This window comes from Artemia sp. Qi Xiang Cuo, chromosome 18 (genome assembly GCF_049724085.1).
Source record: "Artemia sp. Qi Xiang Cuo chromosome 18, ASM4972408v1, whole genome shotgun sequence".
Lineage (NCBI taxonomy): Eukaryota > Metazoa > Arthropoda > Branchiopoda > Anostraca > Artemiidae > Artemia > Artemia sp. Qi Xiang Cuo.
In genome coordinates this window covers 55,807,676-55,951,854 of record NC_142811.1, presented here as the reverse complement: position 1 = coordinate 55,951,854, position 144,179 = coordinate 55,807,676, and the positions used below count along the sequence as shown (strand labels likewise).

Here is a 144,179-nt window from a genome sequence, read left to right as displayed (position 1 = left end):
AACAAAATAATGTTTAATAACTTTCTTTCTTTAAAAAGGGGCAAATTATTTTGATTTGATTTTTCTTCTCTTCTTTAAGGCAAATTATGAAGAATTTGCGGACACTGCTTTGATGAGACCTATGGCTGGCGCAAATAGCGACGAATGCGTGCCCCCTCCTTCCAAGAAAGCGAGGGCCAATAATGCGCCCCCTGTCATGCAATATGATCGCTGGCCAAAACCCCCCAGCTCCACACGACCTGCCCAAGTGCAGCCACCTCCGCAAGCCACTCTTAATCAAGCCACAATGCTGTCTGGCCAAACACTAAAAACAGAGTGGGTGACGAGCTTCAATGCCGAAACCACACCGACACACGCTATTTCAAGGGGCTCAGAAGCTACCCCGACTGCACAGGTCACAGCTCCTATACAAGAAATTAACGTCATCAGTCCCTTCGCCCTCCAACTCACGTTACCTGGACCCGGCTCAGTCACACAAGAACATAGGGACGCCACCCCGTCCACCCTCCAACACACGTTACCTGGACCATCCGGCACCCAAGCTCGGAGGGATTATGCAAATGTAAGTATTTTTTCCTACCTTTCTATTTATTCATTTTTCAGTCCTTTTCAATCCCAAAATAAACTTATCTCTGTGAGATATTAAGCCCTCGCCCCAACCATTGTTTTAAATTTATCGCCCTCTTAGATATCTACCTTTATTTTTTTGCAATGACACCACTCATGTCTCTGCTCCCACCCTCCCGAGTATATCTAGCAATGTATTTTTTTGCAAATAAAACGAACTTGTATAATCAGTGCTCTCTCTGTCGATATCTCATAATAGACTCAGTTTATTGCCCTTATCTTCATAATAACTGCATTTGAAAATCAAAATGCTATTTTTTCTAATCTTTGATATTTTCTCTGTTGCTATCTCTTCGCTGTTATCTCATAAGCGAATATTTTTCATGGGTAATTTCAATTAATGCTCACCATTTGAAACTCAAAATCCCCATTTTTTCTAATCTTTACTATTTTCTCTGTTGCTATCATATATATTTTAGATACCTTTGAAACACCGACTGCTCTTTTTCACGTAATTTGAGAGAGAGATTATCCCCTCTGTCACATATTGACGTTCTAATTTACACTGAATATTTCAATCGTGCCAAAGATTTTAGCGAGGGGAAACCGACTTAACGGTTCAATCCTGGAACATTCGCGCGGTGGATTACAATAATTGTGAGTTAATGAAGAGTTCACCGAACCTATAGAACGGGATTAGAGAGAAACTTGGACTTAGGCTGTCTAACAATACGGTTTTTTGGGGCATTAGGTAAACGGCTGCGACCCGTGGAGTCGGTGGGCCGGATAAGCATCGCGGGACGTACTGCGGGCCCCGAGACGTGCCACAAGGATGTTCTGGGGCCCTGAGAAGCGCCGCCACGGGTCAGGGAAGTGCCACAGGGATGCGCCACGGGTCAGGGGAGCGGTGGGGAACGCGCCACGGTTCCGAAAAGTGCCGTAGGGATGCACTGTGGCTCCGAAAAGCGCCACGGGTCAGGGAAGCGTCACAGGGGTGCGCCACGGGTCAGGGAAGCGTTGGGGGAAGTGCCACGGGCCAGGAAAGCGCCACAGGGGTGCACTGTGGTAAAGTGCCGTGAAAAAAAAAAAATTTTTTTAACACATTGAAAATAAAAAAACAAAGTGGCGCTTTATATTTCATATATTATATTATATTAAGTCGAAATAACAAAGTGTTATTATTAAATAATAATCAAAAATTTAAAAACAGTAGGGATGATTTGAACACTTTGAAAATAAGCTATTTTTTTTCATTTATAGATTGCATTGGTCCCATATTCGCCGTCTAGTGAAGAGGATGCATCTTTGGAGTCCCCCAACAATTTAACATGGGATAACTCTATTGAAGTACCTTATAATATTGATGAGTTTTTTGCTGATTTTTTTAAAGTAGATAGTAGCACAGTTGAGCTGGTAGACTTGAGCCCGAATACTTTACAAATTTTAAATGATTTTACAGGGAACCCACCAACCTCCTAGACCATAACGACTCCACTACAAACAACTGACGTGGAGCCTGCGCCAGTTATTGTTGACCAGCGGGGGGGAGGGGGTAATCTCCACGCGGGGGAGGGGGGTACAACTCTCCCAGACTTTCAGCTGTCAAACAGAATTTTAAATAATAGAGGTGTTTTCACTGCACTGTTTGGTGAGCCCTTTAATACACTCCTGGGGGGTAATTGTGTTTATGATCCTATAGAAATTGTGCATAAATATTTAGATAAAGTTCATTCACGACGTGAGAATCAAAGTCTGGTGGTTGGGTGTCGGGATTACAATAAGGTTTCAATTGTTTTAAAATAGTTTCATTTGATTGAGTGGAAAAGCTAGGTGTATTATCATTATGTACATTCCGAGATGCGTTTGGTTTATTCAAATTTGGAAAATTTTGAGGGTGCTTTCATGGAGTGGATCGATCAAATTATAACAAATCTCGAGAACTAAAACGAACATGGAAGTGGCTCAGTAGTTTTATTTATTGAAAATTTAAGTGTAAATATTTGTAAAATTAAGAAAGATTTTATTTTAAGAGGGGGGGCTAGTTCTGAAAGGGATACTATTTTAAATTATAATCCAGATCTAGTAGGTTGTCGTGGTGTCCAGCGGATCTGTTTTGAAACAGGTCATATGTGTTTCCGATATGCTTTCCTTATCTCAGCATTTAAGCTTCTAGCTCGGGACGCTACCAAGAAGAATTTAGACAATTGGGCTGTACATGGGAAGGAAGGGTCCGTTTTCCCAGTTGTAGATTTTTCGTGTTTAGAGGGGAAAGACCCAGTGACGCTTCGAGCTATTGATATTTTTGAAAGGGCTAATTTCCACTTGAATATTGGCGTTACTGTGGTCCAGTATGAAACTGAATTTGAAGATGGGACTCGTTCAAAAAAGAAGGGGGTGGTTTTCCCCGTAAGGAGCCCCTCAGTTGATTTGATTAAACACTGAGGTTGGCTGCTTTACACACCACCTAGTCAACTGAACACAATCGGTCATTTTAATCCTATCGCTGACAGTAGTAGAGTTCTGGGGGGTGGGAATCAACAGAGTGCCCCGTTTCTACTGTCCGACATGTCTCTCCAGATTTTGGACTGAACTAAAGTTACAAAATCATATGAAGCATTGTAGCCGCCATGGCTATCAGACAGTGGAAACGGTTTCAGGGGATAGGTCAATTCTACGATTCAAAAATTTTCAGAATACCCTTCTCCAGTGCAACAAAATATCTTTAGATTGTGAAGCTAAACTGGTGGAAATGAACGACCCACAATATCCAAACCAGGTCAAAGAACATCAGGCTATTGCAGTGTCCTACACCCACGCGCAAAGAGACAGTTCTAACACCATGCGGTTGTTAGAAATAGTAGAAACATTGGATGAGCGGGAGTGCATGTTCAAGGCATTGACTAAACTGATTGGCACGGCTAATGGTGCTATTTCTCGTTTGATAATTACCCATTATCCATTGGTGCGGTCTGTAGAGGATCGTCTCGCTATTAAAAATCAAAAAATATGTTTGGGTTGGTAAGGGGGAGTATGCAGAGGAGGGGGATAAGGGGAATAAAGGAAACCGGGGGGGGAGGGGTACAGTGTGAGATAATGACACGGTAGCGAAGTACCGCGCCTCGCCAGCGAGTAATTTTAGAGGAGGTGCGCATCAATAGTGTAATTTAAATGTGAGCCAACAGTTTTTTATCCCTGTTTTTATTCATAATTCCAATTATTATTTGAAATTTATTTTACCGACACTGGCACGTATGCACAGGGGGGGAGGGGGAGTAGATTGTCCATGGGTGAATAGTTCATTTACCTACAACATCATTCCCAAATCAGCTGAGAAGTTACTGCTTCTCGAACTGAAATGGCAGGCAGTGGATAATGGGCATACGTGTTGGAATAAAATCAGGTTTTTAGATTCCTTTAGTTTTTCCCCCAAGGCATTGAGTCAATTGATTCAAGTGCAAAAAAGCGACAATTTGATAGCTTTCCCTTGCTTAAACAGCACTCTCCAGACGGTGAAATGTATGATCTGTTGACCTGCAAAGGTATATATGCATACGATTATTACTGTTCTGGCGCACGCTTAAGTGAGGAGAAACTACCTCCAATTGAAGCTTTTTACAATTCACTGACCAACAGTGAATGCACAGCCGAGGAGTATGAGTTTGCCAAGAAGGTGTGGTCCAAGGGGGATTGTAAAAATGGGTCGGATTATTGTAGACTGTACTTGGCCAGTGACGTTCTAACTCTATTGGATATAGTCTGTAAGAACACAGACCAGATCTATTCAGAGTTCGGGTTAGATATTGGTTATTCTTTTTCCACACCCCATTTAGTAATGGATTTAATTTTAAAAATTAGCAGGGAGTACATAGGCCTAATCACTGACATAGACCAGCACCTTTTTGTAGAGCATTCAATGAGGGGAGGGTATGTTTTTCATGGGGACCGCGTCTTATCAATCGATCCGAGCGGGCAAAGCAGCGGTGTAAAGTCAAATACAGTGTTCTCGGACATGAACTCGTTGTACTCCTCGGCAATGTCACACTACTTGTTGCCGTGTGGGAACTATAAATGGCTTCAGAATCCATGTGAGTTCCCCGACATTACCATCGTCGAGGACAACTGGCCAAAAGGATGGTTCTGTGAAGTTGATGGCCACAGTCCGCTAGCACTTCACAACTCAGTCAAAGATTTTGTCTTTCACTGTATCACTCGACCGGTGATCAGGGACTCGCTGAGCCCCTACAATCGTTCATTGGTTGAGGATATGGGGATGCATTGGACTCCCTCTAAACAGAAACTGATTGCTTATTTGGACCCTAAGGAGAATATCGTTGTTCACCATGTGCTTTTGCATTGGATGGTGAACAATGGCTTCAAAATCACCAAAATACATAGGGTCCTACAGTTTAATCAGTGACCCTACTTGAACACGTTGATCGACACCTTTGTCGATAAACGCTCTCGGTTACATTCAACGGTGGTGACGGAAATGTATAAGCTTATACTAAATTCTGTGTTTGGCAAAATGTGTGAAAGCGATCGTAATAGATCTCGCGGCGACGTCGTGACTGACCCTCTAGAGTGTGCACGAATTATTGCCGATCCCAATTTTACATCGTTCACGAGCATAGAGGCTGGCATGGTTCTTCTACACAGGCGAAAGCGAAATGTAGTACTGAACAAGAATATAGCAGGCGGCAGTTCAGTACTAGAAATTTCAAAAAAGCTCATGTTGTCGTTCTTTTACAATTTGTGCAAGGTGCAATGACCACGGGAGGGGGAGGTTCAAATTTACTATGGGGATACAGATTTTCTGCTGTTAAAGGTAAATGGGACTGAAGATTTGGACTTATTGGGTGATTTGCAGTAGGGGGAGCACATCAGCTCACGGATGGATTTCACCCACTGGAAACCAACACTCTAACCCGAGTTGGTGAAACGTCAAACCCCCAACCAACTATTAAAATTAAAATCAGAGACGGGGAGTGATTTGATATCCAGGGGGTGTTCCCGGGCCCCAAAGTCTATTGCGTGGAAACTCATTGTGGGGAAGAAAAGAAGGCGTGTAAAGGGCTGCCTACACATTTTGTAAAGAGCAATTTTAACATGAGCGTGTACAGAGACTGTGTAGAAAGTAGCCTAGTGCCAAGAGCACAAGTGCTTGCAAGTCGCTCTCTACAGTATAGAAATTATACTGTGAGAGTGGAGAAGAATGCAATGTCGTGTATATCCGACAAGGTCTATGTGCTCGAGAATGGTGTGAGTGTCTTACCCCACGGCCACTACCGTATTTCAGATCAATTTGAATGCACTGACTATCGCAATCAACTTGGTCTGGATAAATTAACCTACCCAACTAACCTCCACCACCCCTCAACCTGTTCATCTAACCCCAGCACTAACCCAACCCCTAACCTAACCCATAGCAGTGATGTCAACTATTCTTTTTCGCCCCGCGGGGCTCCCGGGGGGGGGGGAGGGGGAGGGGGTCCCTTCCCGCGGCCGCCCAAGGGGGGGTCCCGCCCGCGGCCGGCCGGCCTTCGGCCCCGCGGTCCCCGGGGGGGGGGGGAGGACCCCATTTTTAAATTCATAACGTTCAACTGTGCTGCTAGTTCCCATGTGTGTATTTTGTTGTACAAAAAGTGTTGTATAGAAAAGTGTTGTACAAAGATGTTGTACAGAAAAGTGTTGTTGATGATGGACAAAAAAGTGTTTTTTTTATTGTACATAAAGTATTGTACAGAAAAGTGTTTTTTTTTAAAGACAATAAGTGCTTATTTATAAAGTGTTATCATTGCCCTGTGCTGTTCATTTTTACTGCAAATACAGTTTTCATTTTTACCACCGGAGAAATTTTGTCAACTGTTCTTGTTGAACAAGTGTTATTATTATTTTTATCGTTTTGTATGTTGACTGCACAAATATATGTTTTCATGCATTGTCTAAATAAATGCTGTCTTGTCATATTGTTTTTTTGTTGTTGTTCTTGAATAGATAGATCTATGGGGAAAATTATTGCTACTTATTCATTGAGCACATACGATTTAGAGTTAGTTGCAGTCCGACTGGTGTCCACCCAAGATCAGCATTAATCAATTAAAAACAAAATACCGATTGGGTATGTGTGTAACCTAAAGGTTGGGGAGAACAACACTTTTAGCTCAACTAATTCAAAAGTTCTATAAATAGTTTGTTACAAAACCAAAAAAAATCAACTTTTGCTATAGTCTCTGTCAGGAGTCCTCTGATCAAATCAAAGCTATTGCCACATCCCTACCAATACAATTCATACGAGGACTTGATGTTTTCAATAGTATTGAATCGAACTCGTGGCTGAGTATTGATGATTTGGCTGATTCTATTGAACAGTTCTTATATGATATGCTACAATTGTTCACCGGTTGCCCACATCAAGAACATATTTCCATTAAAATAGTTCTACACAATCTTTTTCATCAGAGCAAATGTATGAGAACCCTTGCTTTGAATTGCACTGTTTATATCATCTATCGAGTCGTTAGTTATTATATCTCGCGCCAAAATCTCAATAATCAGATATAACCCCGCACCCCTAACAGTAGTTTGTCAGCGTACACAAAGGCGACTAGCAATCCCTACTTGTACATTTTGCTGGATCTTAATCAGAGCACTCCCGAGGATCTACGTGTAGTCACCGACATTTTCAACAATGAAATTACAGTATATCTTCCGGTGAACAGTAGAAAAGACTAATAGTCGTCATTATGACACTGAAGAAACTACACGAACAACGGCATATGTTTTCCGTTTTAAGCACTTCAAAACCGTTGCTTAGTAAGGATATACTCAAACATGGTGTTGACAATGATTTCATTAATCTAATATCTTAACTTTTTTTAAATTTGACTGAGGGCAATGTTCAACTGCCAGAAGGTGTTAGACAACAGACAAAGCAACATCGATCAATTCTACATGCCTTGGCTTGTAAAAACACGTGAAAAAAATTTAAAAGAAAACGGCTCCTTCAGGCAAGCGGTAACTTTTTCACACTTTGACTACCGATAAGTGCAGGACTTTTAAACAGTTTTCTCTAGAGAGAGAATGGTAAAACCCTATAAATTGACACCATTTGAACTTGTCCTCTCGCCCATCGAACATTTTGAAGACAATCTAAGCAAATTCATTAATGATGAGAATTTTGCCGATGACAAAAAACTGCTTTTTCTTCAAGATGCATTGCGACGTGTGGAAAAACATAAACCCGATCGTGAGAGACCTGCCATCGTCGTCGATCCCCCTAAGAAACATATCCTCAAGATTCTGTACAGCATCGATGGAGAAGGAATTGAATTCGATTGTATTGAAAATTGGAAACCTATTGCCATTGACCTATCGAGAACAGAGTAAAAGAGTATTATCCTATCTCATGTTGGAAACTGGTGATGAGCATCAATTTCAAGTCGAGAGCACAGGGAAACAAATTATAATTCAGGGAAAAAGTTATAATCTAGTTGATTTAATTTGTGATATGGTGACGAATCGTAAAGAACTCTTATCCTTTGACGATAATCTATACACCTTTCTGTGTGCAATAAACCTTCCCAAAAGTCTTATTGGCAATAAGCAAATTCTAAAGAAACTAAGAGAATATAGTCCTCCTCCAACAACATCATTTAAAAAAGAAGAAGATTCAATATGTGAAGATACTAGCAGCACCAGCAATGATTTTACAACACCTGTGACTGCTATTCAATAGCAAGGACGAATTGATTCACCCTCCAGTGTGCCAAAGGGGAGTGGACGTGATACTACATTTTTACTCTCAAACCGTATGAGGTTTTTAATTGTGTTTATGAAAATATTGGCAAAGTGAGAAGTTTAAGTTATCCCGAAACGCTTTACAAAGCTGTCTCAGGCACCACCACCACCACATTGAAATATGTAAAATAGTATCTAGAAAGTTAGGCGAATTAAACGCTACATTGTAATCACAGGCTTCGCAGTAAACACTATCGACAAACTAAAGCCTTTTTCCCTCTTCATATAATGCAAATAGATCTTTTAACTTTAGACGCAGTTCAACGGTGTCACAATGTGCCCTACAAATATATTCTAGTGGCAATCAGTATCTTTAGTCGCTATGCATATGCCATTCCACTACGATCAAAGAGAGGTGTTGAAGTTGCTCGGGGCATTGAAAGTATTCTCGAACAGGATTCATATAGAAAAATTCAATCGGATCGTGGTAGTGAATTTGTTAATCCCCATGTGCAAAAGGTTCTTTTGAAATATAATACAACACTTTATCATAGTCACAGCCCGATAAAGGCTGCATTGGCTGAACGATTAATAAGAACGATTCAACTATTAATATCAAGATATTGCACATTGAAAAATACACAAGCTTTTATTCATGATTTAGATAAAATCATGTTGATTTATAATCAACGACCCCATCGATCTCTGTCCAACTCAAGCCCTCGGGATGTTTACTACAATGAAAATACATTTGATGCTTTTCTAAAGCAATACTCCAAGGTTGAAAAAGAGAAAAAAAAGAAGAAATTCAATGTTGGTGATACTGTTCGAATTAATAGAACCACCAATATTTTTGAAAAGGGGAATTATTTATTGAGCACCGAACTTTTTAAAGTGTCTAAAATCCTGGACAACATACCCATAACTTATCAACTGCGAGACACCATATATTATGAGATTCTCGGTGTTTTTTATGAATATGAACTGCAAAAAGTTAGAAACACTAGTGAAATTTATCAAATTGAAAAGATATTAGAGTCGTACACGCCATGGTAAGAAACAGTTGCTTGTTCGCTGGCTAGGATACAACTCGGATTTTGGTTCTTGGGTCAGTGCTGAAGATATTAACAATGCCCAATGATTTCTATGTGACTTTCATGTCCAATGTTTCTGATCCTCTCTACAATGATTTGAATAGAACAAGTGCTTTTTGGACGAAACTCTTCCCCACCATCAAATTCGATGACGGAAAGTATGAAGTGGCTCTTTTCGACTGTACTCTCAAAAATACCTATGACATCCTGAGAAAGGATCGTAAATATGAAATAAAAATTAGACCCAATGATTTGCCGCCACCACCAGGTGATCAAGAACAAATTCAAAAAATCAAGTGGTTGGATTATCCATATATTGAATTACCCTACGAGGAACTCACCTGTATGAATGATGTATGTCGTTCTATGAATAAAAGAATTTCCGCTCGTAAAAAAGGTGCTTTTCATTTCAACTATTCGAAGGAGGAGGGCAAGATCTACATTAGTTCACTTATTGCCAGTGGCAAGGTTATTCTGAATGATAATCTAAAGTATGTTCTTGGCTTTAAGCTCAATATAATCAATGGCAAAAGTGCCGGAAACACTAATTTCATTTTTGCTGACTACCCGCCTGCCTTCTCCACAGACACTTGTATATTTCTCTATGCTTCATTTGTGGAAACATCTCCGGTTGGTAATTCAAATGTTCCCCTCCTACGAGTTCTTGAACAAAAAACCAATCAAGAACATATTCATCATTACAATTTAAAGCATCATCTATATAGCCCCATAAACACTTGCTTATTGAAACTCTGTCAGTTAACACTAAGAACTGAAATGGGTAATCACATCGCGATTTAAAAGGTGTTAGCTGTGATTACTTATCATTTTCGACCCGGTGTTCAATAGCAAGATGTCTCATAAAAATGTTTTATTCCCTTGTCAAGATATTGACTGATATGTTAATACTCTTGGCCCAAGACAACAGGGCAATGGAATGGACTATTACAAGGGTCGCTCGTCAATGTCTGGCTACGGTCTTGGCAGTTGGTTTGCTAAGCTGTTTCGCTCTTCACTACCACTGGCTAGAAAATATCTTGTACCGGCTGCGACAGATTTTGAATCCTCTACACTATACGATTGGGGCTCTGGCAAGGATTTTTAAAAAAGTGCTTCGGAAAATCTTAGGTCCAGTGCCCGAACCCTTGGCGAGAGATTAAAACAGAATGGTAAAGGTTTAAAAAGGTCAAGAAACAACGTATCACTCATCAGTCTCCGCTCAGGACGGAAACGTAAGACATCCCTTTTGTCAAAGAAAAGAAGGAAAAAGCCGACACGTAGTGTAACCAGAAGTCCCAGGAAGAATAGAATTGTCAGATCGAAACTAGATTTCTTCTCCTAAAATGTCCTACCTACAACATAAGGATTCCCAACCTTCAATCACCGCCTCATTGAATCTATTCAATGCTGAAAATGTTGATGTGAGTGTCAAGCATGGATACTATGAACAATTTTATCCACAACAACCCCTCTCCGATAATCTCCACTTTCAAATTTATTCCAATGAAGACTACTTTATGGACATGTCTTCAACATTTATAGATTTGCAAACGAAAGTCCGTAAATCCGATAATTCAATGCCGATTCGGGGCGATGGAATATCCTATGAAAATTGTATACTACATAATTTATTTAGTCAAATTAGTGTGTACATCAATGGCACGCTGGTGAGCACAAGCAACAATCTTTCAAATTATGCTAGCTATATCCAATTCATGCTGATGACACCCAAGTCATACAAGGAACTGAGAGGCGCCTCCAATTGATATGAATATATTTCTAATACTGAGTTTACAAATGAGCTTATAAATACTACAACTACTTAATTACACCTAGTTGGAAAAATATATCATGAAATATTTAATATATCCCAATGGCTACCGCCCAATGTTAAAGTGGATATAAAATTGACACTTGCACCCTCCAATTTCATATTGAGAAAGGAACTTGCTGGCAATCCCGATGTAAGTCTCTCCCTCACCTCAGCACTACTACCTTTACGTAAACAGCAGGTTATGAGTTCTGTTGCTTTGGCCGTGGAAAAACTGAGAGCCAATGGCAAAAACATTAAACTACTTGGTCCTCATACAATCACCAATCACCGTCATATTGCCGTGGGGTCACGCACCTTCACCGATTCATCCTTTATCAATGGCGAAATTCCCTCGAAATTGGCATTGGCATTTGTAAAAAGCGCCAATGAAATAGGATCAAGGACAGAATGTCCTCATAAATTCGAAATGTTTAGACTTTCATCTCTTGTGTGCAAAGTAAACGTCATCCCACTCTACAATCTATCATTTGATAAATCCTATAGAACATTGTACAAGTTGACCGTGCACACCCTAGATCATGATTCGCAACTATTTGAAAATGGTATAACCGAAGATATGTTTGCTAAAACACACGGTATCGTTGTACTGGATTTGTCTGGCACACAGGATATGAGTCTAGTACGTACGGGGAGTGTGCGTTTAGAGTGTACATTTGCCGACCCATTGGCCGAGAGTATTGCCCTAATCTCACTAAATCAATATGAAACCTATTGGGAAATCACTCCCGAAGGTAGTGTTCTACTAGACTTGGCGCCATGAACACCAGTCAAATAATCAATTTACTTAATATGGACCCCTACATGTCCCAGTACAAATCCTATTGTCTACCCTCAGACTATCTTGGAAAAATTTAAAGCGCGAACAATACCTTGATTATTGTTAATAGCAGTCCGTCGACTGTGCTGACGGGTCATTGGCTGTGCATCTTTCAAACAATGAAGAATATCGAATTTTTTGATCCTCTTGGTCTACCCTATACATTCTACACACCTCACATCAGCAACTATATTCAGAGCAGTGGGAAAACTATTATTCAAAATCGGAAGAGGGTGCAGGATCTAACGACTAAAAGCTGCGGCTTCCATGCACTAATATATTTTGTGTTCCGGTGTCGTGGCTATACTTACAAGCAGTTTCTACACATTTATAGTGACAATCCACGTCTGAACGACTTTCTAGTGGAAAATATCCTCTCAGACCTATACAGTATTGATTTCAGTGCCCTAAGAGTAAAGTGCTTAAAAAATGTTTGTGAATTTGTTTATTAATAAAATGTAGATATAAAACAATGTCGCTAAATCCTTAATTTTAGATTTCTTCATCGAGGTATAGACAATTGTCGCGAATCCCCAATGTGGGTAAATCTTATGGATTCGTTTTATATTTATTTTGATTTACGTCAATGTCGGGATCACATTTTCTACAGTACAATGTAACTTCACTCTTGTCATATCTCTTTGTATAGTCAATGATACTATTTGCATTCATATTATGAAATTCACGAGTTTCAATCTGTATATTTGAAGCAATATCACTAACAGTGTTTTAAAGTTGTGAATCACATTCGGTATCTGCCAAATAAAAATAACATGGTTTATAGTCATAATAGACAGTGTCGTCACAGCGATGACGTAGAAACCAAATTGTTTTGTTGCTCCTACAGTTGAATCGTAGACCAGATTCCTCTTCCCAGAATAATTTAAATCCTCGACGATACCAATCTCGTAGAAATAAACTAAAATCACGTTTAGGATTCTTTCCAATCATAGCGGGGTAAGTATTCTCCCACTGATCACATTTATAATAGTGACAATTGGAGCACAGGTGCCCTCTAGGGTGAGAGTCACACGCCTCCTCAAAACATGAATTACATCCTTTAATTTGTACTGCATAGCCTCTATGTAATTTACAAGGATTACATAATTTACACTTTTCACTATAGTCATCAATAATTGTACAATTCTCACATTGAGTCCAACTGCCAAGAGTGTACATGCACAATGGACATATATCGAACATTTTTCGGTTTCTGATGTCAACTCACTCACAGCTAAAACGAAACTGATCGTCCTCACTCGATAAATTCAATGAGAGGGAAATGGTGGGAGAGAGGAGTAGCTCTGTGACGTTACCTCTTTCGAATGATGGGGGCGCCATCTACATTGACTCCATTGGCAATGTTTTCAAAAGTATACCCACAATATGATTCTGCTTTGTTCCAATTAATATATCAATAAATTGACTATAAGCATTTGAATCACATTTTAAAAGCTTCATACAATAGTCCAATGGGGGGAGAATCACTCCTCATTATATTGTCAAGTGTTCCCCGACAAGAGAATATCCTGCGTTTAAGAGATAACTCGAGAAAATCATCATCCAAAATCAAATGCTTTTCCATAAACACTAGATTTGATCTAATTCTATCTTTCTCAAATTTATTCATTTTTCAGTCCTTTCACTCCAACTGCTGACTCTAGACTGACCATGATTCATTAGCCCTAACCAGAAAAGAAAAGGGAACATTTTTGATTTCGAAACAATTTTACTGAATAATTACAACAACAACAACAACATCAATAATACAGAGCATGTACAATCAGCGATACTGTTTATTGTCTTCAATATGTTTCACCAATGCACTTAAAGCACATTGAAGTCTATTCACATGTGCTATATCAACTTTAGCGGCGAAACATAATTGATCCTCCATTTTAAATTTGCTCAAGGATCTCACATATCTTGCATATACTGCATCCCATTCCAGACAAAGCCGTGATCCTTTCGTGATTTCCACCGCAGTGTTTGGTGCTCTTGTACTATTATCATCAACTCCACTATCAACTTCTAATAGGGTAAACATTCCACTCATCGCCATTGTCAACACACACACAAATATATATCCAAAATGATTAAAGTCAAAATGTTCTTCTTCTTCTCACTCCTTTGAATTCTAGTCACAGACTAATAAACTCTAGAAAAAAAAACCGGTCCTTATATTCCGGCCGCCGCTAATATGAAGCACATCTCTGATTGACCGAGAAGGAGGATGTAACCGACTCGCTGATTGGCTGAGAAGGAAACACGTGATCTAACTGTTTCCCATTCCTGGACACCTTGACATTCACCCCTAGCATGCACTTGTCCAAAAACAACAATAATAAATAAATCCCTCAGGCCTAAAGATTAAAGAAGCCTTAATGTTTCTTAATTCCCTCTTCGTGAATCAACAATTCCCCCTAGCGATTATGTAAAACAATTTCTCAGGTTAAGCTAACCAAACAACAATGAAGCCATGTTTGTTTCATAATTCCACCCGTCGTGAATCAATAATTTCCCATAGCGATTATGTAAATCACAGATTAAAGAAGCCATGTTTGTTTCTTAATTTCCCCTTCGTGAATCAACAATTTCCCCTTCGATTACACAATCAATTTCTCGGAAATTCACTTCCCCTTCGATTACGCAATCAATTTCTCGGAAATTCACTTCCCTCTCGAGTCCTAGATCAATAACATTGTTCCCGTTAGAATTCAATGCGCATGTGCAACCTTCGTCCCGGAGTTATTACACATAGAAACATCAAATAAATCGACCTTGGAAAAAGAGGTCATTGACCCCATTAACCACGTGTTCTCCCTAGGGAGGCTATGCCCTTATTTGGGGTTCAAAAAAGTTGTAGGTGGCAGCAGGGGTGCCACATGGGGTCAATAGGGTCACTTCTACTCATGTTTAAGGAAACATATTTTTAATTAATTTCATTTTTATTTTCCTGGTCTCCCCCAGGCCATTCAGCGTGTCCCCAGGTGGCGATAGGGGAACACTCTACAGATATGTAGGGTACCTCCATAGGAGGCACGGACCAAGGGGGGATCTTGTCCCTGGGGGTACATAATAGAAACTGGGGCACCCTTGCCCGGGGTCATAAACACAGGCGGAGGAGGAAGAAGGCCCCTCAAATGTACACTCAAAAGGGCCCACTGGTTTGTCCAAAAGTCCTATGAGTTGAAAACCTTCTCCCAGTAATGGGTTAAATTGCATGGTGATGCAGAACACCATCGCGGGAGGATCCTCTATAGAATGACAACTGCGGCAGGGCGTAAGATCCAGATCTATGGACAACGGCCTCTGAAAAGGGCTTCCTCGCCCCTTTTGGGGTACCTGCAAGACTGGGGACCTTTCGGTCAACTCTATTCCCATTTGAAGAGTGGTACCCCTCGAGGAAATTATAGCCTAGTAAACGACACAGCATTCGCACGGGATTCTGACTAATGGACAATTTGTCTGGGCTTGGTATGTTTTGATGGGCGTCTTTGGGCTGAAAAACCTCTTCCTAGCTAATTTATCTATTATGGGTTGCCTCCCCGTAGTAGCATAATATTTGTAGGCATGAATATATAATGAGTCGGAGGTAATAGGCTTGAGACTGTCTCTGCAGGATTTCGACTCTTGTTGATAGAAGAGCATTGCCAAGTGCTGAAAACCATGTTGTGACCAAGATGGGCCCAGGATTGCACAAAGCCTCCATTCATGGAAGTCCCAGGGACTTCTTGCTGTCCGGTTCTAAGCCGGCTTAAGCACTTCGGTGTAGACTTGAGAAGATATGTGATCCCGGTCATGCACTGGTATCCGGGATCATTGCTTTTCCTGATGCAAAAATAATTTCAATGATTTAAAGAACATGAAAATTGAAACTTGGAATGTTACGACGTTTAAAAATGAGTATCGTATCAACATTTTGACTGACGAATTCAGACGATTCGAACTGGATTTATTAGGAATTTCAGAGACTCATATCCCAGGGGTAGGAAGCATGAAATTAGGTGATATAGAATTTGTTTACTCAGGCAGGAAGGATAGGGTACATAGACAGGGAATTGGGCTCATGATGAATAAGGAAGCTGCTAAGTCTTGTTTAGGCTGGGAAGGTATTAATAATAGAATACTAATTGCTCATTTTATGACTAGAAAGTTCAGGGTATCAGTTATAGTAGTGTACGCCCCTGTAGAACCAACTGACGGAGATACTGGTGACTCAGATGAATTTTACTTACAGTTAGAGGAGCAAATAGACAGGATCCCAGGTAGAAATATGATGTTATTACTAGGAGATTTTAACGTCCAGGTCGGTAGAAATAAGGATAGATGGTATCCTAGTCTAGGTAGATTTGTTGTAGGAAAAGAAAACAGTAATGGATACAGACTGCTGTAATTCTGTAGGTATAACAATCTAGTTATAACCAATACGGTGTTTGGTCATAAAATGGCTGAAAGTTAACATGGTATTCAAGTGATGTTAAAACAGCAAACCTTATTGATTATGTTATTGTAAACCGAAGACTGGCAGGATCAATACAAGATACTAGGGCATATAGGAGAGCTGTTGTTGATGTTAAAAGTAAAGATCACTATCTAGTAATGCCAAGGGTTAATTTAAAGCTGAAATATCGGAAGGGTAACTACCTCCCGGGAAGTTATGATGTTGGTAGACTCCAGTATAAGAATTTGAGAGAAACTTTCCAGGAACAGTTGAACACTAAACTTGAGAGTTTAAAATTTGATAATGTGGAAGATGGTTGGAATAATTTTTGAAAAATAATTTGTGAAGTTGCTGAAGGTGTATTAGGGAAGAAAGCTAGAACTGCAGCTAAGAATATTAGTGAAAAAGCTTTATGTTTAATAGAAAGGAGAAAGGAATTGTACATAAATTATCTGAGTGATAGATGATATGACTACAAAAGGAATGTAAAGAAAGTGGAGAAAGCACTAAAATATGAACTAAGGAGGTGTGAAGTGGAGGCCATGGATAAAATTGCCGAGGATCTGGAAGATGCAGCTCGACGGCATAATAGTAAAATATTGTACTGGCACGTTAACAAATTGAGAGGGAGTAGTCAATCCCGACTTGGCCCAGTTAAAGATAGGAACGGGGTCGCAATTTGCGATAAGGAAAAAACTAAAGAGAGATGAGCCGAAAATTTTGAGAATTTTCTTAACCGAGATAGAGTTGCAGGAAAAAATATAGAGGAAAAAAAGTTTTTGATACCTTGGATCTGAAGGAAGATTTGTTTTGTGAGGAGGAATTAGAAACAGTACTAAAAGGATTAAAGAATAATAAGGCTCCAGGTGCTGATAGGGTGGTGAATGAGTTTTTTAAATATGGTGGCTCTGAGGTTAGAAATAAGTTACTGAAGATTATGAATATGATTTTTGAAAAAGGGGAAGTACCTAACGATTTTAGGATTGAATTTATCAAGTATTTTGGGCAATAGGTTGCATCAAGACTGGGCTGGGTAATTGTAGACAGAGAAAAGCCAAGACAGATAGTCCAAGTAACTTCTGCGGGGAAAAAAGACCCCTGTTGAGGGGGGAACATGTTCGGCACGCTAGGTTGACGTGACATATCTCTAAATTAGAGATTTGTGTCTAAGTTAGAGATTTGTCACGAAATTAGAGATTTGTCTCTAATATGCCTTAGCGTTAGCTAAGGTGTAGCTAACTTTATAAGAAAGGTGATAAAAGTGAGTATGGTAATAATCGAGGCATTAGTCTGGTCTCTGTAGGTATTACATTACTTAGTAATATGATACTTTTTAGACTGAGATATGCCGTAGACAAAGTTTTAAGAGAAGAGCAGTGCGGTTTTAGAAAAGGTAAAGGATGTGTCGATCAAATTTTCACTCTTAGTCTAATAATTGAGAAGTGCCTGAGTTTTCAAACACCTTTGGTCCACAGTTTTATAGATTATGTGCAAGTGTTCGATTCTGTTGATAGAAGACCTTTAGTAAAGGTTTTATCCTTGTATGGTATTAAATAAAAAAAAACAAGTTTTTTAAACTGAAAGTAAGGAGCGACATTAAAACTTAAAACGAACAGAAATTATTCCGTATATGAAAGGGGCTGTCCCCTCCTCAGCGCCTCGCTCTTTACGCTAAAGCTTTTTATTGTTTTAAAAAATAAAGTTTTGAGACAGAGTCAAACTTTAGCGTAAAGAGCAAGGCGTTGAGGAGGGAAACCCCTTCCATATACGGAATAATTTCTGTTCGTTTTAAGTTTTAATGTCGCTCCTGACTTTCAGTTAAAAAAACTTGTTTTTTTTTATTTCATTTGTGAATGATTTTTAATTAATAGAGGTTTTTATTTTGGCTCACCGTACATGAATAATTTAAACGAAATTTGCATATTAATTTTACTTTGATTTGGTTAAATGGCTTTCTCGAAACTTGCTTAATTTTACTTAAGAACGTTTTATTAGTAATAAATATACGTAACTTACCAATTAACTTACGTAACGAACTTCTATATTCATATATTTTTAATACGTATATTAGGGGGCTTGCCCCCTTGTCAATACCTTGCTCTTTAAGCTAAAGTTCAAATTTAGTTCCAATTCTTTAAAAATGACCCCTTAATCACAAAGGCCGTTAATTAGAATAGATAGCTCTTTTGAAAGCACTAAAAAAACTATATCGTAAAGAGCGAGGTATTGACTTGGGGGAGAACCCCCTCATATACGTAATAATTTCTGTTCATTTTAAGTTCTAATGTTGCTTCTTACTTTCATTTGAAAAAACTTGTTTTTTTAAATTTAATTTCTGATCGTATTTTAAATAATGCTTGGCAATCCGGTGCCCCCTTCATAGAAATGTCCCTTACTCCAAAGAACATCCTCCACGGAAAGATTCTCCCGAGTAACCCCCTCTTTCAGCCCCCCCCTACCTGAGAAAAATTCTTCCTGAAAATGTCTGTATACTTCCCAATAACCAATACAATATGTAAGCAATGGGCAAAATTCATAACTTGCAGCCATTCCCCTGGGAACTGTGGGGAATTAAGTTATCCTAAAAAACATTTCTATTAAGTTTTCGACTATTTTGAACAGAATGGCTATCTCAAAATTTTGATTGGGTGACTTTGGGAAAAAATGAGCGTGGGAGGGGGCTTATTTGCTCTCCATTTTTTTGGCCACTTAAAAGGTGAACTAGAACTTTTAATTTCCATTCCAATGAGTCCTCCTACAATATTCTAGGACCACTGGGTCAATACGATCACCCCTGGGGAAAAAAAAAACAACAAAGAAACACGCACCCGTGATCTTTCTTCTGGCAAAAAATGCAAAATTCCACATTTTTGTAGATACGAGCTCGAAACCTCTACAATAGGGTTTTCTGATACACTGAATATGATGGCTTGACTTTCATTAAGGTTCTATAGCTTTTAAAGGGTCTTTCCTCCTTTTCTCGAAAATCAGCCAAATTTTCTCAGGTGTGTAACTTTTGATGTATAAGACTAAACTTGATGTAACTTATATATTTGACATTAGAATTAAAATCAAATTATTCTGATGTAAATACTGGTATAAAAAACCTGTTTTTTAGAGTTTTGGTTGCTATTGAGCCGGTCGTTCTTTACTTAGAGTTCACTACCACGAACTGTTTGATACCAGATAAATAAATTAAAATGATTAATGTTACGTATGAGCTTAAAACTGTTGTGGTTAAGGTCAGAAATGAGGTTAGCTGCTGGTTTCGCATTAAATCAGGAGTTAAGCAGGGTTGTGTTCTATCCCCCTTTGTATGGATTATTTTGATGTACTTTGTCTTAAGGAGCCCAGGAAAGGCAATGAGAGACCACGGAATCAAATGGAGAGGAAAAATTCTTCTGGGCTTAGGTTGTGCTGATGATTTAGGCATTCTAGATGAGAGTGTGAACAAAAATGAATGAGGTTTTAGAAGTTTTGCGAGTTCAGGGTGCTAGAATAGGGTTGAAAGTTAATGTTAGGAAGACTAAGTCACTAAAGCTAGGAATAAGTGAAGATGAAAAGGTGACGTTGAGTAACGAAAAGATTGATCAGGTGGGCAGCTTCACTTACATTGGTAATATTATTAGTGAAGATAGTGGAAGCAGTCAAGATGTTAAATATAGAATAGCCAAGGCTCAGAGTATTTTTTCAAAATAAATCTGGAAGAATTGGAAGATAAGTCTGCAAACCAAGATTAGAATATTAGAAGCTACAGTGATGACAGTGGTCAAATATGGCTCTGAAGCATGGACGCTCCGAAAAGCGGATGAAGATTTGGTAGATGTTTTCCAGATAAATTACTTAAGGATTGTTCTGGGTACCCGGATATCTGACCGTATGTCAAACGACAAATGGGGTTCAATACCACTTTCTAGGGATATAATGAAAGAAAGCTGGAGGTGAATAGGGCACGTTGGGCGGATGAAGGATGACAGATTGCCGAAGATTGTTCTTTTCGGCCAACCATCTAGGATAAACGGAAAGCAGGTCGTTCCCGTCTGGGGTGGGAGGACGTCATAAAGAAAGATTTAAAGGAAATGGGTGCTTCTTGGGCGGGTGTAAAGAGGGAGGTTTTGAATAGATTGGGGTGGAGGAGGAGCATGCGTAGCTGTGTTGGCCTCAGGCGGCTTGGTGCTGTGGTGAGTTGTTAGTAGTAGTAGTTGAAAGTTCCGAAAATTGTGTATTTAAGAATGACAAACCCCCCAAAGCCCCAAGGGCAAAGCTTGTAAGTTATGCCCTGGGGGCATATAAGGTTTTATAGATAGAGTTGTCGTAAAACTTCAAAAAGGGCTCATTCAATTGGAAATTGAGAGGGCTAGTGCCCTTTTAAATAGTTGAAAGTGATTGGAGGGTAACTAACCCCCCTCTCACGCCCACCATTCCTGCAAACAAATCCGATCAAAACTTTCAGATAGCCATTTTGTTCAACGTAGTAGAAAGTTCTGGAAATTAGGTCTTTCAGAATGACACCCCCCGCAGCCCTCAGGACAAGGGTTTCAAGTTATACCCTAGGGGTATACAAGATTTTTATTAAAAGTGTTGTCGTAGAAACTTCAAAAGGGCTCATTTGATTGGAAATTGAAAGGTCTAGTACCTTTTTTAATAGTTGAAAGTGATTGGAGAGCAACTACCACCCCTTTCACGCCCAACCTTTTCCCAAACACATCCAATCAAAATTTTGAAATAGCCATTTTGTTTAACATAGTTGACAGTTCTGGAAATTAAGTCTTAGAGGATGACAGCCACCCTAACAGCCCTTAGGGTAAAGGTTGTAATGTATGCCCTGGGGGCATATAAGGTGTTTATAGAAAGCGTTGCCGTTTCAAAAAGGGCTCATTCGATTGGAAATCGAAAGGCCTAGTGCCCTTTTTAATAGTCAAAAGTGGTTGGAGGGCTTGACATTATTATATTAAAGATCGTTGTGGGTATAATTTATTATTTTTTTGTTGTTGTTGTTTAGACCAGGGCACTTCGTATCGAGGGAGTTATCGTGGGAACTTCGAAAAGGACTCATTCGATTCAAAATAGAAAGGGCCAATGCCCTTTTTAATAGTCGAAAGTAATTGGAGGCAGTTAATCCCCCTCCCAAGCCCCCCCTCCCATTTGCCAATTATGTCTAAAAACTAAATGTTGCCTTAAGGTTAAATCAAAATGCACTGTATTAATGCTAATTCCCAATAAGGCATCTCAGCAGTATCCCAAGAACGACTGAGAGTATTATGTTCAGACTTTCGGGGCTACTTCTGCTCTTAAAAATTAACCAAATCAAAATAGCGTAATTGTATCCAAGCTATCAAAGAAAGTAAACAGATTTTTTTGCGAATGGTATCAAGTTTTCCATTTAAGGTCAACTAGAGGATGTATGAAACTAAATTAAACACCACTATTTGTGTCCAGATTTTTAAAAGGGTTTATGTTATTAAAAATTGCTGAAAATTTTTCTCCAGCATACAAATAACAGGCCAAACTATAAAGTTTAAAAAAAAGAAAAGATTTTTAAAGTATTATTTCCTTTTTTCCTGAAAAGACTGTCAATATAAAACGAACAGAAATTAATTAAAAAAAACTTTTTCCATAAAATAAGTTTTTCAAAGAAAAATAGAGAACTCCATAGATAATTTCGGAGACCACACTGCCTTTCCATGACGATAAAATAAAATTTCAAAATAGGGATAAAATCCTTTTTAATAGACAGTGTATAGAAATTCACAAAAAATACCAGATATTCGGTCACTGCATATGTGACCAAAATATCTGGTATTTTTGTTTTGTGAATTTCTATACACCGTCTATTAAAAAGGATTTTATCCATATTTTGAACTTTTATTTTAAAGAACTCCATTAAACAAAAAATGAGAAAAATCAAATCAAATAATCTACCAAGCGGGAAACTACCACAAATCAGCATCAATAAATAAATGAAACCCAAAAATAACAGAAATTACAATAAATAACCTAGTCAAACTCAAAACGAGCAGAAATTAACATAAGTTTGGTTCAAAACCCCTATGCCTTCCCAAGGCCACAACAAAATTTGCACTTTACTGAAAAAAATACAAATGTTGTATTTTCAGTTTAATATACATATACTGATATTTAGTAATCAAAATGTTAATATTATTTGATTTATTAAAGTTATAAAAGTAAAAACATTTTTTACCGGTTATTTGTTTTCGTAATCATAGCTTAGAGTACTTACCTTTTCTTTTCGTAATCATATCTTAGAGTACTTACCTTTTCTTTTCGTAATCATAGCTTAGAGTACTTACCTTTTATTTTCGTAATCATAGCTTAGAGTACTTACCTTTTCTTTTCGTAATCATAGCTTAGAGTACTTACCTTTTCTTTTCGTAATCATAGCTTAGAGTACTTACCTTTTCTTTTCGTAATCATAGCTTAGAGTACTTACCTTTTCTTTTCGTAATCATAGCCTCCATTCCAAATAGTGTGCTCCTTTCTCCGAGACATTAAGAGAGTCCGCTGAAGCTGGTGGTAATTAATCCGGTTAGTCAAGTCTTTCAGTAATTATCCAATTTACAACTATGTTTGCTTTTTATTGTTCATGATTGCCCAGATAATCTACCAGATAATCTACCTAGATTCCAAATATAGACCGAATATGGGCTGTTGATTATTCTATAGTGCTTATTTTTTCATTTTATTTTATTTTTCATTTTATTTTTATTTTTTTTTATTTTTCATTTTATTTTTTCATTTTCATTTTTCATTTTTATCTTATTTATTTTTTCGTGTTTCTGCAAAACTTTTTTCAAGTTCAATTTGAAACCTACAGCCGTAAGTCTTTGGGCCAAGTGGACTAAATGTAAACAAAAACAAAAAAATTAAGAAAGGATTGGTTCCTTCTCTATCAAAAGGTGTACAAAATGGCTGATTTTTTTTTTAATTTACCTGGAGTTTATAATTAATCTCTGGCAAAGGGAACCTCAATGTCGACACAACGTCAAGGAACAAAAACGTTGCACCCACTCAAAATGTCGCACTAAAAAGGGCCAGAAATGTGTCAAATTTGGGAGGGGGCTAATTTGACTGGAAATTGAAAGCTCTAGTGCTGTTTTAAAGGCAAAAATCTACTAGAGGCAGAAATGGATCTAGGGGGTGGGGGCAAGTAAGGCGCTGGTTCGTAAGGGGAACCAGCTTGTAATGAACTTTTTATCTGATTAAGTAAAATCCAAACCCTAATTTCCCAGCCTCCCTACTTTAACTATGTCTATATCCTTCTAATAAAATACTCCTAAAATCTTCTATATCCTTCTAATAAAATATTCCTTCTAATAAAAGAAGCTTCATTAAATTTATGTTATTTAAAAACTATCTTAGAAACAGTAGGGCCAAGCAGCGGTTGGCAAACTCGAGTATAATCCACATAGGACAGGATATGGCTTTGAAGCTTTCATATGAAGACATTTGCTTTGAGGAAAACACGAAATTGAGTTTAATCTACATGACAAGATTGATTGTGTATAATCTAAATTGTATGTGTACTGTGTCGCCAATAAAATAATATTACGTGGAATCTTGGACTTTTTCTTGAACCTTATTGTACATATAGGATTTACATAAAAAATATATTAATGATAGTAAAGCAATTAAATATATACAATAAATAAATATACTCCTTAAAGAGGTAAAATCACCATAGTCTGATATTTATAATGGGTTTGTTGACCATGGGGCACCCCATGTCATTCTTACCCCGGCGCTGATAGGTCTAGATCCGTCCCTGACTGGACGGCAATCGGAATCTCCTCGATTTCTATTCTGCTAGCCAGTCCTCTAATTCCTATGATATCGAATAAAGATTTTGAGATATCCATTTTGTTCAGAAACTTCAAAATGTCTAATAAGTTTGCCTTTGGGGTTGATAGCACCCCCGCAGCCCCAATGACAACTTTAAGCTTACCCTGCTATGATAACTCAGCCCCAAAAAACTATAATAAAATTTAGAATCAAAATAAAATAAAATGTGAAAATAAATAGTATAGCACACATAGGTGGACTCCAAGTCAAAAATCAACCACAATTTGAACATTAAAGGGACGGGTAGGCAAGGGCGGATCCAGGATTTTTTTTCGGGGGGGGGGGTTACTAATATTTGACTTTTTCGGGGGGGGGGGTTACTAATTTTTGACTAAGTTTTCGACTAATTTTACTGACTTTTACCTAGGTTTTACTAATTTTCTACTTATTTTCGACTCGGTCAAAAATTTCGGGGGGGGGGGGTTAAAACCGGGTACCCCCCCCCCCCTGGATACGGCCTTGCGAGTAGGTCAGTGTTATTTACATTTTAAAAACGTCTTTTAGTGAATAATAAGAAAAACTGTAATGAGAAAATAATTAAAACGTCCTTTTAAATTTTAGTTATTATTATAAAAACAAAATTTTCACAGGTAGCCCCGTGATGACCAGCGGGTCATAAGTTGCCGATTCCTGTTTTACATCATACTTTCAGCCAACATTTTGTAATAAAGGGAGACTATTCCAAAATTCCGCATTTTTTTTTTCCCCAATTACTTTTATTTGTCTTACTTTCTCTATGGCTACTAAATTTGGAGGGTGAATTTTTCATGGGGTGGGGAAATTTTCCAGGAAGGGGGATCCACAGGGTCTACCCCTGGGGAAGCCAGCTCTTGAAAAACAGAAAAAGTTCTTAATTTCATATTGTCTTTCGACTGACCACTAAATGGCTCTCCCAGGAACGGCCAATTTCAAATATGTGACTTCGTTATTATTATTATATAAATGATTAGTTTATTTTAAATTCAATTAATTACATTTACATTAATTAAGTAACTCAATCTGCAATATTTAACTAATTAAACATTACTTGACTTTTATTTTATTTATTAGGCCTAATTTTAGCCTTTTTATTTAATAAACCTTTTTGTTATACAATATGGTTTCGGACGGAGATAATCGACGGATAAGGTTCCATTCAGACAGAACAAACTAAAAAACTGCTTTCGTTTACTTATTTGTCGGTTAGCTGCATCCAAAACCATACACAGCCAGAACATTTTGTGTTTATTTGACTGGCTTTAAGTCTGATTCAGTGTCCAAGGTCTCAAGACTTTCCTGAAATTACAGGGAATATGTATTGTGTTGATTACACTCCTCCCCCCAAAATAAATTCTTATGTACTTGCCTATTGTAAAACTAAATATTTCTACTATTTATAGGATACCTCGAAAATAGTAGATAGATATGTTGAAATTTTACAATTTATTTAAATATAACATAAACGGAAAACTGTATATAAACTGTGCGAATAAAATCAACAAGACACACATGGAAAAGTGATTCTCAAATATGATCAGTTTTGGAAGGAAAAAGCATCAATATTTTGGAACGCAGAGAAAGAAAACAGGAAAGAGAGAGAGGGAAGGAGAGAGAGAGAGGGAAGGAGAGATATAGAAAAAAAGGGAGGCAAAGACAGAGGCTAACATTATACTGCATAAATTAGCTCTTAATATAAATTGCATACTTTTAGCATAAAAAAACAGTAACAAGAGAAATAAAATCTGTGTATCAACCTTAAGTTATTTACCTCGCCAATGCGTCTGATTTACTTGTCTAGAGAGACACCTATAAAATCACTTATTTTTATCTTAAATACACAATATTTCTACTGTTTATTCCTAAACGGCACCACAATTCCCGTGTCGAAAAATTTACAATTACGAATCCAGTCAAAGAGTGGTTGAGAACCCGTGAGAAGCACATGATAAAAGCGATTTTATTCCTTGTTCTTAATTTTTCCTTGTTCTTAATATCTTGCTCCACTATAAAATTTTGCAGCTGGTTATAAATAAACCATATTATTATTATTATTAAATCAAATACATGTATTGTACTGCAAATTAATATTTAAACAGGGAATTTTAATTTTGTTCTTTGCACACAAAGCACCATCATTTTCATTTAAGTTTTATTTTTTTTATTACAAAATTGAAGTTTTAGCAAGCAAGATGTACTTGAAACTTTGACAAGATTAACTCAAAACTCCCAAATCAATTTCTCTAGTTTACATATTTACAGTTGCTAAACACTTATACAAGTATATATATACATATATATATATATATATATATATATATATATATATATATATATATATATATATGTATATATATATATATTATAGATTATTTATAGATAGAAATTATAGATAGTTTTTAACTCATTTTATGTACATGGAATAAAATGTTGAAATAGAATATGTATTATACAAGAAATATTCTATAAGCTGCATTTGGGTGATTGAATAATTATAAAGAGCAATGCAATTGGTTCACATCAGAATTGGAAAGGGAGGAAAGGGTCAGAAATTTCCTCGAGAGGGAGACAGGTAGGAGAGGGACTTCTGGCCAATTTAACTAGTTTCATATGATGTAAGCACAGCTTAATATATCGGGAATATTATAAGCTGCACGAAGAATGGGGTTCGACCCCACCTCCTAAGGATATAATGAAAGAAGGGTTAAGAAGGCTAGGCCGAGTCTTAGAGATGAAGAATGACAAATTGCCAAAAATTGCTTTTCAGCCATTCCTCAGGGGCCAATGGAAAAGTATGTCGTTTCCAAATGGAGCAGGAAGAAGTCATAAGAAAAGATTTAAGGAAAATCGAAACTTCCTGAGAGGGAGTAAAGAGTGAAGTAATAAATGGATGGGAGAAGAGAAGGAGCGGGCACATCTGCTGTTTTTCTAAGGCGGCTTTGTGTTGCAGTAAGCTGTTATTAGCAACAATATTAATGTCTGGAATGAAAAAGTTGGTTTCAGGTAAAGGCCATCAATTGACAGTGTTCACACAATTTTCCGCAATGGAGAGGGGTTTCACACTTTAAACGATTAATCTAACAGAATCCTGAACGTGTTCTGATTTTTCAGGGCTTTTTTTATTATTGCATAAATAGACGGTTTTTGACTAGTCAAAGTCAGCAACTGCTACTATGAAAAATTACAGGCATAAGAAAGTGTTGTAATTTGACAGCATTTATGATAATTCAATCCACCAACTGTTTATTCTAAGGGCCCAAATTCAATTTATTTTCTTTTACCACAAAAACGGGAAATGTTTATGACACAAAGAACAACACATGATCATGATCAAGAGTCAGAAATGCATTCGAACAAATAAATCCTGGATACGGCCCTGCCTATGACACATATTTCTTTTCTTTTTAATTGGGTTTTGAATAAACGAAATACATATTTTAAAAATTTAAATACGCAAAAAAGGGGGTAAAAAAACAGCACTAAATTCCACAGCCCAAATTGGGGTGCTGATGTCCATGTCATAGCCCTTCAGCTTGGAGGTACAATTAAGGGTTGTGGCTTTAACATGACATTCATATTTATTACGCGCGCTGTTACGAACATATTAATTACGGTGCTCTCTATTTTAGACATAAAATATTAAAAGAAAAGCAGCAATTGGCGGATTTCTCCCCAAAATCGCAGAATTCCCCATAAGGCCGTTTCCAGGGGGACAAAAATGAAAATAAACATTTTGATGTGTTTTTACTTTTTTGTAAATACCCCCCCCCCCACTAAAAAATATTTTTGTAAAACGCCCCCCCCCCAAAAAAAAAAAAATCCTAGATACGACCCTGATTCCCCGTCATTTTCCTAGAGATTTTATTCATTCTGTCGGTTTTTTCATTTTATTTGATACTTAAAAACCCTCCCCATTTCTAATTTCGGCTTTTTATTCGTTCCTGGAAGTTTCCTTCACATACCTCAGTAAAATTCCAAGAATACAGAAAATCTCATGTAGACGAGAAAATTAAATTTATAATGTACTATGGCAAAAAAAAGACACATTACCTAACACATTAGGCATGCATACCCGCTATACTGTACCCCCACCTCCCCTAATGTGCAAATATATAGCCCAAATCTGTTTCTAAATTTTTATCATACCTAGGTATATTTGATTAGGATGGGGCGTCAGAGAAACAGGTTCTATAGATGAAGAGTATTAGGTCGGGGGTATATCATACAAGTACCCTTTATTTTCTATGAGAACTCCTGTGTTGGAATTTTTTATTGCATTAGCTTTTATCATTTTTTTCAAAAAAAAAAAAAATTTCTAGAAGTCTAACGATTCCAAAGATGTGATTAACTTATTATTCACGATTTGTTTAGTAATTAGCCCTAAATTTAATTTATTTGAGTATAAAAACAAAACATTTCTGTCATAAGAATGACTGCCAAGCAATATATGAAGTCACCAAAAATGTTTTAGGAGAATTCATTATTTTTATGGGAGCTAATTTATAAGAACTCCTTTGGCTGGTATATAAATCAAATTTTTGTCGTTTCACTTTAAAAGAAAAAAAATAATCTAAATTCCACATTGTGTATCGACTGACCTAGCTGGCTTTCCCAAGAACGGACGATTCTAAATGTGATTTATTAATTTTTCGCTTAAAATTTATCTTACATTTATATACATTCAATTGATTTACTCAGTCTCCATCTATTAAATAATCAAATATTAATCGACTTTAATTTTATTTAAGGACACAACCTAACCTATTTTTTTCATAAGAAAACGAAAAAAAAAATCGACAGAAAAAGCAAGGTATGATCATGATCAAGCTTAAATTTGAGAAATGCATACAAACCGTAAAATAATTCTACAGAACACAAGGACACAAGTTTCCCTTCAAATTAACTTTATATACAAGAAACAAACAAGTTTTTAAACTTTGCAAGCAATTTCGCAACGATTTCGCAAGAAAACAAGGTAATTCGCCAATCTCTGGCATAGTACATCAACAATTCCGAGAGAACACAATAATTCTTAACAAGTTCATAGAAATAAAATTATATCACATGAGCACAACTCATTCAACTACATGGAGCACCCAATTAATTGAACACAAAAAGAAAAACTATCACTATTCTAGACTCCTCCCATTTAGAGGTTCGTTGTTTTAAGTAAAGAGCAATTAAAAGGCACAACTCAAAAGTTTATCACACATTATTCTAGACCACAACACTCTCATCATTACTTTGATTTGCTTCTCCAGTAATGACACAGACGTCTTCAGAACCTAGAAATGAAATAATTATTTATATTTAATGTTTATATTAATAATGATTTTTTTGTAGCAAGATCTATGGTATCATTAATTACTTAATTATGATTGACTTAAAAAAATTCAAATTACATAAGAATGTAATTTGAATTGGTATGTAAAGATCTAAGGTACCACTAATTACTTAATTATGATTGACTAAATTTTTTTTAAAAAACCTTTGATTTGCTTCTCCAGTAATGACACAGACGTCTTCAGAACCTAGAAATGAAATAATTATTTATATTTAATGTTTATATTAATAATGATTTTTTTGTAGCAAGATCTATGGTATCATTAATTACTTAATTATGATTGACTTAAAAAAATTCAAATTACATAAGAATGTAATTTGAATTGGTATGTAAAGATCTAAGGTACCACTAATTACTTAATGATGATTGACTAAATTTTTTTAAAAAAACCTTTGATTTGTTTCTCCAGTAATGACACAGACGTCTTCGGAACCTAAAAATGAAATAGTTATTTATATTTAATATTTATATTAATAATATTTTTTGTAGCAAGATCAATGGTATCATTAATTACTAAATTATGACTGACTAAAAAAATTTTAAACTACTAAAACATTAAACATTATAAAACATTATATTAATATTGATTAAAATACCTAATTACAATAATTTACTTATGTAATTGAATGTGTTAGTAACTTCCTGCCAATTCGTCTGGAAACAATCATGAGACCTTCTGGTTCCGAAAGCGAGTATTTCTCCTGTGTACAATCAAGTCAGTTGGTTTTCCAATCCTCACCAGAGAGCAGTCGCTCTTTATCTTTCATTCTTTTCGTTCCACTAGCCCGGGGGCTAGTAATTATAATGTTGGATTTCAAAGCTATTAAACTATACACAAAGATACATATATATATATATATATATATATATATATATATATATATATATATATATATATATATATATATATATATATATATATATATATATATATATATATATATATATATATATATATATATATATATATATATATATATATATATATATATATATATATATATATATATATATATATATATATATATATATATATATATACATATATATATATATATATATATATATATATATATATATATATATATATATATATATATATATATATATATATATATATATATATATATATATATATATATATATATGTATGTATCTTGAAATACAAATATATTATATGAAACTAAAACATGTAGCAAAATATACACGTAAATAAAACTGGGGAACGCAATATGTCATTCTGTATGTTAGGTTATTGTTTTGTGAAATATTTTCATGAAAACTGATAAAGTAAAAACCCATTCCATCTTCTTTCAAGAAAATATGTTAGCCAATGGACAGAAAAGAAGTGAAATCGACAAAAGTAGATATTTCGGCAAGGACTTCCGAGCCTAACCAAAATATTGTTAGTTTTTCTATCTGCCGAAATATCTGCTCTTGTCGATTTCATTCTTTTCTGTCCACTGGCTAACATTACCCTCGTTTTTCTCGGCTATTTAATTTTACAATTCATTTTGTATTCTTTTCTTATTTGTGTCATACGCCCAAATTTAGCTTCACCTACCACCACGCACGCAGAACCTAAGATTGATTAAAAAAAAGAGCATAACCGACACAGATAAAACAAAAAATTGTAGCGAAAAAATTAATGAGGACAATAATAGCCTGTAAAATAAAAGATGAAAAAGAATAGAAATAGAAATACGAATATTCTGGTTGAGACATCCATTTAACCGTCATTTGCAGAACTGATGATAAAATATAAACATTATAGGCTGGTGATAGACTTTTGGCGAGAGTGGATATTTTTCTTGAAGCTTTTGGTGAATTTGAGATTGGATAATTACTGATTGGATATTTACTTTTCGTGAACTGGGATGTCAGAAAACGGTGGTGAAGCTTAGCATGTTCCACGGATCACTGGGCCAGCTTTCCATAGAGTTGATAGCCACTGCAGCCGTGGGCCTGCCCACGTAAAGATAAGTCTATTTCCTGCCTTTTTTCTTTTTCCTGATTTTTCTTCGAAGCCGTGATGCCCTTGTTTCAGGATGATGACCTTGCCCTGGCAAGTTTTGCGGGATATCCTTTATGGCCAGTCAGAATTCTCCGTTCAGTCGCAGATAAGTCTGGTCGATTTGAGTACCAAGTATGTTGCTACGGATCGCATGAAGTTGAAATGGTTTTGGAACAAAATAAAAAAAAAATTCGAATCAAACAAAACCGAAGCTATGAAAAAAGTTGGAAAGGGAGTTAATAGCACTTTTGAGGAACTTGCTCTCAGCCTGCTTGTATATAAAAATCGGCTACAAGTTCAGATACTTTGGGGCTTATTGAGCGAACTCTTAAAGATGTAGCAGTAACAAAAGAAAATATGAAACAGGCTATTGCGCAGATAGTTAACGAAGCACTTAAAATTCACCCCTCGACCGCACCATCCGCTGCTGAAATTATAAAAGATAATTGGCGTAGTTCACGATGCGATAATATTGGAATTTACTCCGAGATTTGACAGGACTGAAAAAGACCTGAAAATATGTCAAAATCAACTGGAATTACTTGAAAATCGAGTGCTAGAGTTGAAGCCAAGCTTGATGATGCTGACCAAGAGTTGAGACTGTTTACACTACTATTCAATGGTGTCAAGCAACCCCCCGGTGTTGAAGTAAAAGATGCAACAATGAATATTATACGCAATAAGATGGCGTTCTCAGGTCTTGCTGATAGCGATGTTATATCTGTGCATAGGTTTCGGCTGAACTCTGATGATATCCGCTCTGATAAAATTGTTCCAGTGAAGTTAGTGAAGTTTAAAGACCACAACACAGCTGTGAAAGTTGCAACTTGCAAAAAAAAACTTGTGAACACGAAGATTTTTGTGGCTGAGCACCTAACAAAGAAAAAAAGAGAATTGTTGAATGCTGCAAGTGTAAAATACGGCAATAAGTTCGTGTGGTCAAACCAAGGTCGGATCTATGTCCGTCCGGAGAATGCAACTTCTGCTCGTAGACTTTCGTCTATGAATGACATTTTCGATCGTGATTGAGTGTCCTGTTTTTTTTTTTTTTTTTTTTTTTTTTTTTTTTGAGTCTTTCGATGTGTTTATTTGTTCTTATTATTATTATTCAATTATTCCTATTTCCTTTTTCCAGTTTATGTATGGGTTTTATCCCTAATGAAGAAAATAAGATCGTGGGTTTTCATTTTACTTTTTTATTATGGTTAGTCTACTCCCAATACCTCGGTTAGAGTTGCTTGAAAAAAAAATTCGCTCTCAGTTGATGATGTTTTATTACATCAGATAGTTCTCCATTTTCAACATCGAGTTGATGAATGCCCAAGGCCACTCCGTCCCAGCCGCTACGTTCGTTTTGAAGAGTTTGGCCAAATTAAAAAAGAGATGAATAGTTTGTGTGTTGCTCAATGGAATTGCCACATAACGTCGGCTTTTGAAGAAGTAGTTCAGTTTTTAAGTAATATTGATAGTGTGATTGATGTTTTTGGAATTTGTGAATCATTCTTGAGTATGTACAGTCTTCTCTCTTCCTTCTCTTTTCCAGGTTACCAACTGATATCAAAGTCGCGGCAGTCAATGGGGGGGCGGGGGACTTGCATTTTTGGTGAGAGAGGGATTGAATTTTAAGGAAAGGGAGGACCTTTATTTATGGAATGAAGGTAAGATTGAAATTTTTTTTATTGAGATTGAAATAGAAAATGGTAAAAAGCCAATTGTTTGTCTGGCTTTTACACCCCCTAGTGCTCATCCGGAGGAATTTTTTCAGGAGTTTAATCAGTTTTTAAGTTGGGCCCAAGTCTAGTCGATCGGAGTGCGTTATTTTTGGTGAATTTAACTTTCATTTATTGAATTTAAAAGGTTATATTTTAATTTTTGAATCTTGCATTATCTTATGATTTGCACCCAGTGAATCCGATTCCTTCCCGTATCACTGCTCAGTTGGCAACATTAATTGATAACATATTTGTTTCTTCAAATCTACTGAGGCAAGCATTCTGTGATGTTCTCCTTCAATCTGCTTCTAACCACCTCCCGATTGTTTGTATGATAAATAGTATTAAAACTTCGGCTAAAAACCTAAGTAAGAGAGTTTATAGAGATATAAGAAATAATAACTTGAGAAAGCTGAAAGAGCAAGTTAGTACTATAGCATGGGATGAATTTAGCGAAGAGCAGAATGCAACTACAGCATTTGACAGGTTTATGAATATTCTCTTATCGGTATATGAGGTGTCTTGTCCTTTGAGGAAAATGAGGAAAAAGAAAAATGAGCCAAGAAAGCCATGGGTGACCAGGGAATTGCTTAAAATGATTGAAATGCGAAACCAGCTTTCTAAAAAACATTTACAGAGCCCGGAAGTTTATTTGAAGAATTTAAGCGAGTGAGAAACAAAGTTAACCATAAGCGCCGCAGTGAGAAAAAAGCATATTATGCTTTTAATTTTGATGATAAAAGTGGTGATTCAAAAGGAACCTGGCGACTAATAAATGAGGTTTTAAAAGGGAAGACTAATGATAATGATGGAGTAAAGAGTCTGTTGGTGAATGGAAGTGAAATCACTGATTAACAGAAACGGCAGATGAATTCGAAAAATATTTCACGAACATAGGCGCAAGTATTAAGGAAGAAGTAGCTAAAAAGTCTGGAAGACATCTGGAGAAGTCCTTTATTGATAATTGAGGCGAAGGGCGCAGTTTTTCGTTCGAGAAGTGCACACAAAGGAGATCGAGAGCACAGTGAAAGGACTGCAGTCCAACTCGGCCGGAATAGATGGACTTAATCTTAGAGCTGTAAATGCTATCCTAGTTTATATATTACCTTGTCTACTTCATTTGATAAATCTGTCATTCCAGACCGGTGAATTACCTAGTGGTCTTAAACTGGCAAAGGTAATACCACTGTATAAAGAAGCCAACAAACAAAAACTATCGAATTGGCGACCGATATCGTTATTGCCTATTTTTTCTAAAATCTATGAAAAGTTAATTCACGGGAGACTTTATGAATATTTGGATAAACTAGGAATATTGTGTGACAGCCAATTCGGATTCCGCAGTAAACATTCTACTAGCCATGCTGTTCACCATATTCTGGATGTAGTCAATGGAGCTCTAGAAAAAAGGTTTTATTCCTTTAACGATTTCTGTCGACTTCAAAAAAGCCTTCGACCCTGTGGATTTTGAGTTGCTGCTTGTCGCCTATCTAGTCTGGGGATAAAAGATGTTTGCTTGGATTGGTTTAAATCATATTTGTATGGAAGGTCAGCTAATGTAATGTTAGGTGACATCATTAGCGGAGTCTATCCTGTTAAATGTGGAGTTCCACAGGGTTCAGTCCTGGGTCCGTTACTCTTTTCTCGTATACGTCGATATTCTGAGGTTCTACAAGCCTGAAGCAACTGTTACAGCATTTGCAGATGATACTGCGTTGACGATTTCTGCACGGTCAGTGCAAGGACTAGAGGATAAAGCAAACCGAACACTGGAAAACCTTTTGGTGTTTACCTCCTTGAGTTACCTTGCTGTTAATAATTCTAAGACAAATTATATGATTTTTAGTAGGGTAGGAAAAATTGTAAATAGTGCTTCTATAGTATTTGAAAATTTTTTCGCTTTCACATGTTTTTGAAAATAAATATTTAAGATTTTATGCTGATAATAATTTTAGTTGAAAGAAACACATAAATATGATTTCTTCAAAAATATTGTTCAAAAATATTACTAAACTAATCTTTCATCATCCTAAAAGACATATTTGTTAGATTTTCGACTATGCTGAACAAAATGGCTGTCTCAAAATTTTTCCTTGGCTGTCTCAAAATTGTCCCAAAATTTAAATATTCCTCAGTCTTTTGAAGCACACACGTTTCAAAAACATACTTGACCACTGTCTTTACCGTGTCTTCCAATATTCTAATCTTAACTCACAGACTTATCTTCTTATTCTTCAAACCTTCCAACAGTTAAAAAACACCCTGCACCTGCGCCTTGGCTATTCTACTTTTGCATCTTCACTACGTCCACCCTCTTTACAATCAATACTAACCAAGTAACTAAAGCTATCCATTTGGTCGATTTTCTCGTTCCTTAACATAACATCTTCGCCCTCACTTATTCCTAGATTTTTCAACGATGTGTTCAAACTGCAATGATTAAAATCTGTCAATGATCGACAAAATATAAATAGTGCCCGCGCCAGTAGTAGTAGTGCCGTAGTAGTAGTAGTTAAGTAGTGCCTCTTCGACAAAATATAAGAAGGTAATGACGGGTTTTCTGATGATAGCGGGTGAAAACAACCCAAGCGAATATTTCAGATACATGAGTAATAGCAGTCTTCTGTGAAATGTAATGTGAATAGTCCTACTTAAATATAACCCCCCCCTCTCCCTTGGATACGCAGTGACTAGGATTTATAAAAACCTTGGTGCTTATAGCTGAATGAAAAGATGGTGAACTACTTATCGCTTCCAAATTTAAACTAATTGAAGCCGTGACTGCACAAGTGATCACACTTGTGCGTTTAGCAGGGGGGCCAGTAGGCCCCCCCTGCGTACGTCCCTGCCCGACCCCAGGCCCCCCCCCTACCAGGAAAAATCTCCCCTGAAAACGTCAATACTGTATACTTCCCAATAACCAATAGTATATGTTAACATTGGGTAAGGTTCAAAACTTTCAGCCCTCCTCCCGGGAACTTCGGGGGATTAAGTCATCCTTAAAGACATACTTATAATATTTTCAAATATGTTGAACAAAATGGCTATCTCAAAATTTTGATCAGCTGATCAAAGTTAGGGGTTGTTTCAAAAATATTGATTTCTCTTCCCTTTTTTGGGGACTCGTTTTATGCATAAAAATCATTTGTAAGCTTATTTTATTTTAAAAGGGATATTTTTAACAGCAAAAAAACTAACTAATATTAGGATTTTCTAATTTTGTATCTAGTAGTCAAGTCAAATTTAACGAAAACAAAGCATTGAAAGTGCAATAACTTCAGACTCAAAGGCTCTTTCAACATAGATTTCGTTTTGACTACCCTAAAACAATATTAATATATTTAGAGTAATAGTACTCAACATGAAGAAAGCAACCTCATATTTTTTTGGTCCATTTCTCTTACATTTTTTTTAGCTTTCTTTAATAACGGGTAAACGTCTAGCAGCATAAAATTTTAATTAAGAATACGATTATCTGATGTTCTATTTAGTACCATTTATCATAAACACTACATTGAAAGCACTGAAATTTCCGGTTCATAAGATGTCTAAATATACATAAACTGTATTGACAGTGCTGTAATTCATTTCAATTCATTTCAAGACAGTGCTCTATTTATGCATCTAATTTTACTTCAAATATTAAAAGACTGCAGATTCTTCAGAATAAGGCACTACGAGTACTGGGTGAGTTTGTTCAGTATGAGCACACGCGTGAATGTTTTATCAGTTTTAGAATTCTAAATGTTCATCAGATTAGGGACAATCAGGCGGGAGTGTTTACTTACCAAGTGTTTAATAGATTATCTCCTGAATATTTTAGAGATTTTTTTAAGTTTAATTCTGATTATCATCAGCATAGGACTAGAGGTCGTGGAGGCTTAGTCTCAGAAGTAAGGAGTACGAGTCGATCTAGTTTTGTAATTAGAAATTATGCAGTTAATTTGTGGAATGGTTTACCGGAGAGCATTAGGGAGTCAGAAAACCAGTTTCAGTTTAAAATTAGATTAAAAAAGTTTTTGTTGGGTGGTAATTAATTTTTTTTTTTTTTTCGGGAGAGTTAAATTGTATTGAATGGTATGAAAAAAATAGGAAGAGTGATTGAGTTTGGTTTATGATGAAAGATTGTGTGACGCTGCTCAAGTGGCTTAATAAAACGTCATTTAAAGATAAAGATAAGATATTTATTTCAAAAAATGACTATCACAAGCCCCGAAGGGCCGAATTCGCATTTCGGGGTCATATAATAAAAAAACAACAACATAGAAATTGCACAACAACTAAAAAACTGGCTAAACAATGCCAAAACAACAATATTAGAAAGACAAATCCATTCATTAGTCTAAAAAACAAAAAGTGTTAAATGTAAGTAATTTAAAAAGGCCAAAACTAAAAAAAAAAACATAAAAAAAGTGTTAAAAAGCTTTAAAAGAGAGTATATACACAAGGGGGTGGGAATGGAAGAACCAAACGGACACAAGCATGGGTATCGCCAGTACAAAAAAAAACAAAAAAACTAGTGGTTTATTTGATCAGTAATGAAGAAGACAAAGGTTTTTTCATACCTGGAGGTTAAACAACGGATGGGGGACAAGATAGGGACGGGTTCAGAAACAGTACGTGGCAGGCGGTGTCTGGGTGGGGAGTGTCTTTTGGGAAAATGTTTTCCGTGCGAGGGTTTATTATTGCATTTTTTGCAAAACGGAGGCACGGCGTTCCTCTCCTGTGCTCAAGAGTTTCCAGCTTGGTCTTTTTTAGAAGGAGTGAATATGGTACCAAAGTTTCTTTAAAAATTATCCTTAGAGCTCTTTTTTGAACAGATTCAATTTTATCTGATTCATCGCGGGAGATGCCAGGATGCCAAACTGGACAAGCATATTCAAGATGCAGTTGGACAAAGGAAGATATAGATCCTTAAAGAATGGAATGGGGGGACGTTAAATTTACTCAAGAGCTTAAGGAGAGACATGGACGCATTAGCTCTATGGACAATATCTTCCACGTGGATATCCCACTTTAAATTAGAGGAAATTGTAACCCCAAGTAATTTAAAGGAAGACACAGAAATATCTGGGGGGAATAGGGTCAAGGAAAGCGGGAGTACATTTCAAGAAATTTATCGTCATTATATTTGATTTAGTGGAATTTACTTTCATATTTAGGTTCTTAGCTTCATCCAAAATGTGGGTTAGAATTTCAAGGGGGTCACTTTTAATATTCCTGTGACATACTTCAAGGATCGACAAGTCATCGTTAATCATGACTAGAAATAAAAGTGGTCCCAATAAGGTTCCTTGAGGAATTCCACAATATATAGGGAGGGGGTTAGAGAAAACATTTTTGTATTTAACAACTTGAGATCTTTTTGAAAGAAACGATATAACAATATTTAATAACAGAGGATCAAGTTTAAAGTTAACCAGTAGTGAACGAATTAGGATGGTGTGGTCAACCAGGTCAAAAGCTTTTTGGAAATCAACTAAGAAAAGGTTTAGCCAAACATTTGGTTTATCAAGGTTACATACGATGGTACGCATTAAGTGCACAAGGTAATGGGTGGTGGAGGTTTTCCTTAAGTTACCAAACTGCCGGGTGTCAATACGCGGACAAATTATATCCCTAAGCCAGTCACAGAGGAAACTTTCATAAAGTTTGGAAAAAACTGAAGTGAGTGTAATGGGGTGAATGTTGGCAACAGTTATACTGGTGCATTTTTTTGGGACAGGTGTTATAAAAGCTTATTTCCAGCAACTTGGGAATTTACCAAATTTTGTGATGTGGTTGAAAATATTTGATAAAGGTTCAGCAATTTTGACTGAAAAGGCTTTAATTAAGTCAACTGGGATTTCCACGGAACAAATACTTGATTTTCTAAGCCTTAGAATTTTATTTATAGCATCAGATGGAGAAATAAAGGAGGAGGAAGTATTGGGAGGAATTGTTGGACTTGAGTCAGTGAAAGGGGGGAGACTTTGGATGGTGGAAGCAAGATACAAGTTCAAATCGTTGGCAGTCTTATTAGGGGGTTCTGAGAGATGAAAATCAACTTCAGAAGGACTTTTTCCGCATATTTCTTTCATTTTTCTGTACGATTGATTGGGCTTGTTAAAATATAGATCTTTGACATTACTATTATAATAATTAGAAGCTGCTTTTCTTAATTTTTTCTTTAGGAACTTCCTTAGACTATTAGCCTCAGTAATACGACCTGCCTTGAAAAAATTGATTTTTTTTCTTAAATGTTTTTTATAAGACTCAGTAACATAAGGCTTATCTGTAGAACATGTTTTAAATTTTTCTCAGGGAAGTAGAATTCATAATTATTCCTCAATAGATTTTGGAGGGACAAAGCCATGTAGTCAACGTCATTTGTTTGATACACAGTGGAACAATTTTCAATAGTAATCCAGGAGCCAAAATTGAAAAGTCCTGAGTCAATAAGAGGTCTATAAGCCGTTTCAGTTATAGAAAACGACTGTTTAACTTTAGCCAGCGGAGATAGGAAAAGGCTAAAGTGGTAACTACCCCCTAGAGGGGGCAGAGTGGAGACGGGTTTGTAAAACTGATTAGTGCAAATTAAATCAAGAGTAGTAGTGCCTTTTGTAGTTGGGACCTTAACGACCTGTTTTAAATTAAAAGCATTACATGTAGAATCAAGTCTTATATCGTTTGCGTCACCCATCAGGAAAATTCCTGCATTTGGACATTTTGATAGTACAAAGTCAGCACTTGCATGTAATTTTTCGATAAAATTTATTTTGTCAGCGGATCTCTGATTAGGGGAGTAATAAAAACAACACAGGACAATTAAATTGAAAGGACGCGGCAAGACTTTAGGTCGAACACACACCCACCTAATCTCATCAAAGGGAGCAAGACACGGAATAGATATTTCACTTGGGTATAAGTCATTACGGAAAAAGAACAGAACTCTGCCACCTTTCTTACCCAGAGGGTGGTTATCTGGTCTGAGTTTAATAAATTGAGAAAAATTATTAATCTTTAACATCTGCAAATTTTAAGCTTGAACTTCAGTAATAACAATTAGATCTAATCTATATATTTTAGAAAGAGTGTCTAATTCATTAAGTTTTTCAAAGTTAAGGCCTTCAGCGTTGCTCAACAAAAGTGTGGGGAATTGAAAGTGACTTGTGAAGGAACCGTTTTTACACTTCACTTTTTTATATCACAGATGGGGTCAGGGGTTCTAGTGGAATTCTTGACGGGGGCTAGGCTCGGGTAGTCAGAGCAAGGGACAGGGGGACCAAATCCATCTTTTTCAAATGCAATGGCATTGAATTGAGCAGGTACTAGCGGAGATTCTAAACAACAGTAACTAAGTAGCGGCTGAGTTTGGGGTGAACTAGAGGAATCAAGAGAGATGAGGTTATTTTTGCAGGGGAAAGGTATGAAGAGTCCGCGTTGAGGGGGTACGCAAGGTGGTGGGGAATGATAGACGGAAGGGTAGGAAAATGTTGGAAAGCAACCGGAGGGGTGGGTTGGTTTATCTTTGAAAAAGAAGCAAGGGGGTAGGGAAGTGGATATGGAGACGGGGATATCCTTTGGATAGGTACTCGATTGGAAAGGACTGGATGGCTCGATGACTTTCGTGTGTGTGAGCGATGGTCTAAAAGATATTTAGTAGGATTAGCAGAATTTAGGTGGCCTCTGGGTAGCCCAGTTTTATGGAACCTACTACGACTCTTAATGGGCAATTTGATATGAGGTTTTGCACAGCCAAAGCATCTTCCACTTGAAAATTGTTTGCAGATATCAATATGGGGATATTTGCACAGATTATTTATACAACGGCTAAAAACATGAAACTTACAAATGTGTAGATATTTACAATTGCTAGACATACATCAACTGTCTAAAAATCTAAAGCACACATTAGGTTGATTACACTTAAGATCACAGAACTCATTTTTATGAATATATGATTGCATTAGTCGAGAATTTACACTTGTAAGTTCGACATCATTGTCAATTTTTAAAGATATGTCAGTACCACTGGATTTCAAGAATAAATTATCTTCAGTTAAAACAAGGTCAGTAGCATTTGTTTGCGTAACCTTTTTAATCCCTTGAGAAAATTCTGACGAAAATAATTCTGGTAAGAATGTCTCTTACCATTTCTACGTTTGTTGATAATGTTATTTAAAAAATGTGGTAAGTGCCAGTTAAGTATGATATAATTATTAGTTGAAAATAAAAGTCATCTCATTAAATTCTGCACCGAAGACAGTTGGGCGGAGGCCTTGACTGAAAAATTTGCACTAAACTCTTCTTCAGGCCTCCGCTTTGATAATGCTGTCGTTTTTTTTTTCTTTACGTATTTCCATATTACCCAGTGTGGTCTCAGAAGTTATGATGACCAACCCGGAAATGGCAGTTTCAAAACTGATTGGAAAAGAAAAAAAGAAAATAGTAGGTTTAGAGTTCGTACTTGGTTTCTATATTTTTTTTTTTTTGTCGATTCTTCGTCTTGTGTTTTGCTATTCCTAGCCAAATACATTTTATTTCTACATTTATTGCTATTGTCGTTCTTTTGTCAAAATGTTCGTCTTTTTGTTCTTTTATTTCTTATTGCTTATTTATGCTCCGTCCTTTTTATCGTTTTTCATAACTAAATAAGTAAAATCACCAAATTCGAACTTTTCAGTGAATGTTGGCACATTAAACTATACCGAGAATTAGCAAAAGAACGAATGTAGGATTATTATAAAGAAATTAAATGTTACATAACCAAGAGAAGTTACTAGTATTATCTTTTTCTTTTTACTAAAGAGTACTGTTTCATCTACTACTACCACTACTACTAACAACTCACCGCAACACCAGGCCACCGGAGGCCAACACAGCTACGCACGCATTCTTCGTCCTATTCAAAACCTCTCTATTTAGGCCCTCCCAGGACGTTCCCATTTCCCTTAAATCTTTCTTTATGACATCCTCCCACCCTAACCGCGGACGACCTGCTTTTCGTCTAGTCCTAGACGGTTGGCTGAAAATGACGATCTTCGACAATTTTTTCACTCTCCACCCACAGAACCAACCCTAGCCCTTCTCTCAGCCTTTCTCCCATTATAGCCCTAGAAAGCGGGATTGAGCCGCACTTTTCGTACAGCCTACTCTTTGAAATACCGTCAGTCAGTCAGCCGGACACCCAGAGTGTAATCTCTGTACAAGTCACCCGTGCAAGTCACCCTTCCAGGAAGTTTCTATTCCCCTTAGATCTTTGCTTGCCCCATTCGGGGTTGACCTGCTTTCCGCTTAGCCCTACACGGTTGGCCGAAAAGGACAATCTGTCATCCTTCATCCGTAGAACGTGCCCTAGACATCTCAACCTTTCTCTCAGTATAGCTCTAGAAAGCGGGATTGAACCATATTTTTCGTAGAGCTTACTGTTTGAGATACGTCAGACAGTCGGGTGCCTAAATCAATCTGTAGGCGATTTCTCTCAAAACATCTAGGAAATTCTCCTCCATTTTTCGGAGCGCCCAAACTTCAGAACCATACTTGATTACTGTCATCACTGTGGCTTCTAATATTCTAATGATGGTTCGCAGACATATCATCCTTCCAAACTTTTTTGAGATAAGAACTTTTTTAATCCAGTGCTGGGAAGTGAAAAAAATCTTCAACTATAAAAAAGAAGTTACCTTCAGCTTCATCACTATCATCATCACTACTAGAAGTGTAGACTTCGTTCGCAGAGCCTTCGATTTGGACAGCAGTCATCCCAGAACCGGCTCGGCTTAATTCAGCAGCAGTATCCACAGAAAACCTATCAGATATTACAGGGCTAGACTAAAAAAGAAAAAGAAAAAAAGAACTTTAATGCCGAGAACTTAATATTACAAAAAGATAGGTTCAAGGACGTAAAATTAAAAAAAAACGTGTTTTCAAACCTAAAGATTTTTTTTTTTGTCCAAAACCTGGGATAATAGCGTCTGAAAATGCACTTCTGTGGGAAATAATTTCAGCCTATATTGTATATACTAAAAGTCTTTCGGGGTTTCTGTAAGCTTTGCCACTTATCTTTGATGTTCATGCAGCTTGGAACAGATAGATAGATATATATCTCATAAAAGCCCCATGGGCCATGGATATTACAAATACAACAAAACGCATAAAACATAATAAGTTCAAACACTTTTGAAAATAACACTATAATAGAAATCCCTCCCAATGTCTCATCCCCACCCTCACAAAATTTCCCAAATTTTTAATATCCACTTTACAACTACTTCCTATTTTATTTTCTAAACAACTTCTATGCATCACATCCCTCCCAAAAATTTTCCTTCTAAGTGCCTTCAGTGCTTCACAATAACTTTTTAGCTGACTCTGCCTGAGTAAAGCGCCACCCATTTGGTGCCTTAAGAACAACATTTTTGGCGCCACTGAGCGCCACACAAGGCACCAAATGAGCGCCACTCATTTGGTGCCTTTAAAACATTTTTGATTTATGGATAAAATTTTTAGTTTTCATTATTATCAATAATTTTTTTTTTTAATGCTGTCGTTCGGCTGATGTCTCTGGACCAAATTGGAATTGTGTCCTTATTATTTATTAAATAAATAAAAAAGTTTTTTTTCAACTGAAAGTAAGGAGCAACACTGAAACTTAACACGAACAGAAATAATTCCGCATATGAGGGCGACTACCCCTTCCTCAGCCATCGCTCTTTGCGCTAAAGCCTTAAAGCTCTTCAAAAATACTCGTCACCCAAATTCAACAGCCCTTGTGTTTGAGCAGTCTTTCCTAAAGAATTTTGACAAAAAAAAGTCAAACTTTAGCGTAAAGAACGAGGGTTGAGGAAGTAGCCCACCTCATACACGGAATAATTTCTATTCGTTTTAAGTTTTAATGTTGTTTCTTACTTTCAGTTGAGAAAAAAAAACACTTTCATGCCAGGAAATCCTCTCTCTTCCCCCCCCCCCCCCGTGTGTAATATATCCGCTAGAAATCTTTCCCATATACGAAAAAAATCGTATATTTTATTTTCCGATAACAAACGGAATATGTAAATAATGGACAACTTTGATAACTTACGACCCTATCCCAAAGGGCTGTGGAAGAGAGTCAAGTCATCCCCAGAGGCAGTTATTGGACCTTCAAATATGCTGAATCCAGTGGTTATCTCAAAATTTGATCGGGTGTTTTCGGAGAAAAAAAGGGCGTGGGAGGTGTCTATTTGCCCTCCAATCTTTTGGCCACTAAAAGTGTCACTTGAACTTTCCATTTCCGTCCGAATAAGCCCCCTCCCGATCTTCTAGGATCAATGATTCAATATGATCACCCTGGAAAAACGAAAAAAACACGCATCCATGATATTTCTTCTGGCAAAAATACAAAAATTCACATTTTTATTTGATATCACATTTTGATTATTGGTATATATTTGAAATCAGAATAAAGAAGCTAATTCTTTTGATGTATCAATTTTTATCTTAATCCGTTTTTAGGGTTCCAGTAACTATTTGCCAATGCAGCTTTATTTTTTTACAGGTTATCTTTGACCGGGAGCGGCTGCTATTCATTTTCTTTTTTTTCTGATTCTTTTCTTCTCCTTTGATTCCGATGGTTTTCGGCAGATCGAAAGCGACTGCTCCTCCTTTTCCTCTTTTATATTGCTTTATTTTTTTTATTTATATTGCTTTATTTATTATATTGCTTTATTTTGCTTTATTTTTTTGCTTTATTTATTTTTATTGCTTTATTTCTCCTAGCATCCTAGCCATAGAGCCGCGGGAGGGAGTATGCGATGAATTATCCACTTGTACTATTTATTACTGTTTGTTTATTGTATCTGAATATCCATCCATCTAACTAACCAGTGAAAGGCCAAGTTTTAGAACTTGATTCGAAGATTGTTGCACCCAAGTAGAACTGGCAGTTCCTTTAACTCACAGCTGCAAAAAACTAAAACTGTGAGTTTTGAAGTTTTTGGGTTTCTAGGAGGTTTGTGAGCTTTTGGGAGGTTAAAAATTCAAACAAGAAAAAAGATACCCATATACAAATTCTTCAGTCAAAAAGGATGTTTCTCCACAAACTGTGTTAAGTTTCAAATATTGATCTTGAAACAATCAGGAGATGTTATATATACCCATACTATGATACCAATATATACGAATTCTAAATACAAAAAAACTGAGTCGGTGTGTAGCCTGGGTAGCAGGGTAGTCTACCTCCTTGGGTAGCCGGACCGGGCCTCCTTAGATCTGAAGTCGTGGTGGTAGCTTTCTAATTTCAGTGCCCATGAAATTTGAAGCTATCTAAAATCAGAGATGCTGTTTACTAATCTCAAATTGAAAAATTCGAAAAATTTCGAATAGTACAAAGAAAATTTAGAAATTCGAATTGTTTTCTAACTGAAAAACCAATTAAGTAATTTAGATAAAATGAATGAGGGATACCGATGGGAAAATCACTTTCAAAAACCGATTAGCTTGAAAAGAGTTAGTCAATAATGTAGACGGAAGAAAAGTGAGAAAGTCCTAGATTTTTTGTTTTGCACCTTACTTGATAAAAAATCAAAAAAATCTTTGTCCTGACTATATTTTTGGGAATTGGTGCTATTACTCTGAATCAGTTTTTTTTTTGTTCAATACTACTACTACTACTACTAACAACTTACCGCAGCACCAAGCCGCCTGAGGCCAACACAGCTACGCAAGCTCCTCCTCCACCCCAATCTATTCAAAGCCTCCCTTTTTACACCCGCCCATGAAGTTCCTATTTCCTTTAAATCTTTCTTTATGACGTCCTCCCCCCCCCAGACGGGGACGACCTGCTTTCCGTTTAGCCCTAGACGGTTGGCCGAAAAGAACAATCTTCGGCAATCTGTCATCCTTCATCCGCACAACGTGCCCTAGCCACCTCAACCTTTCTTTCATTATATCCCTAGAGAGCGGTATTGAACCACATTTTTCGTATGGCCTATTGTTTGGAATACGGTCAGTCAGCCGGGTACCCAGAACACTCCTTAAGTAATTTCTCTGGAAAACATCTAGCCAGTCTTCATCCGCTTTTCGGAGCGTCTATGCTCCAGAGTCATATTTGACCACAATCATCCTTGTAGCTTCTAATATTCTAGTCTTGGTTTGCAGACTTATCTTCCTACTCTTCCAAACTTTTTTTAACTGTGAAAAAACATCCTGAGCCTTGGCTATTCTACTTTTAACATCTTCACTGCACCCACTATCTCTACTAATAATACTTCCAAGATAAGTGAAACTGCCGACCTGCTCAATCTTTTCATACCAAACGTCACCTTTTCATCTTAACTTAGTCCTAGCCTCAGTGACTTGGTATTCCTAAGATTAATCTTTAAACCTATACTCGGACCCTCAACTGGCACACCCTCTAAAACTTCATTCATATTGTTCATACTTTCATCTAGGATGCTTAAATAATCAGCATAATCCAAGTCCAGGAGACTTTTTCCTCCCCATTTGATTACCTTTCCTGGGCTCCTTAAAACACAGTCCATCAAAATAATCCATACAAAGGGGGATAGAACACAACCCTGCTTAACTCCTGATTTAATACAAAACCAGCTGCTAACCTCATTTCCTACCTTAACCGCAGCAGTGTTATTCTCCTAAACATCAAGCATCAATTTAATGTATTTGTCTGGTATACCAAGGATAAAATCTTTAATAAAGCTCTTATGTCAACAGAACTTAACGCTTGCGGATAATCGATAAAACTGAGGACCAAAGGTGTTTGACTACTCAAGAACTTCTCAATTATTAACCTAAGAGTGAAAATTTGGTCGACACATCCTCTACCTTTTCTAAAACTGCACTGCTCTTCTCTTAAAACTTTGTCTACGGCATCTCTCAGTCTAAAAAGTATCATATTACTAAGTAATTTACTACCTACAGAGACCAGACTAATGCCTCGATAATTACCACACTCACTTTTATCACCTTTCTTATAAAGTGGCTTAATTAAGGTTTTCCTAAAATCGTTAGGTACTTCCCCTTTTTCAAAAATCATATTCATAATCTATATATTCGTAACTGAATATGTTAAATATATGAATATGTTAAAAAACATATTCATATATTCGTAACTTATTTCTAACCTCAGAGCCACCATATTTAAGAAACCCATGTACCACCCTATCAGCACCTGGAGCCTTATTATTCTTTAATCCTTTTAGTACTGTTGCTAATTCCTCCTCGCAAAACAAATCTTCCTTCACATCCAAGGTATCACAAACTTTTTCATTTTCCTCTATCTCTTCCTTTCACAAACTTTCACAAACTTTTCTATCTCTTCCTGCAACTATACCTCACTTAAACAGATTCTCAAAATATTCAGCCTATCTCCCTTTAGTTTTGTTCTTATCGCAAATTAAAGCCCCATTCCTATCTTTAAATGGGCCAAGTCTACATTTACTATTCCCTCTCAAATTACTAATATGCCGATTCAATATTTTACTATTATGCCGTCTAGCTACATCTTCCAGATCCTCGGAAATTTTATCCATGGCCTCCACTTCACACCTCCTTAGTTCATATTTTAATGCTTTCTATGCTTTCTCCACTTTCTTTACACTTTTTTGTTTTTATACGATCTATCACTCAGATAATTCTTGTACAAGTCCTTTCTGCTTTCTATTAAACATAAAGCTTTTTCACTAATATTCTTAGCTGCAGTTCTAGCTTTCTTCCCTAATACACCTTCAGCAACTTCACAAATTATTTTCCTAAAATTATTCCAACCATCTTCCACATTCTCAATTTTTCTTCAATGTCATTAATTAAATCCAGTTTGTTGGATTTACTAGGGTGCCAGAAATAGCAGGCTGCTATCCCGACTTAAGATATCTTTGGGTCCCGATCTTATTGAGAACCTTCTATTTAAGGTTCTAATCAAAAATAAGGTTTTTCTAATGGACTTGAGGAGGGAAATAGTAGTTTAAGAACTATTGCTGCGCCACACATGCAACATACATCCATCACACATGCCCGCAACACATGCAACACATATCCGCAACATGTGTACCATATTTCGCATTAGTGCAAAATAAATGCATTGAAACTCAAATATAGTAAACAAAAATACTTAACTTTTAAACTGAAAGCCCTTTATGCCTCTATTGTATAAAAAATTCCTTTTCTGTGCTCCCAGTAAAGCACTAGTTTTGCTTAGTTATACAGGCATAGGGAAATATCATCAGTCAGTTTTATAGATAAATTTCGCATACACTCCAAACCAATTATTTTTGTTCGCTTTAAGTTTCAACTTGCATCTTTACTTTGTCAAGAAAAGCTTTGTTTCTCTAAAATTAACTTTTTGCACGTTCTTAGAAAAAATATTTAAAACTGGAATAATAAACTAAGAAATCACTACTTGAAATAGCTTAAGCGAAACAAGAGTAAACAGGACGAAAGTTTTTTCTATACTGAATGTTGGCATGGTTGCCACCCGATGAAAAAATCACTAGATTGTAGTGATTCTTTGGTTGATTTAGTGATTTTCTTCAATAATATAGTGATTCATGTGCTGATTTAGAATATAAAAAATCACTAGAAATAGTGATAAATCACTAGTGGTGACAACCATGAATGTTGGGGGCTATTAAAGCAAATTCACCGTTATATTATGCTTGAAGTGCGCATAGGAGAATAAAATTGGATTTGTTCTGCATTCAATTGCTAACTAACAATGGTAGCTACTAGTTTTCTGGTAAGCCATGGAAACAAAAAATTTAGTCAGCAAACAATTGCCCTAAACGTGCTAATCAGGCAGGAGATACAAATAATATAAGCTTGGAAAAATTCAGCATAGCTTGCTAGGCCTATCATTAAAGATATTGTAAGAGAGCAAAATAATTGACCCCTTAGCCATCTCTCTCTGGCTTTCCATTAGCCCGGTAAAGTCACGCATTCAATACTGCCCATGAAAAAATACGACCGTCTTTTTTATTTTCCTTTTCTTTTAAGCGTGCCAAAAAAAAAACGTCAAAAAAAAAAAAAATCAGTGCCTGAACAGCAAATTCGAAGTCCTCTTAATAAAGCCGACTCTAAAAGCCTGCAAACTTTAATCAATAAAATTAGATTTATCAACAAATTCGGGAGTTTAATCACGGGATTACAATTTTATCTGCATAAGCATACAGATAGCTTACAAAACCAGTTGACAGATTTACGACGATGGCAATTTCAATAGTGCACCTGTTTTCAGATTTTTCAAAATTTTGCTTTTAGAATCTAAAAATTTTTTTTCTATTAAATCCACATAATAATTATTATTTGCGATTAACTCTACCACTAGTTTCTAGAAAACGCCTTAAAATCTCGGTTAATATTTGACTATATTTGCTTCTTACTAGTTTGCCGCTACTGCTGCAACCATGATAGGCGGCTGTAAAGCTAAGGTCAAAGCAAACATGGGGCCTTCAATAGTTGCATTTCAATATTTCCTAGCCTTCCCTACTCTGGAAATGACTTAACAACTGTACGAAAATGCCGTTTTTGGTGCCATATGGCACATTAGTCGGGAGCTATGACAAGTTTATAAAAAGCATGTAAATATGTGTGTTTGAGCCATTCAGCAACACCATTTGAGTCGTCAAATGAACCATTTACTATCTCTACGACCTTGCACAAATTTTCTGGCACTAGGGAAAAAGGGAGACACATCACAGCTACTGATTGCAAAAAGTGATTGTTCTTCTTTTTTTTATGATAGGATGCTTCAACCCCCAAATTAGTGTTTTCGACAATGTTTATTTTAATGTTGTCCTTTTTATCTCGATTCGAAGTCATGTGTGGGAGCTTTCAGTTTTTCTTTTTTTTTTAATTCAATATTTGTTTTCATAATTATAATTAATAATATAATTAAATAAATATACATAAATATAATTAGATTAATCCATAATTAATTTTGGATTGAATCTGGATAACAGTTTTTATTTCTGTATCCGCACCAATTGAGGAATCCATAAATATAATTATATATATAATAATGTATGTACATAAATATAAATAATTTAATCCATAATTAATTTTGGATTGAACATGGATAACAGTTTTTATTTCTGAATCAGCATCAATTGAGGAATCCATAAATATAATTATATATAACTATATATAATTATCAGATATAATTATGTATATACATAAATATAATTAGATTAATCCATAATTGAATCCATAATTGAGGAATCCATTAATATAATTATATATAATTATTATATATAATTTTTAACATAACAATTTTTATTTCTGAATCAGCATCAATTGAGGAATCTTCCTCACCAGAATATTTCTTGGATACCACTTTTTAAAACTGTCATTTACTATAGGCACTGTTTACTCGATTCCACCTATTTCTCTAACCGTGATTTATATATCAATTATACAATCTACATACCAATGTATCTATATAGACTGTTTTAAGTTTGAGATGTTCACCTACAAACAAAACGGAAAAAAAATCAAACAATTCGGAGAAAAATTTAGACAATTCGAAATAAAATTTAGACAATTGGAACTAAAATTAAGAGAATTTGGGAAAAAATTTAGACAATTCGGAGAAAAATGTAGAGAATTTGGACAAAAATTTTGACAATTGGAACTAAAGTTTGGACAATTCGAACTAAAATTTAGACAATTTTGACAAAATTTAGACAATTCGGAGAAAAATTTAGACAATTTTGACAGTTCGGACGAAAATATGAGCAATTCGGGCTAAAATTTAGACAATTTGGAAATTTTTTTTTAGACAATTCGGACGAAAATATGGACAACTCGGACAAAGATTTAGACAATTCGGACTAAAATTTAGAGAATTTGAACTAAAATTTAGACAATTCGAACTAAAATTTAGACAATTTGGACAAAAATTTAGAAAATTCGGAGAAAAATTTAGACAATTTGGACAAAAATTTAGAAATTTCGGACGAATATGTGGACAATTCGGACAAAACTTTAGACAAGTCGGACTAAAATTTAGACAATTCCAACTAAAATTTAGACAATTTGGACAAAAATTTAGACAATTCGGACGAAAATATGGACGACTCGGATAAAAATTTAGACAATTCGGACAAAAATTTAGACAATTCGGACAAAAATTTAGACAATTTGGACAAAAAAATAGACAATTTGGACAAAATTTAGAAAACTCGGAGAAAATTTTAGACAATTTGGACAAAAATTTAGACAATTTGGACAAATATTTTAACTAATTCAGATAAAAATTTAGAAAATTCGGACAAAAATTTTGAAAATTCAGACGAAAATATGGACAATACGGACAAACATTTATATATTTCGGACAAAACGTAGACAATTCGGAGACTGTCAGTGGTAAAAAAAAAATTCAGAAAACTAAATTTGTAATGACATTATGACTTGAAGGGACTCTTTGGAAAAAGTCTAGCTATCCAATAATCAGTACAGATCCGGGGTCTTTGTCATTGATTACATTGAAGTCATTGATACAAAAATAAAGATAAAGGTCGAAATCCAAAAAAAAAAAGTAATCAGCGTAATAACTCAAATTTAGGGCTAAAAACTACCCTAGGTAAGCACTTCCACTCGCGGGCTGGATTTGCTTTCTAAGTGTAGCCAATTCTTGTCTTCTCCTGAATAACGGACTATCAGCTTCCCGCTAATCGCGATTGACGACCTTAGAACTAAGCTTGGAAATAGGTCAAAGAGGACGTTTCAGCTTACCCCACGTCCAGTCATGAATGTACCTCCCTGGGTTCCATAGTTTCCAGGCTGCAACAAGGGTGCTTGCTCATTGTCAGAATCGGGTTCACTGTCAGAAAAATGCTCACCATTGTATAATATTTTCCTCTTACAGCAGGGACAAACACGGCGCGTTTTTGTAAGCCAAGGATCAACACATTTACAATGATAGGCTGAAATGGTAAATATTAATATAAACTCCTCAATCCTAAGTTCCTCTGAAACTTTTTTTTATTTGAAAAACACAAAAGTTTATTTTTATACCATAACACCCAAATTTTTTCTGAAGAGGAGGGGGAGGGAAGAGTTACCAGTATTCAGTAAATAATTGACCTGTTTTGGATTTTTTTTTTTGATATGTTAGCTTGTGTATCCTTTTTTTTTTTTTTTTTTTCTTTTTTTTTGACAAATCTCATCACATTTGTTTTGCTGTGTTTGTTTTTAAATTTGACTTTGAAATGCAAATTCAGCACATTTGGGCTGGTGACTATTTTTTTGGGAAATAGATCTTATCGTACTTTGTAACAGAAGATTGCCTGACTTTTGATTCGTAAGTTCTAATGATTGGTTCAACCACATGTAAGATTAGAAGTGAAATTCTTAAAGCTTTCCCAGAAATTATTTAGAAGAAACGGATAGAATTCCTATCAAGAAAGAAGGCTAATGATAAATAAATAATAAATATACTGATAAACCAGGATACTAACACAATGACCCATTTTCGTAAATTAACAGTAAAAACTAAACAGGCAGGGGAATACACCGGTTCCTACTTCCATGGGCTGTGCAATAGTAACTGTAATAGTAAATTAAAGTTCCTCAGTGGTGTTTCTCCGTGGCGGAGGAACACCACTGAGGAACATAGTTTTTTCAGTGGTGTTGTAGTCAACACCATCAAAGGGATTGATGGCCAACGGTGAGCAAATAAAAATTTGCTCACCTGACTCTTCCAAAATTAAAATTGCGCAAGAAAAAATCTCTTGAGGAGCAAACTAAGACGGGAGAAAGAAGTCCTCTTTCTAAAATCAGTTCTGATCTACGGTATCGATCAGATACCACTGTATCTGATTGATCTGATCACGGTATCAACCTGATCTTTCTAGTATCGATTTCTGATCAGATGCGGGTTGCTACTAATAGCTGGCGAGTGGTGGTTAATTCTAACAAGAGATCTATTCCATAAAAAAAATGAAGAGACAGGAAAGCCTCGTCTCAAGATGCCACGCCCAACGGGACAAAAATAGCTCAACGGCCATTGGGGCTATATTGACCTCTTTTTTGGAGGAGGGGAGTGGAGGCAAAAGGCCTTCGTTACCTGAGTGTCGACTGAGTTTTATGAGTCCACCCATAATATGAACAATAACTAAAAATCAATTAGGACGAAAATAGTAAATTCGGATTTTAAAAATTTCAGATTTTAAGAGATATGCGGGCTATTACTTGGTTGTGATTAGTTAGCAGCATATTTTATTTCGGACAGTATGTTTATACGAATACCACGTTTTTTATTCTGCTCAGCTTAGAAATAATTATAAATCACAATAATAATAATAGTTTAGAAATTAAAAAAATGGTTTAGACTGAAAAGTTTAAAATAGTATCTAAAAATTAAAAAAAGTTATAATGAAATAAACTAATAAAGTAAACTAATTTTAGTAGCGTTTTGTCCCATTGCTAAGACGTTCCAAATGGTTGAGGGACGTCCTAAATGAAACATTTCTTTTAAAAATTTTCCCTGAAAGACTGAAAAATGTTTTTGTTTTTTTTTAATAATTTTGCAAGACGAAAAAACAAAAATTCATACTTGAATCAAAATAGAAGAGAATTGAATAATGGATGACGATGCAAGACTTCTTTCTCCATTGGACGAATTGAAATCCGGCTGGATAAGCGAAATCTGGATTTTCGACTGATTTTTCAATTTTTCGACTTTTTCAATATTGACTATTACAAAATTCTTCATAAATTTAAAGAAACTCGTGAAGGAATATTACTACTCCTACTACTAACAACTCACTTAAGCACCATACCGCTGTAATATAATAATATTACGCCGTAAAATTATTTTTAGTAGCCTTGTTTCTTATTTCTCAGACGTTGCAAAATTATGAGAGGTGACCAAAATCAAAGATTTCTTTTAATTTTTTTTTCTTAAGCAAATGAAGAAGTGTTTCATTTTATTAGACACCAATTTATCAGACAAATGAAGCAACATTTTCAAATTTGAATCAAAACTGAAGCTAATCGAGCAATGAATGGGAAAAAGATTTTTTTTTATCAGACGATTTGAAATCCAGTTGTCTATGCGCAATCTGATTCACTAGAGGGTTGCTAAATCGAAACATTATATGCATTTTGTCTTTTAAATATAGCTATTCTTTTTGGTCATATGTTTATTCATCTATTTATTCGTACATATGTCATATGTTTATTCATATGTTTATTCATATGTTTATTCGTACATATGCATATTAGAGTGCATGTGACTGAACCCTCTTGTAGCCAAGCGATTTCCAACTGAACCCATGTAACTGAACTCCCGTTTAACTCAACACCCATTTAATTGAACTTTCGTTCAACAGAACCCCGTGCAACTCAACCCCATTTAACTGAAGCCCCGTGTAACTGAACCCCTGTGCCACTCGACCCCATTTAATGGAACTTTCGTGCAAAGAAATAAAAAACAAGACGGGTGCAGGTATCAAGCTGTTTTTCATAATTAATTTTAGCGTTGATATGAAAATATTTTAAAATAACATTTATCATTAACAAATCAGCTTTATATTTTACTGATTTCTTTTACTTGTTAGTTTTTCAAAATTCTTTTTTTTTTCTCGATTTGCAAAGGGGAAGGGGAAGGGAAGTATAAGAATTAATTCGAGTCAGCCTTTATCACTAATATATATCAGTAATTATCATTAATAATATTATCTAGTAATTTATAGTAATTATTTACTAATTATCTAGTAAATAATAATTATTAGTAATAATAATTATCTAGAAATTTCTAGTAATTATCTAGTAAATAATAATTATCAGTAATTTAATTCGATTCAGCTTTTATCACTTCTGACAAAACGGGCTGATTACATTTTCTAGTTATACCATTGATTTGAGGAGGGTTGAGCAGAATGGGGCCAATTTGAATGGGGGTTGAGTCAAAAAAGGTTTGGTTAAGCGGGAGGTTGAGCACCAAGAGGATTGAATTTAACAGGAGCTGAATTGCACGTGGTTCAGTTGAATAGCGGCTGAGTTAAATGGATGTTGAGTTGCACGAGGGTTGAGCTGAATGAGGATTGTGTTGAATAAGCTAAGTTGCAGGGATATTGAGTTGCAAGGGAGTTGAGTTAAATATGGGTTCAGTCAAACAGGGCTGGGTTTAAACGAGGGCTGAATTCCAGGCGGGCTGAGTTGATTTACTACGGATCTCCAAACACAAGCGGATGAAGAGGGGGGCGGAGGATGAACAATATAAGAAAAATTTGGGAGCTAAAAATACCATTCTTCGTATTTTCGAGATTATACAACAACCTAGCAACAGATTCATTAGAGGGTCATTAAATAGTGACGTTTCAATTCTTTTTTTTTAATTGGTTATATGTTTCTGTTAATTAATATATATATATATATATATATATATATATATATATATATATATATATATATATATATATATATATATATATATATATATACATATATATATAAAACCTTATATAAGACTGACATAGCTGATTGAATCCAAGCAGAGAAAAAGCAATTTCGGACATTCACCGGTGAATGCCGACAGCACCTCCAACAATATATTAAAATAAGCAAAACGTCAAAAATAAGGTAACATGTTGTATCAGAAAGTCTGTGTTGTTCACGTTCCGACGTAATTAAACTGCAAAGTAAAGAATCTATGTTGTTCTAATGTCATATTACGACTTACCATGAGCGCAGGGCAAAATCCTCAGCTTTTCACCTTCTATATATTCTTCTAAACAGATGGCACACACGTCGTAGGGATCACCCTTTTTAAATTTTTTTGTTGGGATTTTACGGAGCGAGGATCGTGGTAAACGATATCGGCTTAATCTTCTATGGTCTTTAATACATTTTATCAGCTAAAAAAAGAAGAGAAAATAGCTTACCAATTCGCACCCTTGTCTTGCCAACTTAAAGCTTACTTAACTTAAACTTTTTTGCATGCTAACCAATGGTCTGCGTTGTGCAGGTACCGATCTCCTGATTCATTGCCTTCGACCGGGAGTGCACTGTATGCTTGGGGGGAAATCATTCAACGCTTCCCGTGTTTTCCCCTGATATCTCCAGGTACCTATTTAGACCTGGGTCAACTCTGGCTGAGCTTACAGAGTCATACCATTGACCCCCCTTCAAAACCAAATAAACAACGACAACAGGACTCGAACCCCTGACCTCAGGATCTCAAGTCTGGAGCGATAACCACTCGGTCGTGCCAAGTCATAACAAAATGTACAATTCAACCCAATGATTCTTCTCGAGCTCAAGTTATTTTATTTCTTATTACTTTTTACTTTAATTTAGCGTGTTTTACTTTTTAAGTTGTTGAAGAGATTCTACCAGAAAAGACCCTTTTTTTTAGCAAACATCAAATTCGTCGTAAATTTTCGGAATATCGATGCTACGGACAGGAGAGAATCGAAAAAAGACTCAAATTAACAGAAAATTAAAAAACCCAACAAATAAGCGGGAAATTACAGCTATAATTATTTACATCAAGAAATACTAACTAAAATTCCTAAACCCAATTCACATTCATGCTTCTCGACCAATGACAATTTATTTCCTCTTTTATAAATAGCTCTGATTGGTCGATACTGATGATTACTGGAAATTGATGCCCAGCTAAGTCCACATGTGAACAGGTCTTAATCCAAACATTCTATCTCACTAGTAGAATCTTCAAATACGTTTTAGAAATAAAAATAAAACTGATCAATTTTTAAGTTTCCCTGATGGGTGACACGTCTAAATCGCATGGCGTGAAACAATCATTAGAGGCATCAAAGATAACATAAATATCTTTCAACCTGCCCTGCCTCCCTCAATTAGAGGCTGTGAAAAGACATTTATTATATTTTCTCTTTGTCTTGTATTATTTTAGTCCATTTTTGCCACCCCCTCGGACAAGTTTTTTACTTCTCGGGGTGGTTGTTAATACTGATGCTGTTGTTTGACTTAATAAACATATCTCTTTCTAAGACCATAGATAAATACGAATCAAAACCACAAAGTCTCTCTCTCTAAGGCCAAACATATCTCTCTCTCTAAGGCCATACAAAATAAATGAGATGCCGTGCTGTCTACATAAATACGAATCAAAGCCACAAATTCTCTCTCTCTCTCTCTCATGCCAAACATATCTCTCTCTCTAAGGCCATTGAAAATGTATGAGACGCCGTGCTGTCTACATGAATACAAATCAAAGCCAAAAATTCTCTCTCTCTCTAAGGCAAACATATCTATCTCTCTAAGGCCATAGAAAATGAATAAGACACCGTGTTGTCTACATAATTACGAATCAAAGCCACAAATTCTCTATTCTGCTGACATGTTACCCAGCTAACACACAACATATTCTACCTTTGTTTTACTCTTGGCTTATTAGGAAAAAGAATTATCGGATGGAGCAATACAATAGCCATGGTAGCGTGTTAATTTTAACCGAGAACCAATACAAAAATTATAAGCAGCGTTATTTGAAGGACGGAATTGAATTCATAACAAAAGTCATGCAGCAAGAACGAAAAAAGAACAACAACCAAACATTAGAGTTTTCATCAGCCTTAAACCACTTCAACGAAAATTTTTGGCTTTCTTCCAAAACAAAAATCCAATGACGTCTATTACTGTAAGCAGAGTTGGAGACTTATTTGCTTAGAAAGTATTAGGGTGAGTCAATGATTTATATTATTAATAAATTAATAATTATAAATTGATATACAAAACTAAATGAAATAATTCCAAAACAACATCAAACCAAACCCTTGATGTTAACCCAAGAATACTAACTAAAGAGTAAGCACAAAGTAATCAATTTATAAGCAAATAACTGTTAGTCCTAGTTGATTAGTCCTAGTTGACAGTTAGTCCTCCTTTCAAGCCAACAGAATCACAAAATTTTACGATTTTCCAAGTAATTTTATATAGTTCGCTATCTTCTTCGCTGATTAGAGAGTTTGTCCTCCCCCTTCTCGCTTAAAAAATAGGCCTTCTTCCTCCCAAAAGATTTTTACGTACACACCTAAGTGTTATGCAAAAGGTTTATGACAACAGCAACAAAAATACATAAAATTCTTGTAAGACAATTCACGACAAACTATCTCTATATTTGAATATTTGTCTGGTTCACTGGCCTCAATTCAAGAAAATGTAGCGGGGTGGGGGCCAAAAAGTATTTTCAAACACTAGGGAGCGGGAGGGCAAAATTATTCTTTTTTTCAACTATTTCCATGCAAACACCAAAAAAGGCATTTTTAAAAAATGAAAATACCTCCAAAAAGGTGTTTTTCAAAACATAGGGGGGGGGGGAGGGGCAGAAAACATGGGCACGAGGGGAAAGGTGCTTCATCCTTCCCCTCTATGAACCTCCCTGGTCCGGTTACAAAATGCATTTACTGGCATAGAATTTTTAGCAATTTAAATTATATATTTTGATGTTGGAAAATCATAGAGAAATTTGAATGTGTAACGAAGAGACGCGAAGTCTCTCCTTGAGACTAGTTCCAAAAAAGTCATCTTAGCTCGTCGCCTTCCTAGTCTTTAATTTTATTGTTATCTATTTATTTTTTCCTTTTTGACTTTTTAACTAAATTTTTGACTCATCATATTTTTTATCCATTTTCATTAATTTTATTGTTTTCTTTTTTATTTTTGACTTTCTAATTAAGTGTTGACCTTTTTCATTTATTTTTTTTTTTACAATGAATTATGTTTGGCGTGAACGTCACGTTCTTTTGATGATTTATATATATATATATATATATATATATATATATATATATATATATATATATATATATATATATATATATATATATATGAATATAGTGCTTTTTTTATGTAAAATTCAATTTTGGCAAACATGCTGCGAAATAAATTTTCAATTTAAAATTCTATTCTTTATTCCTTAGACAAATTTTAGAGAAGGTGATATAAAACAAGCAGCAATATCTGAGCCTTAAAATTAAGCACCCCATTCATACCTTCAAGAATCTCCTGTGTCTATTTATTATTTTTTAATTGTACACTCATTTAAGATTTTCTTGAATGGAATGTAAAATCCATTGAAATTACTTAATTAATGTTATTTTATCTTTTTCCCGTTAAGTTTCCGATCCAAAATGAAATGATTTTCATTTATTAATAAGTTTAAACTTACCTCCCATTTACATCAGAAATACAATTTACACCCCCCCCCCTTAATGTGCGAATATATACCCTGAATTAGAATAGGGGTGGGGGTAAAATTCATATCCAACAAAAATGATTCTTCTATTTGGAAAGAGCATAAAAAAAAGAATCGAGTGATATGTTAATAATTCATTAATAATGAAATAATTAAAATAATTATAAACCAATCAATGATCTAAAAAAAAAGGAGGGAAAAGGCGATATTAAAAATATCAGATAATTTTAATAATGGCCAAAGAATTCGGAAAGTAAAAATTCAAAAACTCAGTTTTTGAATTTTTTGAAATGACAAACAGCCTTCATGTTAATGAAAGTAAAGCAAAATTCTGATGTTCAACCCGCTAAGACCTGACTACTCCTGCGCCACGCCGTTGTTCCATTCTGTTTCCTCTGCGGCCATCTTAGAGATTAGATTTAGCGGTGCTAACGCATCAAAAATTAGTTTACATGATTTTTGTTACGTTCTTACGAGTCAGACACAGATTTCGGAAAGGAGGGGGAGGGGGTAAAAACTGGCAACCCTACCCCAGGATACGGCCTTGGGTAACTTCCAAGAGTCAAAACTGGTGCTAGTATCAACAACAACAAAAAACCAACACCACCCAGCATTTAGCATTTCTAAGCTTTTTTTCAGTGTTGGCAAAATTAACATAGTAAGAAATGTTTGATCTCATTATCTAAAAAAAAAAAAAAATTGAATCTTCAAAGGAAATTTTCAAAACTCCTATGAAAGTCCAACTTAATTTTATCCATTTTCCAAATTTTACTTGCAGTCGGAAATCTGTTTATTGGGGAAAAAGATAAATACTGGGTTTATTGGAAAAAAATAATAATAAATAAAAGATAAATTGGGAAAAAAAGATAGATTATGCACACAGGTCTTGTCTAATAGCCGAAACGCCTTGTATTGACGAGTACCACGATATTGAATGCCAAAGAATCGCCAGGTACTTTTAAATGAGGAAGGAAGTGATGATTTTTAGGGCTAATTTCACTCTTATAAGTTGACTTCTTGCAAGTTTTGTTTTTCACTCTAGTCTTACTCTTTTTTCCCATTGGTGAAGGCTTCCGAACGAGAAATCCAAATAATCGGTCCTAAATATATGATTTTCAAGCCAATATGTTTCCCTTGCTGTTCAAGCCAAGGGACAGAAAGTTTCCTATATAGGGGTTTCGGACAAGGCGGTTCTAATGGTGTACTTTTGTTTTGATCTGACTCTTTTTTTTTAGGTGCTATGGGTTTTTATTTCTTAACATTGGACGTGATCGTCTCTTACTAGGTTGCTAGCTACCGCTGCAACCCGGATAAATATATATTTATATATTATATATACATGGACGATGCGTTTATATATTTTCATTTTGTATTTCCTAGTAAAATCCAAAAGCTGCTGACCATATTTTATTATTATTTTACAAACTAAAACTGCTAAAGTCGTTGTGGCGCTGGTTGATTATAACTATGAAGAATAGGGGCAGCGTATATAAGCAGCAGAGGGCACAATCGAACACAGCCCATCTATAGCCCTACACCCAGATCCTTACACAAGGATTATATTCAAAGCTACACAAGCTACTCAACAGTTCAAGCTCTACTATTCTTTACCATTTGCAGAATACATGTTGCAAACAATGACAGGACAAAAACTCCATACATAATTAAGTAATACGCAAGAGAGGAGTACCACGATGTTGAAGGCCAAAGAATCGCCAGATACCTTTAAAGGAAGAAGGACATTGATTATTAGACTTACCATGAAAATAAGCATTGTGATGAAACTAAGACAAACAACAACGGCGAATGGTAAAAGATAATTGGTCAGGTTGAAGTCGAACTCTTCAATCATAATTATGAAATACCTAAAAATAATGTCATGAAGCACTTGACGAATGAATTAAAATGTGAAATTAAAAATAAGTAAAAAATGAATTAAATTCTCAGTATAATTCTAAATAATTAAATTCTAGATAAAATATAAGTGAAAAATTCTAAAATGAATAAAACTTTAAAATTAAAATTAATCAAAACCTGAAAATAAATAATGACGAATTGATTAAATATAATCAAACATTGGATTTTGGCCCAAAGTCTATTAAAAGTTAATATATAAAAAAATAACAAAAAAAAATAAAAAAAGGATCAAAAAAGAAACTACTCATATAGATCATAACATATTAAAGTTCTTTCCATATTTTTAGTTTTTCCAAACATCATATTTTTTCAATGAAATTATTCAAGGCCCTATGTATAGTAAAGATCAGCTTATATAGTTTGAACCTTAGGATGCAAAAACATCGGATCTCTATATTACCACTATTACTACTAACAACTAATCACAGCACCGAGACGACTGAGGCCGAGACAGCTCTTATATATTTATATATTTTTTATATATTTAATTATATATTTATATATCGTTATTTATACATTATATACTGTTATATATTTTAATAAATTTTTATTTTATATATTTATATTTTATTTACATAATTAATAACAACTTATCCAAGTTGTTAACGGCTTGGATGAGTTGTCTGGATTCATGAACAACTGAACAAGTCCTTGAATTCAATACTGACAACTTGAATAATAAAACATGTTTTATATGATAGTTTGAATAGGAAGTAACCAGAAGTTCGAGGAAATTTAGGATTGTAGAGGGACAGGCCCGAGGGAAACACTTCATACGTCTCTGAATACAACGCAGAAAAAACGAACATATGAATCAGCTTTTCGCTTTTTACCAACATATCGCCTTTTGACTAATCGCAGCCTGCTCCTTTGGGTTGAACATCTTCTACCCAAACCCTATATTTCGTCAGATGATCTTCTGATATCTTCTCGCAAATTTTCAATCCTTATATTGGCTAATGATAATTAGCCAATATAAGGATTTACATAATCTTCAATGAAGGTCTTTAAAAACAACTGTAGCTGAATCTTAAATCAAAAAAATTTCATTTTCTCTAATGAAATTGAGATAGCAAAATCTATGGATTTTGCTTTTTTCTGCAAAATACAATATAACTGTAGTTCTTTTTTTTTTTTTTTTTTTTTTTTTTTTTTTTTTTTTTTTTCAACAACTACTCTCTTGTACGTTCTGTTCTTCTCTTTCTAACTCATGGACTACTCAGTATAGGCTATCAATTTTTTTTTTTTACTTTTAGCATATGAAGTTTCCTGTTTTTAATTTAATTTTTCCTTATTTTGCTTTTACTAAATTTGTTTTTCTTTTATTTCCCTGATCTGAAAATTTATTTTATTTCCTGTTATTTCCTTTTTATCTGAAAAAAATATGTTTTTTGAAATTGTTTTTATCTACTCCTAAATTATGTAGATAAAACCTATAAAAGACAACAAAACTGAGTTAAACATGATATAAGGAAGTTTCAATCAATACTATGTTATTGGAGAGGCGAGGGCAAGTGCTATAATTGCCCATCAATAAACGACCCTGTTTGTTCTGATGTCATTTATTTAGCAATGAATCTACATCAACAATAAGCAACATCAAATTAGTCTCCCCATAAGGCTACATAGCCACTAGAGAACAGGGGAGATAGAGAAAAATATGGAAAAAGAAAATCCAAACGCCCACTTCAAAAATTTTCTGTCATAAGTTAGGCAACGGTGCAAGCAACGGAGCATCACTTCGCAAACCCAATTCGCAACATCCAAATCCAACATTCAAACCCAATTTAGAAACATCGACCCCAGATAAAGCCAGAAAAAAAAAACTATTATTAATTAGAAATTCTGTAACATTCTTTGAGAAGATACCATACGAGTGGCGGCTTCCTGAAGACTTGGGGAGCATGTTCCAGATCATGTGATCGGAGTATTGGAGTCAGACCGAAAGGATGGAGGATGAAGAATCTAAAAGTTGCTGGAAGTACAGAGATGATTATTCGATTGATCAATAATAACAAAAAATATTATTAACTAGGCAGCAGTAAGGCTGTCATGCAATTATAGAAAAGTGAGAGAACCACACACCAGAAAAGAAAGATAATTCAAATCAAGCAAGGGCTTAAATGAAGCCCTTGCTTCATTTTCATCAATTAGTTTCTCGAATAATAGTCCTTGTTTTATCATAAAGTTTCGAAAATGGCTCTAACGACGAGAGAAAGGTTGAAATACAAATAAAAGGAGAGTACGAAGCATAAGACTGAACTAGGCTGTAGAAAAGGATCCTACGAATACAACCTGAAAATATGGGTTTTAGCTTTCCAAGAATTCCAAGACTCATGGAGACTTTCATCTTGATCATGTCAACATGGCATTCAAATGAAATACTTTCAACAAGCAAGATGCCTGGGAATCGAACATAAGGAGCTTTAGCTCTACTTTAAGAACTTAAGTGAAAGAGGTACAGCTCTTTAGTTCTGTTTAAAGTGAAAGAAGCACAGGACAGAAAATAAAGAATTTCAAATCAAGCAACAATTTAAGGAAGAACGACTAGTTTCCCGAAGAATAGTCATAAAATTTTGAATTCTAAGTATAATTTATTATATTTAAATGGTTTGTGCCCTTTTTAATAGTCAAAAGTGATAGATAAGGAAAAGGCTGACAGAGATAAGGAAAAGGCTGACATCCAAATACCCATCAGAGGCAACACTATAGCGTTGCCTATAGTAAAGGCCATACGGCTCCAATCTTTTATTATTTATTATCATTATTATTATTTTTTCCAGAGGCACTTCATATGGAAGGGGTCGTCGTATAAACTTCAATGGGGGTTCATTCGATTGGAAGTCGAGAGTTCTAGTGCCATTTTTAAGGGTCAAAAGTGATTAGAAGGCAACTAACAACCCTTCCAAGGCCCCCCATTTCCCCAAACATATCCAATCAAAATTTTGAGATAGCTATTTTGTTCTACGTAGTTGATTTCATCATAGAAATTATGTTTTTGAGGAGGACACTCCCCTCACAGCCCTCACAGTACGGGTTATAAGTTATGCTCTGGGGGCACATTAGGTTAATATAGGATGCTTTGTCGTAGAAATTTCAAAAAGGACTCATTCGATTGGAAATTCAAAAGGCTAGTGCCCTTTTTAATAGTCGAAAGAGATTGGAGGGAAACTAAACCCTCTCTCACGCCCACCTTTTCCCCAAACACATCCAATAAAAATTTTAAGATAGCCATTTTGTTCAACGTGGTTGAAAATTCTGAAAATTAGGTCTTTGAGGATAACAACCCCCCCCAGCCCTCAGGGCAAGGGTTGTAAGTTATGCCCTGGGGGCATATTAGGTTTTTATAGAAAGCGTTGTCGTAGAAACTTCAAAAAGGGCACATTCGATTGGAAATTTAAATGGCTAGTGCCTTTTTTAATAGTCAAATGTGTTTGGAATGCAACTAACACCCCTTCCACACCCACCTTTTCCCCAAACACATCCAATCAAAATTTTCCGCAAATTTTCAAAATTTCCGGATGCAAATGCATCCGAAACACACTTTGAGATAACTATTTTGTTAAAAATAACTCAAAGATCATATAGCAAAACTCTGGTGTCGACACAGCCCCCCAGGGCCCGGGGGCAGGCGTTTTAAGTAATGTCCTGGGGGCATATATGGTTCTGAAGGAAGAAATACTCGTTTGAACTACACAGAGGGTTTATTTGATTGGAAATTGAAAGTTCTAGTTCACTTTTTAAGAGTCAAAAGAGATTTGAGGGCACCTAGCCCTTTTTTTCTCAAACCAATCCAATAAGAACTTTGATTAAAATTTTTTAAGATTAAGATAAGATTTATTCGTTATTAATTAATCACAGAATGAATACATTCTTCTAATCCCCCAAAGGCGTCGACACACAAAGAAAACTCAGGGGTCGAGACAGCCCCCCAGGGCCCGAGGGCAGGCGTTGTAAGTTATGCCCTGGGGGAATACATGGTTCTTATGGAAGGAATGCTCGTAAAAACTTCAGAGAGGGCTCATTTGATAAGAAATTGAAAGTTCTAGTTCAGTTTTTAACAGTCAAAAGAGATGGGAGGGAAACTAGCCCCGTCCCCCATGCCCCCTTTTCCCCAAATGCATCCGATAAAAATTTTGAGACAGCCATTAAGTTGATAATTCTTCAAGAGTCAGCTAACAGAAACTCGGGTGTCATCAGAATCCCCCAGGGCCCAGGGGCAGACATTGTAAGTTATACCCTGGGGGCAAAAATGATTCTTATAGAAGTAGTGTTTGTACAAAATTAAAAGAAGGCTCATTTGATTGGAAATTGAAAGTTCAAGCTCAATTTTTAATATTCAAAAGAGATATGGGGGCCAATAGCCCCCCCACGCCTTCTTTTTCCAAACCCATCTGATGGAAATTTTAAGGTAGACATCTTGTTAAAAATAGTTCAAATGTCGGATTAGAAAAACTCCGGTGTCAATACTACCCCCCAGGGCCCAAGGGAAGGCGTTCTAAGTTATTCCCTAAAGGCATATATGGTTCTTATGAAAGGAATGTTTGTATAAACTTCACAGAAGGCTAATTTGATTGGAAATTGAAAGTTCTAGTTCACTTTTGAGGGGTCAAGAGATTTAAGGGTAAATAGCCCCCCTCCACGCCCTTTTTTCCCCAAACCAATCCGCTGCAAATTTAGTGATAGCCAGTTTTTTTTTAAATTGTCCAAAAATTAGATAACTAAAACTCCGGTGTCAACACAACCCCCCCGGGCCCGGGGATAGGTGCTTTGAGTGTTGTCCGGGGGTGTGTATGGTACTTAAGAAAAGGATGCTCGTATAAACTTCAGAGAGAGCTCAGTTGATTGGAAATTGAAAGTTCTAGTTAAGTTTTTGAGAGTCAAAAGAGATCAGAGGGCAACTACCGCCCCCCCCCCTCCAAAATCCAAATGAGTAAGACAAAATAGTTTGAGGCATGGAATTTGACAAAAATAGTTTGACTATCAGATAATAAAAACTCCGATGACGAAACAGCCCCCCAGGGCATAAGAGTAGATGTTGTAAGCTATGCCCTGGGGGCATATACGGTTGTTATGGAAGGAATGCTCGTGTAAACTTCATAGAGGGCTCATTTGATTGGAAATTAAAAGTTTTAATTCACTTTTTCAGAGTCAAAAGGGATCGAAAGGCAGCTAGCCCCTCCCCCCACACTCCATTTATTTTTTCCCCAGAGGCACTTCATATAGAAGGGATCGTCGTATAAACTTCAAAGGGGGCTTATTCGATTGGAAATGGATAGTTCTAGTGCCCTTTTTCAGAGTCAAAAGTGACCGGAGGGCAACTTGCCCCCCCCCCCCCCCAGGCCCTTTTCCCCAAATACATCTGATAAAAAATTTGAGGTAGCCATTTTCTTAAAAAATAGTTCAATGATCATATAACAAAAATGGCCATAAACAATAGTTCAAAGGTCAGATAAGAAAAACTCCTGCGTCGACGCAAACTCCCAGGGCCCGGGGCCGGCGTTGTAACTACTGCTCTGCGGCATATATGGTTCTTATGGAAGGTATGCTAAAAAAAACTTCGGAGAGGGCTCATTTGATTGGAAATTTAAAGTTATAGTTCACTTTTTAAGAGTCAAAAGAGATCGGTGAGCAATTAGCCCCCCCCCCTGTCCATGCTCTATTTTTTCCAAATGGTTCAAAGCTTATATAACGAAAACTCCGGGGTCGACATAATCCTTCAGGACCTAGGGTAGGCGTTGTTAGTTATGCCTGGGGGGCATATACAGCTGCTGTGGAAGGGATGGTCGTATGAACTGCAAAGAGGGCTCATTTCATTTGAAATTGAAAGTTCTAGTTCAGTTTTTAAGAGTAAAAAAGATTAGAAGGCAACTATACCCCCCCCCCCCCCCCACGTATTTTCCCCCAAATGCATCCGATAAAAATTTTGAGATAGCCATTTTGTTAAAAATAGTTCAAAGGTCAGATATAAAAAAAACTCCGGTGTCGACACAACCACCCAGGGCCCAGTGGCAGGCGTCACAAGCTATGGCCTGGAGGCATATATGGTTCTTATGGAAGGGATGCTCGTATAAACTTCAGAGAGGGCTGATTTGAAAGAAAATTGAAATTCTAGTTAAATTTTTAAGAGTCAAAAGAGATTGGGGGCCCCTAGCCCCCCCCCCACGTCCTTTTTTCTCCAAACCCATCAGATAAAATTTTGAGAAAGCCATTTTTTTTAAATAATCCAAAGGCCAGATAACAAAAAGCCTGGTGTCGACAAAAACCGCAAGGGCCTGGGAGCAGGCATTGTAAGCTGTGTCCTGGGACCGTATATCGTCCTTATGAAAGGGATGCTCGTATAAACTTCAGAGAGGGTTCATTTGAATGAAAATTAAAAGTTCTAGTTCGTTTTCTCAGAGTAAAAAAAGATCGGGGGCAACCAGCCCCTCCTGCTCTCCACGCCTTTGGGTTTATCGAATGGATAAACCCATCCAATAAAAATTTGAGGTGACCATTTTGTTAAATATAGTTCAAACATTAGATATTAAAACTCTGGGGTCGACACAACCCACCAGGGACCAGGGACAGGCGTTGTAAGTTATACTCTGGGGATATATGTAGTTCTTATAGAAGGGATGCTCGTATAAACTTCAGAGAGGGCTCATTTTATTAAAAATAGAAAGTTCTAGTTCACTTTTAAAGAGTCAAAAGAGATCGGAGGGCCCCTTTCCCCCCCCCCCCCCCCCGCCATTTTTTCTCCAAACACATCCCATACAAATTTTTAGATAACAATTTTTTTTAATATTTCAAAGTTCAGATAAGAAAAACTTTTGTGTCAACACAACCCCCCAGAGCCCGGGGGCAGGCAATGTAATCTATGTCCTGGGGCCGTATATGGTTCTTAGGAAAGGTATGCTCGTATAAACTTCAGAGAGGGCTCATTTGTATGAAAAATAAAACTTCTAGTTCATTTTCTCAGATTAAAAAAAGATCGGAGGGCAACTAGCCCCTCCCGCCCTCCATGCCTTTGGGTTTATCGGATAGATAAACCGATCCGATAAAAATTTGAGGTGACTATTTTGTTAAAAATAGTTCAACCAGCAGATATTAAAACTCTGGGGTCTACACAACCCCCCAGGGCCCAGGGACAGGCGTTGTAAGTTATACTCTGGGGATATATGTAGTTCTTAGAAGGGATGCTCGTATAGACTTCAGAGAGGGCGCATTTGATTGAAAATAGAAAGTTCTAGTTCACTTTTAAAGAGTCAAAAGAGACCGAAGAGAAATTAGCCCCCCCCCCCCTCGCCCTTTTCCCCAAACCTATCCGATACAAATTTTGAGATAGCCATATTGTTAAAAATAGTTCAAAACACCAGATAATAAAAACTCCGAGGTTGACACAAACCCATTTTTTCCCTTTGATATTGTTAGTTTGATATCAGTTTTGATACTTTGATGAACATTTGCTTTTTTTTAAGTTTGAATTTGAAATAAGGAATTTTTCAAAAACTTGAAACTTTTTGCAATCAAAAATGAACAAACATAATAAAAAAAAAAAAACCTTTCCGAAAAATAAGTTTTTCAAAGAAAAGTAAAGGCCATTTTAAACTTAAGCTCAGGAGATACAAATACCTGTTAAAATTCAAACTCAAAACAACCATAAATTACCATTAAAGAATAAATGAAACACAAAACGAACAGAACTCAAATAAACAATCATAGCAAAAACATATAACAAGTAATAATATAAATGAATAAATAGATCTTAAAACGAGTAATGCTTGAAAATCAAGCTTAAAACGGAAAAAAAAATATTTTGCTATTGATGTATAAATGAAACTTAAAACGAACAGAAATTAATTAAATAATCAATGCAAAGAAACATACAATATATATTAATGTAAATGAATAAATAAATTTTAAAACGAATGAAACTGAAACTGAATATGCAAATCAAGCTTGAAACGGACAAAAATCACTACAAAAAAGAGTTTGGGCATCGTCTCCTTCTCTCACTGTAAAAGTCTAAAACCTACTGCGGCACTGGCGCTTTACTGAAAACTATATGCGTCTTGAACAGTCTTGGAAAGTATAAACAACATCAAATTAAATATTTGGTATATAATGATATTAATGGTTGAAAGATCCATCAGTCCAAGAATTTATTTCACTGTAATTTTATTTTTATTTTCAATGCTGTAAGAACTGGAAAAAAAAATATTTGCAATATAATTCGTTTTCAGTTAAGTGCCAATGACGCAGTAGGCTTTAGGTTTTTACTTACAGTTAAGGGGGCAGTATCCAAACTCTTGTTTGTAGTGAAAGTATATTCATCTTGAACAACTTTAGAAAGAGGTAATAAATTAAACTGAATATTTGATGTACTTGTTTATATATATATATATATATATATATATATATATATATATATATATATATATATATATATATATATATATATATATATATATATATATATATATATATATATATATATATATATATATATATATATATATATATATATATATATATATATATATATATATATATATATATATATATATATATATATATATATATATATATAAATAATTTCTGAGACCACACTGGCTAATCATGATAAACAAAAAATCGCGAAGAAAGGAAACGAGGACAATTAACAGCCAGTGAAAAAATTGAAAAATTATGCAAATATTTCGGTCAAGACCTCCGCTTGACCGTCCTCAGTGCATAATAAAACTGATAAAGATATAAAAACCAAACCTTAAAATAAAAACACCAAACTAAAATTGGACGACCCTTTCCTAGTAACGGTGAAAGGGTAACTGAATAAAAACACAAGTCTAAATGGCATTTCAGAATTTCATTTTGCGTAAAGTACTCTTAAAGGCTGATCGCTTTCCAGTTTGATTGTTATCGGAGACTCTATTCGATTGCACAATATAATCTGAGTTTAATAACACGGGCCCCCGAGCTCGAACTCAGCTGTAGCCAACCACTGCAGAATCGACGCAAGGACCTTAGTAGTCACGATGTATCGTTAATCCTATATATACAGGATAATAACTCTAATGTTTGAAGGCCATCCGGGATCATTTATCACATGTAAAAATATCCACACTTATTCTTCTTTACTTAAACTCCTTTTAAATTTGACGCTCCGTGAATAAATACATTAAAAAATGACCAAACTCCGAATTACTCTCGATCGTTCTGAACTCGACATCTAGATCGAGGAGCGTATTTCCACTAATGATTTTTCGTAATTTTTACCTCATGATCGGTTGCGTATGTTTTGTCAACACCTTAGGCAGGTTTGATGGTTAATTTTAGGCTACTTTTGTTCTGAACTTAATAACCCAAGATCGGAATGTCGAAAACTCTAAGTAACCTATCCAATTAAGTTAATTTCTATAGGCAATTTTTATTAACAGTTACTTAAAATATTACCCCCCCCCCCCAAAAAAGCACTGTATGTTTCATCACTAGCTTTTGTGGCTTTTGATAGCTAACTCTAGGTTACTATTGATAGTTCTGAGCTTAATGACATGATATCTTATTTTCAATGACCTCATCGGGCGTTGTTAAGAGCTAGAAACAGTTGGGACAAGCAGAGTTACACAGTCGGGTTAACTCTGACCAACTCATATTTATTGACATAGAAAAATTTAACAGCCCTAATCCCCTTTTTAACCATCTTTACTGTTAAAAAGTTGGAAACCAACTTTAAAATGTTCTAGCCAACAATTGGCACAGAAAGTATGTCTTAATACTCGCCTAACACTAGGACAGAGTTGCTCGGAAGTAGCTGGAAGTTCAGTATTTAGGACAGTTTGAATTTTCAGATATGTAACCACTGCTAAGAATTGAAAAATTAACCATAAAACCTCAAGCCAACACGTAGAAGAGAACACATATATTTCATAATAGTTTGAGCAGAGTGCCTCGGAAGTAGATGGGTATTTAGGGGAGGGTATGTGCTATGCAACTAAGGTCTTCAGAATGCAACACAGGGGTCAATTTTTATGTTAGAATATAACAATTTATTCTTCTCCATCACCGCTGTCAGTAGCCCAAAAATTAACTAAAAAAAAAATTCCAGGAAACACGCTGTAGAGTACGTATTTGATGATATCCTTATGATTATGATTAAATAAATAAAACAAGTTTTTTAAACTGAGAGTAAGGAGCGACATTAAAACTTAAAACGAACAGAAATTATTCCGTATATGAAAGGAGCTGTCCCCTCCTCAACGCCTCGCTCTTTACGCTAAAGTTTGACTCTGCCTCATAACTTTATTTTTTAAAACAATAAAAAACTTTAGCGTAAAGAGCGAGGCGTTGAGGAGGGGACATCCCCTTTCATATACGAAATAATTTCTGTTCGTTTTAAGTTTTAATGTTTTAAGTTTTAGCATAACTTAATGCATATATCTTTTTCAATTATATATAATTTCTGTTCGAAACGCTTCGCTCTTTACGCTAAAGTTTTTTATTGTTTTAAAAAATAAAGTTATGAGACAAAGTCAAACTTTAGCGTAAAGAGCGAGGCGTTGAGGAGGGGACAGCCCCTTTCATATACGGAATAATTTCTGTTCGTTTTAATTTTTAATTTCGCTACATACTTTCAGTTTAAAAAAATTGTTTTTTTTTATTTAATTTATTATCGTTTTTTATTTAATTAATCTTTTATTTTTGCTAACAGTAATTTAATAAGTAAACAAAATTTGCATAAAAATTTTACTTTTCTTTTGCTAAATGGGTGTCTCTAAATTTGGTTATGACGTAACTTACAAATTAACTTACCTAACGAACTTCTATATTCGTATATTTTTCTTCTGGAAAAAAATACAAAGTTGCAGATTTTTGCAGATATGAGCTTGAAACCTATGTTATAGGGTTTTCTGATACGCTGAATCTGACAGTGATTTTCATTAAAATTTTTTCACTTTTAGGGGATGTTTCCCCCCTCTTTAAAAAATCAGGTAAATTTTCTCAGGCCTGTAGCCTTTGATGAGTAATACTAAACTTAATAAAATTTATATATTTAGAATCAGCATTATAAGCCCATTGTTTTGATACATTTATTGACATCAAAGTTCCGTTTTTAAAAGTTTCGCTTACTATTGAGCCGTATCGCTTGTTTTTTTTTTATTGTTTTTTTTTATTACGTATGTTATTACGTATATGATGGGTTCTCCCCTTAGTCAATACCACGCTCTTTACGTTAAAAGTTAAATTTTTTTTTAATTCACAAACCCCTGAATCACAAAGGCCGTTTAATTAGAATAGATAGCTCTTTTGAAAGCACTAAAAAAGACTGTAGCGTAAAGAGCGAGGTATTGACTTGGGGGAGAACCCCCTCATATAAGTAATAATTTCTGTTCGTTTTAAGTTCTAATGTTGCTTCTTACTTTCAGTTGAAAAAACTTGTTTTTTTAAATTTAATTTCTGATCGTTTTTTAAATAATGCTTGGAAATCCGGCCCCCCCTTCATAGAAATGTCCCTTACCCCAAAGAAACATCCTCCACGGAAAGATTATCCCGAGTAACCCCCTCCTACAGCCCCCTCCCCCCCCCACCAAAAAAATTCTTCCTGAAAATGTCTGTATACTTCCCAATAACCAATACAATATGCAAGCAATGGGCAAAGTTCATAACTTGCAGCCCTTCCCCTGGGAGCTGTGGGGGCTTAAGTCATCGTAAAAGGCATATTTATTAGATTTTCGACTATGCTAAACAAAATGGCTATCTCAAAATTTTAATTGGGTGACTTTGAGAAAAAAATGAGCGTGGGAGGGGGCCTAGTTGCCCTCCATTTTTTTTTGGTCACTTAAAAAGGGCACTAGAACTTTTAATTTCCGTTCCAATGAGCCCTCTTACGATATTCTAGCACCACTGGGTCAATACGATTACCCCTGGGGAAAAAAAAAACAAAAACAAACAAACAAATAAACACGCACCCGTGATCTTTCTTCTGGCAAAAAATGCAAAATTCCACCTTATTGTAGATAGGAGCTTGAAACCTCTACAGTAGGGTTCTCTGATACGCTGAATATGATGGTGTGATTTTCATTAAGGTTTTATAGCTTTTAGGGGTCTTTCCCCCTTTTTTCAAAAATCAGCCAAATTTTCTCAGGCACGTAACTTTTGATGGGTAAGATTAAACTTGATGAAACTTATATATTTGAAATCAAAATTAAAATCTGATTCTTTTGATGTATGTATTGGTATCAAAATTCTGGTTTTTAGAGTTTCGGTTACCATTGAGCCGGGTCGCTTCTTACTTACAGTTAGTTAACACGAACTGTTTGATACTTGGGTAGAGTGACTCGGAAGTAGGTGGGTCTTAAGTACCGTATAGGGTATGCCCTTGAAGAACTATCTTCAGTCTTAGTAAGTAAAGAAGGTAAAAACAATATTGGCTAAAAGATTATTCTGGAAATATTCCAGCAGCAAGGTCAAATAATAACTAGTCGTGGAATACAGATTTTTTTTTCCTGCTTATAGGTTCATTGATAAAGATTTTTCTTAAGCACTGTTCATTGATGAGTAACTAACGTTCGTTCAGTTCAAGGGGGGTATCAGTTCAAGGGGCACATCAATTAAGGAAGGAAAATACGCACCATTGCGAAACACGTACTTTGACCTACATCAAACCCTTTCCGTACTCTTAGAGATGGTTTATTGGGAGATGGCCAGGAACCTTCAGTCTGAAATTTCATTATTTTTATATACAGAAGAGAAGCAATGCGGCAATGGAGATCCTCATCAAACAGAGGGCATGTATGTTGAAGGAAACATCTGTTTTAAACTTAAGCACAGCCCTATTTCTCAAGAATAGCACGACGTCACTCGACTAATTTATTAATCATGCGTTTTTAAACAGTCTTAAAATTGTAATTCACTGTAGGCTACTTACAAATTTCATTCACTGTAAAAATTGATCTTAAAACTGAACTTAAAACTTAAAATTATGATTGAACTTAAAACATATACAGCTGTGAGGGAGTCTTCCTAAGACTACCTTTAGTCTCCGAAAGACTCCCTGGACAAACGAAACTATTGACCTAGAAATGTATTTTTAATTTTTATAGCCCCCCCTCCCTCCCTCTAAGTTTGAAACCTGTTTACACCTATGTAGAAGGCAAAAATAGAAGTATACATTATGCATCTATACTTCTCCAAATATTTGTCCATTTTCCTCAGGTAGAGATCCTTCGGAACAGTCTTGAATTGAGGGGGTTCCTCTCCTGAGACATCAACTTGTAACTTTCACCTCCTGAGAGTGTCTTCAGATATGTTCATTAACAATTTACTCCCCCCCCCCTCCATAGCTTTAATTTGGATCCAGAGGAACTTCTTAGTAAAAATACTGATCTTACCCTTTGTTATAAATAAATCGGTCTTCAATTTCCAGTCCATCCCGTTCGCCAATGAAAACAGACGGTATTGATATATCATCATCGTCTCGGGGCCCAGCCATTGGGTCTAAAACAAAAATTTGGGTGAGAATATTAGCGGCAAACTTTAAAAAATAAACAAAACATTATATGCACAAAATACATTTTTTTTTTTCACTAATACATTACTACATCTTTATTAGGCTGTTCTATTACCATTCAACCCTTGGAAAAAGTAATGTTATTATCAGAATGTCATTTAACTTTAATTTAAGATTAAAAACCAAGCAAAATGTCATTAAGCAGAATTATGACAAAAATGTAATTAAATTAATTAGAATATAATTATCACTCAGGGTCGTTTTGTCAGGTTTGAAACCTTGAGAGGCATTAAAATTCTACAAAGTCTATAAAACTGTCATAATTAGATAATAAACTTTAAAAGTTAGACTCTTTCTCACGACGCTATTTTTTAAAACAATAGAAACTTTAGCGTAAAGAGCGAGGCGCTGAAGAGAGGACAGCCCCTTTCATAAACGGAATAATTTCTGTTCGTTTTAAGTTTTAATGTAGCACCTTACTTTGAGTTAAAAAAAACTTGTTTTTTTATTTATCTAAAATAGGACAAATGTTCTCCCCCTAATTGGCGCCATTTATTCCTGAAGGTTTTATTCATCCACCTCAACAGCTTTCCAAGATTTTGTCATCCACAGTGTCTTGATGCAAAACTTGGGCATCTAATTAAATGAGTTCTACTGCGGTGAAAATAACACCAGGCATACATACCGGCGTTTACTTAAGAAGGGGAGGGGGGTAGTTGAATTCTTCAAAATCAAAGTGAAACAGGTAAATCAGAAGAATGACATAGGAGGGGATTAAAAATCATTACATTTAGAAATATGGGCTGGAAGAAACTTTTTTTTTTTACTTACATGAGATTTTCAAATATGATATAAAGGACGACACCTTAAAGGTTCCTGTCACATGTTTAATGAAAACTTACAGGAGATCTAGAGGACTGTTTTAAACAACGTTTCACAACTGTCAATTATAAATTATAAATAAGTATTAACTGTATTTACTCATAAGATTCTAAACCCCACCAACTGTTGATATCTATACCATGTCCCACTTTAGGGTCTATTTTTAGCCCCTCTTAGATCAACTTTCCTACCTTAAATTTAATCCCGAAGAGTTCGATTCATTTTGAAATTCGCCCCAGGCAATGTTAGTCTTCTTTCGATGTTTTTCTTTAGGTATGTTGAGGGCCCTCCCCCTATAATATTTGTGGCAAATAAAAAACGTTTAAAATAGCTCAAAATGCATCAAATTCACCCAAAAAAGTATAATATACAAAACGGGAATTAAATTCGTCTTCTTCACTGATAACACGTTAATTATCATAGAAAAATTCTACATGTCAGGATAAATACAGACTATATCCCATAAAAAAGTAAAACAATTAATGCATTATTACCACGAAAGGCAACATTGTTCATACATAGTAAGAATGTCACTTTTACGAATAAAACTCTTACCTACTAATATACCTATTTATTCTTGATTGTATGAAAGGTGAGTTTGACGGATTAGTTTTATTACAGAGAAAGACTTTAACAGTTGGATATAGACAGATATTGACAGTTGTAGTGATGGGAGAGATTGAAAAACTTATTTTTTTTTTATTTAATTTCTGGTCACTCTTTGAATAATCTTGGGAAGTCCAGCTCCCTCTACACGGAAAGACCCTGTAGGCAATTCAATCTCGGTGAAAATATACCCCAGAAAATTACCATTAACATCTTCACATGTGAAATTGAGTCGACAAAGAGAAAGTAAGACGAATAAAAAGAATTTCATACAGGAATTCTGGCAAATTCTTCTAGTGCAAAACTCCTCCTGAAAAGTTCACGCCCCGGAAACATTCCTTCCCGGGGATAATTCTCCCCGTGGAAAATTTCTCAGCAAAAAATTTAACAAGTTGAAAAACAAGTTTTTCAACTTGTGATTGGAGAGATGTGATGGAGAGTAACAGCAGTGACTAACAGTTGGAGAAACAGATATTCACATGCAATCAACTTGTGATTGGAGATTGGAGTGACAGATGGAGAGTTGGAGAGAACAGTGACTAGCAGTTGGAGAGACAGATATTCACATGCAATCAACTTGTGATTGGAGATTGGAGTAACAGATGGAGAGTTGGAGAGAACAGTGACTAGCAGTTGGAGAGACAGATATTCACATGCAATCAACTGAAATAATCAGCAACAAACATATGCACGATATACAACATCAAACACCACCTCTTGTAAGGTTCTATGGCCATGAATGCAGGGGAAAGAATGTTGAAAACCAACAACCAGAACTATTGGTTAAAGATCAATACCAATGCAGGGAATGACATGGGTAAGGGCCGAATTATGCCTTTGACCTTAAATTCTAAAATTTTATGATCCTTGACTAGATACCCATGGAAAAAAGTGATTTTCCTTGTTGTTCCAGGTGGGGGGCTTTAAATGTTCTATATAGATTTCTCGACAATTGCGATTCAAATGATGTAATTTTCATTCCGACCCGACACCAATTTCGAGGGTTTCTAATGAAGGGGTACCCAGGGGGATAGGGGTTTGAACCCCCACCCCCGAAATATTTGTCTAACTCGTAAAAACGTAACAAAATGGATATAAACAATTTTTTCATGCGTTTTTTAAGTTTTTTCCTGTGTAGTCCCTCTCTCGAAAAACAATTTTTGTGTAAAACATCCCCCGAAAAAAAAAAACAAATCCTGGATAGGGCCCTAGTTTCTAAGTTATCTTTCGAAATTCCCGTAAGTTTGTTTTCGCAATCAACTTTTACCATTTAGGTTAATCGAAATCATAGTTAAAATTCCTGGACCAGTTTCAAATGGCAATTATTTCTCACTTGATAGCTTTTTTTTAAGAAGTTGTTTTAAGAATAGTTTTATTTTTATTTTTGATTACTAAGGGCTGAATCCTTTTCTTTACTAGATTGCAGCGATCCCCACCACCATAACATACCAATCCCAAAATTGCCATTTATAATATTTTTATTTATTTTTATTGGATTATTCCAATCCATTTTTGTATCTATAATGGGCTAAGAATGAAATATAATTATTATTAGAATCTTTAACAATTGAAACACTTTAAAATCCCTTAAACGTCCATTTTAAGACCAAATGAACCTCAAAATTTTTATTTTTGGTTACTATGGGCCAATAAAGAGGATAACCTCAAAATAAAGAGGATAACTTACCTAGGTTATCAGAGTTAACATTACGAATAATCGCTGCATCATATCCGGCTTCTTGTGCTTTTCGCACTTTATCAGCAAAAGTGCAGTTATACCGACGAATCAGGACGATCCAGTGACCATATGGATTCGTATTATTTGGAGGAGGTTCAATTGGAGAACAGGCATTATTTGGCTTTGCAGGAATAACGTACCCCTATGAATAAAATGCACCTTATATAACATTATTAATTAGTACATAATTAATATGTGTTAAAATTAACATAATTAATATTATTATAATTAATTATTGCATTAACCTAGCAATAAACACAGGGACGTACGCAAAAGGGGGAAGGGGGTTCAAGTCCTAGACATCCCAATATCACAAAAACTGTCTAATTATTTGGTGTTACTTACTTAATAGATCATTTGAATCTGCAATTCATTCTCCCCCCCCTCTTCCCCCAAAAAAGATTCCCGCGTGTGTACCTGAACGACCATACTAATTTCGTTATAAGTTTTGGTGGTAGCTCTTACTACAAGAGCTTATCATCAAAGCTATTATTATTATTAGTACTATTATTGCTATTATTATTAAACTATGTATGATTTAATATACTTACTACTATGGTGAAGGCCATAAAGCTTTAATGAAATCTTAAGATTTTTCAAAAATTTTAGACATTGCTTTCACCACCATATTTAACAAATTTTATAGCACATTTTACCATGTATACTTCTCTTATATACCATGTATACCAATTTTACCATGTATACTAAAAACGAATTTTATAGCAAACTGAACCAAGTATACTTCTCTCTTTACCATCATATAGCATCATGACAGCACATTTTACCATGTATACTTCTCTTATATACCATGTATACCAATTTTACCATGTATACTAAAAACGAATTTTATAGCAAACTGAACCAAGTATACTTCTCTCTTTACCATCATATAGAATCATAACCGCACATTTTATCATGTATACTTATCTTGTATACCATGTATACCAATTTTACCATGTAGACTAAACAATAATTTTATAGCAAATCGAACCAAGTATACTTCTCTCTTTACCATCATATAGCATCATGACAGCACATTTTACCATGTATACTTCTCTTGTATACCATGTATACCAATTTTACCATGTGTACTAAAAAAAAAATTTATAGCAAATTGAACCAAGTATACTTCTCTCTTTACCATCAAAAATTAATTAAAAAAAACTTTCCAAAAAATAATTTTTTCAAAGAAATGTAAAGGACTTTTTAAACTTAAGCTAAGGTGATACAATTAACTGTTAAAATTAAAACTCAAAACGACCAGAAATTACTATTAAAGAATAAATGAAACCCAAAACGAACAGAAATTAAATAAACAATGATAGAAAAAAACACACAACAAGTAATAATATAAATGAATAAATCGATCTTAAAACGAGTAATGCTTAGACTGAATAAAAAAATCAAGCTTAAAACGAAAACAAATATTTTACTATTAAAGTATAAACTAAACTTAAAACGAAAAGAAATTAAATAAACAATAAGTGAGAAAAAACATACAGTATGCATTAATTGAAATTAAAAAATAAATCTTAAAACGAGTGAAAATTAAATTGAATATGTAACTCAAGGTTGAATTTAATATAAATAACTTCAGACAAAAATCTGTATATCATCTCACAGCAGAAGCCTAGAGCCTGCTGCGTCATTGGTGCTTTACTGAAAACTACATGAGTCTTGAACAGTCTTGGAAAGTATAAACAAAATCAAATTGAATATTAGATATATATTGATATTAATTGTTGAAAGATCCATCAGTTCAAGGTTTTTTTTTACTGTAATTTTTATTTTCATTTTCAATGCTGTAAGAACTGGAAAAGAATAAATTTGTAATATACGAGTAATTCGTTTTCAGTGAAGCTCCAATGACGCAAAAGGCTTTAGGTTTTTACAGTAAAAGAAGGGGGCAGTATCCAAATTTTGTTTGTAGTGAAACTAGATTTGTCTTGAACAATCTTGGAAAGAACTAATAAATTAAACTGTATAATGTATAATGATATTAATTGCTGAAAGCTCATCAGTTCAAATTTTACAGTAATTTTAACATTTATTATCAATATTAAGTACAAAAGAAAACATTTGTAATATAATTCGTTTTCAGTAAGGCGCCAATGACGCAGTGGGTTTTAGGCTTCTGCAGTGAGGCGATACCCAAACTCTTGTTTGTAGTTATTTTTACTCGATTGAAACTTTATTTGCATATTCAATTTAAGTTTCACTCGTTTTAATATTTATTTATTCATTTACATTAATGTATATTGTATGTTTATTCGCATTGATTATTTATTTAATTTCTGTTCGTTTTAAGTTTCATTTATACTTTAATAGCAAAATATTTTTTTTCCTTTTTAAGCTTGATTTTCTTATTCAATCTAAGCATTACTCGCTTTAAGATCTATTTATTCATTTATATTATTACTTGTTGTGCGTTTTTTGCTGTCATTGTTAAATTGATTTCTGTTCGTTTTGGGTTTCATTTACTCTTAATTTGTAATTTCTAGTCGTTTTGAGTTGGAGTTTTAACTAGTATTTTAATCTGCTTTGCTTAAGATTGATAAGTCCAGTACTTTTCTTTGGAGAACTTCTTTTTAGGTAAGTTTTTTTTAATTAATTTTTTTTGTTTTTGAGCTCAAAAAATTTCAAGTTTCTGTAGAAGGGAAAGGGGATACTTACTTTCCGATTATTCTAGACTTTAAAAAACGGATCTAGAACTTTCAATTTAAATCGAATGAGGCTTTTTTCAAAGTCTATACGATTACCTCTTTGATAAAAACCTTATATGTGGACAATATACAGGTTGCGTAACTTGTGAACAGCGGTTGACAACAGTGAATGGATTGAAAAAATAGCTCCAATAAAGGGGGATTAGACCATTTCACTTGCTGACACAAAGGGATCACGACTGTTTTGAATTGACCTTAATAGGATTTTGTTTGCCAAAGCAATTTTGCATCTATCACAGAGTATGTATTTTAACCTTATAATTGGATAATTATAATAGATTTACTATGTGTTCTTCCCATGCAAAATTTTACCTTATTAAATTCTTTGGGGTGGGGGTGGCGTACTTGGCATAAAGAAGAAAACTTTAGCGTAGACAGTAGGAGAGGAGGAGGGTGAGGTTGGAGACTCATCCAATACGGGTCGGAACGTCACTTATCTCCTCCGTTCCCGATTTAGGAGATCAGACAGACTCATTGGGCTGTAGAATGTTGGACTGTTTGAGTTGTGGAAGACGTTAAAATACTCAAAAATACTTCATTTTTTCAGTTATTGCAGGATTGATTTCATAGATTGTGGACTGGTGAGCCCTCTGGGCTATCATTTGGGTGAGCCTCAACTCATAATATGCAATTTTGATTAATTGTTCCGTGTTATGTGCATTTTTTATTCTATATGTGTAATTTTGAGTTATACTTTTATCGCATTGCGTTCATTTCTAAGCCTTGAGATAAAACTGAAACCTTAGTGTAGACAGTGGTGGGGGGAAGTCTCTCCCCTCATATGCATAACTGAGCAGCTACAGAGAAAGTAATATAGGCTACATGAAAATAATCTGTCTTTTGAAAATGTCTTTTTTCAAAAGATACGAACAAAATCGTCTAAAGGAACCTTAAGTGCTATCTCTGACATTTCCGTTGATTCTTTATTCCCGTTACTTTCAGATGTAAACTTTAGAATATTATCGAATGGGTTTAGTCGTCGCCTCCCTGAATAATTCACATTTGGAAAACCCACCCCTGGGAAATTCCTCCCTCCTCAAAGAACATTTTCTTTTCCTGCTGATAAAATTTCACCCGCGTTAAATTCCACCCAGCAGGAATTTATTTATTAATTTACATTATTACTAGGACTAAATTTATTTATTAATTTATATTAATATCTACTGTATGTTTGTTTGCATTGATTGCTTATTTAATGATTGTTTGATTGTTTATATGCCCCCAGGGCATAACTTAAAACGCCTACTCCCGGGCCCTGGCTGGCTGAGTCGACACCGGAGTTTTTGTTATCAGAACTTTGAACTATTTTAAGAAAATATCTATCTCAAAATTTTTATCAGATGCATTTAGGGCGTGGAGGAGGGGGGAGGGCTAGTTGCCCTCCAATCTCTTTTGAATCTTAAAAAGTGAACAAGAACTTTCAATTTCTAATCAAGTGAGCCCTCTCTAAAGTTTATACGAGCATCCCTTCCATAAGAAATAATGGGAAGGATTCGGAGAATCCTGAAATTACAACAATTCCCCTGAGGGCTGTGGGGGAGTTGTCGTCCTCAAAGACCTAATATCCAGAATTAAAACTACGTTTAATAAAATGGCTGTCTCAAAATTTTGATTGGATGTGTTTGGGGAAAAAGTGGCGTGAGAGGGGGGTTAGTTGCCCTCAAATCACTTTCGACTATTAAAAGGGCACTAGCCCTTTGAATTTCCAATCGAATGAGCCTCTTTTGAAGTTTCTACGACAACGCATTCTATAAAAAACCTGATATATCCCAAGGCAATAACTTACAACCCTTGCCTTGAGGGTTGTGGGGGAGTGTCCTCCTCAAAAACATATTTTCTGTTAGCAATTCAACTACGTTGAACAAAATGGCTATCTCAAAATTTTGATTGGATGTGTTTTGGGGAATGATGGGCGTGGGAGGGAGGGCTAGTTGCCCTCCAATCACTTTCGACTATTAAAAAGGGCACTATCCCTTTGAATTTCCAATCAAATGAGCCTTTTTTGAAGTTTCTACGACAACATCTTCTATAAAAACCTTATATGCCCCTATTGCCCTAAGGGTTATGGGGGAGTATCCTCCTCAAAAACATATTTCCTATCTGGAAATCAACTACGCTGAACCAAATGGATATCTCAAAATTTTGATTGGATGTGTTTGGGGGAATGCTAGGCGTGGGGGGGGGGAGGGGGTAGTTGCCCTCAAATCACTTTCGACTATTAAAAAGGGCACTAGCCCTTTGAATTTCTAATCGAATGAGCTTTTTTGAAGTTTCTACGAAAACGTCTTCTATAAAAACCTTATATGCCCCCAGGGCATAACTTAAAACCCTTGCCGTGAGGGTTGTGGAGGAGTGTCTTCCTCAAAAACAAATTTTCTATCTGGAAATCAACTACGCCGAACAAAATGGCTATCTCAAAATTTTGATTGGATGTGTTTGGGAGAATGATAGGCGTGGGGGGGGGGGGGGTTAGTTGCCCTCCAATCACTTTCGACCATTAAAAAGGGTACTACCCCTTCGAATTTCAAATCAAATGAGCCTGTTTTAAAGTAGCTACGACAATGCTTTCTATAAAAAAAAACTTATATGCCCCCAGGGCATAACTTAAAACCCTTACCGTGAGGGTGGTGGGGGTATATCCTCCTCAAAAATATATTTTTTATCTGGAAATCAACTACGCTGACCAAAATGGATATCTCATAATTTTGAATGGATGGGTTTGGGGGAATGATGGGCGTGGGGGGGGGGCTAGTTGCCCTCCAATCACTTTCGATTATCACAAAGGGCACTTGAACTTTCAATTTCAAGTCAAATGAGCCCCTTTTGAAGTTTTTATGATAAACCCTTCCATATGAAGTGCCTCTGGGAAAAAAAATTAATAAAACATTGGAGCCGTATGGCCTTTACTATAGGCAACGCTACAGCGTTGCCTCTGATATAGCACATTTAATCGTGTATACTTCTCTTGTATACCATGTATACCAATTTTATTATGTACACTAAACAATAATTTTATAGCAAATTGAACCAAGTATACTTCTCTCTTTACCATCATATAGCATCATGACAGCACATTTTACCATGTCTACTTTTCTTGTATACCATGTATACCAATTTTACCATGTACACTAAAAAAGAATTTTATAGCAAATTGAACCAAGCATACTTCTCTCTTTACCATCATATAGCATCATGACAGCACATTTTACCATGTATACTTCTCTCGTATACCATGTATACCAATTTTACCATGTACACTAAAAAAGAATTTTATAGCAAATTAAACCAAGCATACTTCTCTCTTTACCATCATATAGCATCATGACAGCACATTTTACCATGTATACTTCTCTTGTATACCATGTATACCAATTTTACCATGTAAACTAAAACAGAATTTTATAGCAAAATGAACCAAGAATGCTTCTCTCTTTACCATCATATAGCACATTTAACCGTGTATACTTCTCTTGTATACCATGTATACCAATTTTACCATGTACACTAAAAAAGAATTTTATAGCAAATTGAACCAAGCATACTTCTCTCTTTACCATCTTATAGCACATTTAACCGTGTATACTTCTCTTGTATACCATGTATACCAATTTTACCATGTACACTAACAAAGAATTTTATAGCAAATTGAACCAAGCATACTTCTCTCTTTACCATCATATAGAATCATGACAGCACATTTTACCTTGTATACTTCTCTTGTATACCATGTATACCAATTTTAACATGTACACTAACAAAGAATTTTATAGCAAATTGAACCAAGCATACTTCTCTCTTTACCATCATATAGCATCATGACAGCACATTTTACCATGTATACTTCTCTTGTACACCATGTATACCAATTTTACCATGTACACTAACAAAGAATTTTATAGCAAACTGAACCAAGCATACTTCTCTCTTTACCATCATATAGCACATTTAACCATGTATACTTCTCTTGTATACCATGTATACCAATTTTACCATGTACACTAACAAAGAATTTTATAGCAAATTGAACCAAGCATACTTCTCTCTTTACCATCATATAGCATCATGACAGCACATTTTACCATGTATAGGCTACTTCTCTTGTATACCATGTATACCAATTTTACCATGTACACTAACAAAGAATTTTATAGCAAATTGAACCAAGCATACTTCTCTCTTTACCATCATATAGCATCATGACAGCACGTTTTACCATGTATACTTCTCTTGTATACCATGTATACCAATTTTACCATGCATACTAAAAAAGAATTTATAGCAAATTAAACCAAGTATATTTCTCTCTTTGTCATCATATTTAGTTTAATTGCGGTCTGAGGTCTGATGTCTGATCGGGGATCTTCTTTCTATTATCAAACCTCGTTATGCTTCACATAATCATGTAATACGAGATTTAAGCATACCCGCACACAAGGTTGGTGAATTTGGCCTCCCTTCAGTATAGTTCGAAGGATTCCACCCTTGAATATTGAAAAATCCGGGGCTAAAAATAAACTTGTTCTTATTTTGTTCCATTCCCAACTACCCTAAGAGTTGGGTTTGTGTCCACATACCATTTTCAGCAACATTCCTTTTAGTAATTCACGTAATATGCGAATAATTATCGAAGAGGGAAAAAGAAAAGATAAAAAAAAAATCACAAAAAGAAAAGATTCTCGGGGGAGATGGTAAAGTATTTGGACAGTTTGGAGTCAGAAAACAACTCTTGCTAGGTATATGGCCACTAAAAAATTACAGAAGAATAGCGAAGTATCTGAAAATTTTGTTAACTATAAAAAAAGAAAAAAAAAATTATTTCCAGGTTGACCGTTTTTTCAAGTATTAAGTATTGTTAATGTAGTATTTTATTTAAGTGTTTTATGATGGTCGCTGATCAAAGTTTATGTTATTTTTGCCTTTCATTTATGTTATTTTACTGTGTTCATGGCCGCATATTTGGCTATAAAATACACTTATCTATCTATCAATCTAATATGCAGAATGACTGTACCAAACACATTTTGCATGCAGACCCACAATACTTTACCCCCTCCCCTCCTAATGTGCAAATCTATAGCCCAAATTTATTTCTAAAGTAACGAAGAAACTAACGAAAAAACCGGAGTGTTCTAGAATTTTACACAACTTAAACTTGAATGAGTGGCGCATAATACACAAGTACCAAATTTCCTTCCCGCTACGGAAATTAAAACAGATATAACGAATAAAATTCTCCAATTTGGAAAGCCTTATTTTCCACGGGGGGGGGGGGGGTGTTTTCCGGGGGTAATCACCGAAGGGGGGGGGGTAAACGCCGGCCACCGTTTCAAGCACAATAATAAAAGTCAACGCATTGGCGTTGATTCTCATAATGCCTGACCGGATATCTAAGAATTAGTTGTACAAACAAGGCTCGTGACTTCCAAAACCTCCAACATCCCATGCATCCCTGTACACATCCAAACATTAAACCTAAATTTCAGGATAGGAATTTTGCCCAGAATAGTAAAAAAAAAAAGACTCCGATAAATATGACACCAAGGAAGATATGACGCACACAATCCCGGGGCCAGGGCCTTCAATTATGCAAATTGTCCATTTTTCACAAACAAGTTTTAGTAAAAAGTTTGGGGATGTTGTACACTATTGGAACTAGAATAACAGAAGGATTGCAATGGGACTTCAGCGCACAAGAAATTTCGTCAAGTCCATATTAATTCGATAACTGTAAGGGCCAAAAATAATGATACTGGCCCTTTTTTGTTAAAGCAAAACTAGCAGTTGGGCAACTACGATGCAGGACACCATTCTTTAAACATCGAAAGAAGATGAGATTGGTGAAATTCTGAAAGTATCAACTCTTCTGACACATCGGCTATATGGCTTCAAGGTTGGCAACAAAATTGAAACAATTCCACTATATGCCTCCAATCGGTCAATACCTAATGTAGAACGTGCAGTGAGAAAAAGATTGAAGTCGTTGCAAAAACGAGGTAGACCAAGCAGCGAAACAACTCGCTGAATTCTTGAACTGAAAATTAAGTATTTTCCAGTAGGCATCAAGACATGGCTAATTGTAGAAATAAAAGGCCAAGACAGATAGTCCAAGTAATTGAGAGCCAAATGTTTAAACTGCTGCACGTACGGGTCCTCTGGTTTCCTCGTAAATTAGGCCAGATATACGTTTTACACCACCTCGGCGAGCCAGTCTTCTGACAGCCGGCTTTGTGATTCCTTGGATATTGTCACGAAGAACTTTGCGATGACGCGTTGCACCTTGTTTGAACTCAACTCAGGTTATAATTTTTAATATGTATAATTGGAAAACCTAGTAGGCCAGTTGCCTGTCAAAACCAGTCAGTCCCCGTCCCATCACCAAATTTAAAAAGAAAGTTAGGCATGTTACTGACTCTTTGGCGGGAATCATCCAATAATTTCAACGTATGAAGAGAGGACCACAGTTATCCCCTGGTTCCTCTGGTATCTCATCTCCCACTGTTGACTGTCTAAAAGTAAGCTAGGCATGTAATACCTTATTCGAACCAGAATCACGCAAGGATGTTCAATCTCTAGGATTGGAGAACAACAATAGGCAAGTGGCCCTAAAAAAAGTTACACTCCTCTCACTATAGCCCAAACGTAGGTATGCTGCATCATGTTTGAGCTGGAATCATACAAGACTCCCGACCTGTATGATTGAAGGCACAAAACAAGTCTGTAGCCCCTTCAACAGCTACACCGCTCAAGGCAAAATTTTTCAGTTCTATTTTTCTCTAGCATGCCAACTTTTGTTTGGCATGTTCACCATTCACCTCAGCCCAAAACAGACCCTTCATAGCATGTATGCACCATTGTGATTGTATCTCCTTACAATTCCATTGCGTGATAGGAGACATTAAAAGGGTCTGTGACTCTTCCTAGATTCTACTGACAAACATTTTAAGCAAAATTGGTTATAAAATAGCATAAAATAGCTTAATCTTATTAAAAAAAAAATGAACTCTTGTTTAAATAGACTATCAGTTAAAGAAAAATACAATACAAAAAGAATATTTTAATAATTGATGGATTAAGATAAAATGTCACATGACATATAATTTTTTTGTTATTTTTCAAAAAAAATCAAAAATAACATTAAAGAGCATAAAAAATACATAGAAAGGTTCTTTTAATAGAATGGTAAATTAAGGTTTGTCTATATTCAAGGGTATTCACAGGATGATTAAGAAGGTATTTATTCACAGAATGGAGGCCAGGATGGCTTTAATTCCATATACAACCAAAATTCTACAAATAATGGATCCATATGATTCAAATCCCCCTACACATCCACCTGAATTCCTCATAAAGAATATTATCAGAAATTTATTGGTCAAAAATATCGAAAATTTCGACTGAATCTCAAATTTTAGCCTCAAATATAAATTACAATCCAACTCTTTAGTTCTTAGCCAGAAAAGCTTAAAACAATTGAAAAAAACAAATCTTAGAACCAAACTGTTTATAAAATAACATTGCCTAATTTTGTCTAAAAACAAAAGCTGAAATCTTGTTTAAATTCCCTATCTGTTACGAAAAATAAAACATAAAGCGATTATTTTAATAAGTGATGGAACAAGATGCCATAGATAAGATGTCAGGTGACATCTCAACTTTTCGTCATTTTTCACAAAAACGAAAAACAACATAAAAAAGCATAAGAAATACATTAAAAAAGTTCTTTAGACAGAATGGTGAATTAAGATTCGTTTATAAACAAGGGTCTTCATAGGATGGGGGGTCAGGATGGCTTGAGCCCTGTACGTCCCCCTGAATTCCTGATTAAGAGTATTATTAAAACATGCTAATCAAATATACTGAAAATTTGGATTGATTAATCAATTTTAGTCTTAAATTTGGGTTAAAATCCAACACATTAGTTCTTAGGCAGAAAAGCATACGACGTCTATTCTATACCATGAATAATACCATGCCAATCCAAAAAAAATAAAAAAAATTAAAATATTTCCCAAACAAAGTTATGAAAAAAAAAGCAATATTTTTTAACTCCACCTTCTCTCCTTTTACTGTTAGGCTATTATGGTGATATTAAAATCTAAAACGAGTAGACATACTCATATAATAAATCAAACTATAAACTAAAGGAAATACTATAGATTACTACAAATGAATAAATAAAACATAAAACAATTGGAAAAATCAATAATCAAGTTAGACCTGACAAGAACAAACATTACTATAAATTAATAAATGAAATTTAAAATGAACAAAAATTAGGACATATAACAAATTCCAATTTAAAACAACAGATATTACCATAAATAAGAATAGGGTCGGGGGCTAATCTCATGCATTTTTATTGGGGGGGGGGACAAGGGGGGTTCATATCCGGATAGTCAAGGGGCATGTGCTGTATGATATTTTTCTCTCCAAATTATTGGGTGGGGAGCAGTTACCCCCCTCAACCTCTTGTAGGGTCACCACTCCGTCAAACCTCTTAACAGTTGGGAAATTAAAAATTATTCAAAACCTGCAGAACTTCTTCATTAGTGTACTATGGGATAGTGACTACTATGTTAAAAAAGAGCTATAATGACTATATGTTATATAGACTATAAGTGACTGTAAGACTATAGACTTATTTGAGTATAAGACTATAGACTATACAAGTGACTATAAGACTATAGGGTAAAGGTACCGATGATTCAACAGTTTTTGTAAAAAACCAGTTTTTCTACTCTAAAAGTCTTAATTTAAAGACTTTCGGTTTGAAAAGGGTTTCAGTATGTAGGAAAAACATCTAGGAATCTAACTGTTTGATGAGAAGTTTGAAGTTTTGACTGAAAAGGGTATCAAACTCCGATTTTCCGAAATTAGAGCATTTTCACCTACAAATTCGACACAACAAAAAAGTTACCTGTTTTCGATGCGCAAGTCGGAACCCAATTTGACACCCATCTAAATACTTAGGGAATACTTGTGGGCGGAACCTGGTGTATTTGACACGTATATTCTTGTTTCTTTATTTTTCTTCAACTTCATTTAATATATAAAAGCATAAAAGACTATGCAAAAAGTAGAAGTAATAAAACTAACAAAATCGTTTCTAGTATGTAGTATTTGGTATAACAAAATTGGTACAAAAAATTTTAATATACATTATTAAGTATTTAGTATAACAAATTTAGTATAACAAAATTGTTTCACTAGCATTTTGGAAGGGATAGGGTCTAGGAAAACGGGAGTGGATTTCAAGAAATCTAAGAAGTTTATTTGATTTAGTGGATTTTATTTTCTTATGCAGATTCTTAGTTTCGTCCCAAACATAAGCCTACACGTCATTTCGTATAAGATTTTGTATTCGATAAAATTTGTATTTTTTATTCGGATGAAGGATAAATAAGGGTATAATCCAAAAAAATCTGGGGGGGGGGGCAAAACGAGGTCTTGGGGGGTCAACTGCCCCCCCCAGCCCCATAGCAAATTACGCCCCTGCATGGTATGAGGCCAAGCGGCAGTTACTCAGATGATGGAAAAATCCAGTGTCTGTAAGTAAAACTTCCAAGTTTAAAAAAAACCTTTTGTTTAAATGTTCTTTCATCTGAAATAGGCTATTATTAGAAATAATAATCATCAAAATCTCTCGTTGCGCAGAAAGCACCCGTAAATTCGACAGCTATGGTGCCTATGGTTTCGTCAGTGGATCCTGGAATTTCGACACCTATTATTTCTCATCTGTTTTACATGTTCAGTGAAGTTTCGACAAAGTCAGTAGAGAGGGAGGTGCTACTCCGATTGCCCACCCCTGCTGCCACCTACAACTTTTTTTTAACACCAAATATGGGCATAGAGTCCCTAGGGGAGATGGATTTCTTAGAAATTGATTGCGTAATCAAAGTGTGTCAATGACCTCTTTTTTCAAGGTCGATTTGTTTGTTGTTTCTTCTAGGTGTAATAACTCCGGGGCAAAGGTTGCACATGAGCATTGAATTCTAACGGGAACATTGTTATTGATCTAGGACTCGAGGGGGAAGTGAATTACCGAGAACTTGATTTGCATAATCGAGGAATTGTTTCCAGAGCAAAGTTTAGATCACACATGACAGCTGATGTCATGATTGATTGATTTGACACGAAACGGGAATTAATTTGTTGTTTCTAAGGGGAATTATTGATTCACGAAAGGGGAATTAATTTGATGTTTCCAAAGAGAATTGTTTCCGAGCGAATGTCTATATTAATGTCTTTGGAGTTCTACCAAGAGAATTGTTTCCGAGCGGATGTTTTGATCTTAGCGATGAATAGATTAACACGGGAATCAGGTTTCTTAGTAATTTCAAATGTGTCAGCGCAGAGATGCCAAAAACAAAAGGAATACGCTGAAATTACGTTTAGGGATTATTTGGGCGAAACCGTTTTAGACATTTTATGGAATTATTTCGGCGAAACAGTTAGAGACATTTTAAAAGATGATTTTAGAAGAGGATTTGAGGGTGAAACTCTGTGGTCGTCATAATACACAAGTTCCATTTGCAAAGTGTTGTGAGGTCCTCTACCACAACCCCAAAGGGTTCCGATCCCCCCCCCCCACCCCAACCCCCAAGGCAGCCCCCGGTCCTCAAAGGTTCTCCGGGCTCCCAAAGGGCCCCCGGCGCCCCAAAGGCTCCTGAGCCCCCATTTTAATACTCTTTTAAGGCTTTATTATATCTTTTCAGAACAAATTATCATTTTAGGGAATTATTTCGGCGAAACAGTTAGAGACATTTTAAAAGACGATTTTTGGAGAGATTTTAGAAGAGGATTTGAGGGTGAAACTCTGTGGTTGTCATAATACACAAGTTCCATTTGGACAGTGTCGTGAGGTCCTCTACCCCAACCCCAAAGGGTTCCGATCCCCCTACCCCAACCCCGAAGGACCACCCGGCCCTAAAGGGTCCCCCTGACCCTCAAGAGCCCTCCCCGGACCCCGTCTTTCGTTGATGTGTGTTGTCTGAAACTTATGATTTGTGATATGTAAATTACTATTTCGAACTTTTCTGAGCTAGATTTCTTAGTCTTCTGTTGGTGTGTGTTGTCTGAAACCTATGATTCGGGATGGGTGGATTGCAATTTTTGACTTTTCTGAGCTGGATTTCTGAGCCGTTCATAGGTGTGTGTTGTCTGAAACTTATGATTTGGGATGGTTAATTTGCTATTTCCGGCTTTTATTAGCTAGGTTTCTTAGCCTTTCATAGGGTGTGTTGTCAGAAAATTATGATTTGGGATGTGTAGTTTGCCATTTGGACTTTTCAGAGCTATGATTCTTAGTCCATCATAGGTGTTTGTTGTCTGAAACCAATAGTTTGGGATGAATAGTTTGGTATTTCAAGCTTTTATGAGCTAGGTTTCTTAGCTTTGCGTAGGTGTGTGTTGACTGAAATTTATGATTTGGGATATTTAAATTACTATTTCGGGCTTTTCTAAGATAGGTTTCTTAGTCTTTCGTAGGTGCGTGTTGTCTGAAACCTATGATTTGGGATGGGTGGGTTGCTACTTCTGACTTTTCTGAGCTGGATTTCTTAGCCTTTCATAGGTGTGTGTTGTCTGAAACCTATGATTGGGATGAGTGGTTTGCTATTTTTGACTTTTCTAAACTAGATTTCTTAGCCTTTCATAGGTGTGTGTTGTCAGAAAATTATGATTTGGGATGTGTAGTTTGCTTTTTAGACTTTTCAGAGCTATGATTCATAGTCTCTCATAGGCGTTTGTTGTCTTAAACTTCTAGTTTGGGATGAATAGTTTGCTATTTCAGGCTTTTCTGAGCTAAGGTTTCCTAGTATTTCGTAGTTGAATGTTGTCTGAAACTTATGATTTGGGATATGTAAATTACTATTTCGGGCTTTTCTAAGCTAGATTTCTTAGTCTTTCGTTGGTGTGTGTTGTCTGAAACCTATGATTTGGGATGGGTGGATTGCTATTTTTGACTTTTCTGAGCTGCATTTCTTAGCCTTTCATAGGTGTGTGTTGTCTGAAACTTATGATTTGGGATGCTTAATTTGCTATTTTTGACTTTTCTGAGCTAGGTTTCTTAGCCTTTCATAGGTGTGTGCTGTCAGAAAATTATGATTTGGGATTTGTAGTTTGCTTTTGGACTTTTCAGAGCTAGGATTCATACTCCCTCATAGGTGTTTGTTGTCTGAAACCTAAAGTTTGGGATGAGTAGTTTGCTATTTCAGGCTTTTCATAGCCAGATTTCTTAGTATTTCGTAGGTGTTTGTTGTCTGAAACCTATGATTTGGATTGTGTGGTTTGCTATTTTTTGACTTTTTATAGCCAGATTTCTTAGTCTTTCGTAGGTGTGTGTTGTCTGAAACCTATGATTTGGATTGTGTGGATTGCTATTTTTTTACTTTTCTGAGCTGGATTTCTTAGCCTTTCGTAGGGATGTGTTGACTGAAACCTATGATTTGGGATGAATGGTTTGCTAGTTTTGACTTTTCTGAGCTGGATTTCTTAGCCGTTCATAGGTGAGTGTTGTCTGAAACCTATGATTTGGGATGGTTAATTTGCTATTTTTGACTTTTCTGAGCTAGGTTTCTTAGCCTTTCATAGGTGTGTGTTGTCAGAAAATTATGAATGGGATGTGTAGTTTGCTATTTGGACTTTTCAGAGCTAGGATTCTTAGTCCCTCATAGGTGTTTGTTGTCTGAAAGCAATAGTTTGGGATAAGTAGTTTGCTATTTCAGGCTTTTATGAACTAGGTTTCTGAGTCATTCATAGGTGTGTGTTGACTGAAACTTATGATTTGGGATATGTAATTTAAAATTTCCGACTTTTCATAACCGTATTTCTTAGTCTCTCGTAGGTGTGTGGCGTCTGAAAACTATGATTTGGGAGGTGTGGGTTGCTATTTTTTGACTTTTCTGAGCTGGATTTCTTAACCTTTCGTAGGTGTTTGTTGACTGAAACCTATGATTTGGGAAATGAGTGGTTTGCCATTTTTGACTTTTCTGAGCTAGATTTCTTAGCCTTTCATAGGTGTGTGCTTTCAGAAAATTATGATTTGGGAGGTGTAGTTTGCTTTTTGGACTTTTCAGAGCTAGTATTCTTAGTCCCTCATAGGTGTTTCTTGTCTGAAACTTCTAGTTTGGGATGAGTAGTTGGCTATTTCAGGCTTTTCTGAGCTAAGGTTTCTTAGTATTTCCTTGGTGAATGTTGTCTGAAACTTATGATTTGGGATATGTAAATTACTATTTCGAGCTTGTCTGAGTTGGATTTCTTAGTCTTTCATAGGTAAGTGTTGTCTGAAACCCATGATTTGGGATGGGTGTTGGCTATTTTTGACTTTTCTGAGCTTGATTTCTTACCCTTTCACAGCTGTGGTTTGTCAGAAGATTATGATTTGGGATGTGTAGCTTGTTCGTTGAACTTTTCAGAGCTAGGATTCTTAGTCTCTCATAGACGTTTGTTGTCTAAACCCTATAGTTTGGGATGAATAGTTTGCTATTTCAGGCTTTTATGAGCTAGGTTTCCTAGTATTTCGTAGGTGTTGCCTGAAACTTACGATTTGGGATATGTAAATTACTATTTCGGACTTTTCTGAGCTAGATATCTTAGTCTTTCGTTGTTGTGTGTTGTCTGAAACCTATGATTTGGGATGGGTGGAATGCTATTTTGACTTTTCTGAGCTGGATTTAATAGCCGTTTATAGGTGAGTGTTGTCTGAAACTTATGATTTGGGATGGTTAATTTGCTATTTCCGGCTTTTATTAGCTAGGTTTCTTAGCCTTTCATAGGTGTGTGTTGTCAGAAAATTATGATTTGGGAGAAAATTATGATTTGGGATGTGTAGTTTGCTTTTTGGACTTTTCAGAGCTATGATTCTTAGTCCCTCATAGGCGTTTGTTGTCTGAAACTTCTAGTTTGGGATGAATAGTTTGCTATTTCAGGCTTTTCTGAGCTAAGGTTTCCTAGTATTTCGTAGGTGAATGTTGTCTGAAACTTATGATTTGGGATATGTAAATTACTATTTCGGGCTTTTCTAAGCTAGATTTCTTAGTCTTTAGTTGGTGTGTGTTGTCTGAAACCTTTGATTTGGGATGAGTGGATTGCTATTTTTGACTTTTCCGAGCAGGATTTCTTAGCCTTTCATAGGAGTGTGTTGTCTGAAACCTATGATTTGGGATGGTTAATTTGGTATTTTTTACTTTTCTGAGCTAGGTTTCTTAGCCTTTCATAGGTGTGTGCTGTCAGAAAATTATGATTTGGGAGTTGTAGTTTGCTTTTTGGACTTTTCAAAGCTAGGATTCTTAGTCCCTCATAGGTGTTTGTTGTCTGAAACCTATAGTTTGGGATGAGTAGTTTGCTATTTCAGGCTTTTCTGAGCTAAGGTTTCTTAGTATTTCGTAGGTGTGTGTTATCTGAAACCTATGATTTGAGGTTTGTAATTTGCTATTTTTCACTTTTCTGAGCTAGATTTCTTAGTCTTTCGTAGGTGTGTGTTGTCTGAAACCTATGATTTGGATTGTGTGGGTTGCAATTTTTTGACTTTTCTGAGCTGGATTTCTTAGCCTTTCGTAGGGGTGTGTTGACTGAAACCTATGATTTGGGATGATTGGTTTGCCACTTTTGACTTTTCTGAGCTAGATTTCTTAGCCTTTCATAGGTGTGTGCTTTCAGAAAAATTATAATTTGGGAGGTGTAGTTTACTTTTTGTACTTTTCAGAGCTAGGATTCTTAGTCCCTCATAGGTGTTTGTTGGCTGAAACTTCTAGTTTGGGATGAGTTGTTGGCTATTTTAGGCTTTTCTGAGCTAAGGTTTCTTAATATTTCGTAGGTGAATGTTGTCTGAAACTTATGATTTGGGATATGTAAATTACTATTTCGGGCTTTTCTAAGCTAGATTTCTTGTCTTTCGTTGGTGTAGGTTGTCTGAAACCTATGATTTGGGATGTGTGGGTTGCTATTTGTTTTAATTTTCTGAGCTGGATTTCTTAGCCTTTCATAGGTCTGTGTTGACTGAAACCTATGATTTGGGATGAGTGATATGCTATTTTTGACTTTTCTGAGCTAGATTTCTTAGCCTTTCATAGGTGTGTGCTGTCAGCCAATTATGATTTGGGATTTGTAGTTTGCTTTTTGGACTTTTCAAAGCTAGGATTCTTAGTCCCTCATAGGTGTTTGTTGTCTGAAACCAACAGTTTGGGATGAGTAGTTGGCTATTTCAGGCTTTTCTGAGCTAAGGTTTGTTAGTATTTCGTAGGTGTGTATTGTCTGAAACTTATGATTTGAGGTGTGTACTTTGCTATTTCTGACTTGATCAATTTTATTTCCCCAAAATAATATAAAAAGTTTCCACTTCAGTTCAGCTTTTTCTCAATGATATGAAAAAATTTTAAATACTGTTCCAATTTTTTAAAGAAGTTAGAGAAGTTAAATATCTCTTTTGATTTTTACCAAAGAATACAATTAAATTCTTTTTTATTCAGAGAAAATAATAAGCGCTCGTCTCAGCTGTTTGTTATTCAAGACATAAAAAGTGTAAAGTTTAGTTCAAATTTTTCCGTAGAAGATAGGAAAAGTTATACTATGATTTGTGATTATTTTCCATGAAGATAAAAAGTTTCACTTTAATTCTAAACTTTCTTAAATTCAGTTCCAACTTTTCTCAAAGAGATGAAAAAATTTTAAATTTAAAATTGAACTTTAAATTTTTTATGTCTTTGAGAAATTAGGAACTGAAATGAAAGCTTATTCATTTTCATTGGTAAATTTCAGAATTGAGCTAACTTTTTTTTTCTCTTCTCTAAGAAAATTCAGAAGAGAACTTGTACATTTTGCTGTTCTTCGAGAAAACTAAGAATTAAAGTGGAGCCAGAATTAAAGTGGAGCTCCATATCTTCATGAAGAATATTCACAATCAAAGTATAACTTTTCCTATCTTCTATGAAAAATTTGGAACAGAACTTTAAATTTTTCATCTCTTTGAGAAAAAGTCGGAACTGAATTTAAGAAAATTTATAATTAAAGTGAAACTTTTTATCTTCATGGAAAATAATCACAATCATAATGTAACTTTTTCTATCTTCTATGGAAAAAATTAGAACTGAACTTTAAATTTTTTATTGGGAAAATTAGAATTGAATCGAGTTCTTCGGTAAAATTCAGAATAGAACTTGAATATTCACGATCAAAGTATAACTGTTCCTATCTTCTATGAAAAACTTGGAACAGGACTTTAAATTTCTTCATCTCTTTGAGAAAAAAATCTGAACTGAAGTGGAAATTTTTATATTATTTTGGGAAAATAGATTTGATCAATAACTTATTTTATTTTCATTGAGAAAATTCAGAATCGAAGTTGAACTTTTCTTCTTCCGGGAAAATATTTGGAACAGAACTTTAATTTTTTTTTATCTCTTTGAGAAAGGTCGGAATTGAATTTAAGAAAATTTAGAATTAAAGTGAAACTTTTTATCTTCATGGAAAATAATCACAATCATAGTATAACTTTTCCTATCTTCTACGGAAAAATTTAGAAGTGAACTTTATATTTTTTATGTCTTGGTGAAATTGAAACTGAAGTGGAAGATTCTTATTTTCTCTAGAGAAATTAGAATTGAATTGTGTTCTTTGGTAAAATTCAAAGGAGAACTTGAACTTTTCTATCTTCTATGAAAAATTTGGAAGAGTATTTTAAATTTTTTCATCTCTTTGAGAAAAGTCGGAACTGAATTTAAGAAAATTTAGAATTAAAGTGAAACTTTTTATCTTCATGGAAAATAATCAAAAATCATAGTATAACTTTTCCTATCTTCTACGGAAAAATTTGAACTAAACTTTAAATTATTTATGTCTTGGTGAACTTAAAACTGAAGTGGGAGCTTTTTATTTTCTCTGGGGAAATTAGAATTGGATTGTGTTCTTTGGTAAAATTCAGAAGAGAACTTGAACTTTTCTATCTTCTTTGAAAAATTTGGAACAGTATTTTAAATTTTTTCATCTCTTTGAGAAAAATCTGAACTGAAGTGGAAACTTTTTATATTACTTTGGGGAAATAGAATTGATCATGTCGGAAATAGCAAATTACACACCTCAAATCATAAGTTTCAGACAACACGCACCTACGAAATACTAAGAAACCTTAGCTCAGAAAAGCCTGAAATATCCAACTACTCATCCCAAACTGTTGGTTTCAGACAACAAACAACTATAAGAGACTAAAAATCCTAGTTCTGAAAAGTCAAAAAAGCAAACTACAAATCCCAAATCATAATTTTCCGACAGCACACACCTATGAAAGGCTAAGAAATCTAGCTCAGAAAAGTCAAAAAAATAGCAACCCACACATCCCAAATCATAGGTTTCAGACAACACACACCAACGAAAGACAAGAAATCTAGCTTAGAAAAGCCCGAAATAGTAATTTACATATCCTAAATCATAAGTTTCAGCAATATTCACCTACGAAATACTAAGAAACCTTAGCTCAGAAAAGCCTGAAATAGCCAACTAATCATCCAAAACTAGAAGTTTCAGACAACAAACGCCTATGATGGACTAAGAATCCTAGCTCTGAAAAGTCTAAAAAGTAAACTACATCTCACAAATCATAATTTTCTGACAGCACACACCAATGAAAGGCTAAGAAATCTCGCTCAGAAAAGTCAATAATGGCAAACCAAACCTACCAAATCATTGATTTCAGTCAACACACCCCTAAGAAAGGCTAAGAAATCCAGCTAAGAAAATTCAAAAAATAGCAGCCCACACAATCCAAATCATAGGTTTCAGACAACACACACCTACGAAAGACTAAGAAATCTAGCTTAGAAAAGTCAAAAATAGCAAATTACACACCTCAAATCATAGGTTTCAGACAACACACACCTACGAACTACTAACAAACCTTAGCTGAGAAAAGCCTTAAATAGCAAACTACTCACCCCCAACTGTTGGTTTCAGACAACACACACCTATTAGGAACTAAGAATCCTAGCTTTGAAAAGTCCAAAAAGCAAACTAAACATCCCAAATAATAATTTTCTGACCGCACTCACCTATGAATGGCTAAGAAAACTAGCTCAGAAAATTCAAAATAGCAAATTAACCATCCCAAATCATAGGTTTCAGACAAGACACACCTATGAAAGGCTAAGAAATCCAGCTCAGAAAAGTCAAAAGTAGCAATCCACCCGTCCCAAATCATAGGTTTTAGACAACACACACCAACGAAAGACTAAGAAATCTAGCTTAGAAAAGCCCGAAATAGTAATTTACATGTCCAAAATCATAAGTTTCAGACAACATTCAGCTACGAAATACTAGGAAACCTTAGCTCAGAAAAGCCTGAAATAGCAAACTATTCATCCCAAACTAGAAGTTTCAGACAACAAACGCCCATGAGAGACTAAGAATCCTAGCTCTGAAAAGTCCAAAAAAGCAAACTACACATCCAAAATCATTATTTTCTGACAACACACACCTATGAAAGGCTAAGAAATCTAGGTCAGAAAAGACAAAAATAGCAAACCACTAATCCCAAACATAGGTTTCAGTCAGCACACACCTATGAAAGCCTAAGAAATCCAGCTCAGAAAAGTCAAAAGTAGCAATCCACACATCTCAAATCGTAGGTTTCAGACAAGACACACGAACGAAAAACTAAGAAATCTAGCTTAGAAAAGCCCGAAATAGTAATTTACATATCCTAAATCATAAGTTTCAGTCAACACACACCTACGCAAGGCTAAGAAACCTAACTCATAAAAGCCTGAAATAGCAAACTACTCATCCCAAACTATTGGTTTCAGACAACAAACACCTATGATGGACTAAGAATCCTAGCTCTGAAAAGTCCAAACAGCAAACTACACATCCCAAATCATAATTTTCTGACAACACACACCTATGAAAGGCTAAGAAACCTAGCTAATAAAAGCCGGAAATAGCAAATTAACCATCCCAAATCATAAATTTCAGACAACACTTACCTATGAACGGCTATTAAATCCAGCACAGAAAAGTCAAAATAGCATTTCACCCTACCCCAATCATAGTTTTCAGACAACACACATCAACAAAAAACTAAGAAATCTAGCTCAGTAAAGTCCGAAATAGTAATTTACATATCCCAAATCATAAGTTTCAGACAACACACACCTACGAAATACTAGGAAACCTAGCTCATAAAAGCCTGAAATAGCAAACTTTTCATCCCAAACTATAGGTTTCAGACAACAAACGTCTATGAGAGACTAGGAATCCTATCTCTGAAAAGTCCAACTAGCAAACTACACATCCCAAATCATAATTTTCTGACAACACACCCATATGAAAGGGTAAGAACTCAAGCTCAGAAAAGTCAAAAATAGCAAACCACCCATCCCAAATTATGGGTTTCAGACAACACTTACCTATGAAAGACCAAGAAATACAACTCAGAAAAGCTCAAAACAGCAATTTACATATCCCAAATTATAAGTTTCAGACAACATTCATCTAGGAAATACTAAGAAACCTTAGCTCAGAAAAGCCTGAAATAGCAATCTACTCATCCCAAACTAGAAGTTTCAGACAAGAAACACCTAAAAGGGACTAAGAATCCTAGCTCTGAAAAGTCCAAAAAGCAAACTACACCTCCCAAATCATAATTTTCTGAAAGCACACGCCTATGAAAGGCTAAGAAATCTAGCTCGGAAGTCAAAAATGGCAAACCATTCATTCCCAAATCATAGGTTTCAGTCAACAAACACCTACGAAAGGCTAAGAAATCCAGCTCAGAAAAGTCAAAAAATAGCAACCCACACATCCCAAATCATAGGTTTCAGACACCACACACCTACGAAAGATTAAGAAATCTGGTTATGAAAAGTCGGAAATAGCAAATTACGTATCCCAAATCATAAGTTTTAGTCAACCCACACCTACGAAAGGCTAAGAAACCTAGCTCATAAAAGCCTGAAATAGCAAACTACTCATCCCAAACTATTGGTTTCAGACAACAAACACCTATGAGGGACTAAGAATCCTAGCTCTGAAAAGTCCAAATAGCAAACTACACATCCCAAATCATATTTTTCTGACAACACACACCTATGAAAGGCGAAGAAACCTAGCTCAGAAAAGTCAAAAATAGCAAATTAACCATCCCAAATCATAGGTTTCAGACAACACTCACCTATGAACGGCTAATAAATCCAGCTCAGAAAATTCAAAAATAGCAAACCATTCATCCTAAATCAGAGTTTACAGTCAACATATACCCATGAAAGACTATGAACTACATCTCAAAAAAGTCAAAAAATAGCCACCAAAGTCATCAGACTACTATGTTTATTACAACACACACCTACGATCGGAAAAAAGCTCATTATATGACTGGTAAAAAAATAGCAGCCAAAACTCACAAACTCCCAGGCTTAAGAAAATAAACAGCAACGAACTAACAAGCAATCAGACTAAGACAAGCCTGAAATAGAAAACTACACATCCCAAACTATAGGTTTCAGACAACAAACACCTATGAGGGAGTATGAATCCTAGCTCTGAAAAGTCCAAAAAAGCAAACCACAAATCCCAAATCATAATTTTCTGACAGCACACACCTATGAAAGGCTAAGAAACCTAGCTCAGAAAAGTCAAAAATAGCAAATTAAGCATCCCAAATCATAGGTTTCAGACAGCTCACACCTATGAAAGGCTAAGAAATCCAGCTCAGAAAAGTCAAAAATAGCAATCCACCCATCCCAAATCATGGGTTTCAGACAACACACACCAGCGAAAGACTAAGAAATCTAGCTTAGAAAAGCCCAGAAATAGTAATTTACATATCCCAAATCATAAGTTTCAGACAACATTCACCTACGAAATACTAGGAAACCTTAGCTCAGAAAAGCCTGAAATAGCAAACTATTCATCCCAAACTAGAAGTTTCAGACAACAAACGCTTATGAGGGACTATGAATCATAGCTCTGAAAAGTCTAAAAAGTAAAGTACACATCCCAAATCATAATTTTCTGACAACACACACCTATGAAAGGCTAAGAAAACTAGCTCAGAAAAGACAAAAATTGCAAACCACTCATCCCAAATCATAGGTTTCAGTCAACACACACCTATGAAAGGCTAAGAAATTCAGCTCAGAAAAGTCAAAAACAGTAACCCGCACATCCCGAATCATAGGTTTCAGAGAACACACACCAACGAAAGACTAAGAGATCTAGCTTAGAAAAGCCCGAAATAGTACTTTACATATCCCAAATCATAAGTTTCAGTCAACACACACCTACGAAAGGCTAAGAAACCTAGCTCATAAAAGCTTGAATTAGCAATCTACTCATCCCAAATTATTGGTTTCAGACAACAAACATCTATAATGGACTAAGAATCATAGCTCTGAAAAGTCCAAACAGTAAAGTACACATCCCAAGTCATAATTTTCTGACAACACACACCTATGAAAGGCTAAGAAACCTAGCTAATAAAAGCCGGAAACAGCAAATTAACCATCCCAAATCATAAGTTTCAGACAACACTCACCTATGAACGGCTAAGAAATCCAGCTCGGAAAAAGTCAAAAAATAGCAACCCACACATCCCAAATCATAGGTTTCAGACAACACAAACCTATGAAAGACTAAGAAATCCAACTCAGAAAAGCCCGAAATAGTAATTTACATATCCCAAATCATAAGTTTCAGTCAACACACACCTATGAAAGGCTAAGAAACCTAGCTCATAAAAGCCTGAAATAACAAACTATTCATCCCAAACTATAGGTTTCAGACAACAAATACCTATGAGAGACTAAGAATCCTAGCTCTGAAAAGTCCAAATAGCAAACTACGCATCCCAAATCATAATTTTCTGAGAACACACACCTATGAAAGGCTAAGAAACCTAGCTAATAAAAGCCGGAAATAGCAAATTAACCATCCCAAATCATAAGTTTCAGACAACACACACCTATGAACGGCTCAGAAATCCAGCTCAGAAAAGTCAAAAATTGCAATCCACCCATCCCAAATCATAGGTTTCAGACAACACACACCAACGAAAGACTAAGAAATCTAGCTCAGAAAAGTCCGAAATAGTAATTTACATATCCCAAATCATAAGTTTCAGACAACACACATCAACGAAAGACGGGGCCCGGGGAGGGCCTTTGAGGGTCTGTGGGACCCTTGAGGGCCGGGTGGTCCTTTGGGGTTGGGGTAGGGGCATCGGAACCCTTGGGGGTTGGGGTAGAGGACTTCACGACACTGTCCAAATGGAACTTGTGTATTATGAAAACCACAAAGTTTCACCATCAAATCCTCTTCTAAAATCTCTCCAAAAATCGTCTTTTAAAATGTCTCTAACTGCTTCGCCGAAATTAGTTCCTAAAATAACGATTTGATCTGAACAGATGCAATAATGCCTCCCAAATATATTATATTCGGGGCTCAGGAGCTTTAGTAGTGTTGAGGATCCTTTGGGGGCCCGGAGAACCTTTAAGGACCGGGGTTTCCCTTCGGGGTTGGGTTAGGGGGGGGGGTCGGAACCCTTTGGGGTTGTGGTAGAGGACCTCACAACACTGTTCAAATGGAACTTGTGTATTATGACGACCACAGAGTTTCACCCTGAAATCCTCTTCTAAAATCATCTTTTAAATCATCTTTTAAAATGTCTCTAACTGTTTCGCCGAAATAATTCCATAAAATGTCTAAAACGGTTTCGCCCAAATAATCCCTAAACGTAATTTCAGCGTATTCCTTTTGATTTGGCATCTCTGCGCTGACACATTTGAAATTACTAAGAAACCTGATTCCCGTGTTAATCTATTCATCGCTAAGATCAAAACATCCGCTCGGAAAAAATTCTCTTGGTAGAACTCCAAAGACATTAATATAGACATTCGCTCGGAAACAATTCTCGTTGAAAACATCAAATTAATTCCCCTTTCGTGAATCAATAATTCCCCTTAGAAACAACAAATTAATTCCCCTTTCGTGTCAAATCAATCAATCATGACATCAGCTATCATGTGTGATCTAAACTTTGCCCTGAAAACAATTCCTCGATTATGCAAATCAAGTTCTCGGTAATTCACTTCCCCCTCGAGTCCTAGATCAATAACAATGTTCCCGTTAGAATTCAATGCTCATGTGCAACCTTCGTCCCGGAGTTATTACACCTAGACGAACAACAAACAAATTGACCTTGAAAAAAGAGGTCATTGACACACTTTGATTACGCAATCAATTTCTCAGAAATCCATCTCCCTTAGGGACTCTTTGCCCATATTTGGTGTTAAAAAAGTTGTAGGTGGCAGCAGGGGTGGGCAATCGGAGTAGCACCTCCCTCTCTACTAAAGTCACCTATATTTCCAGGGCCTGTTGCTGTCTGTCCAAAATTTTGATAAGGTTACTACGAGATATTTACCAAAGAAATAAATCCCTTGATAGAAGCCGATATTTACGCTTGAACGCAACTGAAGGAACATTTTTAGTCCGCCTGGTATTCCACTGCATTAAACAACAATTTTCTACACTTGGAACCTAGTTTTGACAATGCAATTTCCGTCGCCATTTTCATTTAATTTTGTCAAGAAAAAGCTAATGTGGCTAAATCTCAAAGAAGATCAGATGTATCTCGACACATTGGCGCTTATCCCAACTTTGTCTTGCAATAAATAACCAAGTAATGACAGTTTGAACATTACATACCTGAAAATTTGTCTGGAGCTCCTTTTGTGTTAAAAACAGGAAACTGACTAACTTTAATTATCTTTTCTTATCTGGATGTATTATAGTTTGTTCCCGTGCGTTACGCTAACAGAAAAACCTGATGGCACGCAAAGAACGCGCTCTAAGTCAGGGTTAAGCAGAATTATCCTGTTTTGAAAGACTAATTTAACATTGGGACTAGACCTTCTATTTTAACTTCTTAGCTGATTTCCCGTAGCCTTATAAGACTAGTGACTATAAGACTATAGACATATATAGACTTATATGACTATAAGTTATGTTATAATGACTACCATATAATAAGGAATCTAATTGTAAAATTTTTTATTTTATGTTCTATATAGCCCAGGCTATCTGGGAGGGGGGGGGGAGAATTTTCAAAAACGCAAACAAAACCATAAAAATTAGCATAAAAATAGCAACCTAAAAATGTCTCTACACTTCTACATCTTCTTCTGGAGAGCCACTGTTTCTAACTTATACCAATTTTTCATCAGTTCTTACTACCATTTAAATGTATTCCTTTCAAGTGCATAGAAAATCAACTGGTGAATCATTCAATGATTAAAACATTTCTTCAGCAAACTAAACAGATTACTTTAAAAATTGAAGTTTTGAAAGTATTTTTAGGCACCAATTTTTGGTACTTTTAAAGGAAATTGAGTAAAAAAAAATAATATAAAAATAAATAATATAAAAAAAGAATAGATAAATAAAGAAAATTTGGATTATAAAACAAACTGTCCTTACAAAATAGTAAAATCAAATAAGCAAACTTTAAATCACAAATGTTTTTATTTGAAGAACTAACTTTGTTATTTCCTATAAACTTGATTACTTGTGATTTTTTTTCATACAATAAACTAAACCAAACATTCAAAATGGTAATTAGAAAAATTAAGCAAGAAAAAACGGGTTTTAACTGTAAATTAATTAAAAAAAAACTTTTTCCACAAAGTTTTTCAAAAAAAGTAAAGAACTCCATTAAACCAAAAATGAACAAAAATAGAATCAAATTATGTACCAATTATTCAACTACCACAAATCAGTATCAATCAAACAGAAATTAAAATAATTCAAACTCAAAACAAGCAGAAATTAATATGAGTTGGGTTCTAAACCCCATGCGTTCTAAAAGCTAGAATATAATTTGTATTTTACTGAAAACAAATTCAAATGAATTTAGTGAAAAACATGTGTATGGTCAGTTTAATGAAGAAAATAGAATCAAATAATCTACCAAGCAGACAACTACCCCAAATCAGTATCAATAAATAAATGAAACCCAGAACAAACAGAAATTAAAATATGTCAAACTCAAAACGAGCAGAAAATAATCTGAGTAGGGTTCTAAACCTTATGCTTTCTAAAAGCTAGAATATAATTTTGTACTTTGTTAAAAAAATTTTTTTAAAGTTTTCACTTTTATAACCTAAATAAATAAAAAATTAATTAAAATTTTATGGAATAAATATCAGCATATGAACATTGAACTGACAATGCATATTTTTTTCAGTAAATTCATTTGAATTTTTTTCAGTTCTTTACTGAAAACGTTTGACACTAAGAGCTCAAAATCCTATTCTATGGCCAAAAAAATTATTCATAATTAATTATATTTCTAAAAATAACCTTGAAAGCAGTGGTGTTGTTTCAGGCGGGCAATGATTTGGAGAAAAAATGATTCTATATCCCAAGCTCTTGACTTTTCAGATGGCAGGGGCGGATCCAGGATTTTTTTTTAATGGGGGGTGAGGGCAAAAAATAGGTCGATCCTATAAAAACAATTTAGGGGGCGCAAAATAGGTTGATCCGATAAACTTGCGTTAAAAGCAAGTTTAATTAACGCAAACTTGGGTTAATTAAGTAAATTACAGTACTTTAGACTACGCTTGGGGGTGCGTGCCCCCTCGCCCCCCCCCCTAGATCCACCTCTGTCGGTTGGAGATCCATCTCCCCCCCCCGCCCAATAAAGTGCTGTAGCTACATCCCTGCTTGAGAGCTCCGATTCAACTTTGTAATTCCCAGTAATTTTAACATGACTGCTAATAAGGTAATTTTTAACATGAGAAGAATTATTATTGTAAGTTAGTCATCTTTCGAGCTTAAATTATTACTAGACGCCCACCTATGTATGTATTTATAATTAGTCAAGAAAATGTGTCAAAAACGGTATTAATTAATTTTTTTTATTTCGCATTCACAGAATTTTCATTCAAAATTTTCAAGGGAAATGCTACATTTTCGTCTAAATTACTACGGTGCAAAAAATTAGCAAAGCTAGTTCATTAGATTCGGAGCCCAAAGACAGTCAATCCTTCAGAAATACTTTAATTACTTAGGCTATTATCTATAGGTTTAGGTGTTTTCTCTTGGAAAATTCTCCAACTTTATTAAGAATACTCCCCGAGGAAAATTACCCCCTCTCCCAATCATAGTTTAAAATAATTTTTTTTTAATTTAATTTCGATTTTTTTTTTATTCATGCCAAGGCTGAACCAAGACATGATGTAACCAAGAATCTGAATAGGGTTCTAAACCCTATGATTTCTAAAATCCAGAATATAATTTGTTCTTTACTGAAGAAAATTCAAATGAATTTACTGAAAAAAATCTGCATTTTCAGTTTAATATTCATATGCTGGTATTTATTCCTTAAAATCTTAATTAATTTTTGATTTCTTAAAGTTATAAAAATGAAAACATTAAAAAGAATTCTTTTAAAAGAATTGCTGCATAAGAATTTAAAAGAAAAAGAATAATTTTTCTTTGTCATAGAATAAGATTTTGAGCTCTTAGTATCAAACGTTTTCAGTATAGAGCAGAAAAAAATTCAAATGAATTACTGAAAAATGTATTCATAATTAACTCTATTTCTAAAAATACCCATCAAAGCAGTGGCGTTGTTTCAGGCGGGCAATGATTTGGATAAAAAAAAGATTCTATAGCCCATGCTATTGACTTTTCGGATTGAGACCCCTCTTGCCCCCCCCCCCCTCCCCCAATAAAATGTTGGAGCTACATCCCTTCTTGAGAGCTCCAATTCAACTTTGTAATTCCCAGTAATTTTAACATGACTACTAATAAGGTAATGTTTATCATGAGAAGAATTATTATTGTAAGTTAGTTATCTTTCGAGCTTAAATTATTATTACACGCCCACCAATGTATGTTTTTATAATTAGTCAAGAAAATGTGTCAAGAACGGTATTAATTTTTTTAATTTTCAAGGGAAATACTACATTTTTGTCTAAATTACTACGGTGCAAAAAATAAGCAAAGCAAGTTCATTACATTCGGCGCCTTTTTTTCTATAAAAGCTTAGACAATAATAATTTGATGAGTCCAAAGACAATCTATCCTTCAGAAATACTTTAATTGCTTAGGCTATTATCTATAGGTTTAAGTGCTGTTATAATGTCCAATAAGAGAGTCATTCATACTCCTGCCATTTACCCGTGCCCCAGCCATTTAAACATTTGCCTCTCAATTACTTGGACTATCTGTCTTGGCTTTTCTCTGTCTAGAATTACCCAGCCCAGTCTTGATGCAACCTATTGCCCAAAATACTTGATAAATTCAATTCAAAATCAACGGATACTTTCCTGGAAGTTTATTGTGTCATACTTTCCTTCTGAAGTTTATTGTGTCACTTGCATTTAAATTTTTGGTTTCCAAAAATAAATGTTTAGAACAAGGCTTCGTGACAAAATATTATTGTAATAATATTTAAAAGTGAGCCGCATATCCTGGTGCTAATGGAAACTTGGCTTAGGGATCATAATTCTGCTTTATTAGAAATAGAAGGTTATAATCTAAACAATAAGCCGTTTGGTATCATATAGGCACTATTTAGTAATTTAAGAGTACTATAAAGGTACTAGTAGTATATAAAGGTAACTTATAGTACTGTAAAGTACTGTAATTTTCTCTTGGAAAATTCTCCAACTCCATTAAGAATACTCCCTAAGGAAAATTACCCCCTCCCTCAGTCATAGTTGAAAATACTTTTTTTTAAATTTTATTTTGATTTTTTTTTTTTTTTTTTTTTATTTATTCCCAGGCTTAACCAACAAATGATGTAACCAAGACTTAATCTGAATAGGGTTCTAAACACTACGCTTTCGAAAAGCCAGAATATAATTTGTACTTTACTGAAAAAAATTCAATTGAATTTACTGAAAAAAATCATTGTCAGTTTAATATACATATGCTGATATTTATTCCTTATAATCTTAAATAATTTTTGATTTCTTAAAGTTATAAAAGTGACAATATCAAAAAGAATTTTTTTAAAGAATTGCTATATAAGAATTAAAAAGAAAAAGAATACATTTTTATTGGCCATAGAATAGGATTTTGAGCCCTTAGTGTCAAAAGTTTTCAGTAAAGAACTGAAAAAATTTCAAATGAATTTACTGAAAAAATATGCATTGTCAGTTTAATCTACATATGCTGATATTTATTCCATAAAATATTAATTAATTTTTGATTTCTTAAGGTTACAAAAGTGAAACATTCAAAAATTTTTTTTAATAAAGTACAAAATTATATTCTAGCTTTTAGAAAGCATAGAGTTTAGAGCCCTACTCAGATTAATTTCTGCTCGTTTTGAGTTTGACTTATTTTAATTTCTGTTTGTTTTGGATTTCATTTTTTTACTGATACTGATTTGTGGTATGCTTGGTAGATTATTTGATTCTATTTTGTTCATTAAACTGACAATACACATTTTTTTCACTAAATTCATTTGAATTTTTTTCAGTAAATACATATTATATTCTAGATTTTAGAACGCATGGGGTTTAGAACCCTACTCATTTTAATTTCTGCTCGTTTTGAGTTTGACTTATTTTAATTTCTGTTTGTTTCGGGTTTAATTTATTTATTGATACTGATTTGCGGTAGTTGTATGCTTGGTAGATTATTTGATTCTATTTTGTTCATTAAACTGACCATACACATTTTTTTAACAAAATTCATTTTAATTTTTTTCAGTAAAATACATATAATATTCTAGCTTTTAGAACGCATGGGGTTTTGAACCCTACTCATATTAATTTATGCTTGTTTTGAGTTTGACATATTTTAATTTCTGTTTGTTTTGGGTTTAATTTTTTTTTATTGATACTGATTTGTGGTAGTTGTATGCTTGATAGATTATTTGATTCTATTTTGTTCATTAAACTGACAAAACACATTTGTTTTCACTAAATTCATTTGAATTTTTTTCAGTAAATACAAATTATATTCAAGCTTTTAGAACGCATGGGGTTTAGAACCCTACTCATTTTAATTTCTACTCGTTTTGAGTTTGACTTATTTTAATTTCTGTATGTTTCGGGTTATATTTATTTATTGATACTGATTTGTGGTAGTTGTATGTTTGGTAGATTATTTGATTCTATTTTTGTTTCATTTTTGGTTTAATGGAGTTCTTTACTTTTTTTTTTTGAAAAACTTATTTTGTGGAAAAAGTTTTTTTTTAATTAATTTCTGTTCGTTTTATATTGACATAGTCTTTTTCAGAGAGGAAGACAAAGCCTCTTCTAAACTTAAACAACCATCCCTTCCATAAAAACCTTAAATACCCCCTGGGCATAACTTACAATCCTTGCCCCTTATCTGTGGGGTTTGTTTCAACCCCAAAAGCCAGGTTATATTATATTTCGACTATTTTGAATAGAATAGCTGTCTCAAAATTTCTATTAGATGCATTTTCTATAGATATGACGAAATTTATTCCTTAAAATATTAACTAATTTTCGATTTCTTAAAGTTATAAAGATGAAAACATTTGAAGGAATTTTTATCAATAAAGTAATAATTATATTCTGGCTTTTAGAAAGCATAGGGTTCAGCATTAACCCCTGTTTGCATTCTGTTTTGTATTAACTTTCCGTCAAAGACTGAAAAGTCATTCTAATCCTTTCATCCTAGGACATGCTGATATTTGATATCTAATATCAGCTGATGTCTAAATAAGCCATGAATTTTTAATTAGTAAAACAAAAGCAAGTTTTAAAATCATAATTAACATATTGAATTTTTCTAGTACGGCCATACCTAACATCATGTTTATCTAATTTATGTTCGTTTTTTATTCATTCTGGTAAAAAAGAAAAAAATAATAAATAAAATTTAAATGAAATAAATTGAAAATTAAAGTACATTAATTAAAATCGATATTTGCATTGGCCAAGAATTTTCTATCTGGAAATCAACTAGGCTGAACAAAATGGCTATCTCAAAATTTTGATTGGATGTGTTTGGGGAAATGATGGGCGTGGGGAGGGGGGCTAGTTGCCCTCCAATAACTTTCGACTAATAAAAGGGCACTAGCCCTTTGAATTTCAAATCGCATGAGAATTTCTTGAATTTTCTAGGACAACGCCTTCTTTAAAAACCTTATATGCCCCCAGGGCATAGCTTTAAACCCTTGCCCTAAGGGTTGCGGGAGTTTCCTCCTCAAAACCATATTTTCTATCTAGAAATCAAATACGCTGAACAAAATGGCTATCTTAAAATTTTGATTGGATGTGTTTGGGGGAATGATGGGCATGGGGGGGAAGCTTGTTGCCCCCCAATCACTTTCGACTATTAATAAGGGTACTAGCCCTTCGAATTTCTAATTGAATGAGCCTGTTTTGAAGTTTTTATGACAACACCTTCTATAAAAACCTTATATGCCCCCGGGCATAACTTAAATCCCTTGCCCTGAGGGTTGTGGGGGAGTGTCCTCCTCAAAACATATTTCCTATCTGGAAATCAACTACGCTGAACAATATGGCTTTCTCAAGATTTTGATTAGATGTGTTCTGGGGAATGATGGGCGTGGGGGGGCTAGTTGCCCTCCAATCACTTTCAACTATTAAAAAGTGCACTAGAACTCCCAATTTCCAATCGAATGAGCCCCTTTTGATGTTTCTACGACGACCACTTCCATATGAAGTGCCCAGCTCTAAGGGAAAAAATAATAAATAATACATTGTGCCAACATCGTTCTTATATGCCCTCAGGGCATAACTTAAAACCCTTGCCCCGAGGGTTGTGGTTGAGTGTCCTCCTCAAAAACATATTTTCTATCTGGAAATTAACTACGCTGAATAAAATGGCTATCTCAAAATTTTGATTGGATGTGTTTGAAGAAATGATAGGCGTGGGGGGGGGGGGGGCTAGTTGCCCTCCAATCACTTTCAACAATTAAAAAGGGCACTCGCCCTTTAAATTTCCGATCGAATGAGCCTTTTTTGAAGTTTCTACAAAAACGCCTTCTATAAAAACCTTATATGCCCCCAGGGCATAACTTAAAACCCTTGACCTGAGGGTAACGGGGTAATTGTTCTCAAGATTTTGATTAGATGTGTTCTGGGGAATGATGGGCGTGGGGGGGCTAGTTGTCCTCCAATCACTTTCGACTATTAAAAAGGGCACTAGAACTCCCAATTTCCAATCGAATGAGCCCCTTTTGATGTTTCAACGACAACCCCTTCCATGTGAAGTGCCCAGCTCTAAAGAAAAAAAAATAGTACATTGTGCCAACATCGTTCTTATATGCCTTCGGGGCATAACTTAAAACCCTTGCCCCGAGGGTTGTGGGGGAATGTCCTCCTCAAAAACATATTTTCTATCTGGAAATCGCCTACGCTGAACAAAATGGTTATCTCAAAATTTTGATTGGATGTGCTTGGGGAAATGATAGGCGTGGGAGGGGGGGGGGGGGGGCTAGTTGCCCTCCAATCACTATCGAAAATTAAACCGGGCACTACCCCTTTGAATTTCCAATCAAATGAGCCTTTTTTGAAGTTTCTACAACAACACCTTCTATAAAAATCGTATATGCCCCCAGGGCATAACTTAAAACCCTTGCCCTGAGGGTAATGGGGAAATGTCCTATTCAAAAACATATTTTCTATCTGGAAATCAACTACGCTGAACAAAATGGCTATCACAAAATTTTGATTGGATGTGTTTTGGGGCATAATGGGCGGGGGGGGGGGGGCTATTTGCCCTCCAATCCCTTTGACTATTAAAAAGGGTACTAGCCCTTCGAATTTCCAATCAAATGAACCTGATTTGAAGTTTCTACGACCACGCCTTCTATAAAAACCTTATATGTCCCCAGGGCATAACTTAAAACCCTTGCCCTGAGGGTAGTGGGGGAGTGTACCCCTCAAAAACATATTTTCTATATGGAAATCAACTACGCTGAACAAAATGGCTATCTCAAAATTTTGATTGAATGTTTTGGGGAAATAGTGGGCGTGGGAGGGGTTAGTTGCCCTCCAATCACTTCCAAATATTAAAAAGGGCACTAGCCCTTTGAATTTCCAATCGAACGAGCCTTTTTTAAAGTTTCTACGACAACACCTTACATAAAAACCTTATATGCCCCCAGGGCAAAACTTAAAACCCTTGCCCTGAGGGTTGTGGGTCAGAATCCTTCTCAAAAACATATTTTCTATCTGGAACTCAACAACGCCGAACAAAATGGCTATCTCAAAATTTTGATTGGATGTGTTTGGGGGAATGATGGGAGTAGGGGGGGGGGGGGGCTAGGTGCCCTCCAATCACTTTTGACTATTAAAAAGGGTACTAGCCCTTCGAATTTCCAAGCGAATGAGCCAGTTTTGAAGTTTCTATGGCAAGGCCTTCTACAAAAACCTTATATACCCCCAGGGAATAACTTAAAACCCTTGCCCTGAGGGTTGTGGGGGAGTGTCCTCCTCAAAAACACATTTTCTATCTGGAAATCAACTATACTGAACACAATGGCTATCTCAAAATTTTTATTGGATGTGTTTGGGGGAATGAGAGGCGTGGGAGGGGGAGGGGGGGGGGCTAGTTGCCCTTCAATCACTTTCGACAATTAAAAAGGTACTAGCCCTTCAAATTTCCAATCGAATGAACCAGTTTTGAAGTTTCTACGACAACACCTTCTATAAAAACCTTATATGCTCCTAGGGCATAACTTAAGACCCTTGCCCTGGGGGTTGTGGGGGAGTGTCCTCCTCTAAAACACATTTTCTATCTGGAAATCAACTATGCTAAACAAAATGGCTATCTCGAAATTTTGATTGGATGTGTTTAGGGGAATGATGGGCGTGGGGGGGGCTAGCTGACCTCCAATCACTTTCGACTATTAAAAAGGGCACTAGAACTCTCAATTTTCAAGCGAATGAGCCCCTTCTGAAGTTTCTACGACGACTCCTTCCATATGAAGTGCCCTTCTTTAAAGGAAAATAATACATAGTACATTGTGCCAACATCGTTCTTATATTCCTCAGGGCATAACTTAAAACCCTTGCCCTGAGGGTTGTGGGGGAGTGTCCTCCTCAAAAACACATTTTCTATCTTGAAATCAACTATGCTGAACAAAATGGCTATCTTTCAACTATTAAAAAAGGCACCAGCCCTTTCAATTTCCATTTGAATGAGCCATTTTGAAGTTTCTATGACAAAACTTTCAATAAAAACTGTATATGCCCCAGGGCATAACTTACAACCCCTGCCCTGAGGGCTGTGGGGGGAGGGGTTGTCATCCTTAAAGACCTAGTTTCCAAAACTTTCAACTAAGTTGAACACAATGGCTATCTTCCAATTTTGATCAGATGTGTTTGGAGATAAGATGGAAGTGAGAGGGGGGTTAGTTGCCCTTCAATTACTTTCAACTATTAAAAAGGGTACTATTCCTTGGAATTTCAAATCGAATGAGCCCTTTTTTCAAGTTTCTACGACAAAGCTTTCAATAAAAACCTTATATGCCTCCAGGGCACAACTTATACCCTGGGTCCTGAGGGTTTTAGCGGAGTGTCCTCCTCAAAAATAAATTTTGTATCTGGAAGTCAACTACGCTGAACAAAAAGGCTATCTCAAAATTGGGATTGGATATGTTTGGGGAAATGCTGGGGATGGAAGGATGGTCACTTGCCTCTATATCAATTCTGAATATTGAAAAGCGCTCTGTCCCTTTAAACTTCCAATCTAATGAGCCCTTTTTCAAGTTTTTACGACAACGCCTTCTTTAAAAACCTTATATGCCCCCGGGGCATAACTTATAAACCTTACCCTGAGGGCTGTGGGGGAGTGTCCTCCTCAAAACATATTTTCTATCTGAAAATCAACTACGCTGAACAAAATGGCTATCTCAAAATTTTGATTGGATGTGTTTGGAGAAATGAAGGGCGTGGGGGGGGGCTAGTTGCCCTCCAATCACTTTAGACTATTAAAAAGGGCACTAGCCCTTTAAGTTTACAATCGAATGAGCCTTTTTTGAAGTTTCTACAAAAACGCCTTCTATAAAAACCTCATATGCCCCCAGGGCATAACTTAAAACCCTTGCCCTGAGGGTAGTGGGGGAGTATCCTCCTCAAAAACATATTTTCTATGTATAAAACAACTACGCTGAACAAAATGGCTATCTCAAAATTTTGATTGGATGTGTTTGGGGGAATGATGGGCATGGGGGCCTATTTGCCCTCCAATCACTTTTGACTATTAAAAAGGGTACTAGGCCTTCGAATTTCCAATCAAATGAGCCTGTTTTGAAGTTTTTACGACAACACCTTCTATAAAAACTCTACATGCCTTCAGGGCATAACTTAACACCCTTGCCCTGAGGTTTGTGGGGGAGTGTCCTTCTAAAAAACATATTTTCTATCTGGAAATCAACTACGCTGAACAAAATAGCTATCTCAAGATTTTGATTGGATGTGTTTGGGGGAATGATGGGCGTGGGGGAGGGGTAGTTGCCCTCCAATCACTTTCGACTATTAAAAAGGGCACTAGAACTTTCAATTTCCAATCGAATGAGCCCCTTTTGAAGCTTCCACAACGACCCCTTCCATATGAAGTGCCTTTCTCTAAAGGAAAAAAATACATAGTACATTGTGCCAACATTGTTCTTATACGCCCTCAGGGCATAATTTAAAACCCTTGACCCGAGGGCTGTGGGGGAGTGTCCTCCTCAAAAACACATTTTCTCTCTTGAAATCAACTACGCTGAACAAAATTGCTATCTCAAATTTTTGATTGGATGTGTTTGGGGAAATGATGGGCGTGGGGGGGGGGGCTAGTTGCCCTCCAATCACTTTCGACTATTAAAAAGGGCACAAGCCCTTTGAATTTCCAATCGAATGAGCCTGTTTTGAAGTTTCTACGACAACGCCTTCAATAAAAACCTTATATGTCCCCAGGGCATAACTTAAAACGCTTGCCCTGAGGGTCGTGGGGGAGAGTCCTCCTCAAAAACATATTTTTTATTTGGAAATCAACTATGCTGAACAAAATGGGTATCTCACAACTTTGATTGGATGTGTTTGGGGGAATGATGGGCGGGGGGGGGGGGCTAGTTACCCTCCAATCACTTTTGACTATTAAAAATGGCACTAGCCCTTCGAATTTCCAATCGAATGAGCTTGTTTTGAAGTTTCTACGACAACGCCTTCTATAAAAACCTTATATGCTCCCAGGGCATAACTTAAAACCCTTTCCCTGAGGGTAGTGGGGGAGTTTCCTCCTCTAAAACACATTTTCTATCTGGAAATCAACTACACTGAACAAAATGGCTATCTCAAAATTTTGATTGGATGTGTTTGGGGCAATGATGGGCTGGGGGAAGGGGGCTAGTTTCCCTCCAATCACTTTCGACTATTAAAAAGGGCCCTAGAACTCTCGATTTCCAATCAAATGAGCCCCTTTTAAAGTTTCTACGACGACCCGAAAATAATAAAGGGTACATTGTGTCAACATTGATCTTATATGCCCTCAGGGCATAACTTAAAACCCTTGCCCCGAGGGTTGTGGGGGAGTTTCCTCCTCAAAAAGTTATTTTCTATTTGGACATCAACTACGCTGAACAAAATGGCTATCTCAAAAGTTTGATTGGATGTGTTTGGGGGAATGACGAGCGTGGGGGGGGGGAGGGCTAGTCGCCCTCCAATCACTTTCGACTATTAAAAAAGGCACTAGCCACTCCAATTTCCAATCGAATGAGTCCTTTTCGAAGTTTATACGACAACTCCTTTGATACAAAGTGCCCAGGCATGGAGAAAAAACGAAAAACATATTGTGCCCACATCGTTCTTTACTTAGGCAGCGCTAGCGCGCTGCCTATGATTGTTGGACAAGTATAACCTATCTGTAACAGTGCCAAGTGGAAGGGAGAAAAAAAATATAGGATTTTCCTATTTAGTTTTGACTCCATCTTCATTATGTGACATTCACATATTATAGTTTATTCAAAGACTGAACAGCATTTTATATAGTTGAAGATAATTAGGTATTCATTCAGTAAAATTTATGAGACATCCCCCCACCCCCCAATTCCAGTCACATGAGACACCCTTGGTTGTTGCAAAAAAAACATTTAATGTCAGTTAATATTTTCTTTTTCTATCCTAGCTTCCGTTTTCCAGATTTGCTTCTGATTCTTATTTTGTGGTTGAAAAGGGCCATGAGAGATGGTCTCAAAATCTCCAGTTGTTTTCTCTGCACATATTTGGTATTATCAATAAATGAATCCAATTATTAAAAAAATATATATATAATTTAACACCAAGAAATCAAAACATGATGTTTTTTATGTGTCTCAAACCAACTAGTGTTTATATGGGTTTAAAACTTGAGATGAGAAGAAGTGATATTGAAAAGAATGACTTCAACAATTTATGCATGCCACAAAGGAGTAAACTTTCCCTCAACAACCCTAATACAGGAAATGATATCCCACAAAAATTTTGTATCTAAAAAAATTTCTAATAGTTTATTTTTTTCTATCCCCTTATGTTAAGACATTCATAAATACTTGTATCTTCCTCCAAATTTATATGGGCACCCACAGTAACCTGAATAAATTCTTAGCAAAATGTTAGTAAACACATCAATTTCTATTTCATGTTACTTTCTTTAAAGGTTTTACCAAAAGGTACATAACAAAATGCAACAATCATGGTATTTATAGATACAAGCCTAAAACAATAATTACCTATTCAACCCTAGCTTTAAAGAATTACCTTCAGTCCAGCATCTGGCAATGCTACTCCAAAATGGGCTGGAATGTTAGAATGAACTTCTGTTGATGCATTTGAGCCTTCTTTGAGCACAATAACATCAGCATCTACTAACGTCAAGAGAAGCAGTGCTATACAATTGAGCACAGAATACAAATACAAAGCTGTGATATGCACAGGCCCCATTGAGTAAGGGTGCATTTTTTTTTATGGTATTTATAGACACAAGCCTAAAACAATAATTACCTATTCAACCCTAGCTTTAAAGAATTACCTTCAGTCCAGCATCTGGCAATGCTACTCCAAAATGGGCTGGAATGTCAGAATAAACTTCTGTTGATGCATTTGAGCCTTCTTTGACCACAATAACATCAGCATCTACTAACGTCAAGTGAAGCAGTGCTATACAATTGAGCACAGAATACAAATACAAACCTGTGATATGCACAGGCATCCTTGAGTAAGGGTACATTTTTTTCAATTCATTGAGACAAAAGTCACTTCTGTCTTCATGAGCAGCATAATGATATTACCTGGAATTAGAATTGCCTATGGAATATATATTTACACATCAGGTTTTCTTATTATATTACATATTGATTTTCCTTGGAATTGATGTCTCTGGATTTGGTTGGTTGTTTAATTGAGCTGGCAGAATCATTACCTTAAATCGCAGCTAGGAGCAAATCTAAGAATTTTCCAGCCTTGTAAAGGATTAATTAGAAAAAACTTTCCGAAAAATAAGTTTTTCAAAGAAAAGTAAAGGCTATTTTAAACTTAAGCTCAGGAGATACAAATACCTTTTAAAATTCAACCTAAAAACGACCAGAAATTAATATTAAAGAATAAATGAAACCCAAAACGAACAGAAATTAAATAAACAATCATAGCAAAAAACATACAACAAGTAATAATATAAATAAATAAATAGATCTTAAAGCGAGTAATGCTGTAGTGCGAGTAAGCCTAAAACCTAATGACGCAGTAGGTTTTAGGCTTCAGCAGTGAGGCGATACCCAAACTCTTGTTTGCAGTTACTTTTATTCGATTCAAACTTGATTTGCATATTCAATTTAAGTTTCACTCGTTTTAAGATTTATTTATTCATTTACATTAATATTTATTGTATGTTTGTTCGCATTGATTGTTTATTTAATTTCTGTTCGTTTTAAGTTTCATTTATACTTTAATAGCAAACTATTTGTTTTCGTTTTAAGCTTGATTTTTATATTCAATCCAAGCATTACTCGCTTTAAGATCTATTTATTCATTTATATTATTACTTGTTGTATGTTTTTTGCTATGATTGTTTATTTAATTTCTGTTCGTTTTGAGTTTCATTTATTCTTTAATAGTAATTTCTGGTCGTTTTGAGTTTGAATTTTAACAGGTATTTTTATCTCCTGAGCTTAAGTTTAAAATGTCCTTTACTTTTCTTTGAAAAACTTATTTTTCGGAAAGTTTTTTCTAATTAATTTTTGTTCGTTTTTGATTGCAAAAAGTTTCACGTTTTTATGGCAGGGGGGGGGGGGCTTACTTACTGTCCGATTATTATTGACTTTAAAAAACGGATCTAGAACTTTCAATTTAAATCGAATGAGGCTTTTTTCAAAGTCTATACGATTACCTCTTTGATAAAAAACTTATATATGAACAATAGACAGCTTGCATAACTTATGGACAGCGATTGACAACAATGAATGGATTGAAAAAATAGCTCAAATAAGGGGGTTTAGACCATTTCACTTGCTGACAAAAAGGGATCACGTCTGTTTGGAATTGACCTTAATAGGATTTTGTGTGCCAAAGCAATTTTACATCTATCTCAGAGTATGTATTTTAACCTTATAATTGGATAATCATAATAGATTTCCTATGTGTTCTTCCCGTACAAAACCCCTTCCCAGAAGTTATAAACCCCCCTTAATAAGTTATGCCCCAGGGCATAACTTACAACGCCTATCCCCAGGCCCTGGTGGGCTGTGTCGACACCAGAGTTTTTTGTTATCAGAACTTTGAACTATTTTAACAAAATGTCTATCTCAAAATTTTTATCTGATGCATTTAGGGCGTGGAGGAGGGGGGGGCTAGTTGCCCTCCGATCTCTTTTGACTCTTAAAAAGTGAACAAGAACTTTCAATTTCCAGTCAAATGAGCCCTCTCTAAAGTTCATACAAGCATCCCTTCCATAAGAAATAAAGGGAAGGATTTAGAGAATCCTTAAGTTACAACCCTTGCCCTAAGGGCTGTGGGGGAGTTGTCATCCTCAAAGACCTAATTTTCAGAACTTAAGATTATGTTTAATAAAATGGTTGTCTCAAAATTTTGATTGGATGTGTTTGGGGAAACGGTGGCGTGAGAGGAGGGTTAGTTGCCCTAAAGCTCTTTCGACTATTAAAAAGGACACTACCCCTTTGAATTTCCAATCGAATGAGCCTTTTTTGAAGTTTCTACGACACCGCCTTCTATAATAACCTTATATGCCCCCAGGGCTTAACTTACAACCCTTGCCCTGAGGGTTGTGGGGGTTTGTCCACCTAAATATATATTTTCTGTCAAGAAATCAACTACGCTGAACAAAATGGCTATCTCAAAATTTCGATTGGATGTGTTTGGGGAATAATGGGCTTGGGGGGGGGGGCTAGTTGCCCTCCAATCACTTTCGACTATTAAAAAGGGCACTAGTTTTTTGAATTTCCAATCGAATGAGCTTTTTTTGAAGTTCTATGACAAAGCCTTCCATAAAAACCTTATATGCCCCCAGGGCATAACTTAAAACCCTTGCCCTGAGGGCTGTGGGGGAGTGTCCTCCTCAAAAATATATTTTCTATCTGAAAATCAACCAAGCTCAACAAAATGGCTATCTCAAATTTTTGATTGGATGTGTGTGGGGAAATGAGGGGCGTGGGGGGGGCCTAGTTGCACTCCAATCACTTTCGACTATTTAAAAGGGCACTAGCCCTTTAATTTCCAATCGAATGAGCCGGTTTTGAAGTTTCTACGACAACGCCTTCTATAAAAACCTTATATGCCCCCAGGGCATAACTTAAAACCCTTGCCCTGAGGCCTGTGGGGGAGTGTCCCCCTTAAAAATACATTTTCTATCAGAAAATCAACTACGCTGAAAGAACTGGCTATCTCAAAATTTTTATGGGATGTGTTTGGGAGAATTATGGGCGTGGGGGGGGGGCTAGTTGCCCTCCAATCATTTTCGACTATTAAAAAGGGCACTAGAACTCTCGATTCCCAATCGAATAAGCCCCCTTTGAAGTTTCTACGACGATCCCTTCCATATGAAGTGCCTCTGAAAAAAAAAAAAAAAATAATAAATAATAAAACATTGGAGCCATATGGCCTTTACTATAGGCAACGCTACAGCGTTGCCTCTGATGTACTACTCCCTGTCCTGTGTACTACTCCTTTGCCTAGCTTGTGATTTTTGGGATTGTTAAGGAGGACAAATGGATTATGTTTTTGTTTTTTAGTTTCTTCAAGGTGTGAATGTGTTATGTTTAAAAAGGTTTTTTCATGTATTTGTTTCATTTTTGTTTTTCTCCTGTTTTTTTTTCCTGGCCACAGAGCCTTAAAGGGGAGACTAAGTTGAAGTGTTTTTTGTAATTTATTGATAAATAGATAACTTCTGAAACTATCAGGATCAAAACAGATGTAATGACAAAACATGTTTAAATGGATGAAACTTTCTTGTATTATTGACAATGTTTTCAACCAACTTTCATGGAAGAAATGGCTGTACAAACTTGAAGAGCTCATTCAAGTTAGGATTTTTTTTGCTCCAGACACCTCCCAGGACCTCCTGCCAAGGCATCAGCTCAAAAGCTTCCAAGATCCATTTCAGTAATAACAGTCAAATACAACTTGAGGAGGGATATGACCCATGCAGTCACAATAAACAAGGACTCTAAACTTTACAATGAGCCCATCCCTCACAGGTGTTATTTACAGAAGAAAGAGGGCAAGTTGTATCTGGTTAAAACCCAAATTATGCTGCAAGCCTAGCTATGGGCTCACTAAGATAAGCCTAAGCTTTAGACTGGCTTGTTACAAGACCAGTAAATTCTAACAATAAGCAAAGTCCTGACTTACTGCCAGGTAAGATTGTCTCACCTTGCTGCACTGGTGAGGTTGTCTCAAGAAGACCTCTGATCCAAAGTGCTGAAGAAATTATTGTGGAGAAGCACCATTGTCAACTTACACACTAACTGATATGGGAAAGATTGGTTTGAAAAAAAAGAAGAAGAAATAAGTCCTGATCTTGGGGAGACTAGTCTGAAAAGAAGCCAAGTCCAATCTTTGGGATTATGATGGTTGAAATTAAGCTGTAACTTAGCATAAGGAGAAACCAAGTCTTGGTTAGATACAAAAAAAACTAGGTGCTTATTTTCTGCAAAACAAGTATGTTATGACTCACTGCCAAAACAAATTAACTTTGCACTTGGTGCAAAAGCCAGATTTAACATTGTTTACTCAAAAAGTCATATCATTAAACATGACACACAACCAATTACTCCCCCTGGCTGAGCTGTAATGCAGCTGTCTGTAATACAGCTGTAATGAGCTGTCTCCATTCGCCTTTTCCACCCTCTGACAAAGCCTTTGATGTTGATTCATTAATGGCCTTCAAAGTCTGAATATGATGCCCTTTTAATTTTTCTTTAATTATTGGGAATAAAAAAAAATCACAGGGGCCAAATCTGCTGAGTACGGGAAGGTCATTTTTAGTTTTCGTGGCACCCAGAGAAATAATAATTACAGCACCCCTCCCAACTCAAATATAAGCAAAAAAGCCAACTCAAAGTGAACAACCCCCCAGCCATGATACCTGTGGCAGCTTGCCCCACTTTTTTAAATGCTCTGAGTAGGGGGGATATCAAGGATTGCTGAGGCCAATTTGGCTAAAAATTACTTAATAATGATGTCTGAATAGAGGATGCATTGTTATCGTGAAGAACCCATAACTGATACTGCTAAAAATAATATCTCTTTCTACAGAAATTTCATGTAGACACATCATTACTTTCATGCAGAAAGCAGATTAATTGTCTGACCCTAGGGAACTCATTCTAGGAGCATAATTACATGCAAGTAAAAAAAAAAGCCTGGTCTTGACTTTCAGTTTTGACATCCTGGTGTTTTTTGTTTGACTGAAAGTCAAGCCTGGTCTTGACTTTCAGTTTTGACATCCTGGTGTTTTTTGTTTTCATTCTATGCTCTGCTTCTTAGTCTAAGGGTCATGCTCATAAATTCAAGTTTCATCTCCTGTAGTCAAAAAAAAAAAAAAAAAAATTCATTCTCCACCCAATCTTGACAAGTGCACATGCTTTTTCTTTCTTCAACAGACAGGTTTTTTGGGATTGATCTTCACACAAAGCTATGACATCTCCAAATCTTGTGTGAGGATGTAACACACTGTTTTTTTTTTTTTTATTTCAGCAACATCTCTGACCAAGGGAGAAGATTTGACTTGATAGTTTTTCAACTTCTTGCACAAAAAAAAAATCATTTTGAACAATGAAAGGGTGTCTGATCACTGATTGTTTTTTGTTGAGATTCTACTGTCTCTGAACCTTGCCATTACTAGAAGAATGAACTTATTTTCACAAAACAGTCTCCATGAAGTGCTTTCATCATCTCAAAAATTTCAAACTTTGTTTTCTGTGCTTTCACAAGGCATTTCATCACAACTTGTTGCTCTTCAAAATTGCTATGGCTTTCCATTTTCACAATAGCAAAACACATGTGTACAAAAACAGAGCTACACTCAAGACAGCATGGTTAGAACAACCGAAATTAATTGCATGTCTGTGCAAAAGGTAAACAAAGACTGCATCACTGCTATCACTCCCCTAATGTTGCAATTACAACATAAATTAAGTCTGAAAATTTTAATTTCAAACCTTGTGTACCCTGATTTGGTATAAAATGATCCAAATCCAAGCTGTGTTATGTAGGCAATAATGTGTAAAAGTCATGACTCAGTGCTAAACAAGCTACCATGTTCAGGGAACATCATCATATTATACAAATGGTCAATTCTTTGCAAATACATTTTAGTAGAAAAGGTGGGCACATTGCACCTTGTTAAAACCAGGGACATGCAAAAAATTTAGGCCTGCAAGATTGGAGATACAAAATAGGGCCATGGACCCTCTATACCTCCTCCCAGCTCCAATCATTTTGCACATACAACATTATCAAGTTTTACTGGAGCAAAGCCTTTCCTCCCCTACTCCAACCAAGCGTTTTGACCTAGAAGGACCAAATAACTCCTTTTTTACTGTAAGTAAAAGCTACAGTGTATATATTAACTTATATATATATATATGTATATATATATATATATATATATATATATATATATATACATAACACTTGTTTCATCCTCTATGAACCTGCTCCTAAGACCAACCCTAAGAAGTGAACTGCTTTTTGTAACCCATATTGGTTGTTTCACCCAATTCACTAAACTATATTCTGACAATCACTTTAAAAAAAAAAAAAAAAAAAAAAAACAGTGGCCTAGCAAACCTTTTTCATGTTATCATCTGAGCCTTAGGTAAATTTATAAAGGCCCTACAGTACTTTTTTGTATGTTATCACATGTACTTAATGCAAATTGATGTCAGTGGTGGTTCTATGCTTGGGCAGGGGGAGAAGCTGCCCCTCCCCTGGTTTTTCTGACATTTGACATTAAATTCCTTTATTTTATATTTTTACACTTCTATAGTATACCCTCCCCCCCCAAAAAAAAAAAAAATATGAGGCTTAAAACTGCTTCTGTTGATGTACTTAAACTAAAGGTTTGAAAACGCTAATTAAATGAAAAGAGGATAGGCCTACATACTAAAAAAAGAAAAAAATTAGTCCTCATTTTCTTTTTCTAAAGCCCCAACTGAAAATACCAATGGATATAAGCCTATAATTTTGGCTGTTGAATGAGTGACCTCTGGGATTTCATTAAGGAAAGAATAAAACTCATTTTGTATGTAATTTTGAAAAGCTTTACTAGTATCCATCTATTTCACAGGTTTTACCTAACATAGGGATACCCTATAGATCTTATGGTGGAGGCTCCACTGTACCAGGTAAAGAAAGTAAAGCCTCGAAACCCGTTAAGGCAAGCGGTGTTTATTCTGATGAGCCCTAATGGAAGATACTACTTGGAAATATTTTGCTAAATTTAAGGTGCTTTTGCTGTTAAATTTACAATGACTTACAATTATTGATGATGACTTTGCATGGATTTGGACATTTCTATTTGGTTGATGGTTTGCTTATACTGTTTGGTCCTAGGTAGTTGGATAGATGAGTAAGGTCAAAACCTTGTTCAAGTGCACATTTGTCTCAATTGCTTGATTAGGATGACAGTCTTTTTTTTTTTTTTTTTTTTTTTTTTTTTTTCCAAGTAATTACCTCTAAAACATAATATCAAGAAAAAAATTCATATTTTATAAAAGGCTATGCAGAAAAATTGTAGTTAACAAATTTTGAAAGCAATTCCACAATAATCTACCCCCAAACCCCCTAATGTGCAAATATAGGCTATAGCCCAGATTGTATATTTCCTATGTGTTTTTCTGTTTCTTGATTTTGCCACTGTTTATTCAATTTACATATAGCCTACATGGGTTGAAACAAGAGGATTAATTGATGCATGGCAAAATGAACAGGAAATATATTTTTTGGACTAGGCTAAAATTAAAGACAAGCTACTTTTTGCTATCCTGGAAAGGGGTTAGTTTAGGAAAATGAAACTTTCAGGGATGGATCTACAGACTGAAGTATATCCTGCGAAGGTATTTTGAAGTACCTACCTCCACTTCTTCTCCCTGTAGATAGAACTGACCTTTGATGACATTCAAAAAAACTTTGTTTTATAAAAGTGAAACCATGCTAAATAGATCTTCTGCTTAAATAAAGTACAAGAAAAGTGTTTTCAGCTTCACAACTTTGCTCAATCCCAATTTATGAGGAGTAAAAAATCTGCAAATATGTTTCCTAAATTTAGAAGAAAAAAAAACAATTGACATGGCTTAATAATCTAGGCTACTCAAATAACAGGAATTGCATTTTCAAAGCTAAAACAAGAGAAAAAAAAATGAAAATTAAGGTTTTAATATCATTTGTCAAAATTCAAATAGTTACAGACCTGTCAAGTTTTTAAGACTTAGAAATCAGAAGAAGGTCAACATAGGCCTAGGCTAGTAACTTGGCAATACCTTCCCAGAGTATGTTTTAGCCCTGAATTTATTACTGAAAGTTTAATCTTCCTAACCAGTAAATATTTTGCAGTTCATATTGTTGACAAACAAATAAAGGGAACATACCACTAGATGCCTTTTTTATGCTCTTTACAAATACAATAACTAATTTTCTTGCAAATGTAATTTTAATCCCTTTTCTGAATCCTTGAAAGTAATAATTTCAATCTATATTTTTGGGTATGAAAATGGGTTATAACATTGGTTTCAAACTTACTATTTTATTAAAAATCCATTTTATATAAGTTGTATAATTCACATGCATGCCTAGCTAGAACCCCATGTCTAGAAATGTGTCTGGCCAGACCTCAATGTCTAGACAACTGCTGTTCACAAGAAAAATTTGGTGCTTGGCTAGACAAGTTACAACTAAGCATACAGTTCTAGACTCTAGTACTCAATGTCAAGGATTTTTGATTACAGCCTATCAGAATGTGTCAAGTACCACAATTTTCATCATCTTTGTTTACATTTTAAACTGAAATTCAATTTTTGTATTCTCATTAACTTTTTTTTTCATTTTAGGCAGATATACAACACCATACATAATAGTGAAGCACACTAAGGCAATTATTTGGCTTGTTTCATCCATTATCTTGTGACAGTAAAAAAAAGGGATTGCAATTTGGAAACTTTTGCCTGCATAAGCTTGTGATTGGCTTAAAGTGATAACAGTAATCTATTTGAAACTAAATTTGTAGTTTTAGCTAAGCACTGAATTCCTCTTGTGAATGGTAATTTCCTAGACATTGATTTCTGGCCAGACATGTGTCTAGACATGAGATTCTAGCTAGACATATATATGAATACTGCTTAAAAAATTTCAAAATATATCAAGGCCACTAACAACAAACCAGGTCAGGCCAACAAATTAGGCCAATTAAAAACTGCCATTTCATGTATATGTCAAAAAACACTAAGGTCAACAGAAGAAACATGGAGGATGGAAAAATGAAGAAATTGTTTAAAATTTTTATCCAACTTAATTGTAACAAATCAATGTTTGCAGATTATATAACTTTTAAAAAGTGGATTTTATAATGAAATAGTAAGTTTGAAATCAATGTTTTAACTCTTTATATACCAAACCCTTTTTAACCCTTTATATACCAAACCCTTTTTAACCCTTTATATGCCAAACCCTTTTTAACCCGCTTTAACCCTTTTTATACCAAAACATACTTAGAAATTATGGTAAATATTGAGAAGTTGATATGATTGACCTACAAATAAAGTGAACATATTGCTAGATGCCATTTATTATGCTCTTTCTGAATATAATAATTACTTTTCTTGCAAGTTCAGTTTTAAGACTTTTTTGGATCCTTGAAAATTATAATTTCCTTCTATGCTTTTCAATATTAAAAGGGTTAAAGCATTGATTTCAAGCTTATTATTTCAATATAAAATCCATTTTCTTAAAGTTATATAATCCATAAGCATTGACTTGTCACAATTAAGTTGGATAAAAAATTCAGAACCATTTCTCCAGTTTTATCATCCATCATGTTTCTTCTGTTGGCTTTGATATGTTTTGCTATATAGGTGAAACAGCAGTTTTTAAGCTGCCAAACAGAATAAGAAGAAAACATAGTGGATTTGTTTTTGATTTTTTATTCAACTTAATCTTGACAAATCAATATTTGTGAATTATACAACTTTTATAAAATGGATTTTTAATGAAAAAGTAAATTTAATAAAAAGTTATAACCCATTTTTATATCCAAAAAATAAAGAATAAAATCATTATTTTCAAGAGTTCAAAAATGGATTAAAATTCAATTTGCAAGAAAATCTATTATTATATTCACAAAGAGCATAAAAAATGGCATGTAGTGGTAGGTTATGTTCATTTTATTTGTAGGTCAATAATATGAACTGCTCAATATTTACCAAAATTATTATTTTCAAGGGTCCAAAGAAGGCTTAAAACTGAATTTGCAAGAAAAGCAATTGTTGTATTTGCAAAGAGCATAAAAAAGGCATTTAGTGGTATGTTCACTTTAATTGTAAGTCAATAGCCTAATATGAACTGAAAAATATGTACCTCTGGTAAATTTCTAGGTGGCCCTGTAATTTAGCTAGGATAAAAGTGAAAACATCATTTGATGCCCTTTTTATGCTATAATAATTACTTCTGGTGCAAATTGCATCTTGAGCTCTTAAAGAGGGCCCCAAAGGAAATTCTTATTTGTAATTGCACAAAGATGTTATAACCTAACCTAACTTGCAAAATACTTGATTTTCAATTCAAACTGTTTTCCTACCATTTCAAGTTTTCAAAAGCTGTCGACAAAAATAGTGCTGAATTTTGTGATTAGAAACTTTGCTGTCAACAATTCAGAATATATATGTTCACATTAGGGGGGTGGGGGTAAAGTTCATGGTAAATTTGCAGTGCGCCATATAATTTAGCTAGGATGAAAGTGAAAACATCATTTGGTGCTTTTTTATGCTCTTTGATAATTCATACAAATACTTATGGGGCCTTTTAAGGGCTCAAGATACAATTTGCACCAGAAGAAATTAGGCCTATTGAATTATGAAAGAGCATAAAAAAAGGCATCAGATGATGTTTTTACTTTCATCCTTGCTAAATTACAGGGCCATCGAGAAATTTACCTTACCTCCTAACCTAACCCCTTTCCAAGCTAGAAAAAGGTAGCTTGTCTAGAATTATAGCCAACCTATATTATGAAGTAAGAATTGCTTTCTTAATGAGTTTCCTTCTCAATAGCCCCAATTCTAAGCTTAGGCTATACCCAGCAATGAATTTACTATTGATGCCATTAGGCTACTTCAAATATGAAAGCAAAACCTACCAAGTCTAGTATTCTTGGTGTTAATTTTTGTAAATCTTCTTGTAGGCCTAGCCTAGTCTACATACAATTCCAACAGAAATCCACCACATGGCTAATATGGGAGTAAAGTTCATTTGTAATGCAAATGAATGTTATATTTGGATTGAGGATGCAATTCTAGGTATATATTTGCACATTAGGGGGGTGGGGGTATAGAATAGGGCCTATAGGTTCTAAGAAATTCATGAATTTCTTTGAAAAACTGGAAAAACAAGGAAAGAAGTGAAGATAAAGGCTCTCCCCCTGCAAAATGTATTAACTACGATTATTCTGCATATTATAGAGTAAGAATTTTTTTCTTAATAGGCTATGTTTCCTTATGTCCAGCTGGACTCCTAGGCTTAAAATACTGGTTGGTCAGTTGGCTTATTGAAAGATTTGTATATATATATATATATATATATATATATATATATATATATATATATATATATATATATATATATATATATATATATATATATATATATATATATATATATATATATATATATATATATATATATATATATATATATGTATACATATATATATATATATATATATATATATATATATATAGGCCTATATATTTCTACATTAGGCGGGGGGCAAATTTTGTTTCTGATGTAAATGGGAGGTAAGTTTAAACTTTACCCTCACTCCCCCCCCCCTAATGTAGAAACATATAGGCTACCCTGAATCGGCATATATAGGGGGGGGGGGCTAAAATTCATTTCTGATAGAAATGATTATTAGGCTATATTCACAATCAGCATAAAAAAAGGCATCGAATGGTGTATTCACTTTATTCCTAACTCAATAATATGATTTGGTATGTATTTACCCTAAACTTAGATGGGATATCTGTTCCTAATAACCTTAAACAAGCTAGTTTCTCTCCCTCTGTGTTACAGAATTGTGTAAACCTAGGCTTTATTTAGCCTGGGCTACCAAGCTATCAAAATAGGCACAGCCTACCTCACAAGTTGATTTTTTTTTAATCAATGGCTTTATAATAAACTTAACTCACAATGATTCTTATCATACATTTATTCAGATGTAAACACTTTCAGTTTTTCAAACTTGAACATAAAAATCCTCATCAGTTTTCATCTTTTTCTTCTTAGCATAAACACAATGTATTTCTTATCGACAGCTTCAAATTATATTAGAAGGAGAGGGCATTAAAGAAAGTCACCAGAAAACCTTATGTGAACTAGGGTCAGATGGTTCAGGCATTCTGGAATAGATGCAAAATCTGCACTATGGATCAGTTTGTTTATGCTAAGTAAACTCCTCATTTCTCATGATCAAAGAGTTACTTTTAGTTCATTAGTAAAGAATGTTATCTTCCCTTGACGGAAACAAACAGAGAGGGGGCGTTTTTGTTTTTGAACGAACTCTTCTTCTGAGTAAGTCTCTGAAGGTTTGGGCTTTCAAATTGGGGTTGATTGGACTATACAAGGAGCTACTGACCAGTTCGTCTGCTACTTCATTATATTTGATGCATTGGTGGCTGGGATGTGCAGGAGTTTGATATTAATAAGGCTATTTTGGAGATTCATTAAGTGATCTCTGATTGTCCTCAGGTCTGTTCCATGGCATTCCAGTCGATATTATCAATGAGCTGGATGGTCTGCTAGCTACTTCATTATATGTAATGCCTTGGTGGCTGGGATGAGCTGGAGTTTGATATTAATAAGGCTATTTTGGAGATTCATTAAGTGATTTCTGATTGTCCTCAGGTCTATTCCATGGCATTCCAGTCGATATTATCAATGAGCTGACTGGTGTGCTACTTCATTATATTTGATGCCTTGGTGGCTGGGATGAGCTGGAGTTTGATATTAATAAGGCTATTTTGGAGATTCATTAATTGATCTCTGATTGTCCTCAGGTCTCTTCCATGGCGTTCCATTCGATATTATCATTGAGCTAGCTGGTGTGCTACATCATTATATTTGATGCCTTGGTGGCTGGGATGAGCTGGAGTTTGATATTAATAAGGATCTTTGGGAGAGTCATTAAGTGATCTCTGATTTCCCTCAGGTCTCTTCCATGGCATTCCATTCGATATTATCAATGAGCTAGCTGGTGTGCTACTTCATTATATTTGATGCCTTGGTGGCTGGGATGAGCTGGAGTTTGATATTTATAAGGCTATTTTGGAGATTCATTAATTGATCTCTGTTTGTCGTCAGGTCTCTTCCATGGCATTCCATTCGATATTATCAATGAGCTAGCTGGTGTGCTACTTCATTATATTTGATGCCTTGGTGGCTGGGATGAGCTGGAGTTTGATATTAATAAGGTTATTTTGGAAATTCATTAATTGATCTCTGATTGTCGTCAGGTTTCTTCCATGGCATTCCAATCGATATTATCAGTGAGATAGCTGGTGTGCTACTTCATTATATTTGATGACTTGGTGGCTGGGATGAGCTGGAGTTTAATATTAATAAGGTTATTTTGGAGATTCATTAATTGATCTCTGATTGTCCTCAGGTCTCTTCCATGGCATTCCATTCGAAATTATAAATGAGCTAGCTGGTGTGCTACTTCATTATATTTGATGTCATGGTGGCTGGGATGAGCTGGAGTTTAATATTGATAAGGTTATTTTGGAAATTCATTAATTGATCTCTGATTGTCGTCAGGTTTCTTCCATGGCATTCCATTCGATATTATCAGTGAGCTAGCTGGTGTGCTACTTCATTATATTTGATGCCTTGGTGGCTGGGATGAGCTGGAGTTTGATATTAATAAGGCTATTTTGGAGATTCATTAATTGATCTTTGATTGTCCTCAGGTCTCTTCCATGGCATTCCATTCGATATTATCAATGAGCTAGCTGGTGTGCTACTTCATTATATTTGATGCCTTGGTGGCTGGGATGAGCTGGAGTTTGATATTAATAAGGTTATTTTGGAGATTCATTAATTGATCTCTGATTGTCCTCAGGTCTCTTCCATGGCATTCCATTCGATATTATCAATGAGATAGCTGGTGTGCTACTTCATTATATTTTATGCTTTGGTGGCTGGGATGAGCTGGACTTTGATATTAATAAGGCTATTTTGGAGATTCATTAAATGATCTTTGATTGTCCTCAGGTCTCTTCCATGGCATTCCATTCGATATTATCAATGAGCTAGATGTTGTGTTACTTCATTATATTTGATGCCTTGGTGGCTGGGATGAGCTGGAGTTTGATATTAATAAGGCTATTTTGGAGATTCATTAACTGATCTCTGTTTGTCCTCAGGTCTCTTCCATGGCATTACATTCCATATTATCAATGAGCTAGCTGGTGTGATACTTCATTATATTTGATGCCTTGGTGGCTGTGATTAGCTGGCGTTTGATAGTAATAAAGCGATTTTGGAGAGACATTAATTGATCTCTGTTTGTCCTCAGGTCTCTTCCATGGCATTCCATTCCATTTATCAATGAGCTAGTTGGTGTGCTACTTCATTATATTTGATGCTTTGGTGGCAGGGATGAGCTGGAGTTTGATATTAATAAGGCTAGTTTGGAGATATCATTAATTGATCTCTGTTTTTTCCTCAGGTCTGTTCCATGGCATTCCATTCGATATTATCAATGAGCTAGCTGGTGTGCTGCTTCATTATATTTGTTGCCTTGGTGGCTGGGATGAGCTGGAGTTTGATGTTAATAAGGCTAGTTTGGAGATATAGTAATTGATCTCTGTTTTTTCCTCAGGTCTCTTCCATGGCATTCCATTCGATATTATCAATGAGCTAGCAGGTGTGCTACTTCATTATATTTGATGCCTTGGTGGCTGGGATGAGCTGGAGTTTGATGTTAATAAGGCTATTTTGGAGATTAATTAATTGATGTGTTATTGTCCTCAGGTCTCTTCCATGCCATTCCATTCTATATTAGCAATGAGCTAGCTGGTGTAATACTTCATTATATTTGATGCCTTGGTGGCTGGGATGAGCTGGAGTTTGATATTAATAAGGCTTTTTTGGAGATTCATTAATTGATCTGTGTTTGTCCTCAGGTCTATTCCATGGCATTTCATTCCATATTATCAATGAGCTAGCTGGTGTGCTACTTCATTATATTTTATGCCTTGGTGGCTGGGATGAGCTGGAGTTTGATATTAATAAGGATTTTTTGTAGATTCATTAATTGATCTCTTTTTTTCCTCAGGTTTCTTCTATGGCAGTCAATTAGATATTATCACTGAGCTAGCTGGTGTACTACTTCATTATATTTGATGCCTTGGTTGCTGGGATGAGCTGGAGTTTGATATTAATAAGGCTATTTTGGAGATTTATTAATTGATGTCTGATTGTCCTCAGGTCTCTTCCACGGCATTCCATTAGATATTATCAATGAGCTAGCTGGTGTGCTACTTCATTATATTTGATGCCTTGGTGGCTGGGATGAGCTGGACTTTCATATTAATAACGCTATATTGGAGATTCATTAACTGATCTCTTTTTGTCCTCAGGTCTCTTCTATTGCATTTCATTCCATATTATCAATGAGCTAGCTGGTGTGCTACTTCATTATAATTTATGCCTTTGTGGCTTGGATTAGCTGGAGTTTGATATTAATAAAGCTATTTTGGAGATTCATTAATTGATGTCTGATTGTCCTCAGGTCTCTTACTTGGAATTCCATTCTATATTATCAATGAGCTTGCTGGTGTGCTACTTCATTCTATTGAATGCTTTGGTGGCATGGATGAGCTGGAGTTTGATATTAATAAGGCTTTTTTGAAGATATATTTATTTATATATGTTTGTCCACTGGTCTCTTCTATGGGATTCCATTCTATATTCTCAATGAGCTAGTTGGTGTGCTACTTAATTCTGTTGGATGCTTTGGTGGCTGGGATGAGCTGGAGTTTGATATTAATAAGGCTATTTTGGATATTCATTAATTGATCTATAATTGTCCTCAGGTCTCTTCCATGGCATTCCATTCGATATTATCAATAAGCTAGCTAGTGTGCTACTTCATTATATTTGATGCCTTGGTGGCTGAGATGAGCTGGAGTTTGATATTAATAACGCTATTTTGGAGATTCATTAACTGATCTCTGTTTGCCCTCAGGTCTCTTCCATGGCATTACATTCGATATTATCAATGAGCTAGCTGATGTGCTACTTCATTATTTTGGATGCATTTGTGGCAGGGATTAGCTGGAGATTGATATTAATAAAGCTTTGTTTGAGATTCATTAAGTGATCTCTATTTTTCCACAGGTTTCTTCTATGGCATTCCATTCTATATAATAAATGAGCTAGCTGGTGTGCTACTTCATTCTGTTGGATGCTTTGGTGGCTGTGATTAGATGGAGTTTGATAATAATAAGGCTATTTTGAAGATTCATTAATTGATCTCTTATTTTCCACAGGTCTCTTCCATGGCATTCCACTCTATATTATCAATGAGCAAGCGGGTGTGCTACTTAAGTATATTTAATTCCTTGGTGGCACGGATGAGCTGTAGTTTGATCTTAATAATGCTATATTGGAGATTCATTAATTGATCTATTATTGTCCTCAGGTCTCTTCCATTGCGTTACATTCGATATTATCAATAAGCTAGCTAGTGTGCTACTTCATTATATTTGATGCCTTGGTGGCTGAGATGAGCTGGAGTTTGATATTAATAAGGCTATCTTGGAGATTCATTAATTGATCTCTGTTTGTCCTCAGGTCTCTTCCATGGCATTCCATTCGATATCATCAATGAGCTAGCTGATGTGATACTTCATTATATTGGATGCCTTGGTGGCTGGGATGAGCTGGAGTTTGATATTAATAAGGCTTTTTTGGAGATTCATTAATTGATCTCTGTTTGTCCTCAGGTCTCTTCCATGGCATTCCATTCTATGTTATCAATGAGTTAGATGTTGTGCTACTTCATTCTGTTTGATGCCTTGGTGGCTGGATGAGCTGGATTTTGATATTAATAACGCTGTATTGGATATATATTAATTGATCTATGCTTGTAAACAGCTATGTTCCATTGCATTATATTCGAAATTATCAATGAGCTAGCTGGTGTGCTACTTCATTATATTTTATGCTTTGGTGGCTGGGATGAGCTGGATTTTAATATTAATAAGGCTGTTTTGGAGATTCATTAATTGATGTCTAATTGTCCTCAGGTCTCTTCCATGGCATTTCATTCCATATTATCAATGAGCTAGCTGGTGTGCTACTTCATTAAATTTGTTGCCTTGGTGGCTTGGATGAGCTGGAGTTTGATGTTAATAAGGCTGTTTTGGAGATTCATTAATTGATCTCTACTAGTAATAAGGTCTCTTCCATGGCATTCCATTCGATATTATCAATGAGCTAGCAGGTGTGCTTCTTCATTATATTTGTTGCCTTGGTGGCTGGGATGAGCTGGAGTTTGATGTTAATAAGGCTAGTTTGGAGATATATTAATTGATCTCTGTTTTTTCCTCAGGTATCTTCCATGGCATTCCATTCGATATTATCAATGAGCTAGCAGGTGTACTTCTTCATTATATTTGATCTTATGGTGGCTGGGATGAGCTGGAATTTGATATTAATAAGGTTATTATGGTGATTCATTAATTGATATGTGTTTGTCCTCAGGTCTCTTCCATGCCATTCCATTCCATATTATCAATGAGCTAGCTGGTGTAATACTTCATTATATTTGATGCCTTGGTGGCTGGGATGAGCTGGAGTTTGATATTAATAAGGCTATTTTGGAGATTTATTAATTGATTTCTGATTGTCCTCAGGTCTCTTCCATGGCATTTGATTCGATATTATCAATGAGCTAGCTGGTGTAATACTTAATTATATTTAATGCCTTTGTGTCTGGGATGAGCTGGAATTTGATATTAATAAGGCTATTTTTGAGATTCATTAATTGATCTCTGTTTGTCCTCAGGTTTCTTCCATGGCATTCCATTCGATATTATCAATGAGCTAGCTGGTGTGCTACTTCATTATATTTGATGCCTTGGTGGCTGGGATGAGCTGGAGTTTGATATTAATAAGGCTATTTTGGAGATTTATTAATTGATTTCTGATTGTCCTCAGGTCTCTTCCAAGGCATTCCATTAGATATTATCAATGAGCTAGCTGGTGTGCTACTTCATTATATTTGATGCCTTGGTGGCTGGGATGAGCTGGAGTTTTATATTAATAAGGCTATTTTGAAGATTCATTAATTGATGTCAAATTTTCCACAGGTCTGTTACAAGGCATTACACTAGATATTATCAACGAGCTCGTTGGTGTGCTACTTAATTATATTTGATGCTTTGGTGGCAGTGATGAGCTGGAGTTTGATATTATTAAGGCTATTTTGGAGATTCATTAATTGATCTCTTATTGTCCTCAGGTCTCTTCCATGGCATTCCATTCGATATTATCAATGAGCAAGCTGGTGTGCTACTTCATTATAATTGATGCCTTTGTGGCTTGGATGAGCTGGAATTTGATATTAATAAGGCTTTTTTGAAGATAAATTAATTGAAGTCTGTTTTACCACAGGTTTCTTCCATGGCATTACACTCGATATTATCAACGAGCTAGCTTGTGTGCTACATACTTCTGTTGGATGCATTGTTGGCTGGATGAGCTGGAGTTTGATATTAATAAGGAAATTTTGGATATACATTAATTGATCTCTTATTGTCCTCAGGTCTCGTCCATGGCATTCCATTCGATATTATCAATAAGCTAGCTCGTGTGCTACTTCATTATATTTGATGCCTTGGTGGCTGAGATGAGCTGGAGTTTGATATTAATAAGGCTATATTGGAGATTCATTAATTGATCTCTTATTGTCATCAGTTCTCTTCCATGGCATTTTATTCCATATTATCAATGAGCTTGCTGTTGTGCTAAAACTGTATAATGTCTGCTTTTGTTTGATTTTATATATTGAATTTGTTTTGGCTAAGGCATTATATAATATTCAATAACATATCTCTGTGTTCACTACTTTCTATACTATGGAAGTCAAGTAGATAATCGATATGATAGAGAAGGTGTGATACTGCTGGCGGTTATATTCCGTGTTGGATGGGATTAGATGGAATTTGATATTAATAAGGCGATCTTTGATATATATTAAGTGATCTCTAATTGTCCTCAGGTCTCTTTCATGGCATTCCATTACATCTTATCAATGAGCTAGCTGATGTCCTACTTCATTATAATTGATTCCTTTGTGGCTTGGATGAGATGGAGTTTGATATTGATTAGGATATTTTTTATTGTAATTTACTGATGATGGTTTTCAATCAGGTCTCTTCTACGGCGTTCCATAAGATCTACTCAATTAGATATATGGAGTTCTACATCAGTCAGGTTTATGTAATTTTTTGTGGATTAGATGGAATGTGATCTTGATAAGGCTGTTTTGGAAATTCATTAATTGATCACTGATTGTCCTCAGGTCTCTTCCAGGGCATTCCACTCGATATTATCAATGAGCTAGTTGGTGTGCTACTTAATTCTGTTTGATGCTTTGGTGGCAGGGATGAGCTGGAGTTTGATATTAATAATGCTATTTTGGAGATTTATTAACTGATCTCTGATTGTCCTCAGGTCTCTTCCAAGGCATTCCATTAGATATTATCAATGAGCTAGCTGGTGTGCTACTTCATTATATTTGATGCCTTGGTGGCTGGGATGAGCTGGAGTTTGATATTAATAACGCTATTTTGGATTTATATTTACTGAACTCTTATGTCCAACATCTCTGGTCCATGGCAGGCCATTCCTGGGGCGCAACGACCTAGCAGGTTGGTTACATAAGGCAGATTGATCTTATGTTGGCTGGGATTTGAGGTGGATTAATGTAGTAAAGGCTAGTTTGTATTTACAGTCACAGTGCTCTTTTTTTAAAATGGTAAGTTCCACCGCATTCCATTCGATATTATCAATGAGCTAGCTGGTGTGCTACTTCATTATATTTGATGCCTTGGTGGCTGGGATGAGCTGGAGTTTGATATTAATAAGGCTATTTTGGAGATTCATTAATTGATCTCTGATTTTCCTCAGGTCTCTTCCATGGCATTCCATTCGATATTATCAATGAGCTAGCTGGTGTGATACTTAATTATATTTAATGCCTTGGTGGCTGGGATGAGCTGGAGTTTGATATTAATAAGGCTATTTTGGAGATTCATTAATTGATCTCTGTTTGTCCTCAGGTCTCTTCCATAGCATTCCATTCGATATTATCAATGAGCTAGCTGGTGTGCTACTTCATTATATTTGATGCCTTGGTGGCTGGGATGAGCTGGAGTTTCATATTAATAAGGGTATTTTGGAAATTCATTAATTGATCTCTGATTGTCGTCAGGTGTCTTCCATGGCATTCCAATCTAGATTATCAGTGAGATAGCAGGTGTGTTGCATCATTATATTTTCTGCCATGTTTGCTGGGATGAGCTGGAGTTTAATATTGATAAGGCTGTTTAGGAGATTCAGTAATTGATCTTTGTTTGCCGTCAGGTCTCTTCAATGCCATTCCATTCGATATTATCATTGAGATAGCTGGTGTGCTACTTCATTATATTTGATGCCATGGTGGCTGGGATGAGCTGGAGTTTTATATTAATAAGGTTATTTTGGAAATTCATTAATTTATCTCTGATTGTCGTCAGGTCTCAACCATGGCATTCCATTCGATATTATCAATGAGCTAGCTGGTGTGCTACTTCATTATATTTGATGGCATGGTGGCTGGGATGAGCTGGAGTTTGATATTAATAAGGCTATTTTGGAGATTCATTAATTGATATTTTATTGTCCTCAGGTCTCTTCCATGGCATTTCACTCCATATTATCAATGAGCGAGTTGTTGAGCTACTTAAGTCTATTGGTTGCTTTTGTGGCATGGATTAGCTGGAATTTGATATTAATAAGGCTTTTTTGGAGATTAATTAATTGATCTCTGTTTTTCCTCAGGTCTCTTCCATGGCATTCCAGTCGATATTATAAATGAGCTAGCTGGTGTGCTACTTCATTATATTTTATGCTTTGGTGGCTGGGATGAGCTGGAGTTTGATATTAATAATGCTATTTTGTAGATTCATTAATTGATCTCTGTTTGTCCTCAGGTCTCTTCCACATCATTCCATTAGATATTATCAATGAGATAGATGGTGTGCTACTTCATTATAATTTATGCTTTGGTGGCAGGGATTAGCTGTAGTTTGATATTAATAAAGCTTTTTTGGAGATTCATGAATTGATCTCTGTTTTGCCTCATGTTTAGTCCATGTCATTTCATTCCATATTATCAATGAGCTAGCTGGTGTCATAATTAATTCTGATGGCTGCTTTTGTGGCTGGGATTAGCTGTAAATTTATATAACTAAAGCTTTTTTGGAGAGTCAGGAACTGATATCTGTTTTTCCACAGGTTTCTTCTATGGCATTCCACTCCATGGTATCACCGAGCTAGCTCGTGGGATACTTAATTCTGTTGGATCCCTTGGTGGCTGGATGAGCTGGAGTTTGATATAAATAAGGATGTTTTGAAGATTCATTAATTGATATCATATTTTCAACAGCTCTCTTCCATGGCATTCCATTCGATATTATCAATGAGCTAGCTGGTGTGCTACTTCATTATATTTGATGCTTTGGTGGCAGGGATTAGCTGGAGTTTGATATTAATAAGGCTATTTTGGAGAGTCATTAATTGATCTCTGTTTGTCCTCAGGTCTCTTCCATTGCAGTCCATTCCATTCCTACAACATTATAATTTATGCTTTTGTGGCTGGGATGAGCTGGAGTATGATATTAATAACGCTTTTTTTGAGAGTAATTAATTGATCTGTGTTTGCCCTCAGGTCTCTTACTTGGTATTCCATTCAATATTATAACTGAGCTTGCTGGTGGTCTACTAAATTCAGATGTATCACTGGGGGGCTGGATGTTATTTAATTTGATCTAAAGAACTATAGTTTTGATAGACTATATTAGATGTGAGCGTTCCAAATGCTATGTACCATGCAGGTCCATTCGAAGTCTGATATAGTCAATCTAATTGACTCATTATTTCGAGGGGTTCATTAAGTTTATGGGATTTTCTGATATTATCAATGAGCTAGCTGGTGTGCTACTTCATTATATTTGATGCCTTGGTGGCTGGGATGAGATGGAGTTTTATATTAATAACGCTATTTTGGAGATTCATTAATTGATCTCTAATTGTCCTCAGGTCTCTTCCATGGCATTCCATTCGATATTATCAATGTGCTAGCTGGTGTGCTACTTCATTATATTTGATGCCTTGGTGGCTGGGATGAGCTGGAGTTTGATATTAATAAGGCTATTTTGGAGATTCATTAATTGATCTCTGATTGTCCTCAGGTCTCTTCCATGGCATTCCATTCGATCATATCAATGAGCTAGCTGGTGTGCTACTTCATTATATTTGATGCCTTGGTGGCTAGGATGAGCTGGAGTTTGATATTATTAAGGCTATTTTGGAGATTCATTAATTGATTTCTTATTGTCCTCAGGTCTCTTCCATGGTATTCCATTCAATATTATCAATGAGCATGCTGGTGTGCTACTTCATTATATTTGATGCCTTGGTGGCTGGGATGAGCTGGAGTTTGATATTAATAAGGCTATTTTGGAGATTCATTAATTGATTTCTAATTGTCCTCAGGTCTCTTCCATGGTATTCCATTCGATATTATCAATGAGCTAGATGGTGTTCTACTTCATTCTATTTGATGCCTTGGTGGCTGGATGAGATGGAGTTTGATATTAATAACGCTATTTTGGAGATTCATTAATTGATCTCTAATTGTCCTCAGGTATGTTCCATGGCATTCTATCGATATTATCAATGAGCTGGAGGATGCTTTTGCAGTCTGAAAGCACTATTCTGGTTTCAGACAGATTTCAACTCTTCGCCAAGTTCAACAAGAGATAGATAAGAAGAAGGTGGAAGCAAACCCCCGCACATCCATTAAACAAATCCAGCACAATACAAGGGATTCACGTAAAGAAAAAACGTAAAAACAAGGGATTCACGTGATCACAGACTTGTGTCCAGCTCTCGTCCTCGTGAAAACATTTTAGGATATCAGCATTTGAAAAGCTATATTGAGCAGTCATACTTCCTCTTGGCAAGATTTTGATGGTGTTGACTATCTTGATAATAAACAAAACACAGACAGTAAAAAATGCTTTCTTACACGATTTGCAATGATTCGTAGGCTATGCAAGTCATACACTTAATCTTAAATTATTGACGATTTTACAAATCCATCAAACAAAAACAAATGAATTATTCTTGAAATTGCTATTGCTACCAACAATCACCATGGCAAGTTATTTAGGACAGGGCTATGGTCCAACCATGACTTAAAAAATGCATAAATGTGTCAAAACATTTTCTAAAATAATGTAAATTTACAACTTTACCAAACACTTATATTTGCTATAAATAGATTAAAAACTCTTAAAATTAATAAAAAAGCACAGCCAATAATGCGATGAAATTAATAAAGAGGCATCTAATTGATTTTCTCATTGTATTTTATCTTTATTCTCTCTGACTATGCAAGCAGAGTTGAATAATTAAAGACAAATATAATTAACAAGCATTGTAACAAGTCTGGAGAATAAGCAAGACTTGGAGTGAGTAGCGTGCAGACATCAAACTCTGCCAGTTAATGAATGTATATATATATATATATATATATATATATATATATATATATATATATATATATATATATATATATATATATATATATATATATATATATATATATAGGAAGAAGTGCTAGAGATAACTTGTACCTAATAATTGAGATAAAATGAAGACAACACAGGGTTTAAAAATGAGCAAAGGTTCTATTTTTGAAAAAAATTATGGTTTTGGCTTCTAATTGTATCGTTTTAAAAAGAAATTCAAAATAGATTTATAACTTGTAATATCAGTACAATCTTTGCATAATCTTCGTAACATAAATAAGAATTAAGATATTAAAAACCAACTAACTAATAATTAATACGTAACCAAAACAAAATGTTCCAGAGTATTTAAAGCGAAACTTAACGTCACGTCATTAAACTTTACGTCATTATAGCAAATCTTAACGTCACGCTGAAGAACTACTAAGTTTACATAACGAGACTGAAAAATAACAATTCATTTGCACTCATATCTCACATCTAAGCCAAGCTACCGAAACCAGCCAGCTCCCAACACCAACTGCCTCTTTCAAAATCCTTTGCGTACATCGTTTACAATATTGTTTACACCTTACAATATTGTTTAAACAAAAACAATTCCGGCTATAACAAGAAGAGACTCAACCCCTAGTAAATAAAACACACATCAATAATAAGGTATTCTTATAGCATCAAGTTTTCATCTTGAATTTAGAAATTCTTTTCGGTAAGACAAGCATTCTCTGAAGAAATACTTAGATTCTTGGAAGCTTTTTAGGCTTTACAACCTCTTAATTGACATTCATGACTAAGCAATCAGTTTTACAAAACAAAATTCAGTAGTCCAAAATTTGAACTGAGTGTTATCTTTTAAAACACTTTTTGATCGTAAATCTCATTTGGATTTAAAGTTAGATTCGTTAATTCTTAACTTTTATCCCCCTTCACTAACAACCCCAAATTAATCGAAATGGCATCCGTAAACTGATCATCGAGTCCTTATTCGATGTAAAAACTTGAAAACCCCTGGGAACAATGTACTCTTATTTGAAAAATTTTTCCTAATCATCATCGTGTTGATTACATTGTATATCAGCTGCTTAGCCTAGACAAAACATAGATGGCATTTAACTCATGGGCATGTAGGGGGTGTCAAAGTTGGAACTAGTTAGATACGGAGATAGCATATTTCAGTGTTGAAATATTCTTGTGACTTAAGGAGAAAGCGACAACAGGCAAAATTTTGTGAACTAGAATCCTTGGAAACAGATTGATCCTTGTCACCAGGGGCGTTCCGTATGGGGGGATGCCCCTTCAAATTTTTCAGCCAGTTGGCAAAATGGTGGCAAGAAGCCCCACTAATATATTGGCTCTTTTTTTTTTATTAGGGTTAATAATCTGATGGAAATATATGTCAAAAACCAATGAAAAACCATTAGTCTAAGTCGTAAAAAAAAACCCAAAAAATTAGTAATTTTAATAGCAATATCACCAAAGTTATGTGATAAAAATGACCAGCCAGTTGGTAGTCTTCATTGTCCCCCCCCCCAAAAAAAAAGACAACAATTAGCTAGCGATTCCTCTGATAGTAACCTGTTCATTAATTAGAGCAGCTTCTTTTCCATTTAAAAGAACAAAATAATTTCACTCAATAGACAACTTTATTTGGATCAATCTTGATCTGGGAGGAGGGGTCCTCCAACCCTCCCACAATTTTGAATGCGCAAATTAATCATTCACTTTGTGATAATATTTTTTCCACTCTGAGAGTGCTTCTGCACCTTTAACGCCCATTCTTAATGCACAATCAAATAAGAAGAAGGTAGGGGATGAATTGACCCCGCCCCTCTTAAAATTAATTTGAATAATCACACTTGAAAAGCTTAGAAAACTTTTATTTAAATTCCAATTATCAAAAATAATTTTTAGACTAAGTTAGAATGAATGTCTGTACTAGGAGATACTATCATTTTATATTATGAAGAATAAAAAAGTTTAAGTTACTTTGCAATTTTCTAGGCCTGTAAGCTGTTTCCTAGTTTTTTGTTTGTTTTGTTATCTAAGATTTTATTCTTCTGCGTCGATAAACGGCGAATAAATTATGTGAGTTATTATTCATAGTTTACCACGTGCAGTAATCTCATTTGTAATTGAAATTTTTACAGTTACTTATCATTTTTCTCATTTTTAAAGAGGGTGTAACTGCATAGTTAAAAGTGAAATTGTTATCAAACAGCTTTTGAAGCGAATCACTGAATTATCCTTAGGAATATGAAAGGGCGATATTTACGACATTTTAGAATTATTATGGACATTCTTTTTAGTTCATTCAAAAAAGGCTTCTTTAAATCTTCATTTACGAAGTAGTATATATACCTTATAATATATTATATTGTATATTATATAATTTATTTCAAACAATTTTTATATTATATAATATAAGATTCATTCTTAACGCCTTGCTTTATCATTGCAGAGCGACCTGAAATCACAACAAATACTACAAATTTCCCAATCTTGGGTTCATTTACCATATTTCTCCATCAATTTGGTTGTAGCCAGGGTTGCCACCGTCAGTAGGATTTACTAGATCTAGTAAAAAAAAAATCTAGTAAATTTAGAGGATCTAGCGAATTTCCCGAAATCTAGTGCAAACTAGTAAAAAGTCATGATTTATAGTAAACAAACTTTTTTTATTTTCCATGAACTGAGGGAAAAAAACTATCGTAAACATA

General features: G+C 35.4%; 1 protein-coding gene and 1 pseudogene across 1 annotated transcript; both read right to left on the bottom strand.

Annotated features, from left to right (window-relative positions):
- Positions 1 to 28,155: 28,155 nt before the first annotated feature.
- Positions 28,156 to 129,886, bottom strand: gzl (godzilla E3 ubiquitin protein ligase). The gene is made up of 9 exons (XM_089104679.1): positions 129,787 to 129,886; positions 117,909 to 118,167; positions 78,142 to 78,334; positions 74,848 to 74,953; positions 61,320 to 61,425; positions 56,060 to 56,234; positions 52,108 to 52,298; positions 43,065 to 43,212; positions 28,156 to 29,614 (listed from the first exon to the last, which is right to left on the bottom strand). Exons 2-9 carry the CDS (start codon positions 118,104 to 118,106, stop codon positions 29,547 to 29,549), a joined length of 1,185 nt encoding a protein of 394 aa, XP_088960805.1. The 5' UTR covers positions 118,107 to 118,167; positions 129,787 to 129,886; the 3' UTR covers positions 28,156 to 29,546.
- LOC148941671 (uncharacterized) lies at positions 38,448 to 40,408 on the bottom strand (annotated as a pseudogene).
- Positions 129,887 to 144,179: the final 14,293 nt, after the last annotated feature.

What these genes read in the sequence shown, in the direction of transcription:
- gzl (XM_089104679.1), bottom strand. Translation starts at nt 118,106, where the DNA reads ATGTACCCTTACTCAAGGATGCCTGTGCATATCACAGGTTTGTATTTG. An exon ending in TGCCAGATGCTGGACTGAAG is followed by an intron (nt 78,335 to 117,908) that starts GTAATTCTTTAA and finishes TTTTATTCATAG; the next exon opens with GGGTACGTTATTCCTGCAAA. An exon ending in CATTCATGACTGGACGTGGG is followed by an intron (nt 43,213 to 52,107) that starts GTAAGCTGAAAC and finishes TTTCTTTTTTAG; the next exon opens with TCTAGCCCTGTAATATCTGA.